This window comes from Oncorhynchus clarkii, chromosome 7 (assembly GCF_045791955.1).
Source record: "Oncorhynchus clarkii lewisi isolate Uvic-CL-2024 chromosome 7, UVic_Ocla_1.0, whole genome shotgun sequence".
In the NCBI taxonomy this organism is placed as follows: Eukaryota; Metazoa; Chordata; class Actinopteri; order Salmoniformes; family Salmonidae; genus Oncorhynchus; species Oncorhynchus clarkii.
Genome location: NC_092153.1, coordinates 46,599,899 through 46,738,175, shown reverse-complemented (window position 1 = coordinate 46,738,175; position 138,277 = coordinate 46,599,899). Strand labels below are relative to the sequence as shown.

Genomic DNA, 138,277 nt, shown 5'->3' with positions numbered 1-138,277 from the left:
CCTTAATAGAAAATAACTCAAGTAAAAGTCACCAGGTAAATACCACTTGAGTAAAAGTATTTGCTTTTAAAAATACTTCAGTATCAAAAGTAAGTGTAATTCCTAAAATATACTTAAATATCAAAAGTAAAATGATAAATAATGTCAAATTCCTTATATTAACCAAACCAGACCACACAATTTTCTTTTCTTTTTTACGGATAGCCAGATCACACTCCAACACTCAGCCATCATTTACAAATGAAACATTTGTGTTTAGTGAGTCAACCAGATCAGAGGCAGTAAGGATGACCAGGGATGTTCTCTTGATAAGTGTGTAAATTTGACCATTTTCCTGTCCGGCTAAGCATTCAAAATGTAATGAGTACTTTCGGGTGTCAGGGAAAATGTATGTAAAAATTTTTTTTTAAAGTAAATTATTTTCTTTAAGAATGTAGTGGAGTAAAAGTAAAAGTTGTAAAAAAAAATTGATAGTAAAGTACAGATACGCAAAAAAACGACTTAAGTAAGGGGGATACCTTGTCAGTTGAACAACTGAATGCATTCAACTGAAATGTGACTTGAGCATTTAACCTCTGAATCAGAGAGGTGCGGGGGCTGCCATAATCAACATCCACGTCTTCGGAGCCCAGGGAACACTGGGTTAATTGCCTTGCTCAAGGGCAGAACGACACATTTTTACCATGTCAGTTCGGGGATTTGATTTAGGTAACTGGCCCAACGCTCTAACCACTAGGCTACCAAGTAGTACTTTAAAGTCGAGTCGGAAGAGACGGAGATATCGGAGATGAAGGTCTGGGTAACTTGTAAGTCCTATTAGCCAACGTACAATCAATGGATAATAAAATAGACGAACTACGATCACGTATATCTTACCCATGGGATATTAAAAACTATAATATCTAATGTTTCATCGAGTCGTGGCTGAACGACGACATGAATAACATACAGCTGGCGGGTTTTACACTTTTTCGGCAGGATAAGAACAGAGGCCTCTGGTAATACAAGGGGTGGCGGTCTATGTATATTTGTAAACAACAGCTGGTGCACGAAATCTAAGGAAATCTCAAGGTTTTGCTTGCCTAAGGTAGAGTATCTCATGATAAGCTGTAGACCACACTGTTAACCAAGAGAGTTTTCATCTATAATCTTCGTAGCTGTCTATTTACCACCACAAACCGATGCTGGCACTAAGACCGCACTCAATAGTTCCTGTGCCCCAAAACACTAAGGTAATCTGCCTAAATGACTACTGACCTATAGCACTCACATCTGTTGCCATGAAGTGCTTTGAAAGGCTGGTCATGGCTCACATCAACACTATTATCCATGAAACCCTAGACCCACTCCAATTTGCATACCACACCAATAGATCCACAAATGATGCAATCTCTATTGCACTCAACACGGCCCTTTCCCACCTGGACAAAAGGAACACCTACGTATGTGAGAATGCTGTTCATTGACTACAGCTCAGCGTTCACCATAGTGTCTTCAAAGCTCATCACTAAGCTAAGGACCCTGAGATTAAACACCTCCCTCTGCAACTGGATCCTGGACTTCCTGACGGGCTGCCCCCAGGTAGTAAGGGTAGGTAACAACACATCTGCCACGCTGATCCTCAACACAGGGGCCCCTCAGAGGTGCGTGCTCTGTCCCCTCCTGTACTCCCTGTTCACTTATGACTGCATGGCCAGGCACGACTCCAGCACCATCATCTAGTTTGCAGATGACACAACAGTGGTAGACCTGATCACCTACAACGATGAGACAGCCTACAGGGAGGAGGTCAGAGACCTGGTTATGTGGTGCCAGGACAACAACCTCTCGCTCAACGTGATTAAGACAAAGGACATGATTGTGGACTACAGGAAAAGGAGGACCGAGCATGCCCCCATTCTCATTGACGGAGCTGTAGTGGAGCAGGTTGAGAGCTTCAAGTTCATTGGTGTCCACATCACCAACAAACTATCATGGTCCAAACACACTAAGACAGTCGTGAAGAGGGCACGTCAAAGCCTATTCCCCCTCAAGAGACTATAGTATAGACAAATATTTGGCAAGGGTCCTCAGATCCTCAAAAGGTTCTATAGCTGTATCATCGAGAGCACCCTGACTGGTTGCATCACTGCCTGGTTTGGCAACTGCTCGGCCTCCGACTTCAAGGCACTACAGAGGGTAGTGTGTACGGCCCAGTACATCACTGGGGCCAAGCTTCCTGTCATCCAGGACCTCTATACCAGGCGGTGTCTGAGGAAGGCCCTAAAATTTGTCAAAGACTCCAGCCACCCAAGTCATAGACTGTACTCTCTAAAGCACGGCAAGCTGTTCCGGAGTGCCAAGTCTAGGTCCAAAAGGCTTATTAACAGCTTCTTACAGGACGGACTACAGGACGGTAGTCATTTGGTCTGCTTGAAACGTGTAGGTAATACAGACTCGGTCAGGGAGAGGTTGAAAATGTCAGTGAAGACACTTACCAGTTTGTCCACACATGCTCTGAGTACACATCCTGGTAATCCGTCTGGCATCGCGGCCTTGTGAATGTTGACCTGTTTAAAGGTCTTACTCACATCGGCTACAGAGAGTGTGATCACACGGTGGTCCGGAACAGCTGGTAATCTCATGCATGTTTCAGTGGTTGCTGTTCAGTGTTGCTTGCTACAGACCCGGGTTCGATACCAGGCTGTGTCATAACCGGTCATGACCGATGTCCCATTGGCTCATCGCGCTCTAGCGACTCCTTGTGGCAGGCTGGGTGCCTGCAGGCTGACTTCAGTCGTCAGTTGAATGGTATTTCCTCTGACACATTGGTGCAGCTGGCTTCCAGGTTAAGCAGACGGGTGTCAAGAAGCGCGGTTTGGCGGGTCATGTTTCGGAGGACGCATGACTCGACCAAAACCAAAGCATCGACTGCTGTCATACCTTACAGTGTAAGGGTAACTGGTCATATAAAAGTGGGTCACCTTTTAGCCAGGTACATTTCTATGGTAATAAATCCTTCAGAACTAACCTGCTCTGGAGCAGGCTAACTCGAGGCTAACTCCATTTATCCTGAATGAAGTGCCACGAGTACCAATGAAATCAGATACCCTCCCTCTCACAAAGATTGTGGCATCATCCCCTTGATTTGAGGAAGACGACTGATTAAGTATTAATACATAAATAAAAATGGTGTACATTTAAAAAAATGTTAAAATACCTAGCACATGACACATTTAGTTATGACAGATTTACCTTTTAGGTCTGTGTGTAGCTAGGTACAACTAACTTTAGTTGAAGACGACCAGAATAGAGATGGATTATCTCTCAAGCTTTATTGACCCATGTTTAAATCGGCCAGAGGATTTTCATTTGCCTGGCTACCCAGACTCCTTGCCAAACGCAACGCACCAACCATTGACTTTAGTTTCTTCTCTGCAATTTAAAGTATGTATACAAGTAAAGTATGAGCAGCATAATACTTTAGTGTGAGTCGTTATGCTATGTTTTCATAGAGGTGAATAACAAAAAATACTACTGAAGAAAGTCAATCCATGAGTTAGCTGACTTTCTAGTTTAGACACATGGGCCAGCCAATTTCCCGGATGCAAATTAAGCCTACATTTGACTCTTGGAACAAAACACTTTCAGTGAAGCTTTCATTGAGAATAGTGTTGGAGTGGACTTTGAACAACGAAGAGATATCAATCAGAGTAGAAGCCAAGCAGATCTCTTGTGCCATAAAGTTCCAGAACAATGAATACAGGGAGTGACAGGGAAAACATTATTCCCCCTCTCTTGAGAGGCGGACCATGCATTAACCCCACTATGAACAGATGCCCACTTCCAACAAAAGCCCAAGAGACTGCAGGATGATCCCATTTCTGACAAAGATTGAGGGGACAGAGCCAGTGCATTGCTAGAACCAGGCAGGCAGTGGCATAAATATACAGACCTCTTGGCAGATGCCTTCAGTACACAACATGATCAAATTCTAATTTTAATAACTTGCATAATGCCTATAGCTAGCTGTCTGAACAAATGTTGTTGTTGATGAAAATAATGGTCAGAGCTATCCGAGATCCTAGGGAGGTCCCTAATCGAACCTCTACCCTAACCATTTTACATTTCAACTTCAATGAGGGTAGGGACGTCCCAATGATACCTAATTGCACGGACCTGAAAATACATTAACCCTAACTGCACCGACCTGAAAATAAACCAGAATACAAAGAGGGCCGGGTTTAGGGCGTGTCTTCACGAACATCTGATGTCAAAGATCGCTGACACAGTTGTTTTGGAGGAAGTGACAAGAGACTGAAAACGAAAGAAATAGGCCCTCTTCAAGTAAACAAGCAGGGATTCCTTTCGCTTAATAATTGCTCTTACTTTGGAAACACAAGTGGTCACCAAGTAGTATTGAAAGTATATTGCGTTGTAATTAAAGAGACGTGCGTCCTGACTGCAACTAACCACCACTGGTGGCACCAGCCAGTTTCCGTCCGATCTCGGCAACTAGCTAGCTATCCAGCTAGCCTAGGTTGGGGGGCAGACAGACGCAATTGAATTCATCTGTTTTTCATCCAGCACGACGAAAGGCCCATTTTGACATTCTTTAATATACCATCCATTGCTTCTGGTTGATCAAGGTAAGAATTGTAGCCGATATTCTTTTTGTGCAGTAATATTTGTTTTATGTTTACCAATTAGCCTGCTAGTAAGACGAGACCAAGTACTGAGCTAGCTAACGGGTCGATTGTCCCCGCGTTGGGCACTAAAGTTAGCCACTCACTGTGCACTGTTTAAAGTCAGCTAGGTAAAGAATGGTTCTCTACTCTGTGTGTCACTCAATCTATAGTTCTGTCCCAATTCACTGTGCAGTTAGCCAGTAAGCTAACGTTAGGTTGCATGTCAAATGGCGTTGCTAGCTAGTTGGCTAATGTCTGCGTTAACAGTATGCGTCCAGAGCCATGTAACTGTTTAGTATTACGTTTCTAAATTCATGGCTCTGTACACGTATAGATAGCTAAGCTATGTTCTAGCTAGCAATAACTAATATTAGCCAGCTAACTTACTAGCTAGGCCCTCCAGGGGTGAAGTTAGCTGACTAAACTTACTCAACTCCGGTTGGTTGACAACGTCATGCGCGCGCATCAATGTGGCCGGAAATTGTGTTATGATGCTGAAGTGTTATGATTCAGATAGCTGTCAACAATGACAACAAGCTGTCCCATTGTATCTTGTGATTGATACCATGTTTTGTTTTTAGGTGTTTGACTTTCGCTAGCTAGCTAACAACTGTAAATTTGAGACAGGCGCTCATTGTGCAAATGTATTTGTTTTCAATAAACATTTTGAGAGTAAACTAGTTTACATGTTGTCAACAATCTAAGCCAACCCTGTCTGTTTTGTCCAATAGTTGGGAACGTGTCAGTTTTGTTTCTTAAACCACCAACCCGTCTAGAGATCCTATTAAATTAGAGTATTCTAATTATATGATCCGACTAATGAATAGTCTAAACGGGATCCTTGGGACGTCACCCCAATGAAGATTACATTTTAAAATGGTTAAGGGTTAGGTAAGGGTATGGCTGTCCCAAGGATCCGGGTAGCACTAAGCAATAAATCATTCTTAGTGTTGTTTTCTAGATAACCATGTGACCCAACTCGCACGAATGTCATGGGTTGCAGCCAGCCAGACCACAGTCAGAGAACTGCCCTATAAATGTTAGAATTTGTATTATTTTTTTTAAATGTAATGCTTCATTTAATGGTTCAGACTGAGGTTATTCCTATTTTGCCACCATGTATCCATCTTCCACCCTCATAATCGAGTGGTCTAATGGATCATTTGTGTAGGTCTAAATCCCAGGTCTGGGTTCCTAGATGCAAGGCCCTGTGGTGCAATTTACTGACAAATTGAAAAATTAGTTCAGTTTGACTTTGCTGTACTATATTACACCAAATAACCTTATTATACCCATTTTAGTCTGTGTTAATACTGTGCTCAGGAAAATATTCACATTAGAATGTAATTGTCTGACATGTTGCAGTATTTGTTTGTGTGCTCTGAGCAAATGTAAGATTCAGTACTCAAAGCTTAGCCCAATGCAAACTGCATGGTCCAGTGTTGGCTCCCTTTGCTTTCAATAGCCCCTGATTGAAATGAAAGAGCGGAGGTAGTGGACGTTGACTGTCTTTTAAAGGTGCAACCTTTTGTTTCTATTGAGGATAGTATGAGACACTGAGTAACCAACTGCTTGTGCAAGAACTGCAGCAATGAAAATGTCTGGCTTGTTTTGAAATTTAGGCTGCCTATGTCATCATGTTTCTGACCCCGCCTGATAGCTTGTTTCCTTATTCCATGATCTTTATCGACCAGTCAGTCGTAGGGAATCAATACTATCCTGGTGTTTTCCATGCTTGTCTGCAGATTTTTTTGGAACCAACACCATTTTACTGTGAAACCAATAATGGAACTTATACTGTATGTCGTTGCTTTTAAGGATCGGAATATAGTGATGAGGAGGAGTTCCGTGGACCCTTTGTGTCCAGAAATAATTTAGACATTCATTGTCAATTAACTTGTGACTCTGCTTGATTACTCATAAATAAAGTTATATTTAGGAAGGTTAAGGGTACAAGACTGTGTGCTCAGCTGGCTTTGTTGGCAAAATCACTACATTTTCGACGCCAGTGGATCTCAAAACTGAACTTGGATCCACGTTAAGTAGCAATGATATCCTATTCAATAAAACAATCATTTGTTTCTTTCCAGCAATTTTCTTAATTACATGATTGTACAACTAGCAAAGGAGTTTTGAAGTTGAGGGTGCAGTATTTATAAAGTTTAGCAATCTTAATGATTGATTAGTAATGCCTGACGAGTTCCTATAAATTGGTGTCTGTTACGTGAACTGATTTAAGATGGTTTTTGCATTCTGAGAATAAAGTCACATTTTATGAGCTCCTGTATGCTGCTTCTGTCTAGTCTGAACTTTCCTTACACTTGATGTTCCACCCTCTGAACGGCACATTATATTACCGTCAATGCAGAATTCTTAAGAGGGCCCTCATTGTCACATTGTGTTGCTTGAAATAAATTTAAATTGAAATGAAGGTTGCTTCGTTTCAATGCTAGTGTAACCATTAAGGGTGAGGCTCCTTGACAGAGAGAAGCAGTGCTAATGGTGGCTCTGCACGGCAGCCTTACTGAGCCTAAATGTTGTGAATTTGTTATTTGGGGTAGATCTGGTGATGCTGTTAAGAGAATGTTGGTCAGTGAGAGCAAGAGATGCTTTATCAACAAGAATAGTGTATTCCACTCTCGCTGTCTGTGGCTCAAGTCTCATAACTGGCCTTCACATGTTGAAACGTTTTCTGGTTTACGTTAAGCCTACATTCCTCTCCCAAACCTGAGTCCTATACAAGTGAAAATAGAGGAACATGTTGGAGGGGAAGGCAGAGTTTTAAAAACGAGTCTGTTTGTTGTTTCTTACTTAGTGAGGGACAAACTGTACTTGGTTACATTCCCAGAACTGTTCCTACTCCGAGCATTTCAACACACACTGTGCCAGATGCCAATCGCAACTTTTTAACGGGCCGTGGTTTCACATTTGATTGACAGACAGGTGGTATAATGTTTGACCTTTGGTCTGCTGTTATGCGTGTTGATGTGTATAGCCTACATGTGTTCCTGAATGTCTCTGTGTGCGGTCATGCCAGTGTCTTGTGTGTCGTAATCCCCACGACTGGACAACTAGCTTTGGACCACATGACTACGGTGAAGGTGAGCTGGCAGCTGGTCAAAGTATTCCATGGCACGAAGACGTGTTATAGTATTTGCAGTAGTTGCCTATTATAATATTGCCTGCATCATAGAGCATAAACAGCATTGCTGGGGGGCGCAAAGGCCTGTGTGCCTGTGTTTATAGGCTGCTTCTATACTGTGTTTATCATGCTAACAATGAGGATGACCGTATGATGGTCATGTTAGCCATGCTACATGGTCAGACCACCATTCTAATTGAGTGCGCCTTATATTTCCCCAGCTGTGGCACAATGACGTCTAGGAAGAAAGTACTACTTAAAGTCATCATCCTGGGAGACTCTGGGTGAGTGTCCTGTACCTTGCACAGCCACTTACACTTCTTCTCTGTTATCATAGAAGGTTACAAAATATATGTGTTTACCAGTCATTCTGTCATATCTGTTGCTGACCTGAATCTATCTCGTCAGAGTTGGGAAGACCTCCCTGATGAACCAGTATGTGAATAAGAAGTTCAGTAACCAGTACAAAGCCACAATTGGAGCTGATTTCCTGACGAAAGAAGTGATGGTGGACGACAGGCTTGTCACCATGCAGGTACTGGGGAAGGGGTACTATCAAGTTGCATTACAAGTGCTGTGCTGAAGTACAGGTCAATGGGTATGCCTATATTGTATTGTTCTTCATAAACATGTATGCCCCTCCCCTGTGCTCTGTCACAGATCTGGGACACAGCGGGGCAGGAGAGGTTCCAGTCTCTGGGCGTGGCGTTTTACCGCGGGGCAGACTGTTGCGTGCTGGTGTTTGACGTGACCGCCCCCAACACCTTCAAGACCCTAGACAGCTGGAGGGACGAGTTCCTCATACAGGCCAGCCCCCGAGACCCCGAGAACTTCCCCTTCGTGGTGCTAGGCAACAAGATTGACCTGGAGAACAGACAGGTGGATCCAGATGTAGCGTTTGAGACCAGAGCATCTGACAGTAAGTAGCTTGTGTGTCCCTTCAGAGAATGACGGCTGTTTTTTGTCTGTATCTGACAGGTGACGACTAAACGAGCACAGGCCTGGTGTCAGAGCAAGAACAACATCCCCTACTTCGAGACCAGCGCAAAGGAGGCCATCAACGTTGAACAGGCTTTCCAGACTATTGCACGCAATGCTCTTAAACAGGTAGGGGGTCAGAAGGGAGCTTATGAGAGCTTAGCTGAATGCCGTGTGTGTATTGCCACTATTTTTATACTTTGTTTTTATTGAGGAACACAGTACCAATAAAGTAAAATAGAAGAACAACAAAAAATAACTGGCAGTTACAGTGAACATCATACCTTCATCATATTAGTTACATTGATGTCTTTGAATTAGACCTACAAAACCCATTTTTCCCAGTATGTCTGACCTCTCCTCTTGTGTTCTTAAAGCAAAGGTCATACACTCCATGTGGTGTATTTCTTTTTTCTTCTTTTACAATGTCTATCCATTGTGTCACTGTGGGAGGGTCTTTTTGTAGCCATTTCCTAGTGACAGTAGGACCTTCAAGAGGTACTTTTCTCTATTGTGTAAGTTATCAGGTGTTTCACCCAAGTACAAAGAAATGAATGTTTGTTCTATGTCAAATCCTGTTATTTTTCCAATGTTAGATCTTATTTCTCCACAGTAAGTTTCGATTGCGGGGCAGGTCCAAAAGATATGAGTGATCCACCCTCAATAGACCGCATTCTCTCCAACAAGGATGTCGGGGGCCAGTCTATTTTGACTTCAGTTTAGGTGTTATGAAGAAACGTATAACATTCTTCCAACAGAATTCTCTCCATGACCTTGAGTTGGTGGAGCTTTGTTGAGTCTCTAATATGTTCAACCATGTTTCATCAGTTATTTCAATGTAAAGTTCCTCCCATTTCTTTTTAATATAGTTTGTAGAATGTTTCTTTGAGGATTGAATACCCAAGTAGATTTGAAATAGTTTTTTTGTTACTCCCCAAGTTGTTGTATTGACGTCTTGATTTCCATGCACGTTGGAAGCCACACAAAAAGCTTAACGTCATCTTGTCTTTTTCTCCCTTTAGGAGACAGAGGTGGAGTTGTACAATGAGTTCCCTGAACCGATAAAGTTGGACAGGAACGAACGTTCCAAGCCATCAGCGGAGGCCTGCAGCTGCTGAGGTCCTAGCAGACTTACTGTCGGCCCTGCTACCCTGTCTTGCCTTGTCTAACCCCTATGCCTCACTGTGTGCTCCCCTTTGCCCAATATTATCACTGGCCTTTGTAGATGCGAGTTCCGCTCGAAAAGTATACTTTACACATCACACACTTACTCTCAAGATAAGTCTCCAAGCCCAAAGAACACCCAGATGGATAGTAGAGCATTTATTAACCTGATATCTGCTTAGTATTTCCCCCTTAACTGTCTCATGACGCAAATACCTTTTTTTATAGACACCATTGTTTCCATGGCACCACCCAACCTCACACACATGCATACATACAGAAATAAAATCCTATGACATTTTAAAGGGGGGGTTAGTTCCAGTGGTAAAGGAGGTTGTGAAGGATCAGAATGATGAATTTATATATATAAATATATGTGTGTGTGTGTGTGTCATGCCAATGTACTGCCCAAAGATACATGTGTTAATTGTCTTGGAAGTGAACTAGCAAGTCCAACATACGAGTGTGTTGTTCAAGGCATTTTTTTTGCACTTTGTCATGTAGACTTATTAAAATCCTGTTTGACACCTCATTTTGGAGCCACAATAAAAAACACAAATTTTAAGTCGAGGCTGAAGAGGCAGTGTGGATTTTAACTCTACAGTCCCCTAACTGCCCGACACATGCTTTGTTTCTCAATTGGAAAAGTCGAGCAGCAAATTGTCAACATTCTGCGACCTGACACAAGGGGTAGAGAATCAAAGGGAGGACGTCCTATCGGATACAGCTGAGGGAGGGGACAGATATTTTTCAAGCATATACAGTGCCTTGCGAAAGTATTCGGCCCCCTTGAACTTTGCAACCTTTTGCCACATTTCAGGCTTCAAACATAAAGATATAAAACTGTATTTTTTTGTGAAGAATCAACAACAAGTGGGACACAATCATGAAGTGGAACAACATTTATTGGATATTTCAAACTTTTTTAACAAATCAAAAACTGAAAAATTGGGCGTGCAAAATTATTCAGCCCCCTTAAGTTAATACTTTGTAGTGCCACCTTTTGCTGCGATTACAGCTGTAAGTCGCTTGGGATATGTCTCTATCAGTTTTGCACATCGAGAGACTGAAATTTTTTCCCATTCCTCCTTGCAAAACAGCTCGAGCTCAGTGAGGTTGGATGGAGAGCATTTGTGAACAGCAGTTTTCAGTTCTTTCCACAGATTCTCAATTGGATTCAGGTCTGGACTTTGACTTGGCCATTCTAACACCTGGATATGTTTATTATTGAACCATTCCATTGTAGATTTTGCTTTATGTTTTGGATCATTGTCTTGTTGGAAGACAAATCTCCGTCCCAGTCTCAGGTCTTTTGCAGACTCCATCAGGTTTTCTTCCAGAATGGTCCTGTATTTGGCTCCATCCATCTTCCCATCAATTTTAACCATCTTCCCTGTCCCTGCTGAAGGAAAGCAGGCCCAAACCATGATGCTGCCACCACCATGTTTGACAGTGGGGATGGTGTGTTCAGGGTGTTGCTTTTACGCCAAACATAACGTTTTGCATTGTTGCCAAAAAGTTCAATTTTGGGTTCATCTGACCAGAGCACCTTCTTCCACATGTTTGGTGTGTCTCCCAGGTGGCTTGTGGCAAACGTTAAATGACACTTTTTTTGGATATCTTTAAGAAATGGCTTTCTTCTTGCCACTCTTCCATAAAGGCCAGATTTGTGCAATATATGACTGATTGTTGTCCTATGGACAGAGTCTCCCACCTCAGCTGTAGATCTCTGCAGTTCATCCAGAGTGATCATGGGCCTCTTGGCTGCATCTCTGATCAGTCTTCTCCTTGGATGAGCTGAAAGTTTAGAGGGACGGCCAGGTCTTGGTAGATTTGCAGTGGTCTGATACTCCTTCCATTTCAATATTATCGCTTGCACAGTGCTCCTTGGGATGTTTAAAGCTTGGGAAATCTTTTTGTATCCAAATCCGGCTTTAAACTTATTCACAACAGTATCTCGGACCTGCCTGGTGTGTTCCTTGTTCTTCATGATGCTCTCTGCGCTTTTGACGGACCTCTGAGACTATCACAGTGCAGGTGCATTTATACGGAGACTTGATTACACACAGGTGGATTGTATTTATCATCATTAGTCATTTAGGTCAACATTGGATCATTCAGAGATCCTCACTGAACTTCTGGAGAGAGTTTGCTGCACTGAAAGTAAAGGGGCTGAATAATTTTGCACACCCAATTTTTCAGTTTTTGATTTGTTAAAAAAGTTTGAAATATCCAATAAATGTCGTTCCACTTCATGATTGTGTCCCACTTGTTGTTGATTCTTCACAAAAAAATACAGTTTTATATCTTTATGTTTGAAGTCTGAAATGTGGCAAAAGGTCGCAAAGTTCAAGGGGGCCGAATACTTTCGCAAGGCACTGTAAATATGAGTCATTATTAGTTATTGCCTCATTTTTACACTGGCAACTGTTGCAAGACTTTATGTGCAAATCTTTAAGTCTGTCAATTGTTTTGCGTAGGCAAAAACCATGCATGTTGTCAGTTTCCATGTCTGCTGATAGCTCAGGTGCTTGATATTTCTTTTAACTGATCAGATCTGTCTGTATATTGTTATTACTATGTTTAGAATTTGAATTGCATCAGAGGACCGAGAACACAACTTTTTATTTAAATTATACAAAAAATACGGGGGAAATCGGTTAGCATTAATCATATTAATGAAATGGCTTCATCTACATTGTTTGAAAATGGTTTTGGATTTCAAGGAACTGATAAGTCATTGAATAAAGAATGTGTGTGTTTCTGCAAGGAGAACATGTAAAGCATAGGTGACTATCAAGGCTCATACTGAACAAAAATATAAACGCAACATGTAAAGTGTTGGTCCAATGTTTAATGAGCTGAAATAAAAGATCCCAGAAATTTTCCATATGTAGAAAAAGCTTATTTCTCTCAATTGTTGTACACAAATTTGTTTTCATCCCTGTTAGTGAGCATTTCTCCTTTGCCAAGATTGTTTTATTTCATTTAACCAGGCAAATCGGTTCACAAATTATTTAAAATGGCCAAATCTGGACCAATTGTGCGCCGCCCTACAGGACTCCCCATCACGGCCGGATGTGAAACAGCCTGGCTAATCCATCCACCTGACAGGTGTGGCATATCAAGAAGCTGATTAAACAGCATGATCATTACCCAGGTGCACATTGTGCTGGGGACAATAAAAGGCCACAAAAATATGCAGATTTTTCACACAATGTCAGATGTCTCAAGTTGAGTGCGTGCAATTGGCATGCTGACTGCAGGAATGTCCAACAGAGCTGTTGCCAGAGATTGACATTTTAGTTTCTCTACCATAAGCCACCTTAAATGTCATTTTAGAGAACATGGCAGTACATCCAACTGGCCTCACAACCACAGACCAAGTGAAACCATGCCAGCCCAGGACCGCCACTTCCAGCTTCTTCACCTGCCCGATCGTTTGAGGGGGGGGGGGGGGTGCTGAAGAGTATTTCTGTCTGTATTAAGTCCCTTTTGTGGGGAAATGCTCCTTCTGATTGGGTGGACCTACGCCTTTCCAGGCCCATCCAGGGCTGTGCCCCTACCCAGTCATGTGAAATCCATAGATTAGCGCCTAATTAATTAATTTAAATGGACTGATTTCCTTCTATGATCTGTAACTCAGTATAATCTTTGAAATGGTTGCATGTTAGGTTTATATTTTTGTTCAGTATATAAATCAATAGTATACTCTTGGGGATTCATTGACAGTTTTAGTTTTGCATGGGGGCACTCTGTATTTCTATTCTTCGGTTTACTGCTCGTACATAAAATGTCAAAATTGGTCACTTTCGAAGGCAGACACATGACAGAACCATCAAAATCTGAATTGTTTTTAATAACTATCTTTAACCATTACCAGACAGACATAACAATAATCAGAAACCATTTCCTCTCTTCCACATCAATCAACACACCGCAATATCAAGACAATGAGGTCTACATTTTTCAATCTGTTCCCTTCTCTCTTCAGTCAGTCAATGTTTCTGTCCCACTCAGTTGGTCCTGGGCTTCTTATTGGCTCCCTGCAGCCACTGTTGGAGAGGCCCTGCAGTCTTCATCTGCTTCTCAGGCCTGGTCTCTCTTGTGTGCCCCTCCTGTTTGACTTCCCCAGTGTCTGGCTCTTTCCTCTTTGGGTGCGTGCTGCTCTTCAGCCAGCCCATCATCATCTTACTGCTGGCTGAAGGCTTGGGCTCCTGGGGAAGGTGATGAGGGGGTAAGTGGAGGCAGGGAGGAACAAGTAGTATTGTATGGAGCTAATTATACATTTTCTCTTTAGGTTTTAAATCTAGATTTTTAGTAAATATGTGAAGTGTTCAGTCTGGGACCACCTTTCTAATGATCATGAGATATTCAATGGTTGGAACACATCATCAGACATCTCAAATATGGGTATGTAGTGAGGCCAAGCTGTTGTACCTTAGCTTGAAGATCCACTGGCTGCAGGCACTCAGGGGAGTTGTTTCGAGAGTTGTTGACAAATGAGGAGACAGGGTGAAAGGTCAGTGTATTTTTGGACTGAAGCAATTTAAGGGCATCTAATGACTTGACCTCACCAAAATCCAGCCATCTTCTGACCTCCTCTTCTCCATCGAGAATCGCTGGCATCCTGTATGTCAATCACAATCATTGGTAATTCTACATCATACACAAACTCTCATATACACAGAACATACTCTCTCTTTGAGTAAATTGAGTAATGCTTGAGACTGAGGCCCTTACCGGTCATGGATGCCTTGAAGATTAGGGGATGCATCCATAGTGATCACAGTGTAGGTGTAGAGGGGATCTCCACCACTAGGGGGAGTCCAGCAGTCAAACAGTCCTGCAATGGTCAGCAACCGCCATCCTCTCCACTCATGGTCTCCTTTGTCCTCCTACACAAGACAGACACACAGATAAGCAAGGTATATATGCTCAAAAAGCAATGCTCACATTAAAAACAGAGAAAGATCACAAATGGGTCTGAATGGAGTCAAAAAGGGTGTTTTTGAGGGGGGGAGAAAGGGCAGCGGATGGGGGATATCATCAGTGTAATCAGACTCAAGCATCTTACTCTGAATGTTGTCAGTTTTCTGTGTTTGCTCAGTGATGCATGGTCCATGTGTGTCAGCAGCTCACCTCTTTCTGGTCTACAGAGCCTTCCTCAGAACTGCATGTCTGTAGATCCTCCTTACAGGGTGTTCCCTCATCCTGGTCCTCTGTTTTCACATGAACGGGTCCTTGAGTCTGGGGGAAATAGATGAAGAAGGGCTGCTTGTCTTTCTCCTGCCTCCTCCATTCATAAAAGCCATCAGCCAGGATGACACAGCGCTGTCCTTTCAACAGCGGATCCTGAAATGAAATAGTACACAAACATTCACTAATACACATGGAAACCGTTTGAGGATGCACGTTGTCCCTGTTGACAATGAGTTATGTGCATTTCATGTGGAGATTAATCAAACTCACTCCACACCTTGTAGGACTTCTTCTCTAGCAGGCTCTCACTGCGACAGTTGTTGGTGCTATACTGCATCTTGTTTGGGTCATTCTCCTTGAACCAGGCAGGCACCAGGCCCCAACGCATCACTGCCAGCACACATTCATCCACTGGGGCATTCTGAGAGAAAAGGGTTGGATGGAGACCATCTGGTTAATACACAAATCTTTTCCTCCAGGAAAGGCGCAAATGACACCCCCCAAAATAAACATCCAGCCCTCCTGGCCAGGATCAGTTGATCTGCTTCAGTTGCACAACTATACTTACCTTAACAAAATGTCTTTGGGACAACAAGACTGGGCTCAAAGACTGGGGGCTCTTGTTGTAGGAAGGTTGGTACTTAACAGAATCTCCGTCTTTCCACCTTGGCTGTCGACGCTGCCCTCCTCGGTCTCTGTACTGGGAGGCGCGGCTGACTTCATCTGCCGCCAGGGTGCATGCAGTCCTCCCGCACATCCTCAGCCCAGTCTGATGGAATAACAACAACATGAAGTCATGAAATGCATGCATTGGGTTTGCCAGTAGATACCGACCCTACCATTGCGCTTGTTTACACTGAGCTGAACTGGGGTCGGAACGCAATCATGGTAACATTATCTTGCCAGTGTGAGATATGGGTCGGAAAATGTACCTCAATGCAGGGATGAGATATGCCACTGTACTCCAAATTTGACCAATTTCCACAATTTTATTTAACTAGGCAAGTCACAACGATACATCAAGAAGATTTAAAAGCTGCTTGTTTTCCAGGAAAACATGCTAGCTAGCAGTAGCCACCGCGGCCATTATGGAATGGCAGTGTCAGCCAATCAGTTTTTTTGTTGTTCAACGCAACATTCCATAATGGCTGCTGTGGCTATTGCTAGCTAGTATGAGGACGGAATGGGCAGTTTCCCAGGAAAACTAGCAGTATATCAATCTCGATAGAGCAGTGTGGATAGAGGTACAATTTGCAGTACAGTGACATCCCAGGTACATTTTCCGACCAATATCTTGTGCTCTACCTGTTTTAATGTAACCATGATTGCTTTCTGAACCTAGCCAGCAGATCCGACCTGCTTGCTTACAGATACATGAAGCCTGTCCGACCCTAGTGCATAGGTTAAGACACCGCAGAGCTGGCTTGGAAAAAGTACCTTAATCCAGGGATGATAAATGCATTATACTCCAAATTGTACTATTAACCCAGCTGTTACACAGGGAAGATTGAACGACTGCTAAAAAAAACAGCAGTCGTTCAATCTTCTGTGGTACGTTCAATTGTGGTACGTTTTCCAAGCCATATCTTGCTCCGGCTCCACAGTGTCTTAAACTTCATAGGGATAGGCGTCCCGTCAACTGGACAGTTGTAAATCATTTAGCGCCGTGTGTCACGATCGCAGATTTTAGAGAAACAACAAATGTCGGTACATACAAGTCTTATATCAGCTGAAAGCCTAAATTCTTGTTAGCCTAAACTGCACTGTCCAATTTACAGTAGCTATTACTGCGGAAAAAAATGCCATGCTATTGTTTGAGGAGAGCTCCTAACAACAAAACACTTTTCACAGCGGGAGGTTTGATAAATTCACCTCTGAAGGTGGAATGTGTACTTACATTCTGAAATCTTGCTCTGATGTATCATCCAAAGGGTCCCAGAGATAACATGAAGTGTTGTTTTGTTAGATAAAAATCATTTTTCATATCCTAAAAAAGGTCCATATAGCACGATCTGATTTTGTATTTCCACTCGTTCAATTTGCAAAGAAAGGAATCTGTGAAAACGTAACCCTAAACGTTGTTTCAACCAGTCAAATAACATTCGTATTTATTCCTCAGAGATCCTAAAACGTAACCAGACTTCACTATATCATTAGGAGTGTAGTATATCCTATAGGACACCAAATTTGGTCAGAGAGCGACGCCTTCATGGCACGCCGATGACGTGGGCGGTCTTCACTTGATTGACTGTCACTTTATCAAATAAGCACCAATCGTGGTCAAACAAAGCTAATGATCTGGGCTTTACGGGAGTAAGCAGAAACCCAGTATATGTCGCAAAATGTTACTGCTAACCTTGTGCGACAGCAAGCCTTTTTCATTTGGACAAAAATATGGAGGAGTTACGAAGTTATGAAAACTGGGTGTTTTGCAAATGTTGAACTTATAATATGGCTACTAACACTGTAAAAGCTAAATCAAAGTCCAAGTATACAGATTTAATGATATTCTGCAGAAAAATGTAATGTGAATGTAAATGTCTCCTTCACGATTTGCACAAATGTACCTGGGTGACTTCACACGTCATGTAGTTTGCTCATACTTCAAGATATCCGTCTGAAACTTTGCACATACACTGCTGCTTTCTTCTGGACACCATCGGAATTACAACCAGAGTGATGGCTAGATTTGGGATCTTGCTGTTGCATTTCAAAGATGGTGATGTATTTTCATCTACCAGATCTATTGTGTTATATTCTCCTACATTCCTTTCACATTTCCACAAACTTCAAAGTGTTTTCTTTCAAATAGTACCAAGAATATGCATATCCTTGCTTCAGGCAGTTAGATTTGGGTGTCATTTTAGGCGAATTTAGGGAAAAAAAGGGGGGTTATTCCTATTTAGCTTCATGTCCACCAGATACATCAAACTCTTCACGCTCCGGTGGAAGTTATTCATTGTTAATGGAACAGTCCGCAATGCTACATTTGGAATGCCGCACTAGGCTGCAGTGCGTTCTGTGTACCGCATGCATTCAATATTTTCAACTCGTGACGTTGCATTACCGTGCAGTGGTACAAATGGAAGTTCATTATGCGTGTCCCATGGCGGGGGTTGCACCATACTGAGGCCAAATTATGATGACAATTGTGTAGTTAGAGAGGAGAAGATACTGGATGAATGACTGGAAATTCATCTCTGGTAAGAATGACACAGACAATTCATCATTACTATACTTGGGTAGCCAACAGAACGCAGTACAGAATTAATACACACAGCACTTTTCAGTGTGTAATTTAGCATGCCATCACGCAGAGCAAGCTAGTGATTTGAAATCAGTACTCTATATGGGAACAACCAGTTCAATTTGTTGATGTTGCTAGAGATGAGTGGAAAGAATAGAAACAAACTAGATTCATTGTTGTAATATGCCGTTGTGCGCACCAGTCTCTTGGTAGCTCTGCCATCCTATGAAACCATTAGGTCAACAGGATAATAACTTTCATCTGTTCTAATTATTAGCTTTGGTCAAACAGAGCGAAAAAGGTCTTCTCTATGCTGCAAACTGTTCTGCAACCTTGCAAGGGGTATGATGTACAGAAAATGTGGGCTAGACATTTGGCAAAAACAACATATTGCAAAATGCCTGTATCTGGTGGACATATGGCATTAATCTACACAGGAAGGCTGTCAGACCCTAGTACAGCTGTAAGCAAGTGGGTTGGATATGCTGGCTAGTTCCGACCCCAATGACAGTGCAGCTCGGTGTAAACAAATGTAACAGTAGATTCGGTATCTTCTGGAAAGCATTGGGTATGCGAACTGACAAACTAAACATTTTCCAAGGTGACTCAAGAAGCATTAGCTAATAGCTAGCTATATCGATCTACCAGTAACGTGAACTATCTCTGTTAGCTTAGCTTGCTAGCTACCAAGTCAACCATGCAACTTTATTTTCAGCTAACTGCCTAGGACGCCACGGTTCAACTTCAGATAGCTGACAAATCTTTCGATGCATGGTAAAAATGGGAGAACCAAATATAAGTATTTACATAGTGATTTACCGTTGTTTGTGAAATTTCTGTTGTTTCGGACTGGACTTCGTCTCGACTTGCCAGTCATAAGTCAGAGGGCGCGTTCAGATGTTTATTCTTCTTCTGATATCGTGGCGGTTACGCAAACAAACGTTGTGCATGTCGCTACCTACTGTGATGGAATATACGATCAATCATGATCTGGGTACATCTTTTCCTTCTTTTACATTGTACAGCTAGCTACATGTTCAATTATTTGGCATTTAATACACGGCAATGGGGATGGGACAAATTATCTGACATTTAAACTAAGGAATCTTTACTTTTCCAGGCAAAACCTTCTAACCTCAGCAGCACTGATAAGCTTTCACTTATTTGACCCTCTTTCCTAATGATCAACCTTTTGGCCTCAATGACTTCCTCCCTTCACATTTCTTAAATATCATCTATGGACATATATTGGGACCCCAGTGATGACTCCCCTCAACCTAGAATAAGCACCTGGGACATGGCTTTTAATATTATTCCAATTAATAATTAAGCACTTTCAGAATCTTCTCTTGCTGACCCTGGCTACCACAAAATATGAACAATCTACCATTTCCAATGAACCGAGCTAATTTGACTTCACCCACCTCTTTCTCTACAGCATTGGTTAGTCAGATGGGGTGTAAATGAGGACCTGTGGTCTCAAACACCATTACAACTTTCCATTCCAACACATTACTCTTGCTTCCTACCTTGAACCTCTATATACTTTCTATACACTCTACTGCTTTCTGTATCATGATCTCTCTTCTGTCTTTCCACTACTGACCAGTCCGCTCCTTGACCCTCATCTTCCCACTCCATACCATCAGAACCAACACTCATATTGTTCGCATTCCAGCACAGCTGTTGCTTCTCCAACCTTCTCTCCATTTCATCCCGACCAGTTGAGTTGGTTAAATGTTTTGCAACGTTATGTAGTGTGAAAGTAAATTGCACATCACATTGATATTCCCTCACAACCCTTTTCCTGATATTTATTTTTTCACACATTACGTTTTAGTTTTTCCATACTAGAGATACACTATAAACGTTAAATAAAATGTAAACAAAATCAACAATAGAACTTGGAAAATGCCAGTGGAAAACAATACTAGTTAGTCTCAGAAAACAAATGCCAGTAATGCACACAGAGAACCACATGAAATCATCATAAGCTCCTCTGGTGAGGATGGTCAAACAGTGAATACAGTGCACTGAAAGTTTAGTTAACATACTCATACAAGAATACACAAATTATCAAAAAATGCATGCCTCCATTTTCAACAACTACGACAATCATGCTACATCATTGCAGGTATTCACTGTACTTCCATTGGATAGTTATATAGAGTAAGAAAACGTGATAAAATGCTTATGGCCACTAGAGCATGGAAGCATATGACCAGACACACACACACATATACAACAGTATATACTCATTGGCAGACTGAAACTACCCCTTCCCACACCCACCCTAAATGATTGCCCCTCTACCCATCCAGCAGCTTGAGGATGCTGTCCCTTTCCTTCAGTGCTTTCCATGCCTGATCCTTCTCCTTCTTTGTCGGTGTGCGTTTCTTCTGCCTGGCAGCCATAATGCGACGGAAGCCCTCCATGACCTCATTATCAGACACCCGGACCCTTTGCCGCAACTCCTGCTTCCGCATCTCCTCCTTTGCCAGGCTGTAAAGGAGGACGGTGAAGGGACGGTTAAAGTCAACTGAGGCGTGTTGTGAATAATAGCCAAATCCAGTACTAGTTTTTGATGAGTGTTCAGGTACTGCACATGTGATGAGGTGAAGCAACTGGGCCTTCTATAAGTGCAACTCATTATCATCAACGTAAGAACATCCCTCCTTTTAGGTCTTAAACCAGGGGTGTCAAAAGTGCCTGCTGGTTTTGGGGATTTTCCTTTCAATTAAGACCTAGACAACCAGGTGAGGGGAGTTCTTTACTAATCAGTGACCTTAATTCATCAGTCAAGTCCAAGGGAGGAGTGAAAACCCGCAGACACTCGGCCCTCCGTGGAATGAGTTTGACACGTTTCTTAAAGTCATCAGACAGTTCTTTAGGACCTTAAATCAACCTTATTGCACATGTTGGGGCGGCAGGGTAGCATGGTTAGAGCGTTGGACTACATTTCTGACAAGGTACAAATCTGTCGTTCTGCCCCTGAACAGGCAGTTAACCCACTGTTCCCAGGCCGTCATTGAAAATAAGAATTTGTTCTTAACTGACTTGCCTGGCTAAATAAAGGTAAAATAAAAAAAATTTAAAAAAAAATGTACATTTTACATTTCTCCCCTGCACTTTTCTCTCGTTCTCTCACCGGAGTAACTCCTGCTTACGGGATCTGTTGTGGGCACTCAGGGCTTTGAGTTCAGCCTGTCTCTTGTGGAGCTCAGCGAGCACCTCATCCTCGGAGTCTCCGCCTGCTCCGGGTCGCTCCTCAGAATCCAGCAGCCCCTGAGACATCAGCTCCTCCTTAATCCGTGCCTCGAGAGAGCGCGTGTGAGGAACACTAGGAAATAGGGAGAGTGGGAAAGTCAGCGGAAAGAAAGATCTAGTTGACTGATTGGTAAGTGACAGTGGCAGAAGAAGCAATCAGTGATTGGAATATATTGGTGTAATCTACAAAGCCTTTGTTGCTATTTAGCATTTTCCTACAGGGTATCTGTAGAGTGTATCCTACAAGGTTATAACGGGGTGATGTTAGTTTATGGAGGATATGCCTTTACCTAAAAGCTTTGCCCTGGCTGCGAGGTGAGGTCCCAGCCCCCTCGTTCCCTCCATCCTTCCCGGATATGTCAGGGATTGGAGAATCCTCCATGGGTGATATGATATTCTCCTGCAAGAAAGAAACAATACTTAAAGAATTTCAGCTCTACAGTTTAATTCTAAAGTATTCAAATCAACTAGTTATTTGCAGGGATGTATGCGTAAACAACAAAGCCTGAAATATGCGACCTCGACAAGAGCCTGAAGGAGCCGCTGTGTAAGAGGACCAAAAGGACAACCATCATCTGGTGGGTCGTGCTGGGACTCTGACTTTTTTAACAGGGCATCCACATCTAAGAGAATAAAATCCCTTGTGTCAGACATAATTAAACATGATTTTTTTCATTGATGATGCTAGAGGAAGACAAAACACTACTCATCGTGAAGGCTCATCCACTCAATACATGCTGTATGTCGTTATCCCCATCTCCTAGCGTGCCCTCACCTTTGGCATCTAGTTCAGACAGTGGTCCCATGAGGCTTTTCTTCTTGTCGTTGGCTCGAGCCCCTTCCCGCTGTTCCTCCAGCAGATCCTCCTGAGCCCATCGCTGAGAGTAGTGTTTCCCCAATGCCGGAATCTACACAATATAATCAATACAATATTATTTATCTATGTTCTCTCCTTGAGGCAATGTGTAACAGAGGATGAGTCACAGAATACCTTCTATCAGATAGGCTAGTAGTGCTTGGGACCTGAGAGGCCAGCTACTATAAGTTTTGTCGTGTTATGCTCATTGCATTAAGGGGTAGGATTCAATATTGTACCTTGTAGTATTCAGCCTCATCATCCGGGGGCTTCAGGAGTTCTTCCAGAACCCGGATTTCTTCATTTGTGATGTCAGCACAGTATGGCTCTACTGATGCCCAAAATCTGGAAAACACAAGACACAAATACACTGGAAAATCTTGCACGTGGGACAATGAAAAACAGCCAAACACCGTCAGTAACATTAGAGCAGTGTTTCCCAACCCTGGTCCTCGAGTACCACCAACAGTACACATTTTTATTGTGACCCTGGACAAGCACACCTAATTCAACTTGTCAACTAATCATCAAGCCCTGAATGAGCCGGTTTCCCAAAAACATCTTAAGGCAATGGGTTCAAGAAGATGGCAGACAATGGAAAAAGGAAGAAACAAACATTATGAATAAATATGGGGTGGGAGATTGTACAAACCTTCTGAAGGATTGTTGAAGGAGAAGATGGTGGACAAGGGAAACAGAAGAAACGTGAAATATGTCCTGCGTGAATATGGAATGGAGGATCGGACAGAACTTCTAGAAGAGCTACAGAAGGAATTGAACACGACAAGAGTGAGGGTGAATCAATTGCGGTGGCAGGTGTAGTGATGACAGCTGAGAATGAGTTGAGTAGAGGGAAGCGGGGTGGTAGAGAAGGTTGGCAACAAGTGTAAAAAGAGGGATATATGCTCTAGTAGCTTTGAACCTGAAGTACCCGTGGTGGAGACTGCTGAGTTCGGGCCTCGTTCCAAAGATGTAAAGGATGATTCTGGTCCAGTGGGAGTGAGATTGGTGGAGAGTGGATACTTGCAGTTTGGCTGAAGAGTGAAAGACCGTGATAAAGGAAACGAACAAAAATGGACTAAAGTTGTTCATGAGTATAGGTTTTTGGTTGGAGTAGGGTTCACTAACAATGATGCTTTTTGCGGGATCCGTTTGAAGTATCAATGATGGTAAGGGATGCATTGGGAAAGGTGCAGTCGGTCAGAGGGACCAGAAGTGGTTTTGTTTTGATTTCTTGTGTGTCGAAAGAGGAGAAGGAAAGGGCATTAAGGATCGACAAACTATCGACTTATGAAGTGGAGAGTTTTGATTTTTGTAGCAGAGTACCTTTAAAAGTTGTCATCTCTGGCGTCGTATTGGATGTGGAGGCCTTGTGGTTTACGAGGAGCATACCAGGAGTAGTTGGAACACGCCGGCTGAACCATGCAGTGGATGGGGATTAAAGAAGAAAGCCTTTCAGTATTATTAGTGTTTGAGGAAGAGTATCTCCCTTCAAATGTGAAGATGGTATATGTTAGATATGCGGTGAGAGCTTGTGTCCAAGCTAGTGTTTTGCCGGAATTGCAAAAGGTATGGACATGTATCAAGTGTGTGTCGAAGGAAAGTTGTTGAAGAATCTGAGAGTGTACGATGTTATTGTGATGGCAACCATCTTCCAAATTCCCCGGAGTGCCTGGTTAGGGTAAAGGAGTATGAAGTGGCAAGGGTCAGGGCTATTCAGCAGGTCTCCTACACGGAGGCACGTGAAATAGTTGAAGGAGCGAAGTGAGCTGAAGATATACCGGTGGATGCTCCGCAGACTGTGGAGATTCAGTGCTGTTCAACAGTTGAGGGAAACTGATATGCTGATTGTGAAAAAGGTTGAGCAGCTTTTAGCAGGTATGGTGTTTATCGGGCATTTGATTAATTGCACTGCATAAATGAAAAAGTCCAAAACTGCGGCTGAAAGGTTTTGGGGTACCAGGATTTCACTGCCGAAACATTGCAAAGAATACTGTCCAACTATGCTCTTCCTTCCCAGGCCCCAGAGCCTGTAGGGTTGGGCTTTGGCAGTTGAATCTGAATAAAGGTGTACATTGTGTTTTGTTTATTTTGTTCAGTTTTATTTGGTTAATTATTTGGGCTGATATACAGCCAAAACAGTAGGTGGCGGCAATACACCAATAGGTGTAGTTTGCCATAACACTTTAAAGAAGAAGAAGCAGCCCTCAATGAGCTGTTTGTCCAGGGCTACAACAAAAATGTCTACTGTTGAGGATATGAGGACCAGGGTTGTGAAACACTGCCTTAGAACACTGTTTGTGTGAGATGTGATTGTCACCGACCTGTTGGGGGCATCATTCTTAGGATTACGGGGAATATCCTGTGGATCCTCACTTAACTCGTACTCCTGGACTTTGGGCTGCAGATTTTTGGATTTAGGTCGTCCAGGACCAGGCCCAGGCCCGTGACTGCCCTTTCCATCGAGTTTCTGCTTCTTCGGTTTGTGACGTGATGAGGCTGAGAGGTCTGCGTCCTTTCCCAGCTTCAGAAAGCGCTTGTCCCCTTTCTTATCCTGCCAGTCTGTGAGGATCTGAGAAAAATAGGTACCAGTCACCAACAAAACTTAATTATCAAATAAGGATGACACAAGTATCACTTGTAGTGCCAGAAACACTATGGCAGCAAAATATCTTGCCTGTCCAACATTACAGACGGAGGTGTAGCAGCAGCAGGTAGAGTAAGGAGGCAACTCAGGTTGTCCAATGACATAAAAGCTGCTCAACTGTTTAATGACAACATTTGAGATGTGCTCACTGACTCCTGCCTTACCTGCCTCTGTTCTTCCAGAGCTCTGAGACGGCGGCTAGCAGAGGACAGGAGAGTCTCCAGCTCCAGCTGCAGTGTGTCCAGCTCCTCAATACCGATGCCATCGTCCTCTGAGCGCCCGAGCACGGCAGTGTAGCGGGGGCATACCTTGACATGCTCTACTGGCTTAAAGTCATAGTACTTTAGAGGCGGGCAGTCCTTCAACTCACTCATCTTGATGGTTAGAGTGGGCTATGTCAATGTGGAGGAGAGATCAAGTGCACCATTGGTCATACAAAAATGAACAGATATCATGAAACAAAGTCAATTCTCACACACACACACACACACACACACACACACACACACACACACACACACACACACGATTCAACTATTAAAGTCAGGGCTGGTTGAATCAGGTGGGTGGCACTGCGCTGGAACTAAAGTCTGCACATCCTGTAGGTCCCCTCAGAACCAGGAGTAGAAGAAAACTAATCTGTCAATAAAGCAACCTTTGACCACTGCTCTGGAAAGGCTACTCATATTAGTTTCAAGAACGGGGAACAACGTGGGTGATTTCCATTGAAGATAACGTGAACGTTGGCTAGCTTGCTGGCTTTAACATAGTATGCGCTGAATGACCGGTGCGTCAGAAACTAAACTGACCATTCACAATATCAATCAGAACCCCCAATGCAGCTGGACAAGACTTTGGTTTGATTACAAATGCACCATGTAAATTGGCTTAATTTTGAATATTAACACAACACTATTTAACTTACCTCTGACCCGTAGACTGGCATCCATCATTGACTGAACCATCTACGGAAGAAGGGGGGTAAGAATTTTCAGGAACAGAGATTTGTGTTAAATTTTGAAAACTTGTAAATCGTTTTTCTGAGTGTTACATTATCTTCAATTGTTACTAATATTTTTGTTTCACTAATAACCAAGTAAAGAATAAAGAATGTCAGAGACACTGAATTGTAGAATGGTATCTCCGGTAAAAACATATATTTAAAAATATATCATATTTGGGGATGTGTACTTACGGTAATGGGAATCAAGCGAATATTAAGGATCTAAATATTTATATTTGTCACTCATGTTTATGAAGTTCTATGTGTAATAATACAATAGTTCTTAATACAATTATTATAAAAAAAATATCACTTGGCCTAAATTCTTATTTTATTTAACTCCCCCACAGTGAGGCCAACAAATGGATGCGTCCAAAGACGTTCAGAGCCCAGAAAGATGGTCGCAGCGACCACAAGGTGTCCACTAGTTACTGCAGCTACAAAGTCAAAATTGGCGATAGTAAAATTCATGAAAACATACATTTGCTGTTTGGTCATAATTTAAGGTTCGGATTAGTCATAAAGTTAGCAGGGTGGTTAGATTTAAAATCAGATTTTAAGAAGAGACATTTTAGAAAAAGGCGGGGTTTATGACTTTGTGGCGGTGGTAACTAGTGACGACCAGACCGAAATCCAATGAAAACGCTCTGTCAAAGATGATCTATTTTATTGACAAAATGGTCGATTGACCGCTCAAACAATGGAAATAGAGGCCAAAGGCGGCCGGTAGCCAGTTCATCCGCCCCACACCATTCGTCCTCAGCATTCAGATTATTTAAATTCAATCATGAAGTGTTTAGAGAGTGATTAGAAGGACAATAGAGCGCGCTGAGTACCATGCCATTAGTGAGGGCCGTAGACCACAATCCACGCCACTAATTTGCACAGTTTTGGATGGGATTACCATGAACTGTCAAAGGGAATTTGAATGCAGTCATGACTTGTGACTGCTGGTGTGGCGGTAATACGGTCACTGCAAGAGCCCTATGATCATTGGATGTTATTAGGTAACATGTTTATTGTTAGCATGAGTGCTTCTTGTGATACTATGTAATACATGGTTATTAGATACAGTCCTTTGCTCCAGTTCTATCCATTAGCATTTCTTAATGCATAGTTTATCCCATTCTATTGCACTCTGCACATACCTATGCAGTATATTTATCTCCTGTGTAGTATATTCATTATCTATCTGTCTCTGTACCTTTACAGAACTATTGTCATGTACATCCCCATGCACATCTTCATCAGTGTGTGTAAATAAAGTTCCCTGTGTGTGTCAACTCTTGGACTGCTTTATTCCCCTCTAACCGGGAGCGGTGTCAGTGAGTCACAAACCAGTAGAATACATAGACCCTGTTTTCTCTCTTTTCATTGTCTCGCCGGATTTGTGACTTTGCTGACCACTACAGTATGGCGCCCACCTGCGGTCCAATGGAGTATGGCTCTGGGGTATCCAGTGGACTACTGCCATGTGGATTATACCTCCTCTCTGGAGCCATTGGGAGCCCTACGCCTGCTGACCGTGCAGCATGAACCCTATGGCCCCTCTTCTCCACCTGTGGGATATTACTCAGCACCAGGTGGGGCTGCAGTAACACCCCAATGTGTGGGCTACCAGGCAGTCACATCGCTGCATCCGTCAAATGGTTTTCCGTTTTTTTTCCAGTGGAGAACAGGAAACACGTATGATTCGTTTGGAGCAGAATATACCGTGTCTTCTTCGCATCTTGAAACAGCAAACCAGATCCTGGGATTCCTCCGGTCAGGGGCGCCCTCTCCGACCGCCTGCAGTGGAGGACATGAGACAGTCGTATGGAGTTCAGCAGAAGGACGCCGCTTCAGCAGCCTCAGCAACATTACCGACTACGACTGACTGTAGGGTGTGAGTATTCTGCCTCTTCGGCCACAGCATGGCTGCAACTGAGACCGGGCATGGACACGTCCTGTCCTTAGCTGCGACTGGTCATCTGGTGCTGCCTGCTATGGAGACTAAGCCCATATAGCGTGGTTCTTTCTGCGTTGTGTACTTTTAATTAGGACGCTGCCACAACTGAAGGTCTGCTAGTGGAATTATTTTTATTTGCCCTGCCCACGAAGAGACAACACACATTATGTTAACCCTTGGCGCAGTCCTAGCTCTCAGGCACCTTGCTAGCCGAAGGTCAGGCAAAAGCGGCAAAAGGAAATAACAGGTGCTGCATGCACACATTCAATGCACAACAGCACACCATACAATACAAGTAAAATGATACAGAACATAATTCGGACAAAATAAAAGACATACCTGCACACGAAGAGACAACACACATTATGTTAACCCTTGGCGCAGTCCTAGCTCTCAGGCACCTGCGCAAGCACATAGACACTCACTCAAACACTGTCCCAAGTACTCACAAGTTACAGTAGATACCCTAGTTAGCGAGCTTTGTGAAACTTGTTAACATAAATCTTTATATTATCCACATTGTAACAAACGTTTGGTAGCATAACAGTACATTGTGTAACATTATGACGGTTTTATATTAAACAATTTGAGCCAAGGACAACATACCTTGCTAGCCGAAGGTCAGGCAAAAGAGAACAATAAGGGGGTATGGAAATACAGATAACACGTGGTGTGTCAAACCAAAATATACACAACTTTTACAATCACATGTATGTACAATATTGATATGAATAAGTGTTTGTACACCAAAGAAAAACATTAGCTAAGTAGCTGTAATTCAATTTTAAAAAATACACTGAATTATTATTATTATTATCAAATTATTAACATCCCCTCTTGACCTGGCCTAATTGAATTGGTCCTTGTGTGCAACTTGGTGCATAATCTAGGGGAACAACATCACACTGCTACACCCACACCAGATGTAATTTTCGACCCCCCCCTCACCGGTTTAGACTTGACATGGGCCCATCACGGGACACAGCAACAGCCCTGGGTCCTGTTCGGGGTATCCAGGATGACCCTGACCAGCGTGCACAGGACACAACCCCCGACGTGACTGTGGGGGATACGCCAGACTTCATCTGGGGTGACCACCCAGACCTTGCCCCCCAGTGACCTGTCCCAGGGGCACTACCTATTTCTGCACCTGGGGTCAGAGCTGGTCCACCATCTGCCCTGGACTCAACAACACTGCCTCCTGATCTGGCTTGGCTCTGGATCTACCGCCGGGGCCTGCTCCGGGGTTTGCCCTGGGCCCTCCTCTGGTTCCTGCACTGGGGGACTTGCCTGCCTCAGTTGGGGAACCGTTTGCTGTCGTGCCTTCTCTCCTCTGCTTGGGCACAGCCCTACTCTGTGGGGTATCCATTGCTGCGCCTGCTCTCCACTGCTGGAGTATTGAGGAGTTTACATCAGTCATCAGCTAAATGAATAAGTACATCGACATCATCCCCACAGTGACGGGGTCAATACATATCCCAACCAGAAGCCATGGGTTACAGGCAACTTCCACACTGAGATAAAGACTAGAGCTGCAGCTTTCTAGGAGCAGGACACTAATCGTGATGCTTACAGTAAATCCCACTACGACCTCCAATGAGCCATCAAACAGGAAAAATGTCAATACAGGGCTAAGATCGAATCCTACTACGCCGGCTCTGACACTCATCGGATGTGGCAGGGCTTACAAAATATCAGAGATTACAAAGGAGAACCCAGCCGTGAACTTCACAGTGACGCGAGCCTACCGGATGAGCTAAATACCTTCTATGCTCGCTTCAAAGCAAGCAACACTGAACCATGCAAGAGAGCACCAGCTGTTATGGATGACTGTAGGATCTCGCTCTCCGTAGCCGATGGGAGTAAGACCTTAAAACAGGTTAACATTCACAAGGTCGCAGGCCAGATGGATTGCCAGAAAGCATACTCCAAGCATGCCCTGACCAGCTGGCAAGTGTCTTCACTCCTTTGGTTACGTTCAGTACGCCTTATTTAACGTCGCCGTGACTCAGTCTGTAATACCTACTTTTTTCAAGCAAACCGCCATAGTCCCTGTGCCCAAGAACTCCAGGGTAACCTGTCTAAATGGCTATTGCCCCGTTGCACACACATCTGTAGCTTTAACTTATATGCAGTGAGTTAAGAAGCAGGTGCAGAAGGTGAGTTTAATAATAATAAACATGAATAAAATACAAAACTGGAGCAGTGTACTGAACGTAACCAAAACCAATACTGCCTGAAGACTAAGTCTTACTGAGGGCTATATGAAGGGAGAGTAATCAGGGTGGTGATCAAGTCCAGGTGTGTGCAATGATGGTTGCCAGGTGTGAGCAATGTGGGTTGCCAGGATCGGTGGTTAGTAGACCGTCAACGTCGAGCATCGGAGAGAGGGAGCAGGCATGACAGTAGTCATGAAATGCTTTGAAAGGCTGTCCATGGCTCACATCAACACCATCATCCCAGACACCCATGGCCCACTCCAGTTCAAATACCTCCCTAACAGATCCACAGATGACACTATCTCTATTGCACTCCACACTGCCCTTTCCCACCTGGACAAAAGGAACACCTACATGACAATGCTATTCATTGACTACAGCTCAGCGTTCAACACTATTGTGCCCTCCAAGCTCATCACTAAGCTAAGGACCCTGGGATTCAACACCTCCCCTGCATCTGGTCCTGGACTTCCTGATGGGCCGCCCCCAGGTGGTGAGTGTAGGCAACACTACATCTGTCAGCGCACAACTCCAACACCATCATTAAGTTTGCAGACGACACGACGTTGGTAGGCCTGATCACCGACAAAGATGAGACAGCCTACAGGGAGGACAACAACCCTTCCCTCAACGTCAGCAAGACAAAGGAGTTGATTGTGGACTACAGGAAACGGAGGGCAGAGCACACCTCCATCCACATGGACTGGGCTGTTGTGGAGCAGGTCAGGACTTTCTAGCTTATAGGCTATGGATCATTTGACTGAGACCACTCTAAATAGCCGGTTTTAGAATTAGTTGCTTATTAGGCTATAAAATGATGTGTGCCTGATGCCACCCCTCATCTTTGATCCATCCCTTACTGTTATCTATTGAGTTACTATTTTCTTACTTTTTAACTCTGAATTGTTGGGAAAGGGCTTGTAAGTAAGCATTTCACGGTAAAGTCTACACTTGTTGAATTCTGCGTATGTGATATACATTTTGATTTATTTTAGGTATCTGTACTTTACTTTAATATTTACATTTTTTACGACTTTTAATTTTACTTCACTGCATTCCTAAAGAAATAATGTACTTTTTACTCCATGCATTTTCCCTGGCACCCAAAAGTACTTGTTACATTTTCAATGCTTAGCAGGACAGGAACATTTTAAATAAAAAGGTGGAAGTTATACAAATATATAAAATTGTGCCATCTGATCATCTTATTATAAACAATTTGAAATTATATATACTTTTACTTTTGATATTCTACTTTTAGACTTTTATTCAAGTAGTATTTTTCTGGGGGACATTTCTATGAAGGTATCTTTACTTTTACTCAAGTAAACAATTGAGTACTTTTTCCACCACTGCGTATCTCTTGCCTGCTCCGTTGTCTTAATAATTACACAGAAATGCTGTCTGATCCTAGTGCAGCTGTAAGCATGCGGGTCTGATCTGCTGGCTAGGAAGGTGGGAAGAGGCCAGATAAAGTGGGAACATTCTAGCTAGCCAATGATCTTTTGTAGAAAACATATTAAAAAAACTCGTAACAACCTAAGCATTATGGAACTTTTATTTGATCAAATAAGCCTCACATATTAAAAAAATAACTCCTCACTTGGTCTGCTTAATCTGCGCAGACAGATTTTGGGCGGAGTCGACCCTCTCGCTTTGCCTCTTCTTCTCTGGCTCTGTTCGTTGTGAAATAAGAAGTGTAAAATTTGCGGAAGAGATGTTGAATGCAGGCGTGGCACTATAACTTCCGCCTTCAAACCCAGAACAACAGAGAAATGGTGAGTGACTTTAATCATAAATACCGATGCAAATCTCTGTTTTAAAATTCCTAGGTTAAAACAGTATCTTTATTCTGGTGGCTTGATAGTTGCACAGATTAATGTGGGCGGGACGGTGCGCTCCAAAAAAAATCTGGATCAAAGCTGTTCTCAAACCAGTTGGATTTGTATACTTGTCTGATCCGATCCCTTTGATTATATTACATCTAGAACGCGCTGACAGCACCACAACATTCATTGATTGTTCAATACTATGCAAAAGAACAAGGAGGCTAAATGTGCTTGTAGTAACATGGTACTTCCTCTCTAGAGGTCTGGACAGCAGTCTGTCTGAGACGTAAAGGTAAAGCCTCAGTTGTGTGTGCTGAGAATGGGGGGGTTTCTGGAAGATTGTCGTAATCATTGATCTGTAATAGTAGTGTTTCAAAATTAATCTCGTCACCCCCTCCCTCAGACAGCGACACTACGCCCATACCTGAATGCTGTGCGTGCCACACTGCAGGCCGCCCTCTGCCTGGAGAACTTCTCCTCTCAGGTGGTGGAGCGCCACAACAAGCCAGAGGTGGAGGTCAGGTGAGTGAGCTCTCTCGTGCTCTCTTCTCATAATGATATCACTAGTGTTATTTGTGACACACTGTCTTTTGTCATTACAGGAGTAGTAAAGAGCTCTTACTACAGCCTGTGGTAATCAGCCGCAATGACAAGGAGAAGGTCCTAATCGAGGGCTCCATCAACTCTGTGCGAGTCAGCATTGCTGTGAAGCAGGTCAGGGGTTATGACCCTCCTTCTCGCTTTCAATGTCACCCTTCCATTATCTTGATGTTGTGTGTTAAGTAGAGTCTTTCTCATACACTGAGTGTAAAAAAACGCACACAAAAACCACAACTTTAAGAACACCTGCTCTTTCCATGACAGACTGACCAGGTGAATCCAGATGAAAGCTGTGATCACTTATTGATGTTACTTGTTCAATCCACTTCAATCAGTGTAGATGAAGGGGAGGAGACAGGTTATATATATATATTTTTTTAGCTTTAAGACAATTGAGACATGGATTGTGTATATGTGCCATTCAGAGGATGAATGGGCAAGACAAAATATTGAAATACCTTTGAACAGGGTATGGTGGTAGGTGCCAGGCGCACCAGTTTGTGTCAAGAACTGCAACACTGCTGTGTTTTTCACACTCAACAGTTTCCTGTGTAAATCAAGACTTGACACATTGGAGTCAACATGGGCCAGCATCCCTGTGGAATGCTTTCGACACCTTGTAGAGTCCATGCCCCAACAAATTGAGGCTGTTCTGGGGGGGAACTCAATATTAGGAATGTTTTGTACACTAAGTGTAGATTTTAAACGTCTTTGTCTGCCAATTAATAAAAAAGTGTGTTCAAGGGAAATGCTTACTGGTGCTCTGATTGGCTCCATCAGGCTGATGAGATTGAGAAGATCCTGTGCCACAAGTTCATGCGCTTCATGATGATGAGAGCAGAGAACTTCTTCATTCTCAGGAGGAAATCCGTTGAGGTGAGAGAGGCGTCAAGACAAACGGACACGATCCAGTTGGTGTTAGTATTGCTTCAGATGTTGTAAGACCTCTCTTCCTCCATCCTGTCATCTAGGGCTATGACATTAGTTTCCTCATCACCAACTTCCACACGGAGCAGATGTACAAGCACAAGCTAGTGGACTTCGTCATCACCTTCATGGAGGAGATTGACAAGGAGATCAGTGAGATGAAGCTGTCTGTCAATGCCCGTGCCCGTATCGTTGCGGAGGAGTTCCTCAAGAATGTAAGACCGCTATGTTTTTAGAAGAAAAAAAAAATCTAGATTCTAATGCATTTATAGAAATGTGGTCAAATCACTGGGAATAATGAAACAATTATGTTTGTCAATGGCTTCTGTTGCAGTTCTGAGGCGGTGTCATCGCATCTCTCTCACTTATCACATGACTTGGCCATGACCATGGATCTGTGAGAGAAAGGGCAGGCTCAAGGGCCCGATAGCAGGAAGAGGGTGGTGACGCGTACTGTGAGTGAACAACCAATCCATGGTGAAGACTATAGAAAAGTGACCAATCCAGTGTGGGTGTGGGGCACCCAACTGCGTCTCCCACGTATGTACTGTACTCATAAATATTGATGACTGTATATAATTAAATGTTTCATTTTCTGCCTCTTAGAGCAAATCTCAAAACCAAGGCGGGTCCTTAAAAGTATTAACCAGGTTGATATTCATGACGGGGACAATGAGAATGTGTTGCAACTGAAACAGCCTGTATTGTTTTTATACATTCTTTATGTACACTTGTCTTTTTTTTGTTCTTTTTTTTGTTACAAAATATTAACCTGTTAAGTACGCTCATCATGGAGAGAGGAAAAACAAGATGTATGGTTACATTTTAGTACAAGACGCATCTCAGATTTATTAAGCTGTCATACGATACGAAATGATAATGATGAATGATATAATCAAATAAAACTCATGACAGCTTGTTTGTACTTTTGAGTAATGGTGCTTGTGTGTTTCTCATACATTCTCTCCTTTTTGTCCACATCCTCAGTCATGAGGTTGAGTGTGCATACCATTTTGATTTGCACGTTGTCTAGTTCTATTTCTGTGGCACTAGCTGTGTTGGTTGAGACTAGTCTCTGCTAAGATCAGCTGTTTCTGTTCGTAAAGGACTCTGTATTATTTCAGTTGTGAGAAAGGGGAAGTGAATGTGTTTGCTGGCCCTAGTATGAGTGAGTCAGATCTTGCATGCTTCCTGGCCGTGTGGGCCTCTAGCTCAGACTGTGGTTGGAGTATTTATGTTGAAGGTGATTTTCCCTTCTTTCGTAAGCCTACTGCCAACGCGTATTGCATTATAGCCAATTATTTTAAGTTTATTTTCATAACACTTTGTTCCAGCATATTCATTCAACACTAGTGCTCTTTGGTAAGTTGTATGCAATTATGTACTTGGCTGATTGAGAAAAATCCACATTTCCAGAAAAAGATGAGGTCAATTGTAATTACCTCTTATGAATCTGAGGCATCTGTATAAAAATACCACATCTTTATTGAAGCTGTAAGAGGAGGATTCTTGACATTTTGAAAACAATGAGCAAACATTTGGATCCAATAGCAGCCTACATAAGCACCAACAATTGGATTTGCCCACATATGCACCTTCTGATTGTGTAGCCAAACAATACAAATATACTGAACAAAATATAAATGCAACATGTAAAGTATTGGCTTCATGAGCTGAAATAAGATCCCAGAAATGTTCCATACTCAAAAAAAGCTTAACTTGTGTGCTCAAATTGGTTTATATCACTGTTTAGTGAGCGTTTCTCCTTTGCCAAGATAATCCACCCACCTGACAGGTGTGTCTTATCAACAAGCTGATTAAACAGCATGATAATTACACAGGTGGACATTGTGCTAGGGACAAAAGGCCACTCTAAAATGTGCAGTTTTGTCACGTAACACAATGCCACAGATGTCTCAAGTTTTTCAGGGAACGTGCAATTAGCATGCTGACGGCATCAATGTCAATTTCTCTACCAAAGCTGTCTCCAATGTTTTCGAGAATTTGACAGTACGTCCAAGCAGCCTCACAGCCGCAAACCATGTGTAACCATGCCTAGGGTTGCACATTTTTGGAAATATTCAGAGGTGGAAACTTTCAGTGGGAATTAATGGGAATATATGCAAATTAATAATACCATTTAAATGTAATGTTTTTTTGCATTGGATATATTTACTATATCAGATGGAAACAGAACAAACCTTTTACCTTAAGTAGACGTAATTGCAAATGATTAAATCCTTCCAATGGAAATAAATTCGTAACTAAAAATTGTTTAACTTTAAATGAGTTGACTCTTCATGGGATGATTTCACTGAACAACAAAAGGGAATATTGAAGGATCCCCAATGATCCATCGCATCTCCCAAAAACATTTAACATCTGTAAAATGATAGTCTAGAAACTAAAGCTTTGGTTGTCTTCCTCTCAGGCTTCCATGTCTTCTCCCTGGACATCAATGTCCACCTCTTGAACATCAGACTCTGAGGCCTCATCTTCACTATCACTTTCCAACCTTGTTGAGATTGGCGCGTTGTCAGGCTCAAAAAGCCTCAATTTTGCCCGGATGGCCACCAATTTTTCAACCCTTGTATTGATCAGCCTGTTGCGTGCTTTGGTGTGTGTGTTCCCAAACAAGGACCAGTTGCACTCTGAGGCGGCGGATGTTGGTGGGATTTGGAGGATGATGGAGGCAACAGGAGAAAGAGCCTCAGATCCACAAAGTCCCTTCCACCAGGTGGCTGATGCAACATGTTGGCACGACTACCATATTGCATCTCCATCCTAAAGCCCTTGCTTGGAAGTGAACTTCGCCAGACCGGCAAGAACCTTGCCCTCATCCAGGCCAAGGTGGCGAGACACGGCAGTGATGACACCATAGACTTGGGGTCCAACATGTACGCTGCGGCGTGTGTGGACTTCAGGCAGAAGTCTTCATGCTTTTTGATATATTTCAGAACTGCAGTTTCCTCTGCTTGGAGCAACAGTGAAGTGGGCAGGGCAGTACAGATTTCTTATCTTACATCTGCAAGCAGAGTCTGAACATCAGACAGGATGGTATTGTCTCCCTCAATCTGTGTAATGGCTACTGCTATAGGTTTCAGGCTGCTTACCACTCTCTCCCAAAATACATCATCCAGGAGGATCCTCTTGATGGGGCTGTCCATATCGGCAGACTGTGACATGGCCATTTCTCCACACTCCAGACTCCTTCCCCTCCAGGAGACTGTCAAACATGATGACAACACCACCCCAACGGGTGTTGCTGGGCAGCTTCAATGTGGTGCTCTTATTCTTCTCACTTTACATGGTGAGGTAGATTGTAGCTATAACTTGATGACTCTAAACATACCTAACTATTTCCTTGGCTCTCTTGTAGAGTGTATCCATTGTTTTTAGCGCCATGATGTCCTTGAGAAGCAGATTCAATGCATGAGCAACACAGCCAATGAGTGTGATGTGAGGGTAGGACTCCTCCACTTTAGACCAAGCAGCCTTCATGTTCGCAGCATTGCCTGTCACCAGTGCAAATACCTTCTGTGGTCCAAGGTAGAGGTCGACCGATTATGATTTTTCAACGCCGATACCGATTATTGGAGGACAAAAAAAAGCAGATACCGATTAATCGGCCGATTTTTAAAATGTATTCGTAATAATGACAATTACAGCAATACTGAATGAACACTTATTTTAACTTAATAAATCAATAAAATCAATTTAGCATGAAATAAATATTTAAACATGTTCAATTTGGTTTAAATAATGCAAAAACAAAGTGTTGGAGAAAAAAGTAAAAGTGCAATATGTGCCATGTAAGAAAGCAACATTTTAAGTTCCTTGCTCAAAACATGAGAACATATGAAAGCTGGTGGTTCCTTTTAACATGAGTCTTCAATATCCCCAGGTAAGAAGTTTTAGGTTGTAGTTATTATAGGAATTATAGGACTATTTCTCTCTATACAATTTGTATTTCATATACCTTTGACTATTGGATGTTCTTATAGGCACTTTAGTATTGCCAGTGTAACAGTATAGCTTCCGTCCCTCTCCTCGCTCCTACCTGGGCTTGAACCAGGAACACATTGACAACAGCCACCCTCGAAGCAGCGTTACCCATGCAGAGCAAGGGGAACAACTACTCCAAGTCTCAGAGCGAATGATGTTTGAAACGCACCCCGCTAACTAGCTCGCCATTTCACATCACATCGTTACACCAGCCTAATCTCAGGAGTTGATAGGCTTGAATTCATAAACAGCAGAGCTGCTGGCAAAACGCACAAAAGTACTGTTTGAATGAATGCTTATGAGCCTGCTGGTGCCCACCATCGCTCAGACTGCTCTATCAAATCATAGACTTAATTATAACATAATAACACACAGAAATATGAGCCTTAGGTCATTAATATGGTCGAATCCAGAAACTATCATCTCGAAAACAAAACATTTATTCTTTCAGTGAAATACGGAACCGTTCCGTATTTTATCTAACGAGTGGCATCCATCAGTCTAAATATTCCTGTTACATTGCACAACCTTCAATGTTATGTCATAATTACGTAAAATTCTGGCAAATTAGTTCGCAACGAGCCAGGCGGCCCAAACACCCTGCATACCACTGCTGTCTTGCTTCTGAAGCTAAGCAGGGTTGGTCCTGGTCAGTTCCTGGATGGGAGACCAGATGGTGTTGGAGGGCCAGTAGGATGCACTCTTTCCTCTGCTCTAATTTTTCTTATCCCAATGCCCCAGGGCAGTGATTGGGGACACTGGCCTGTGTAGAGTGCCGTCTTTCGGATGGGACGTTAAAAGGGTGTCCTGACTCTCTGAGGACATTAAAAGATCCCATGGCACTTATCGTAAGAGTAGGGGTGTTAACCCCGGTGTCCTGGCTAAATTCCCAATCTGGCCCTCAAACCATCACGGTCACCTAATAATCCCCAGTTTACAATTGGCTCATTCATCCCCCTCCTCTCCCCTGTAACTATTCCCCAGGTTGTTGCTGCAAATGAGAACGTGTTCTCAGTCAACTTACCTGGTAAAATAACAGATCAATAAAATAATGGATAAATCAAAAATATACACTGACTCTGCGTGCAATGAACGCAAGAGAAGTGACACAATTTCACCTGGTTAATATTGCCTGCTAACCTGGATTTCTTTTACCTAAATATGCAGGTTTAAAAATATTTACTTCTGTGTATTGATTTTAAAAAAGGCATTGATGTTTATGGTTAGGCACACGGAGCAACAACAGTCCTTTTTCGCAAATGCGCACCGCATCGATTATGTGCAACGCAGGACACGCTAGATAAACTAGTAATATCATCAACCATGTGTAGTTATAACTAGTGATTATGATTGATTAAGTTTAATGCCAGTGTGGGAGTAAATAGTACATATAGGGATGGATATAATACGATAGAGCAAAGATAGGTGGACATCAGACCACAGGAAAAGAAGGTGACACTTAAGTGCATCAGACAGCTGGATGTCTGTCCTATGTCTGTCCTTACTAGTCCTAATAAGGACAGACATACCAAAGAGCACACCAAGCTAAACATAAGTACGAAGGCCAAAGACATAGGCCCATAGGATAAGATGGGCATATATTATTTTTAGGACATGAAGGGGTCCTGCCACCATTATAACTTGACTGAAAGCAGATATGGGCGTTATTGGGCGTAAACAAGCAGAAAGCTTAGACTAAAAGATAATGGTGGCAGATGGATTGAGGGAAGTAACTTCATTTGCATGTGGGATGGACTCATATGCTCTATGTGTATAAGAACAGAGCCAGTGCTTAGGGTCTGTGGTTGTTCCGCGGACCAGCAAGGCTTCTGATATTTTGTATTAAAACCTTTATTGAATTCACAAGTTCTTATAAGTGTTATATTTGTAAGACGATTTTCCACCACACTAGCTAGCAATTTACCTTGGCTTCTTACTGCATTCGCGTAACAGACGGGCTCCTCATGAGGCAGGTGGTTAGAGCGTTGGACTAGTTAACCATAAGGTTGCAAGATTGAATCCCTGAGCTGACAAGGTAAAAATCTGTCGTTCTGCCCCTGAACAAGGCAGTTAACCCACCGTTCCTAGGCCGTCATTGAAAATAAGAATGTGTTCTTAACTGACTTGCCTAGTTAAATAAAGATTAAATAAAGGTGTAAAAATTTTTTGGGGCAAAATCCAAAATGACCGATTTCCGATTGTTATGAAAACTTGAAATCAGCCCTAATTAATCGGCCATTCCGATTAATTGGTCGACCCCTAGTCCAAGGTCATTGATGACTGCCTTCAGCTCATCTGTTATGTAGAGACCGGTGTGTCTGTTGTCCCTTGTGTCTGTGCTCTTGCAGAATACTGGTTGAGGGGTGGAGATGATGTAGTTAATTATTCCTTGCCCACGAACATTTGACAACCCATCAGAGATGATTGCATTACAGTCTGCTTTCTCTATGATTTGCTTGACCTTCACTTGAACTCTGTTGAACTCTGCATCCATCAAATGAGTAGATAAAGCATGTCTGGTTGGAGGGGTGTATGCTGGGCGAAGAACATTCAGAAATCTCTTCCAATACACATTGCCTGTGAGCAATCAGCTGCATACACAGCTCGAGCAAGACTTTTATCAGCATTTCTCTGACTACGTTCCTCCATTGAGTCAAAAAACTTCTGATTCCAGGAGGACCATGAGCTGTTGCTATCGATAAGGTGTCTGATTCATCATTTTCACCTCGAATAGAAGTAGAGGGACTTTTGTCAGAGGTTGCTTGTTGTGAGCGCTGAGGGAACTTTATGCACATGACCAGATGATTCTGCATCTTTGCCTCATTTTTCACATGTGATTTAGCACAGTGTTTGCAAATGTGCACAGCTTTTCCTTCTACATTAGCTTTAGTGAAATGTCTCCACACATCAGATAGTGCCCGTGGCATTCTCCTGTAAAGATTAGAAGAAAATAGGGTCACACCTACACACTTTGCTTAAGGCAACTATTTACTAGTTAACAAAAAATTATGTATGTCATATAAAATATATTCACCCCACCCAGTATTGTAATCAGAACTTACCAGAAAGCATGTAGTCCTTGGCTCAGACAGTGTAGTAGTAGTAGTGTGGGCTCAATGGCATCTCATTAGTGTGCAAGATCTTGAGAATCAGCTGTACATGTGATGGAATAATGCACTGTGCATGCAGAGGGTTACAATTCCATTGAATTGGAGGTAGTTTAACCAAAATATGACACAAGACCTAGAATTGCCTTATGTGCATCCCATAAAAAAGGTTCACTGTTAAAAGCTAACTTTTTTGATGAATTTAAGCAAAAGTCCCAAAATTCCTGGGCTTAACGTCCCATGGAAAAAAATCTGAAAAATTCGGGAAATTTACCAGAAAGTTTCCGACCCTTTGCAACCCTAACCACATCAGCCCAGGACCTCCACATCCGGCTTCTTCACCTGCGGGATGTCTGAGACCGGCCACCTGGACAGCTGATGAAACTGAGGAGTATTTATTCTGTAATAAAGCCCTTATGTGGGGAATTGGCTGGGCCTGGCTCCCCAGTGGGTTGGCCTGGCTCCCAAGTGGGTGGGCCTATGCCCTCCCAGGGCTGTGCCCCTGCCCAGTTCTGTGAAATCCATAGATTAGGGCCTAATGAATTTATTACAATTGACTGATTTCCTTATATGAACTGTACTCAGTAAAATCTTTGAAATTGTTGCATGTTGCATTTATATTTTTGTTCAGTATAATAATATGATACATACAGGTAACTGCCAAAATAAAGGAAACACCAACATAAAGTGTTTTAATAGGGCGTTGGGCCACCACGGCATATTGTTTACAATATGGCATATTGTTTACATCATTTTCATTCGTGCCCTGTAGATGGGGGCATAGCCATGGTATTCAAAATAATGGCCTGCCCAGTATTTTTAAACATGACCCCAGAGAGGAAGAGCCGAAGCAAGAGGTTTTACTCCACCCAAAATCTGTCCACGAAAAATACATATATATTTCTTTATGGAGCTCAATGAGTGTTGAATTTGATCCACAAAAAAATGTAATTGCTAATTTGTTATGTATGGCTTATTTGATCTAATAAATGTTTTGTAGATATTACCAGCGTTAACATGGACATTTCCCATTGAGGGCTTCCACCATATTAAGTAGTCAACTGGGTGGGGATTCCTATGAGTTGGGAGCAATGAGCCAATGAAGAAGAAAATGGAATACTTTAAATTGAAGGCGCTGCCCATGCTTTCACAGACGCTATAATGGCAAAGATAAAGATTAGTCCTCTATCTAGCTCTATGGGCTGGTGTTCACAAGCAATCTGCCCTCACACTGGCTAGAATGGTCTCCCAACTGATTTCGCCTCTCGCCAGACTTCCTTCCATCTTCGAGGACATGCATTAACATTGTTAAAGCAGTCAATCAACTGTCTTGTCAATATAATTAGTAGACCATCTTTGATAACCCTAAGCATGATGGGATATTAATTGCTTAATTAACTCAGGAACCACACCTGTGTGGAAGCACCTGCTTTCAAAATACTTTGTATCCCTCATTTATTTGACAGTTACCTGTAGATTACATAACACATTGACATGAAAAAACAACACAGTGACACTTTTGAGGTTCAAATTAGACAAGTGATTCACACATTCAATACTTTCTGAAGAGTAACAGCAGGTTTCCATTGACAGGCTTATTTGACAAAAGCAACGTCGCATAAAAAATATTTGTGACATAATGGAAACGGCAGATAATGGAGACATTTTTGAAAGATCAAAAAAGAAATAAATCTGTTAGACGGGTGTACTTTTCTTTTGTCAAACTTGTTAGATTGCGACAAATGGTGGAAAGTGTTTTTGGAATAAATTATGATTGCCAAATAATGTAAAAGTACGCAGGGCACTTGATGTCAACACAACTATGAAGTTACACTCCACATTTAATTCTAAATGCCTACTAAATCCATTTTTCAATTATAAAAATATTTATTTGCAGGATCCTCATCCTTACTTTCATGAAGGCTGAATTTCTATGCCTTGATTTTCTGTTTGGCTGGATGCAAGTTTCACCATCCAATTATTTCAGATCTACAGGAGTGCAAGTTTCTAACCCTAACCCCCCCTTTTGCAATTATACACTTTTTGCCATGGGGCACAGAAAAAAAATACTGTTTTATAGCTCATCTCATGCTTTTGTTCACATTATGCCATGAGGCTGAAAGAAAATTTGGCAGTTAAGCAAATTTCTTGCTATTCTACACATTTTGCTATCATGTTTTTTTTTTTTTACAGCACAGACCAAGGCGATATGTTGGCACATGATAATTGTTAGAATATGGCAAATATAGGTAAATTCTTGCATTCTATCAATGCTGACTTTTGCAGGCTACCTGAGACATGAAACCGATAGGTGGGAGAGCATACAGGCTGTCTCCAATTAATGCTTGTACAATTTGCCTAAATGGGTAATAGAAACACTTCAACCACTATTTCTATTCAATACTAGTTTTTTGTTTTGTTGGTGTGACATTACATCCTGCTATTTTTAAAATTGACACTAGAATAGTCAATGGACACACACTATGCAGCGGGCCATTGTCTAATCTATTTCCCAAATGTCAAAAAAAAAAAAAAAAGACTGGACAAGTTAATGGAAACAGATACTGCGGGGTTCATACTTTACAAAAAATACATTTCAGTCCATTTCTCTCCTAGACAAGTCTGTCAGCTGTACGTAAAGCCTTAACACACAAACCAAACTAGTACCAAGGACTTATGCCTCTTCCTACCATGAGATTGGAGCAGTAATAGGTCAGAGTAATTATGTGAATGGATACCCCCAAACCCTACAATGCAAGCAGAATGGTTAATTGTATTCACATTTCTATTCGGACCTCTAACAATTGGACTGAATGTGCTGTAGACTGAGAATTATACTTATGAAAGACAGGAGTACAGGCCAATGAGAACGCCAAAAGGCTCTGGATCCTCCAGGTCACATTGCTCTGAACACAGACACCAAAAGCAGATGAGGTTGTGCTCAGAGAGGCAGAAGAAGTGGAAAACATCACCCCACAAAAAAAACATATCAGCTGAGTGGGTTGTTGAACAGATCACGTCCAGACTGTCCCACAAGTAATGACACATGTAGTGAAATCTGGGAGACAGAAGAGGCCCAACTTCAACCCGATTGGCTTTGATTTCAGAGGTGAGCTGGGACTGTCTGCAAGGCATCTTCTGTGGTGCGATGAATGTTGACGTTCTGAAAGAGGAACATACAAGGCTGACTAACCAAATCTGTCAATGGTATTTCAAAACAAGGGAGATGTGCTGGGGTTACCAATTAACCTACAGAAGGGGGGCTGCCAATTGCCCATCCCTAATCTAGGAAAAGTAAATTAGTGGAGGTGGGGAGGGCATGTTCTGCAGTATGCTTTGTGGATGAAGAGTTACTGCTATGGCAATGGTTAACGTCCCAGGCAGACGGACAAGCAGTGTTCTACCAACAGGCGTTTGTACAGAGTGAGGAATAGGCGTTCATTCAGAGGAAATTATTTCCAATCCAGCCTTTGCATACAAATAAGGTTGAAGAACAAATGCTATTTATTTGCGTAGCACAGTGGTTTATCAATACATTTGTAGAACAAAAACACGATTTGATGCATCGATACATAAAATACAGCAGGACTGGTCAAGTAGATTTTATTAGCAGTCGGTAAACAGTGATGTGGAAATTACTCCCTGTCATATTCCATATGGAGCAGACCTTCACATTTTTATTAAAAAATATATATGTTTCTCTGGGCCTTCTTCATACATGATTATAAACAAACATTTAATCTTACGTGATCAAATAAAAAATATATACTAAACTGAATTTTAAAAAATTATTAAATTAGTACTAAAAGAGTTTAAGACTCAGAGTCCAGGTGCAAAGCACTACCTCAAATCAAGTAGACATTTGTGCAACGCAATGAACATTGACAGACACACATTCAACTTTTAAACTAATTAAGACATCGATTCACAGCAACAGCCACACATGACTGACAAATATTCCAAATACTGAGCTTCCTGAACAGGCATTTTATTAGGATCCTTTCCATGAGACTAAATTAAAAAGATTATCCTAAAATTAAAATAAACATTTTAAATGAAAATGTGCTCTGGTTTGGAAATACAACATTGATTTGCAAAACCATGTCAATTGAGAGAAAAATATAATTTCAATAAACAGATTAAAAAAAAGGACACCAGACCCTTACTTATAGTAAGGATATTCAAATGAACTGGATTCCAGTTAATTATCATTACTTTAATTGGATACTTTGACTCAATCTGAGTAGAACAATCAGAGTGCTTTGGGGGAAAAGGAGTAATTGAGATCTAACTGCCTGATTGAAGGAGCAAATAAGGAGGCAGGGCCAGCGGGAGGAGTGGAAAGAAGGGAGTGTGAGGGATAGAGCGAGTGAGGGACACTATCTCACTGGTGAGCTGGTACTGTTAGCAAAGCCTCCTCTGCCATCCGTGACACCTCTACGTTCTGTTCAGCAATGAAACAAAAAGGTTGCGGTCAAACATCAGGGGAACAAAATGGATAGAATGGGAGGATGGGAGGGAAAGACAGGATGTAATAAAGATGCACAGTACATTATTTAATTACCCAAGTTGATTCTCATAGTTACACTCCCCAAATTCTTCTCTACGTATACAATAAAGAAATGGCATGAGCATGATTCCTAATGACAGATTTCACCTGATGACATATCATGAATCATAGCGTTCTATCCCACAATCCTCTTACAGGTATATTCAGGTAGAGGGTGTGAAAAGGCGATGGACAAAGGTCACTACATGAGTCACTATCACCATCTTTACACACACATCTACAATAAAGAATTCACTCTAACCCCTACTATTAAACGCTCTTCTGATTGTGAAGCCATGGCAACCGGGACTGTTGAAAAGCACTACAGTTGCATTCAAATGCTCCTCAACAACAGGTTACTGAGTTGAGAGTTATCCGTCAAGCATAGCACATATTCCAACTTATCCATCAAATTAATTAATGTATGTATGTATGTATGCATGTATGTAGATATACCAACCTCTGGGCGTTCTCTGTGAGTGTTCACTGCATCCACATTTAGGTAGATGGACTCTACCTTACAGCCTGAAGACAGAGCCCAGAGAGGTGCATTTTTGCATTATAAACCACTAAATCCAATACTAAAATATTTATGCTATTTTGCAATTGATATTAACACAGATGCAGACAGGACTGGGTAGCAGTGGAAGGCCAGTCTTACCATAAGCAACTGGTGTGAGCTTCAGCACGGTGTGCAGTGGGCACTTCAGGTAGGGCAGCTCCTCTGAGAAACAACACACACGACTAAGAAATCTACTATAAAAGAGATCTACAAAGTGCGAAAAGAAACACCTTCCGTCCATCACTGTTATCCAGGAAAGACAACCAGACTGACCTGCTGTCTTATCAAGGAAGTAGGCCAGCAGGCAGCGCATGACAGCCTGATGACAGATGACCAGGACATGCTCCTGCCTCTCCAACTCCATGATGACTGGCTCTAACCTCTGCACCAGGTCCTCATAGGACTGAGGGGACAGGGTAACTGTCAGATACACCGATAGACAAAACAAGATACTAACTCACCCAAAAGGGCAGGGTCACAATAGGGTCTCACACACAAAAACTTCAAGGTAAAAATAAATTAAAAACAGAGCACAGACAAACTGCAACAGGAGACATTATCTTCAGTAATGGGTCTACAGTGGGAAAAACAAGGTAGAACACTTAATTCTAATGTAGGCCCACATAACGATAAGCCATTAGTACTGTAGTAAAGGGTCTTAGACAACAATGCTCTCCCCCACTACTGAGTGGGAGAGACAGCCTCGCTGATCACCACCTCCATCTCTCTAAGTGGCAGCAATGGGATGGACTAAGTCAGAACACACCACTGATTGTTCATGCCAACTGAAAAACAGCCTGTACCCAGAGCCTGAAGCACAGACAGACAGGGGAGGAAGGGGGCTTTATTTACTATGGCTCATTAGCAAGGTGTACATGGCCATTAGCCACCTGGATGTGGTTTAATGTCACAGTGCCAAATTAAACTACATTTGGACCGCATGAGCAAAACATTCACTTAGTTTCTCATCTATTTAGATGCAAATTCTCATTGTGAAGAACTACAGTGGAGCAGAAGCAAGTTCTCACACACATAAAAGTATCCAGGTTGGTAGAGCCCTTTCATAATAAATACAGTTGAAGTCGGAAGTTTACAAACACTTAGGTTGGAGTCAAAGCTTGTTTTTCAACCACTCCACAAGATTCTTGTTAACAAACTATGGTTTTGGCAAGTCGGTTAGAACATCTTTGTACATGACAAGTCATTTTCCCAACAATTGTTTACAGACAGATTATTTCACTTATAATTCATAGTATCACAATTCCAGTGGGTTAGAAGTTTACATACACTAAGTTGACTGTGCCTTTAAACAGCTTGGAAAATTCCAGAAAATGATGTCATGGCTTTAGAAGCTTCTGATAGGCTAACTGACATCATTTGAGTCATTTGGTGGTGTACTGTGGATGTATTTCAAGGCCTACCTTCAAACTCAGTGCCTCTTTGCTTGACATCATGGAAAAATCTAAAGAAATCAAAGACTTTATTTTTTTAATTTTTTTTATTGTAGACCTGAACCAAGTCTGGTTCATCCTTTGTAAGCAATTTCCAAACGCCTGAAGGTACCATGTTCATCTATACAAACAATAGTACGCAAGTATAAATACCATGGGACCACGCAGCCGTCATACTGCTCAGGAAGGAGACGCAGTCTCCTAGAGATGACATCAGTCAGGAAGTTAAAGCTTGGTCACAAATGGGTCTTCCAAATGGACAATAACCCCAAGCATACTTCCAAAGTTGTGGCAAAATGGCTTAAGGACAACAAAGTCAAGGTATTAGAGTGGCCATCTCAAAGCCCTGACCTCAATCATATAGAACATTTGTGGGCAGAACTGAAAAAGCGTGTGCGAGCAAGGAGGCCTACAAACCTGACTCAGTTACACTAGCTCTGTCAGGAGGAATGGGCCAAAATTCACCCAACTTATTGTGGGAAGCTTGTGGAAGGCTACCCAAAACGTTTGACCCAAGTTAAACAATTTAAAAGGCAATGCTACCAAATTGAGTGTATGTGAACTTCTGACCCACTGGGAATGTGATGAAAGAAATAAAAGCTGAAATAAATAATTCTCTACAATTATTCTGACATTTCACATTCTTAAAATAAAGTGGATCCTAACTGACCTAAGACTGGGAATTCTTACTAGGATTAAATGTGAGGAATTGAGGAAAACCGAGTTTAAATGTAGTTGGCTAAGGTGTATGTAAACTTCCGATGTGATTAAATGAGGCATTAGAGAATGCTCTCCTCACACTCACCTCTCCCTTGGGGTAACGGTAGCGGTATTTGTCCTGGTCCCTCATTGCAAACTCCAGAGGGTAGTGCTGCTGGATCTCCTCATACATCATCTCCTCACAAACACCCTGAGGATAGCACAGAACACACCACTTCAGATATACAACCTGTATGGGGTGTGTTTGAGGATCACAGACATACACACAAGTGGCATTGCTGAGTCGAGTAGGCGAGTCAAGTTCTCACCGCGTCTATCTCGTTGAGAGCCTTCCACTGCTCGTAGGGTACAGACACAGCCTCAGCTGTCTGGATGGTCCTCTTCATCTGGCTGGTCCACACCTTCAGATCACTGATCTCCTGAGACTGGATGAACTGGTGCAGATACTTGGCAAACTGCCCAGGGAACAAACAACACAAAAGAGAGAAAAGAAAACATCCTCAAAATATGGAAACCTAGGGGCCTCCCGCGCAGTGGTTAATGGCGCCGTACTGCAGCGCCAGCTGTGCCACCAGAGACTCTGGGTTTGCGCCCAGGCTGTCGTAACCGGCCGCGACGCACAATTGGCCTAGCGTGGTCCGGGTTAGGGAGGGTTTGGCCGGTAGGGAAATCCTTGTCTCATCGCGCACCATCGATTCCTGTGGCGGGCCGGGCGCAGTGCAAGCTAGCCAAGGTTGCCAGGTGCACGGTGTTTCCTCCGACACATTGGTGCGGCTGGCTTCCGGGTTGGATGCGCGCTGTGTTAAGAAGCAGTGCGGCTTGGTTGGGTTGTGTATCGGCGGATGCATGACTTTCAACCTTCGTCTCTCCCGAGCTCGTACGGGAGTTGTAGCGATGAGACAAGATAGTAGCTACTAAGAATTGGATACCACAAAAATTGGGGAGAAAAAGGGGTAAACATGTTTTTAAAATAAATTTTAAAAACTATTCCAAAATATGGAAACCTATTCAATATTGAAGAAAGAAAAAGTAGAACTCGTAAGGTAGAGGATAGTTAGCCGTACCTCCTTGCCCCTGGGTGAGAGCCCAGAGTCTCCTCCAATGCAGCCCTTGACGTTGAGGTCACTCTCTCCATGGCGACACAGGTAGATGGAGCGTGGCGTGATGTGGATGTTCATGAGGTAGTAGACAATCCTGCTCTGGATGTGGTCCTGGACCTGGTTCACCAGGTACCTCCGGCCCACATCCATGATCTTAATGTAGGACAGATGCCTGGGAGATACATGTCAGAGAGCTTTAGGAATCCTTTACTTTATAAAAGAGAGAAACCTCGTAGATACAACATGCATTGAAACCAGCTTTAAAAGTATTCCGGGTTTAAAAGGACAAGCAACACTGTTGTAAATGGGACATTAATTACTATTTGATTTACTGTGGATATGGACTGATATGTAATAAACATGATTGTATGTGGGAAGGGAAACAGGAGTTAACCATGTATGTTTAAGTAACATATTTACTTAAAGCTGCAATATGTAACTTCTTGGGCGACATGACCAAATTCACATAGAAATATGAGTTATAGATCTGTCATTCAGATTAAGAGAAAGTCTAAGAAGCAGTAGATCGATTCCATGTGTGCCATTTCTATGCTTCCAGTTCTTAAGTTTCTTTTTTGAGTCCAACTTTCTGTTTTGGACACCAGCTTCAAACAGCTGAAAATAAAATATATTTGGTTATAGCAAATATAGTTCACAGCAGTTTAGATGCTACAATGACTCTACACTTTGCTTGCTTATTTGTCACAAACTGAAATTAGGCAACCTGTTATAATTGTACCAACCAGGAAATGACAGAGCGATCTTTAAGTATACTGAATAAAAATATATAATGCAACATGTAAAGTGTTGGTCACATTTTTCATGAGCTGAAATAAATATCCCAGTAATGTTTCATATGCACAAAAATTCTCAAATTTTGTGCACAAATTTGTTTTAAATCCATTAGCATTTCTTCCTTAGAAAGATAATCCATCCATCTGACCGGTGTGGCTTATCAAGAAGCTCATTAAAGAGCATGAGGTTGGCCTTGTGTGCCAGGGACAGGGACAAGGGGGGTGGGGGGTCTTCTGAAAAGTATTTGTCTGCAATAAAGCCCTTTTGTGGGGGAAAAACAAATGATGATTAGTTGGGCCTGACTCCCCTGCCCTGTCATGAGGAATTCATAGATTAGGGCCCAATTTCTTTATTTCAATTGACTGATTTCCTTCTATGAACTGTAACTCAGTCACATATTTATATTTTTGTTCAATATAGTTTGTTCAATGTTGTAATGAAGTACTGATGTTCTTACTTTTGACCCGTTTAACTGCCAGCATAAAATGTCTGCCAGTCTTGAAGACTGAATTTGAGGACACAGTCATAATGTATCTATGACACTGTGATTCTGTCACAGCTTATGTTCTGACTTCCTACAAGCCTCTTGGGTTGGTGTTTACACACACCATTCAGTGCTGTGTGACTAATATACATTAGACATTTGCTTTGCTTCTGCTCTGGTGGTGTTCTCGCAGAATTCTTGTAATAAACCAGATAAATTTTGATGGGATTTAACAACTGCACTCCTTTTGTTCACTTGTAAAAACAACCACTTGCTAAATAAATAGGAGAGAACTCTTTGTTCCTCAGTGAGATAAGTTGCTCACCTGTCCAGAACCTCGTCCAGGGTCTCATAGGAGTTCTCATAACACTTGATCCTCTTCTTGAAGTCCTCCATAGCCTCCTCTGTGTTGCAGTTGGTGTAGTCAGGGCTGCCCAGCTTCACTTGCTGAGCAGAGAAAGAGAGGCGAGATATAAGACTCATTGGCTCTCTCCAAAGAGTTACCTACAGGAACTGTGGAAGAGCACTCACCACAATGTTCTCTGCAATGACTTCAGGGTCTTCACAAACAGACTCTACAAAGAACACCTAGGAGAAAAGGGAAGATCGTAAACCCCCAGGATAGACAAGACATCAAGTTCTCAGTTGTCATCTATATTTTTTGCGTCTGTCTATTTGCTGCCACAAACCAATGCTGGCAGTAAGACCACACCCAACAAGCTGTACAAGGCCAAATAAAGAAAGTGCACATCTAGAGGCAGTGCACCTAGTGGCCAGTGATTTGATGCAGGGAAACTCTAAATCACCTTTACTCCATGCATTCAAAGCTCTCCCTCCATTTGGCAAATCTGACCATAATTATATCCTGCTGATTCCGGCTTACAAGCAAAAACTAAAGCAGGAAGGACCAGTGACTCGCTCAATACGGAAGTGGTCAGATGACGGACGCTACACTACAGGACTATTTTGATAGCACAGACTGGAATATGTTCCGGGATTCATCCAATGGCATTGAGGAGTACACCACTTCAGTCATCAGCTTCATCAATAAGTGTGGGGACGACGTCGTCGATGCAGTGACTGTACGTACATATTCCAACCAGAAGCAACGGATTACAGGCAACATCTGCATTGATCTAAAGGCTAGAGCTGCTACATTCAAGGAGCGAAAGACTAACCCAGAAGCTTATAAGAAATCATCCTATGCCCTAAGACGAACCATCAAACAGGCAAAGCGTCAATACAAGAATAAGATTGAATCCTACTACACCGGCTCTGACGCTCGTCAGATGTGGCAGGGCTTAAACTATTATGGACTACAAAGTGAAACCCAGACACAAGCTGCCCAGTGACGCAAGCCTACCAGATGAGCTAAATGCATTTTATGCTCGCTTCAAGGCAAGCAATACTGAAGCATTTACGAGAGCATCAGCTGTTCTGGATAACTGTGTGATAACCCTCTCGGTAGCCGATGTGAACAAAACATTTAAAACAGGTCAACATTCAAGTTGCTGGGCCAGACGGATTACCAGGACGTGTACGCAAAGCATGCGCGGTGTCAATACAGAACTATGAACAAATCCTACTACGCTGGCTTGGAGGCTCGTAAAAACCCAGCCGCAAGCTGCCAAGTGTGCAAGCCTACCAGACGAGCTACATTCCTTCTATTCTCACATCGAGGCAAGCAACACTGAACCATGCATGAGAGCACCAGCTGTTTCAGACAGTGATCTTGCTCTCCATAGCTTATGAGAGTTAACGCTTTAAACAGGTTAACATACACAAGGCTCTGGGGCCAGACATATTACCAGGACGCTTACTCAGCGCATGCACTGACTAGCTGGCAAGTGTTTTCACTGACATTTTCAACCTCTCCCTGACCCAGTCTGTAATACCTACATGTTTCAAGCAGACCACCATAGTCCCTGTGCCCAACAACACTAAGGTAACCTGTCTAAGTGACTATCGCCCCGTAGCACTCACATCTGTAGCAATGAAATGCTTTGAAAGGCTGGTCATGGCTCACAGCAACATCCCAGACACCCTGGACCCACTCCAATTTGCATACCGCCCCAATAGATCCACAGATGACACACTCTATTGCACTCCACACTGCCCTCTCCCACCTGGACAAGAAGAACACCTACATGTGAAATCCTTAATGCTGTTCATTGACTACAGCTCAGCATTCAACACCATAGTGCCCTTCAAGCTCATCACTAAGCTTAGGATCCTGGGACTGAACACCTCCCTCTGCAACTGGATCATGGATTTCCTGACGGGCCACCCCCAGGTGGTGAGGGTAGGCAACACCACATCCACCACGCTGACCCTCAACACGGAGGCCATTCAGGTGTGCGTGCTCCTGTATTCCCCATTCACCCACGACTGCATGTGTATATAGCCGCGCAAGACTCCAACACTAAGTTGGTTGACAACACAACGATGGTTTGCCTGATCACAGACGATGAAACAGCCTATAGGGAGAAGGTCAGTGACCTGGCAGTGTTGTTCCAGGACAACAACCGCTCCCTCAATGTCAGCAAGACAAAGGAGCTGATCAGGGACTACAGGCAACTGAGGGCCGAGTACGCCCCAAATCGGCGGGGCTGTAGTGGGGTGGGTCGAGTGTCAAGATCCTTGGTGTCCACATCACTATGGAATTGTCATGGTCCACTCAGTCATGAAGAAGGCACAACAATGCCTCTTCCCTCTCAGCAGGTTGAAAAGATTTGGCATGGGCCCTCAGATCCTCAAAAATATGCTACAGCTGCACCATTGAGAGCATCTTGACTGTCTGCATCACTGCTTGGTATGGCAACTGATCGTCACCCAACCACAAAGCGATACAGAGGGTAGTGCATATGGCCTAGTACATTACTGGGGCTGAGCTCCCTGCCATCCAGGCCTTCTATACCAGGTGGTGTCAGAAGGCGGCCCTAAAAATTGCCTAAACTCCAGCCCTCCAAGTCAGACTGCTCTCTCTGCTACTGCACGGCAAACAGTACATCTGGAACCAACAGGACCCTGAACAGCTTTTACCTCGACGCCATAACACTGCTAAATAGTGAGGTAAGTAGTTAACCAATAGCAAACTCTTGACACCATCACATAAGCTGCTGCTACCATTTATCTACCCTCTTGCCTAGTCACTTTATCCCTACCTATATGTACATATCTACCTCGTGCCCCTTCACATCGACTCAGTACTGGTACCATGTGTATATAGCCAAGTTATCTTTACTCATTGTGTAGTTATTCCTCTTTTCTGTCTGCATTGTCGGGAAGGGCCTGTAAGTAAGCATTTCCATGTTAATCTACACCGGTTTACAAAGCATGTGACAAATAAAATGTTATTTGACGTTGACGGGTGGGGTGTTCAACAAAACCTATGCATACGCAACCACAAGTCTAAAAACAAAAACAGGGTTGGTTCACACTATTGACAACAGTGACTGACCGGTTCGATCTTATGTAGAAACATTTAATAAATATATAAAAGTAGAGACTCAGAGATATACAAATATATCATACACTATAGTTGAGGAACAAAGGGAAAGTAATTATGCTTTGAAAGTTGATAAACTTAACCCCATTTTTGAGAAAAGTGCCCTTGAACTTTTTGGTACACCTACTGGGGAGCTCTTCTTTGTCTACACCCATTCAGCATTGTTCACACCCTCTTAACCCCCCACACATCTCTTTAAGGATTCACATGAGAGGCCATGTGCCAAACAGAGCACGGTAGTGTACTAAACAACCAAAGATTAAGACTTAAGGCTGGTTAATGCTACGTCTATCGACATGTCTGTAGACAGTTGTCGCAGGGACATCATGAACATTGTCGTTATGAAAAAGTATGAACACAAAAAACGACAGGCTGCATGACATTAGCAGCCTGGTGGTCCAAGCTAGCATAACTGGTATATTTTAAAACACATGTCAATCTAGCAAACCAGGCAACTAAAAGCAACTTCCTAACCAATGTTTTTGTTAGTTTCTAGCTTGTTAGCTAGCCAGTTCAAGTTCTTAACTTTAGCTAATTTGTATCACAACAAAATCCTTATTTACAAGTTAATGGTGAGCTAATTGCAGAAAATAGCTTACAGTTGTGAGTGACAAAATTAAAGCAGGGCATTCTACCATAGTGTCCAAGCTCTAAAATGCTGTCTCATTGGCCTAACGTTATATCCTAATTTGACTTTGGTGCAGGTCATGTGGTTCTTCACATTACAGTCTAGTAAACACACTATATTAAAATCAAATCTAAGTTTCTGACACATGCACAGGACACAATGTCTAAACGGCACAGTGAAATGGTTAATTGCATAGTGGAGTCATGTTTAGACACGTAGCTAGCTAAATAATGAACCAGAATCACAACTCATAATGTTATTACCCTGCATGAATCTACAGGTAGCTAAAGCTAACCAACTAGCTAGGTTCAATGTTAGCCATCTAACTAACATTAGGCTATAACTAGCAATGGAAACAGCTCTGAGATATGATTATGTAGGATTATTCATACACGTAACATTAGCTAGCGAGCCAGCCAGCTAACGTTAGCTAGCTAACTAACAGTACGCTTTAAATTGGTAATGAAAACGACTTTCATAAAATTAGAAACCTATAATATCTGAAAATGTAGCTGGCCAGACTCGCTTACCCGCTTCTCCCCCTCTATACCATGGTTACCCTTATTTTGAAGATGTATAAAACACCTGTCTCCGGAGATTACAACAGCCTTCTCTTTGACTCCCTCCGCATTAATTGCAATCAAACGCCTGAATTTCCTCCATCTCCTTAGCAATCATACTATGCTTCCACCGGCATTCCACCGATTTCAAAACTTGGTCCTCCAGAAATTGGAGCGCATTAGTAACACTTACGCAGTTCTTCGTGATATTTATATAAAATGTATATAAAGTTTTATCTGCGTTACCAAGGATTACCTACACATACTAAGCAGCTCATGTTATTGACAGAAGCGTACTACATGGCAGACCAATCCGAACTCATCGCTCTGCATGTCCAGCCCATCCATTATCTCACCCAATGAAGGCTAGCAGGAAGGTTCCTGTCTTTTGTGGCTAAACCAACTAAGCTCGTAAATGTAACAATTTTATTTGAATTTACAGATAGCATACAAGCTTAAGACACATGAAAGTTCACGTTCTGCAAAAAAGCACATTTGATAAAAATGAATGTTTATGTTCAAATGCCTCTCCTGTGAAGTCGTGATGCGCGACATACGCCTAGTTTCCTGAAACGAGCTAGAGTGCCTTCAGAAAGTATTCACACACCTTGACTTTCTCCAGATTGTTGTGTTACAAAGTGGATCTAAAAAATAAAAAAAAAGTGCAATACACAATCGCTCTGCTATTTCCTGGTTGCTAAAATTCTAAGTTTGCTTGTTTTTTCACAAACTGAAATTAGGCACTCAGAGTGTAGAGATTCGTTGTACCATCTAAACCACTGAAATACATTTTCAATAACCAAAAATATTGTATTTTTAACATTAAAAAATGTTAATGAAATCTTGATTAGGTAAGTATTCAACCCACTGAGTCAATACATGTTAGAATCATCTTTGGCAGCAATTACAGCTGTGAGTCTTTTGGGGTAAGTCTAAGAGCTTTCCACACCTGGATTGTACAACATTTTCCCATTATTCTTAAAAAAAAAATTCTACAAGCTTTAAGGCTTGCCATATATTTTCAAGCAGATGTAAGTCAAAACTTTAACTCAGACACTCAGGAACAGTCACTGTCTTCTTGGTAAGCACATCCACTGTAGATTTGGCCTTGTGCTTTAGGTTATTGTCCTGCTGAAAAGGGGGATTCATCTCCCAGTGTCTGGTGGAAAGAAGACAACCAGGTTTTTCAGCATTTTTCCTGTGCTTAGCTCTGTTCCGTTTCTTTTTTTATCTTGAAAAACTCCCCAGTCCTTAATTACAAGCATACCCATAACATGATGCAGCCACCACTATGCTTGAAAATATGGAGAGTGGTACTCAGTAATGTGTTGTATTTGCCTCAAACATTTGTATTCAGGTCAAAATATTCAGTTTTTGCCACATTTTTTTGCAGTATTAGTTTTGTGACTTGTTGGTGGAAAGCTTCAAGTTCCTTAGAGTACACATCACAAACTGAACTGGACCACCCACAGACAGTGTGGTGAAGGCGCAACAGAGCCTCTTCAACCTCAGGAGGCTGAATAAATTTGGCTTTTACAGATGCACAAATTGAGAGCATCCTGTCGGGCTGTATCACCGCCTGGTACAGCAACTGCACCGCCCGCAACCGCAAGGCTCTCCAGAGGGTGGTGCGATCTGCCCAACGCATTACTGGGGGCAAACTACCCACTCTCCAGGACACCTACAGTACCCGATGTCACAGAAAGGCCAAAAAGATCATCAAGGACCTCAACCACCTGAGCCACTGCCTGTTCACCCCGCTATCATCCAGAAGGCGAGGTCAGTACAGATGCATCAAATCTGGGATCAAGAGATTGAAAAACAGCTTCTATCTAAAGGCCATCAGACTGTTAAACAGCCATCACTAGCACATTTGAGGCTTCTGCCTATAGACAGACTAGAAATCACTGGCTACATTAAGAAATGGAACACTAGTCACTTTACTAATGTTTACATATCTTGCATTACTCATCTAATACACTGTACTCTATACTATTCTACTGTATCTTAGTCCATGCTGCTCTGACATCGCTCATCCATATATGTATATATTCTTAATTCCATTCCTTAGGTTTGTGTGTATGTGTGTGAAATTGTTAGATATTAGTGCACTGTCGGCGCTAGAAGCCCAGCATTTCACTACACCTGCAATAGCATCTGCTAAACACGTATGTGACCAATACAATTTGATTTGCAAACAGGATGCATGTTTTGGAATATTTTTTATTCTGTACAGGCTTCCTTCTTTTCACTGTTTTATTTATGTTAGTATTGTGGACTAACTACAATGTTGTTGATCCAGCCTGAATTTTCACCCATCACAGCCATTAAACTCCAACTATATTAAAGTCACCATTGGCCTCATGTTGAAATCCAATTAAAAAAAAAAGATTCAGGCACAACATTTGAAAAAAGTCAAGGTGTGAATACTTTCCAAAACCCTACATTTCATCTGCAAATGTCTTTTAGAAATATGTATACATTTGCAGAATAAGCATTTGTTCCCTTTCAAATGCATTGTTACAGTTGTTGATTATCCTAGCCATGTTAGCATAGGCGTGACAAGAGTCAAAACAAGAGATGGCATCAAGAACAAAATACAACTAGCTGAAACAAGCCATCTATGATTCACCACACAGCAGCTTCTAGTCATTGTTGCTAACCATCTGACCGATCAGGATGAAAACAACTTTTTACCTTACGCCCACATTTTTGTTGTGACATTGTCAACCCACAAGCATGATCACCACCAACGACACCAACATTACCTTGAAGCCATTCTGCTCAGCAAACGCAGTTATGGTCTCTCTCCTCTCTCTAGTGGTGTTAGTCGCATCAAACACCTGGAGAAATAACAGAACACACACACACCATCACTCGCAGTTCAGACTGAGAACCTGCACTGTAATCCATATTCAAATATGCAGTGCGATATCAAAGTACTTCATGACGGGATATCCCATCCCAATGTTAATGTGCACATAATCTGGCTACATTGGAGTTTCAAATGTGATATTTTTCTTCAAAGAGGGATTGTACACACAGCAACTTGGCCTCCATCAGCGAGGTACTGTCTGACATCATTCAGTGCTGCTGACGCACACTGCCTGCCAAGAAGAGTGGGGAAACTGAGTCAGAGGCAGCAGTGACAAGAGCCACTAATGGGTTAGCAAAGACAACTCACAGACGCTGGTTAAAAACAGGTACATAACAATATAATATGATATTGTTAGGCAATTTGGGGCATTCAAGGACAAGAGGATCTGATCAGTGTTTCCACAGCGGAGGAGCAAAGCACTGGAAATGTTTCTTACTGTCTGATTTTCAGACCCTCCTCATTGTCTGGACGGAAGAACTCAAAGGACTTGTAGATCTTCAGACACTCACGCCGGTACTGCCCAACATTGAATTCTAAATGAGGGAAAGAAAGAGATAGTTGCATGCTTTACTTTTCTATATACTATTGACTGTTCAGCGGCATTCTTACATGTCAGTGTGTGTGTGAGTGGATTGGATTACGGAAATGTAATTTCAGGTATAAGGGCTGAAAGTTGGTACCTTTGGTTGGCACGCCGATCCAGTTGAGATAGCGGGTGAGCTTCTTGGAGATGTAGGTCTTTCCTCTGGCCGGGAGGCCCACCGTCACTATCAGGGTGGGACAGTTGGTCATACATACTGCACATGGAAGAGAGGAGACAGGGGAGAATAAAATGATTCTACAGGTTATTATAATTATTCTACTTGGACAGAGACTGCCACTGAAGCATAAGCATGAACAAACAGTGCAGGCTGTGGCAGGGAAGGGAAGGGCTTGGATTACTTTTTTCCTAAATGCTTTTAGGACCATTTGGGCAATTACCTGGGCAATTCCACTGTGACACTAGGCAGGTGTCCAATGAACAAGCTTTATTCTACAAAAGCAATGTCGCAAAATAAAATCTTAATGACACGTTTAACTGAAATGACAGATATTGGAGACATTTTCTAAAGATCCACATTTTTATTCAACTGACAGGTGGATTTATCTTTATTGCGACAAATGTTGCTGAAATTGTTTTTCGAATAAATTATGAGGTACACGGGAACGTGATGTCATCATATAGCCGAACTATAAAGCTCTATACCACATTTTTTTTCAACTATAATTTTTTTTATTTGCAAGACAAGGATTGTCTTGACTTTCAAGAATGCCTGAATTGTTTCGCCTTGCTTTTCTGTTTGGCTGGATGCAAAAGTTTCACCACCTCCCATTATTTCATATCTACAGAAAGTCTCACCATGGCACAGATTGTTGTGATATGTTGGCATATGACAATTATTAGGATATGGCAAATAGTAAATTGCATTCTATCAATGCAGGCTTTTGTAGGCTACCTGAGACATGAAACAGATAGCTAGGAGGGCATACAGACTCTCGCCAATTTATTATGAGCAATTTTCCTAAATGGAAACACTTCAACCACTTCATTTTTATTCAACACTAGGTTTTAGTGAAAGTTGTATTTTACTTGCTGTTTTTATTGACAGTGTAATGGAAATGCAGCATAGCTGGCAATTGTCACATTTATGTTCTATGTGACCTTTCTATATAGACTAAAATCACTTGACAAGTTAATGGAAACATAGCTAGTGTCCTGCAAGTGAACTAGTCTGATTAAATCAGGCCGTAAAACAATTAATTGGTAGGCTATATACAGCCTGAAACATTTGGCAAAATTGTGTAAATTTTCCTTACAAGCCATGTTGAATAAATAAAATTTGAACATACTCTACCGGTTGTCTGTGCAGCTTGTCCTTCAGCTGCTCACAATGAGACAATATCCACAGGAAAGTATTGCTTACCAACTTCTTAGAGAGCTGCTAGGTACAGTATATGGTTCAGTACCAAGGTAAAGTTTTATATTCGTTTCTCTCGTCAATAGCTATAGAACCAATCATGCCATGACAATAAAACATCTATATTCTGAATCAGGGGAGGATGGAGAACAATCCACACCTCTTTAGGATTTCACATCTTCAAACAAAACAAGTGGATGGTTCTCTGTCCTCCCGATTCAGAATATATCATTTTCATGGCATGCTTGGTTCAATAGCATAGCTATTCACGAGATAAAACTACAATTCAAATTTTTAAAAACTGACTTCCCTAGTGCCTAACAAAACCAGTGGATATTTTGTCTCAAATTTCGAGCAGCTTAATTAAGGACAAACCGGTAGAGCAAATTCAAATGTATTTTTATTCAACATTCTGGGTTGTAAGGAACATTTACACACAAATGCTTCAGACTGTATTTAATTGTGTATTACAGCCTGATCAAGCAGACAAGTGACCTAGTTTGCCACTAAATGCCTCGTTCAAAACAACTGGGAACTTGGAAATGTCCGACTTTGGTGCGGTTAAAACGACTGCGAACTTGGGGAAAAAACGAGCTCCGACTGCGAAAAATCCAACTCGGAAACTTGGGCATCTTTCTAGAACAGTTGGCTTTCCAACCAGATGATCACTTATGTCATGATGTGACCTTGTTCCGCCACCCCCCAGAGTTTCCAGTTGTCTTGAAATAACCAGAATGTTCAACCCCTCGGGTTGATGTTGTGGGATCTGTTTCTTTTACAAGTCGGGAGAAGACAGACACAGTATTCCAGATAAATTGAGAAGCAAATAATGATGCTCTGTCCTGGAGAGGGGAGCCAGTACGTTATTTTATAACTCTATGGTTCAAGGGGCTGTTAGAACAGAGTCAGTAGTGTCATGGACCTTAACATAATTCAACTAACCTGTTACGTTAATTCTCATAACTTCCTGCGTAAATTATCCTACCCTGCTACGAAAAGTAAAATGACCTTAATTTGACAAAAACAGAATACCTTCTAGCCATGACCAGTCAGTAATCAGACGCAGGCATCAACGATCATCAATAATCGATTGCCAAGACTTAAGGTCACGCCATAAATACATTTTCTCCACGTCTTTCAGAAAGCACGGAAGTTGATTACGACACAATGACATAAGAGGATTTAGCTAGCGATTAATAAAATGCTATTTCACAATATACACTGCTCGAATATTAGAATGCGCGAGTCAACCGGCTTGCTGTCTAAACACGTCGGCAATCGTTATACGCACCCATTCTTTGACAAATGCGTTTATCAGGAAGGCCATTTTTACAAGGCAATGGCATCCAGATTTTCTTGAGCGGGTTTTGAGTTAGTTCCCGCGGCGTTGCAGCGTTTGATGGTCTTGCTTCCATTCCGACTGCCACGGAGGACATGGTGGCCTCTGCTACTGTGGCGCGGAGCCTTTCTTCTGTTGGAGCGTTACAGGAGATCTGTCTCGCATCAGTGCTGTTTGATGAGGTCTGCTGGTGGTTGGCATAATGGACTGAGGAACCATTATGGTATGTGCCTACCATAATCTCTCAAAAATACGCGCATATATTTGCTCTGAAATAATGAAGTAACGCTGTTGCAGTAAGCATCAGAGTTGCCATTTACAAAATGCAACTACATTTTCCAACTTCCAAGATTATACTGGGATTAATGGCGCACTACTCGACGTCATTATTCCCCTATGCATCGATGGTATTATTGTATCAAGCTACAAGCACGGACAATGAATAATTAATTGAGCCTGTAAAAACAACCTATCCGTGTAGGCCTGTTATTTTATTTGTTTATTTTTTTAAATAAACTGATATGTAGTTATTACGGTAAACAGACTACAACGTAACGCAACCTTAAATACCCCAACCCTCTCCTCCGGGACCACCAGACGTTTCACATTTACATGCACACCAATATCCCTTTATTATTCGGACTACTCAAGTATTCAGTTGAGTTGACGCATAAAACATCATATACCGTTTAGAATAACCCATCATTGTCATCAACCCCTTGACTAATTGAGTCAGGTGTGCCAGTTTAGCACGAAAACAAAAATGTGCAACGTCGTGGTCCCCGCGGAGAACTGGGGTAAAAACAGCTTCAGGTTGGATATTCGCCTGTAGTTTTCCTTACATCCACCAACAGCAGTTAGGGACCGTCAACATATTTACAAATCTAATTTTTCAAATGTCAATAGCTCTTCAATCATTACTCCTAAAACGTTCAACACTGGTTGTAGCTAACCCAATGGCATAGACACACATTGCACACTTTTTTTTGTCGATTTACATCTCGCACTATTTTAAATTATTTACATTTAAATAGCTCTTTGGTCATATGACCTACTGTCTTCAAACAAGGTTCAGAATGTCCACTGACTACCCTTATGTAGTCAGTGGACTATGGTTATTCCATTGTACTGGATCTAATACATATTAGCATTTTACATTCATAAGTGTAATAATTTATGACATACTGTGAAAAACTCTTGGCTGCTGGCTCTGTCACTTTCAGACATGCACAGAGCAGACTGAAAGGGGAAGGGTAGCTCTTGACTTGAACCACAGGGGTTCTCTGTAAAGAGAGAGTAATCCAAAAGACAGACACACCCCTTGACTTTCAATTGGCACCCTTAACCTGTATGCATTCTCTCCTGATTGGTCTCCGTGGTGCTTAGTTAATTGGAACTCCGTTGCCGGCCCCATCATAAAGTTCTTACACAGTCTGACTAAAGTGCCAGAAGTATGAGGAAAGACATCCTCCTTTGTATTTATGGGAACAAATATTTTATATAACAAAACGCTCTACATTTATTCACTCTGTGATAGGGTTGGATCCTATATGCTATTTTTCTCCTGTAAATGGTTCAGTGCCTATAATTTAGGCTGTGTGTAGAATAGGGCATAAAAGGAAATTACCTATACTAGATTAGTGATAAGGAAATCAGCATTCAGTTTTGGCCTACGTTTTCATTTGTCTATAACTAAATCAGATTTCCATTAGGTTTATATAAAAAAAAATTAAAAAGAGAATACTTCAAAATGAGATGATCCTGCTATGGAAGACAACTAGGTGGACAAAGTGGAAAGGAGGGGTAATAACTCACACCATGCAGCAGGACACCTTCAGCTGCGGGGTCTTTGTAATGCAGGTTTGATAGTTAGATTTTCAATAATGAATGGTTAGCTGTTGTGACAATTTGGTCAAAAACATTAATTTTTTTGGTGTAGATGGCCAAGGAAGTTGTACAGAACTTCCCCAATATCCCCTCCCCAATTTTTTTTTACATTTAACCTTTATTTAACCAGGTAGGCTAGTTGAGAACAAGTTCTCATTTGCAACCTGGCCAAAATAAATCAAAGCAGTTCGACACATACAGAGTTACACATGGAAAAAAAAAAAAAAGTCAATAATACTGTAGAAAAAGTCTATATACAGTATGTGCAAATGAGGTAAGATAAGGGAGGTAAAGCAATAAATAGGCCATGGTGGCGAAGTAATTACAAGATAGCAATTAAACACTGGAACGGTAGATGTGCAGAAGATGAATGTGCAAGTAGAGATATTGGGGTAGAAAGGAGCAAGATAAATAAATAAATAAATAAATATAGTATGGGCTATTTACAGATGGGCTATGTACAGGTGCAGTGATCGGTGAGATGCTCTGACAGCTGGTGCTTAAAGCTAGTGAGGGAGATATGAGTCTCCAGCTTCAGTGATTTTTGCAGTTCGTTCCAGTCATTGGCAGCAGAGAACTGGAAGGGAAGGCAGCCAAAGGAAGAATTGGCTTTGGGGGTGACCAGTGAGATATATCTGGCGGGGCTTTACCTAGCAGAGGCTTGTAGATGACCTGGAGCCAGTGGGTTTGGCGACGAGTATGAAGCAAGGGCCAGCCAACGAGAGCGTACAGGTCGCAGTGATGGGTAGTATATGGGGCTTTGGTGACAAAACAGATGGCACTGTGATAACAAATTGGATGCAGTCTGAGTAGTGTTGGAGGCAATTTTGTAAATGATATCGCCAAAGTTGAGGATTGGTAGGATGGTCCGTTTTACGAGGGTATGTTTGGCAGCATGAGTGAAGGATGCTTTGTTGCGAAATAGGAAGCCGATTCTAGATTTAATTTTGGATTGTAGATGTTTAATGTGAGTCTGGAAGGAGAGTTTACAGTCTAACCAGACACCTAGGTATTTGTAGTTGTCCACATATTCTAAGTCAGAACCTTCCAGAGTAGTGATGCTGGACTTCCGGGCAGCAAATCGGTTGAATGAATGGTTAGCTGTTGTGCATTTAGTTTTACTTGCATTTAAGAGCAGTTGGGAGGCCACAGAAGGAGAGTTGTATGGCATCGAAGCTCGTCTGGAGGTTAGTTTACCTCTGGCCCTTCTTTGGACACTGGGTTTACAGAATGCTGTCGTCTGCATAGAGGTGGATCAGAGAATCACCAGCAGCAAGAGCGACATCATTGATGTATACAGAGAAGAGTCGGCCCAAGAATTGAACCCTGTGGCACCCCCAGAGACTGACAGTGGTCCGGACAACAGACCCTCTGATTTGACTCACTGAACTCAGTCAGAGAAGTAGTTGGTGAACCAGGCGTAGCAAACATTTGAGAAATGTTGATATAGATTTTGAAATTGATAGAACCCTCACAAAAACACATGGAACAACTGCGAAAAGAAATGTTGAGGATATACAAAAAAAAGTCTGGTATGTGATGACATTTAATTCAAAGTAAATGTAAATGCTTTATTTCTATGTAGTTGTGTAGGACAGCCATATGTTCAGTTCATGCCTATGATTTCAGAGTTCAACAAGGCCAACAACTGCTTCATGTGTGCCACTGATAAAGAACCTGGATGTGGCCCAAAGACTGCATGGGTTAGTAACTTTATTTAACCTGTTTATAATATTTTGACAAGTGACAATTTATGATTTAACAAAGGATGGCCAATTTGTCATACTGCATTGATATTATTTATAACGCGTTACGTTTTGTTTTAGATTGAATGTTATGCATGACAACGGTGGTTCCATGTGCTGTGTCTAGGAATGAAGACGAGTTCAGAGTGAAGAACACAAACTGGAAGTGATGTCTTTGTTGTTAAAAATGTATGCTATACCCCATCCACACTGAAGAGGCTCGGAAATGTACATCAACCAGGGATAAAGAGAAAGTGAACACTGAAATGTTTTGTACTTATTTGAAGTAAAGTGTCTGACATATTTTAGACTTTTAATCTTTTCCAACTTCTGTTTAATTTGTCAATATCCCATTTTTCTTCATTGATTTCTGGCCACCATTACTGCGGTTGCATGTTCAGTATTTGTATTGACCAGCAAACCCACCTTACTCTCCATCCCGGCTTTGGAGAAATGAATAAAACATGACTCTCGTACTTTGCCCTTTATGGTTGATATTAACGATGAGAGACAGATAATATCTCCCTTCTCCTATTGTGTACCACTGTTAAATAGTGTAAAAAAAAAAAAATAGGGAAAATATATGAACTTAGAACTACCAATTATTATAGATAAATATTAAAGAAAAGGGTTAACACTGGACTGAACCCCCTAAATTGTCAAGGTAATATTAATGTACAACAATATAGAAGATACATGACTAGAAGTTATGCAATATGGGTGTATATCCACTGCATGCTTCTTAGGTGTGTAATTGACATGACTAAGGAGCTATTGAAATGTAAAACTATGAAAAATTAAACGTTACACTGCGTGATTTTACAGTACGCAAACAAGAGTGTGCAATATATAAGGCTAGTCTGTGAACATTCTGAAGTTTGTTTGAGTCCAGCAGGTCACATGACCAATGAGCTATTAAAGTTTTAAATTCTGAAAAATAAATGTAAAAACACGAGATGAAAATTAACAAACTAAAGGGTGTGAAATATAGAAGGGCAGTCAGTGGACATTCTGAACCTTGTTTGAGTCAAGTAGGTCACATGACCAAAGAGCTATTGAAATTCAAATGTAAAAAAGGTTTGTACTTTGTTTACGCTCCATAACTAATTCAACTAGGAATACAAAATGCAGCTCACATTTCCACATGTTTATTAGCTTTGGAAAGTGAATTAATGTCCAAATCGTGGCTTATTTGGAGTCTGTGGCGCAAGCGGTTTGAAAGCGTGAATATCTGTAGAATATCCAACTTGAAACGGTCTACCTCGGTTTGCAGTGAGGGGTTTAAGCAGGTGTGTAGTGCTACGGCAAAAACGTGCACCCCTTTGGTCCCCAAGACCTGGATTAACAAGCACAGAATCCATGGATTATATCTTTGGGTGGTCTATTTCTATGAGATAGACTCTAGGCTACTACAGACACAGTAAAGAAAGGTTGAGATGCCACCAAGATATACAAGGGCTCTAAAATACATAGATATTAGGGTGGAAAACAAATAAACACTTAAAAAAAAAATCCAACACTGTTCTAATCACAATGGAAAAAAATATTAATACGCTGATATGTAAATTGTAATGCTTGCATGACCTCAGGATACCAACAGATTCAGTAATTGTGAAGAACTTTGATCTCAGTTCCAAACAAAAAGGATGCACCCAAAGATTAGTATACCCTTTAATCTGTGGCACCCCTCTGCAATACAGGTAGTGTTTTTCATATTCATAAGATGGCAGCATTGGGCTAGCTAGGCTTAAGCCTTTGAAGCATTAATAATACATTAAACTGGATGGTGGATCAGAAAACTTGGTGATAATAATACACAATGACCAATGAGTGCACAATGTTCAGAAGTGGACACATAGTGGCTACACCTCAGTGATTATAACTGGCACCCAAGGGTCATAACAGTGATGAATATGATTGAGGTAGGCAGTGCCACAACAACCAACCGCAGGATCAAGCAACTTCTCTAAAAGTTCATACTTCTTCAATTTCAAAAATGTCATGTTCCTTTTCCATTTAAACCTGCTCATGTTGCATTTTCTGACCACATTATTCTCTGGTATTGCAATGACCTTGTCTTGTGCTATGGTAACCATGTTTACAAATGCCATTGCAACCCCTTGGAAGAACACCAGTGTTGGTTTAAAAAAAAATTAAAGCACAACTGACCACTGAGTTAATAGTTTTGGAGCGATGGCTACTGTAAACATATTAGTTACTGTGATACAAGCCACATTGAATTTGGCTATAAATAACAATTTACATGAGCTAATTACAGTGGGGAGAACAAGTATTTGATAACCTGCTAAATCGGCAGTGTTTCCTACTTACAAAGCATGTAGAGGTCTGTAGTTTTTATCATAGGTACACTTTAACGGTGAGAGACGGAATCTAAAACAAAAATCCAGAAAATCACATTATGATTTTTAAGTAATTCATTTGCATTTTATTGCATGACGTAAGTATTTGATCACCTACCAACCAGTAAGAATTCCAGCTCTCACAGACCTGTTAGTTTTTCTTTTAAGAAGCCCTCCTGTTCTCCACTCATTACCTGTATTAACTGCACCTGTTTGAACTCGTTACCTGTATAAAAGACACCTGTCCACACACTCAATCAAACAGACTCCAACCTCTCCACAATGGCCAAGACCAGAGAGCTGTGTAAGGACATCAGGGATAAAATTGTAGACCTGCACAAGGTTGGGATGGGCTACAGGACAATAGGCAAGCAGCTTGGTGAGAAGGCAACAACTGTTGGTGCAATTATTAGAAAATGGAAGAAGTTCAAGATGACTGTCAATCACCCTCGGTCTGGGGCTCCATGCAAGATCTCACCTCGTGGGGCATCAATGATCATGAGGAAAGTGAGGGATCAGCCCAGAACTACACGACAGGACCTGGTCAATGACCTGAAGAGAGCTGGAACCACAGTCTCAAAGAAAACCATTAGTAACACACTACGCCGTCATGGATTAAAATCCTGCAGCGCACGCAAGGTCCCCCTGCACATGTCCAGGTCCGCCTGAAGTTTGCCAATGACCATCTGGATGATCCAGAGGAGGAATGGGAGAAGGTCATGTGGACAAAGAGCTTTCTGGTCTAAACTCCACCTGCCGTGTTTGGGGGAAGAAGGATGAGTACAACCCCAAGATCACCATCCCAACCGTGAAGCATGGAGGTGGAAACATCATTTTTTGGGGATGCTTTTCTTCAAAGGGGACAGGACGACTGCACCTTATTGAGGGGAGGATGGATGGGGCCATGCATCGCGAGATCTTGGCCAACAACCTCCTTCCCTCAGTAAGAGCATTGAAGATGGGTCGTGGCTGGGTCTTCCAGCATGACAACGACCCGAAACACACAGCCAGGGCAACTAAGGAGTGACTCCGTAAGAAGCATCTCAAGGTCCTGGAGTGGCCTAGCCAGTCTCCAGACCGGAACCGAATAGAACATCTTTGGAGGGAGCTGAAAGTCCGTATTGCCCAGTGACAGCCCCAAAAGCTGAAGGATCTGGAGAAGGTATGTATGGAGGAGTGGGCCAAAATCCCTGCTGCAGTGTGTGCAAACCTGGTCAAGAACTACAGGAAACGTATGATCTCTAATTGCAAACAAAGGTTTCTGTACCAAATATTAAGTTCTGCTTTTCTGATGTATCTAATACTTATGTCATGCAAATTAATTACTTATCATACAATGTGACTTTCTGGATTTTTGTTTTAGATTCAGTCTTTCACAGTTGACCTGTGTGTACCTATGATAAAAATTACAGACCTCTACATGCTTTGCAAGTAGGAAAACCTGCAAAATCGTCTGTGTATCAAATACTTGTTCTCCCCACTGTATATAGACAATGTTTTAACCATTTCTAAGTCTAAGAAGATAAATCTATTTTTAACAAAGCAAGTTGTGGCTCCTTTTAGGTGAACACATTCACTCAAATGCCCTGACTGGCTGTGATAGGTACGTTTATAATACATGCCTTCTGTTTATGCAATAGACCATGGTTAGTGGGAAGGAAGAGGAAGCATTTCAGATTTCAAAAGAATGACCGTCCTAATAAAAAAAAGACTACGGCATCCCTGTAAACAACTAACTTGCCATGTCAAAGCATGAGACAGGTTGCTACTCAGACTGTCCACTATGACAAATGAACGCACAGTAAATACTGTGGAGGTTTTTCCATGACCTTCTTATGGATACTGCATGTGCCTTACACACACTAAATGCAGCTCTGCTACCCTTGTTGAGCAAATGACATTCAAACCTGCCCTGAAATACTTTTGCCATTTTAGAATGATTGTGTGTGCATGCTGTAGTTGTATTTACATTATCTAACCAGTCCAACCTGATAAATCTTATGTCATCATCAATCTGGTTTAGAACAGGTTTTGACTTCCAACAGTAAGCTTTAGCCACTACGTAAATTCCTTGATGTCTCAATCTGCCCGGTAGGCTTCCTGGCAAGCCCACCTGTCATTCATAATCAGAGTCAAACCATTGGCTTAGCAGTGCCCTATGAGAAACGGAAGCAGTGAAAACACAATTTGTACCAAGTTGACAGTCTTGCATTTGGTGCAGTTGTAACTCCACAGTGAGGCGGTTTTCCAGGACATCTGTGAGGATATAATGCAAGGACCTTCTACACTACATTGTATCATGAACAGAAAGTGGGTCTAACACAACCCTTCCCACATCTCAGCTGTGATACACACTGAGTATACCAAACATTAGGAACACTTTCCTAATATTGAATAACAACCCCCATGAAAAACCCAGTAGCGTTGCAGTTCTTGACCCAAACCAGTGCGCCTGGCACCTACCCGGTTCAAAGGCACTTACATATTTTGTCTAGCCCATTCACCCTCTGAATAGCACACATACACAATCCATGTCTTAATGTTTAACAATCCTTCTTTAACCTGTGTCCTCTCCTTCATCTACACGGATTGAAGTGGAATTAACAAGTGGCATATATCAGGGATCATAGCTTTCACCTGGTCAGTCAATGTCATGGAAAGAGCAGGTGTCCTTAATGTTTTGTAAACTCAGTGTAGAAGCCACATGACGTAATAACATGGGGAAACTCACTAGCCTACAAATGCCAATGGGTATCAGTATCCTAGCATGTCTATCGTTGCCATATAATATATTGATCATAGCCGTTCCTCAAAATTCAGTTTACATTGCTTTTCATGAAACAGATTCCAAAGTGTGTGGTTAAAATGTATAAACTATTTTGCATAAATTCAGCACGGTCATTTCAAATCGGCCACAATAACCTCATGCATGATATTACATTATACCCTTCCTCAGGAAACCACCAGTAGCCTAATCCTGTTAGGCTATAGAAATGAATTGTCAAGCTTCGACCATATATTGCAAGCTACATTTATACTGCATCCTATGACCCTACCGCGTTTTGTGTTAAATAAATGAACGTGTAGGCTACGCATCTGTTGTAGGTCAGCTTCGAATTAAATAGCTGCTTATGGGCAATACATAACATATGTCAGTGTGGTAATTTCTCGTGGATGTCAGTCTTCAAAACAGATTGTATTATCGTCACTCTAAGGTATTTCTTCAGCGTCAAAACAACACACCGCCTGTGACATTGACACTTGTTAACGTCTTCCGCAGAGCCGATACTTCGTTATTCACAGCCCAGTTTTGGTCGAATGGATGCATTCATATTTTGAACCTTAATATCTAAAGTCCAAATTCCTTACCCGTCTGATCCAGATTCTGCGTGCTTTTGGAACGACTGCAGCCTCTCATCCTCCGTGTTTAGTTCTGATGTAGCCTACGTTGAAGCTCAGAGATTGGTTGTGGTGTGTGCGCGTCTGATGAGTGCGGGGCAATCACACTGAATGAAACATGGTGCAGCCAGTTGAGGTCTAGAGCTGTGTGATGAAATTGCTGAGATGCATGTTGACTATTTATGCACACACCCACTTCTGCTGAATTACTTCAGGGTGATTGCAAGGCTGACCATTCAGTTTCTCAAGAAAGATAACTAACATGTTGATACTTATTTTTCACTATTGTGTTTCAGTTTATGCCACGATTTCAAATGAGATCACAGACAGTCAGGTATGAGTCTAAGACAGGTCACTGATGCTGTGTAGCCTACTCAACATACTTTTGGTCATGTAGTGTATGTGGACACCTGCTTGTGGAACATCTCATTCCAAAATCATGGGCATTAATATGGAGTTGGTTCCCCCTTTGCTGCTATAACAGCTTCCACTCTTCTGGGAAGGCTTTTCACTAGATGTTGGAACAGTGCTGCAGGGACTTGCTTCCATTCAGCCACAAGAGCATTAGTGAGGTCAGGCACTGATGTTGGGCGATTAGGCCTGGCTCACAATTGGCTCTCCAATTCATCCCAAATGTGTTCGATGGGGTTGAGGTCAGGGCTCTGTGCAGGCAGTCAAGCTCTTCCACACTTATCTCGACAAACCATTTCGGTATAGAACTCGCTTTGTGAACGGGGCCATTGTTCCATGCTGAAACAGGAAAGGGCCTTCCCCAAACTGTTGCCACAAAGTTGGAAGCTCAAAATCGTCTAGAATGCCATTGAATGCTGTAGCGTTAAGATTTCCCTTCACTGGAACTAAGGGGCCTAGACCGAACCAGGAAAAATAGCCCCAGACCATTATTCTTTCTCCACCAAACTTTACAGTTGGCTCTATACATTTGGGCAGGTAGTGTTCTCCTGGCATCCGCCAAAACGGTGCCAAGTAGAAATTCACAGAGCTCTTCAGTAAGGCCATTCTACTGCCAATGTTTTATATGGAGATTGCATGGCTGTGTGCTCAAGTTTATACACCTGTCGGTAACGGGTGTGGCTTAAATAGCCGAATCCACAAATTTTAAACGGTGTCCACATACTTCTGTATATATTGTGTACATATTGCAGACTATATATAGACAGATATAGGCTAAGCACTTCAAGGGAGTCCAAGAATACATTTATTGAAGTTTCCCCTGGGAGATTTAGTTTACCATAGTAGGAATCTGAATTCAAATATTCTCAGTGCAATAAAACTGAATGTTGAACTGCTGTAAACCTAATCTGAACTGCTTTGTGATTTACATGGCCCATTGATTTAGTAGCAACCCTAACTGAGCTATATGGGTTAAGTGGACACACGCACACGCACACACACACACCTAACAATGTGACCCAGTTGCCCAGCAGAGATAACAGTGCAGCATGTGACCCGTCTATGTGGACTGAAAGCTATTTCAGTTGCTCTAATGATACCCTTATCAGCCCTGCCTTGATAATGGCACTAATTGTCAAGCACAAGATGTTGTGTCTTGTCTCTACTCAACAATAATATTGGAGTAAATGCATTGTGACAAATGAAGAGAAAGGGATGAGGCAAAGATAAAGACAGTTAAATGAAACCAGTGTTGGGGAGGAAAATGTGATGAGAAAGATGTGATGAGAAAGAGAGAGAGAGAGACAGAATTGCTGGTTATGTATGTGCAACCTGGACTCAGGGGTAGACGTAAGATAGTAAATGTAAATGTGTGACACTCCAAATAGTATCATATGTTACCTTTAGTATGGTATTTATTAATTTGTGGATGTCCATCATCGATTTTGTATGATATGTTATGAATTCCAATTCGTATGATATGTTACAAATTGCAATTCGTAAAATGTTCCGAATTCCAATTCGTACAATATGATACAAATTTGCAAACCGTATGATATTTTGGGAATTCCAATTTGTTGTGGCTAACGTTAGCTAGGTGGCTAACGCCAACATTAGCTAGATGGTTAATATTAGTTAGGCTTGGGGTTAAGGTTAGGGATAAGATTAGGGTTAAGGTTAGGGTTAGCCAACATGCTTAGTAGTTGCAAAGTAGCTAAAGCGTAGTAAGTAGTTGCAAAGTTGATAAAATGCTAAAGCTAGATGTTCACAATACAATGTTTCAAGTTTCTTGCAGACATGCCATGCGTGTGATTTATAGGATATTTATTTTGATTAAGACATTTTCTACCTGCAGGCTGCAATGTTTTTCTTTGTTGGCTTTATGTATGCTATGTTTATCCTACATAGTTGGCAATAACAATAGAAGTTACTTTTGGAATTTTGATTAACCACATGATAATGATATTGAGATACAAAGATTTTATTATAAATTAAATTAAACTGTTGCAAATTTGAAAATCATAACTGGCATGCAGATTGGTAGAAATGGTAAGATAAATCGACACTCCAAATTGAAAAGGTTGCCGATCAGTGGTGTAGACTATTACCGGCAACTTGAGGAGCTAAGGTCATCAGCAAGGGGGAGGATAGGGAACAGGTTTTTTTCTTCAGGTTAGGCTATGAGGCTATGTTGATCTCTGGCTCTCTCTTGAGTCATTTGTGTGTCATAATAATGCTATTAATCACAGTGTGCTTAAAGCCTAAAACAAGCTAATTAGCCTATATACAGTATAGGCCAGTTGATTTTATTAAAATACATAGGGTGTGTCTATGTACTGTAGTGAAAAATACACCTTTTAACATTTCGACCAATAGATTGGTTGAAAGAACAGGCGACTCTCGGTCGACCAAGATTATGTTTAGTCGGGGACAGCTCTAGTCTCACGTAACCACACCAAACGTAACATACCATACTAATTTCAGTGCCCCAGATTTACGTTTATTATTTTATGCCTAGTCTATGGCTGGTATGTGAGCACAAGATAGAGGGGTGGATAAATTAGGGGGTCATCATAATGCCAGAGAGGTAAAGAAAGCTAGAGTAAAAGGCCGATAGGGAGAAAGTTAGAAGAGGAAAGAACAACAGACAGAGAGAGAGAGAAATAAAGATCACTGTGCATGAGAATGGCTTGACTCCTGTTCCTCACCACATTCTTTCCTAAAGACCATAGTGATAAGCATCCCCTTTCCCCCTCATCGGTCCCCCTCTTACTCCGTTCCAGATACTGTATCCCCTCTAACCCCTCCCAAACTCTAGCCTCTGGCAGCATGTTGTGTCCAGGGCTGGCTAAACACGCTGTGTCCAATCCAATCACTGCTGGAGGAACCATAAATACCATCCATACCAGCCTCCTGCTCTCATGTATCTGCTGCCATGACTGTATTGAGTATGCTAGAGAGTGTTTGTGGGGGAGTTGTGGAGGAGCTGCTTTGAAGTGAAATAACAACTAACAAATGCTTTATAAAAGAGTTTGGTTTAGGGTTAGTTAGGCTAAGGTATTCTGGTCACACACGTTGTTAAGGAGTTGATAGTCATCATGCCAGTCACCATCTTTTACCCACAACAGTTTTGAAAGAGAAAGTCCCAGGTTTCATCATCCATTGTGACAGAGTACATTTGCAGTAGTGATTTTGAAATACCTCCATGTCACACCTGAGGAGGAAATGACTCTCAGAGAGGAAAAATACATCTTCTCTTTTTTTTTTTATTCTTTAAAAAAAATGTATTTTTGTTTCATCCAACAAAATGTAAAGGGTAAAACACAGGCTTTGAAGTAGGGCTAAATCAAGTGGCATACTATCTGTGAACTGTCACTCAGAACCTTCCTTTTATGCCCTAATTCCTCTGGTGTAGAAAGCCATATCTGAGAATCTGTCTGTGAAAATATCCATTAGAACAAAACAACAGTTGTGAGGTCATGATCTGTTTGAGCCACGTATAAGCATGGCCGATATCCCATATTGACAACAGTAAAGCCCAAAACTATTTTAACAACTAACTTTCCCATCCCATTCCCCAAACACCAGAGGGCAACAACCGTGTGAGTTGGAAGTAGGGGAAAGGTGCTTTATTGTGGTATATTCTAAACATACAAGGATGACCTTCCAGAGAAGAACTCTGAGAGTCAAATGGCTATGTTCCAAATAACAGCTCCATTTCTCCTATTTATAACTACCTCACAAAGCTTCATTAAGAATCCTTGTTCACAAGGAACAGTCAGTTATGTCCTTGGTATGATCATTACTCTGGTTTTACAGTTTGGAGGTCAATAAAAGACAATGTCTTATTTCTTGGTTGACAGGTACACCAAGTAGACTATATTCTCTCCATAACCTAAAAATACACCTTTGAACAAATCTGTAGACAGTCCCAAGCACCTTTCAGTGATCTTATATGGATGCCTAGTTAAATAAAGGTTACATTAAAATGAAAATAAATAAACATATCAAAAAATATAGAGTAGAGAGGCGCCGAAGGCTCTAGGCTCTACTGAAGTAGTCCTAAACCCACTAAACCCAAACAAAAACAAAGAAGTCATTTCTCAAGGCTGACACAAGTCAGCTTTCCACATCACAACATTGAGCCACCATCCGGTTACATAAGGCTGCCCTGATCTCACAAACAGGACAGTGACTGTTGTTTCTACAGTATCTATCAGGGTAATATTACCCAGAGATTACCCTGGTCTGCATGAAGGACCTTGAAAAAAACAGACTTTGTAGTAAAGTTTGCAGGCAAGCCTGTAAAAGTACCCGTTTTAAACTATAATTCCTAGCCAGCATTTAATGACATCCGGGTTAGTTGGGAAGAAGACTTATTTGAGGAAACTTGCCAGACAATTGGAGTTGCCTGTGTTGAGTTTGATGCCTTTGAGCCAATTCTGTGTTAGTGAGACTGCCCTGACTCTGAGTTTGTGTACATTAGAATTCATCTCTTTTAGTCCTAAGTAATTAACAGGACAAAGTCTTTCAAAGGTTGTTTTAATCCCTGAATAAAGGACTAAGACGTTGTAATAAAACAGCACGGATAACTTATGGGGCATTTCCACCTGAGACTTACCCCACACCAGTGTGTGGAGCAAGCAGAATCAAACTTGGAGCAAGCAGAATCAAAGTCTCCGTTATCAAGACAGTTGCTTAGGAAGCAGGTGTTAACCATAGAAGGAGTTAACCCATTTATGTAAATGCAGGCTGAAAAGTACCAGTGGCCTGAACTTGGCCCCAAGTCAGAGCAGGTTCGCTGAAGCCATGATCCAGTGAGACACTGGAAGTAAAAAACAAAAGTTCGAGCATGAGTTAAGTTTCTTCCTGAGATAAGTCTCAGGTAGAAATTCACCACCAGAATGTGCTGGTTTCAGACAGTCCATGGTTGGTCTGTCTAGTTTCCTCATCATCATTTCCATCATGCACCAAAATGTTGAGAAGGTGTATGATCTGTGATATGTGCAGGCACGCAGTAGGCCCGAGACTCCTGCGCAGTTCCCTAAGGACTGCCACACAGAAAGAATATCAGCCCACAGCGAGAAGCACGAGATTGAACTTCACTCAACTTTCTAGAGCATTAGTCACCAACCGGTCGATCGCAATCACATTCCAAGTCGGTCGCCAAACACTTCTGTAAAAAAAACAATGATAAAGCCTTGTGTTCCTATTTGTTTTATTCATCCCGGGATGTTGGCGCCAAGTGCACCTGATTCAGCTACCCTGTGTGGCGGGTAGGCGAACTGTTGCCATTTTGAACTATTTAATTTGTCTGAAGGTACAAACTCTGCCTTCCCGCTGGCCGAGAGAGCAAATCAAGTGCACTATAGGCCTACCGCTGGCCAATCAGATGGCTCAGATTACCATGTCTGCAGTAACGTAGCAGACATAAAAGAAAGCTACAACAAAGTTGATACTGTGAGATTTCAAAACGTTTAAAACCATGAGAGAGAGACGAATAGAGCAAAGATATGCTGTTTTTATGAGTGAGTTCATGTTGAAGTTCTTACTCTTTGTATTCAACACTTTAATAAGCCATAAAATGTGTGTTCTTCCTATTTCCACTGAGCGCTACAACAAGCACTGCAGCAGTAATGATTGAGTGGGAAAGTGTATCGATAGGCTTGATGTTACGTTCCCCAGTTTCTGTATTTTGGGTTTGTTTGTGTTGTTTTGGGTTTGTTTGTTCATATGTCTGTGTGCATTTCAGGAAAGGGCTTCCTGAGTAGTGGGTGGGTGGGTAGGAGAGGGGACTTTTGCTTTGTTATTATTAGACGCTTGAGGCTTTTTTTAATATAGAGGAATATTTCACTTTCTCTGTTCATAGGAGGAACAACATGAATTTGTACATGAGGCAGAAATAATGTGGTGCGATTCGAGTTTTCGCCATCAGCTGGAAGACTGTTTCCCTTTTTGGTCCGTGTCAGTGGAGGAAAGGGAGAGCGGAGGGATGCTGCTCTCTCCCTCCGCTGAGACTGACCATAGATTCAGGTACCATCGACCCAATAAAATAAAAGCAAATTATTTAAATGTATGCTCACTCAGCTGTGCCGCATAAGTAATACAACAACGGATCTATTACCGGTGTGATCATATACAGTATCCTACCTCGAATTCCCAAACAACAATGCATTGGCAGGGCAATTGAAGAAAAGCCTATATGCAATGAAAATATATTGGGCCTATAGCTTACTGAACAAACCTCATTGCTACAGTACTGTTTTTAATTGGTTAATGTTGCATAGGCTTATGTTTTTTTAAGTAATGCAAAAAAGTCTAAGCGGTAGATCTCTGCTTGCATTTTGACTCAGTGATTTTAACTCAAAGGTTGGTGACCACTGTTCTAGAGTTTTCCCTGTTAACACAATGTCTTGCCTTTACTGTGACAAATTTGATCGAATCAACGCAATATTAGCCACTTTCAATGCAACATATCAAAATAAAATTAACTATGCAAGAGATTTTTTTTGTTGGCAGAATGCATCGGAGTAGGATTCTATTGCATTGACATGTACTACCCAGCCCTTGCTCTACACAGACCAGTTAGGCTTAACCAATCAGAGCTGCAGTAGGCCTATATGCAAATAGAACATTGCCATATATGGATCTGTGCCATTTACTTTGAACGGGACTGTGTTTACAGCATGAGTGGTTCTGAGCTCGGTTATTAGCCCAGTTATAGATACTTTGTAGTAAGCAATAGGGGAGTATTTACTTCCTACAAGAGCACAAATCGTGTACATTTCGAGACATCTTTGAAAAGAGAGTCAGGTAAAGAGCTTTTGTTGTCTTAAAGGGGCAGTGTTGTATTTTGAGACGGGCTTGAATAAGCTAAGTAGCAAATAGGCAGAGGTTAGTATAATTTGTCTGATTCTCTGTAATAATGGTATTGGAATAATAATGCATTTTATTTTGTAAAGCAGTTTCTTGCATCAAACAACGCAACATTTTCAGTCACCTCCTTGTCTGAAGAACAAGTGGATAAACAGGTTAATGTCAGGCCCTGTATGTTTTTTTTCAAAGTCTCATGGAATGTTGGCGTACATTGAACACCACACATTGGCTGCTACTGCAGGCTGAATGATTGAACAGCTATTTCCATGTTAAAATGTTATGGGATGCATTTTCTCCATTGTTTTTGATGGCAGGCCACTCTGGTAGGCCTACATTATGATCAAATAGCCACAGTAGATGACTTGGCCACTGTTAACTGTAAATTAAAGCGGGTACAGCCCAAGTGTTCACAGTAAACGCACACTGGAAGTTGCACAGAATTTTCACAACGTTCAAGTTTGTGTTCAGCAGACCTGAAATTTGCTCAGTGCTGAGCATTTTTAGAGGGAACATTGGTTACAACACACATAAACACACAGGCACACACACAACAAACATACAGGAACTTATGAAGAGCAGATCCTGAATGACCTTTCAAAATAACACACACACTAACACACAATCAAATTAAAAAACTTATGGAAGGCCTACAGTATGAAGGCCTGCTGATCTTGGCTGATAAGTGTTTCATACATTGTCATTACTTCACGTGTCCTTCAATTCGACTGATTGCTGAGAATCTCCAAATAACATTTCCCTGCTGTTTCCTAACAGTACCCCCTCCCTCCTTTATGCCTCCCCTCTTCTCCCTCTGCTGATTTATGTATGAACACACTCCCCCTGATAAATCTCTTCTGCATGTTTCTGCCCAGACCTCCCACAGGATTTTCCCCTCCCAGCTGTTCCAGGTGTGTCCTCTGGGCTTCCCTTTCTGTTCTGGCTGTGGCTTCCCTCCCACCTCCAGTCTTTCACTGGCTGTTGCAGACGCTGCCTCCCAATTTGCCCCCGGCAGCGGCCTTCTTGCGTCTCTTGTTGAGCAGTGGGTTGCTGGAGGTGTCCAGGTCTTTGATCTTCACCTGGTCGTAGTCCACACGCATGGTGGCCAGAGCACTGGTCATCTCCTCCTACAGCACACAGAGAGGAAAGGGTTAGAGAGAAAAGGAGGGTGGGAAATAGAGAAGAGAGAGAGAAGAAGAATCAAAGTGAGGGCGGGTTTATTTAATGATAGATAGATAGATAGATAGATAGACAGAAGATAAAGCTCTGCTCTGAATATAGCCTACAGCATAATAAATATGAGAGGAGGCAATAAGCCCTCTGTTTCTAAAAATGGCTTCAGATCAGACTCTGATGTTTGCCTCCCCCTTGTGGAAGGTCAACCACTCCAGAGTCATCTGGTCTGGGAGCAATTCCATTTCCATATTTTCACACCACAAAAGCACTGAAACTCCACTCACATTTTGAGATATCTACGTGGGAAAACGTGTCATTTTCATTGTTTCAACTGTATTTAAAATATTGTCTGGATGTAAAGTCTATACATTCTATGATGCTGTTGATCCTGGGAAGTTCCTGGATGACCAGAGGTGTCAGTGTTAGTCTGATTCTGACCTTCACGTCGTCCCACATCTCTCTGTCCTCAGTCAGGACCCGTGTGGTGTGGAGCGGTGTGGAGGGAACAACCATGGACTGCTGCAATGACAAAACACAGACACAAATATATAGTATGCATGCACTGTAAATGTACACACACACACACACACACACACACTCACATTGATCCAGGGGTGGTTCATAAACTGTGTGATGGTCATTCTGTCGTTGGGGTCTGTCTTTAGCAGCTGATGGATCAACTGTTTGGCTGAGAGAAATCAATAAGAGGATAGAGGTCAAAACACACACAGACACACCAGGCCCCAGCCAAGGCGTTGTTTTGGAATAAGGCACCAGTTGGTCCACATGAGCAGGAAGTCCTACCAGTGTGAATTCAGAGATTTAGCCATACTATCCCTGGCATTTAAGAGCTGCTAATCTGAGTTTATGTGCCTTGTCTATGTTTGGGTGTGCTTGTGGATGAGTGTTGTGCTATAAAACGGACTATTTAGAAGTTTGCTTATGTTTGTCTGAATGAAAGGGATTTCTGGGAGTGATGACATTGGAGGGAATGCAGAGCTATACTAACAAATAAACAAAAGCCAGGGCTAATAGTCTAGTGCAGGGATCATCAACTAGATTCCCCCGCAGACCAATTTTGTTCTTGAGTGGATGGTCGGGGGGCCGGAACATAATTACAAATCATTTGCAGATTGCAAATTGACCGCAAGAAGCCCAAACAGATAACATATTTGACTAAAGCATAATAATGTCAAACCTTGCTTACATTTGAATACAACCACATCTCTCTATTATGCCCAGGAATACTTGGGAAAAGATTTCCAAAATTAAAATAACTTGGAGCTGATTTTCTGGTATTTTTACCGTATTTTATGTCCAACAAAGAAAATGCATCATTAGAAAACTTGGGGGGGCCAAATAAAAACACCCGCAGGCCACCAATTGGGGAACCATTGTCTAGTGGAAGGATGACCCAACCCAGTCTCACCTTCCTCTGACACCTCAGCCCACTCAGGTTTGGGGAACTCGTACTGGCCCATCCTGATCCTCCGTTTCATCCCTGGAGAGATGGCCTGGCCCGTGTTAGAGTAGAACGGTGGGAAACCACACAGCCTAAACAGAAGACAAATGCGTAGATGTTGATAGTTATTAGGTTGCACTGACCATCAAACGATTATATAGTATGCATGCACTGTATATGCACACACACACACACACACACACACACTACTCACAGGATATACATGATGACGCCCAGAGACCACATGTCACATGACTTGTCATATTTCTCCGGGCCCAAAACCTCAGGAGCTTATAAACAGAAAAACAGACAGATGGAAAATACAATTACTTGTCCAATATTATAAGCATAATATAGTGACGGACAGTGCATTCGGAAAGTATTCAGACCCCTTGACTTTTTCACATTTTGTTACGTTACTGTCACACCCTGATCTGTTTCACCTGTCTTTGTGATTGTCTCCACCTCCCTCCAGGTGTCGCCCATCTTCCTCATTATCCCCTGTGTATTTATACCTGTGTTCTCTGTTTGTTGTTGCCAGTTTGTTTTCTTTCGTCAAGCCTACCAGTGTATTTCCCTCTGTTCCTGTCTCTTGATTGTTCCTGTTTTCTAGTTTTCCCGGTTTTGACCTTTTCTACCTGCCCTGACCCTGACTGCCATCCTGTACCTTTGACCCATCTATCTGGATTACTGATCCCTGCCTGTGTCGAAGCACCTTTGGCAGCGATTACAGCCTGAAGTCTTCTTGGTTATGATGCTACAAACTTGGCACACCTGTATTTGGGGAGTTTCTCCCATTCTTCTCTACAGATCCTCTCAAGCTCTGTCAGGTTGGATGGGGAGTGTTGCTGCACAGCTATTTTCAGGTCTCTACAGAGATGTTCAATCGGGTTCGAGTCCGGGCTCTGGCTGGGCCCCTCAAGGACATTCAGAGACTTGTTCCGAAGTCACTCGTTGTCTTGGCTGTGTGCTTAGGGTCGTTGTCCTGTTGGAAGGTGAAGCGCTCTGGAGCAGATTTCAATCAAGGATCTCTTTGTAGTTTGCTCCGTTCATCTTTGCCTCGATCCTGACTAGTCTCCCAGTCCCTGCCACTGAAAAACATCCCCACAGCATGAGGCTGCCAACACCATGCTTAGGGATGGTGTCAGGTTTCCTCCAGACGTGACTCTTGGCATTCAGGCCAAAGTGTTCAATCTTGGTTTCATCAGACCAGAGAATCTTGTTTCTCATGGTCTGAGAGTCCTTTACTGAGGAGTGGTTTCCGTCTGGCCACTCTACCATAAAGGCCTGATTTGTGGAGTGCTGCAGAGGTGGTTGTCCATCTGGAAGGTTCCACAGAGGAACTCTGGAGCTCTGTCAGAGTGACCATCGTGTTCTTGTTTACTTCGATGACCAAGGCCCGTCTCCCCCGATTGCTCAGTTTGGCCGGGCGACCAGATCTAGGAAGAGTCTTGGTGGTTCCAAATTTCTTCCATTTAAGAATGATGGAGGCCACTGTGGTCTTGGGGACCTTCAATGCTGGGAAATGTTTTGGTACCCTTGCCCAGATCAGTGCTTCGACACAATCCTGTCTCGGAGCTCTACGGACAATTCCTTTGACCACATGGCTTGGTTTTTGCTCTGACATGCACTGTCAATCATGGGACCTTATATAGTGTGTGCCTTTCAAAATCATGTCCAATCAATAGAATTTACCACAGGTGGACTCCAAGTTGTAGAAACATCTCATGGATGATTAATAGAAACAGGATGCACCTGAGCTCAATTTCGAGTCTTATAGCAAACAGTCTGAATACTTATGTAGATAAGGTATTTCTAAAAACATTTTTTCGCTTTGTCATTATGGGGTATTGTGTGTAGATTGCTGAGTAACATTTTTTATTTAATCAAGTTTAGAACAAGGCTGTAATATAACAAAATGTTGAAAAAGTCAAGAGGTCTTAATACTTTCCGAAGGCTCTGTAAATCTGATTGTTACACATATTCCTACAGTAGTTTAGTATTGTCACCCAGCTCGCACATGACGTTCTGAGAACCATATGTTTCTTAGAGCTTGGTGAGAGTGTGGTTGTTCTATGTTCACTTTGCATACAACCTTCCCACAACATTCTGGGAATGGTGCAGGACAGTTGCTTGGCTTTGGAACATTCTACACACATTTAAGGAACTTGACAACATTACATTATTTTCTTGGTATTTAATTAATTTAACAGAACGTTTCCTAAAAGTTCAATCATGGTCAAATTTAATTTAAATGTTGGTAATGTTCTAGGAATGTTCTCCAATTGGTTTGACATTGGGAATGTTCTCAAATATTACAAAGAACATTAAAGGAAAAATCTTTTGTTATTTGTTTCATTCGTGCATTGTTGATATTGTCCCAAATGTATTGTATGTCAGCAAATGAAGTTTTCAAGATATGTAACTTTCAAAATACAGTGATCTGGCCTGTATGATGTGTTTTGCATCATACAGATGTTCTCAGAACTTCCTTGCAACCTAAAAATGAACGTTCTCAGAACAGGTGAAATATTCACTTCCGTTCTCCTAAACGTTTAAAAAAACATATGGCTTCATTCCCAGAACCAATGGAAAACCAAAGATGTACGTTCCCACAACTTCCAAGGAATCAAATATGTTAGCTGGGAACTTACCCACATAGTAAGGGGTGTAGCAGGGGGTCTGCAGGAGGTTGTGTAGAGTGGTCTCCTTAGCGAAGCCAAAGTCTGTCAGTTTGAGAGTACCGTTGCTCTTCTGATGAGTGTACAGCAGGTTCTCAGGCTGAGGGAGGGAAGTGAAACGTATCTGTCATTAACTGTACGCATATTATTACTAAATGTATGGCAACTCTGTCATTATCTGCTGCTGTTATCTTTATCTGTGTGTCAGTGTCACATTGCTCACCTTGATGTCTCTGTGTGCGATGTTCATGTTGTGGAGAAACTCGATGGCCGTGCCAATATCCCGCATGATCTCTGAGCCCTCTAGATGAGAGCAGAGTTACAGTCTCAGGACAACACTGTCAGTAACATTACACATATACAGTATAGTATGTCCATTCCCAGAAACAGACTCAATCCTTTTTCCTTGGCCCCCTCCACTCTGTGCCCCTTCACCTCTCTCAGTGAAAGCTTGGTCTCCTCTGGCCTGGATCCGGCTGAACAGTTCTCCCCCTTGCATACTGGAACAAGAGAAACACATACATTGAGTTAATATTGAGATGCTGTCATGGAGTTATCATTCGAAACATAACACTGCCTATAACTCTCCCACATTAGACATTTTTCAAAAAGATGAACTCTGCTACTTGAATAAAAAGCCCTAAAACAATAGTGAAAACAGGAACCATTTAGATGAGGTTGATGTTTCGTGGGATAACATTAGACTGGGAACAGAACAGTCTGCTATGCACAAGCACTTCATCTGCCCCTCTGTCTTTCCATTTTGTCATTATACACATAAACATCCATACAGACTGGGACTCCTCTATCCTCCTCAATGATCTTTGTCTTTTGAAAAACACAGTGAATCACCTTCTGTTATGTGGAAAGAATTGTTTATATGCTCTTTTGAGTGTGCGTGTGTGTATGCATGTGAGAGATAGAGAGAGTGAGCGAGAGAGTAAGGAGGAAGTGAGTAAGAGAGATTGAGATCCAAGTCAAACTCAGTTATAGAATATTCTCCTTCATTAAACTAGCTGAGCTTAGCGGAGCGTAGCTGCCCTCCTCTCAACCTCTCTGAGACAGGAAAGAGCTGACCACAAAGACAGATTACTTTACAGGGAGCAACACACGTCACATACACCCCCAGCTCTGAATCATCACACTCACTGTCTATGACTTGCCAGTACACTATACTCCCATTTCTTTAGAAATGTAGCTCATTGGAAATCAATGTCAGTATCTAAAAATTCCACATACACACTTGAGTTAATGCATTCTCACTGCTCCAACCATGTGTTCTTTATTTCCTTAAAACATGACTACGAGAGAATACTACAGTATATCAAGAGCGTCTGTGTCATCTCTGAGTACTGAGGAGAACCTGTGGTGATCTGTGAGGCACAGGTGGAGCCCCAGCTGTGGCCCAGGCCTGCCCACATACTTGGCCTGCATAGACATACCAAGGCCAAGTGACTGACCTTTCCATCAAGCCTAATGGTATCAGAGAGAAGCTATGAGGGATTGGCACTATGTCAATAGTTTATGGCTAGCTGCTGAAGACAGATAAATGGGACTTGTATTCCCACATAGCAGAGGATTCTGGGTAATGTAGTCAAAGAGCTGACAGGACAAGATCCTACCATTCCATGATGATGAGCAGGCACTTCTTCCCATGATGCATGTTCTCGTACAGACTGAGAATACCAACGATGTAAGGCCCCCCCGACACCCGCCAGTGAAGCTCAACCTCCTGCCTCGCCTTGGGACTGTCATAGAGGATCTGTGTTGGAGTGAAGTGTGGGGAAGGAGTGGAGTACGGGAAGGGCAGAGAGTGAGATTGAATTACTTCATTTAAGCGAAACAATTGGCATTCCAACCAGGCACTCGTTCTGTCCTGAAGGGAATTGATCAATCATGACAAAAGAGGCTGGTTGGCCACGCAGCCGAACCTGATCAATTTAAATGTCAAAGTATTAATCATGATGACACTTAACAACTCCCCTGATCTGCCTGACCTGTCCGTAACAGGACTTCAATGTTATCTTTTCCCTCTTTCAGTTCTCTACCACAGTGGGCCTGTTAAGTCATTTCACACACACACACACACACACAACACACACACAGTAGATAGCTGGCAGGCCTTGACATAGCACCCGTCTTCCATTCCATCAGAGGGTATTTTTGGGTGCTGACAGTTACAGAGTGGGCTCCTGCTGGATACCATGCCGGCCCAGTCACAGAGCTGCAGCTGAGAACAGAACACAACACAGACAGTCTGGCCACCACTCATCCTTTTGCCACAACCTTACACACGCTTTACCTCACTTTTTACAGCTTCAATTACATGACAACATTACAACAAAATGTAATCATGACAACATGATTACATGACCCTTTTTTAAGACTTACAATGTTACCATAGGAACTAGGTTTCATATCAACTTCACACAAAATGAGGGATTCTTCATCTTTGAGTGTTTATATTGTGAATGAGTGTGTATTTATGTGTGTGTTTATCGTACACATGTGCTTGGTTGTGTGTTCTTTGGCATGAATTAGTGTGTGAGTGTATTTTTTATATCTATGCCTATAGTGATAGTCTTTCTCTAAAGAGGAAGGATGGATGTGTGGTGAAAGTGGAAGCGAAGCGAAGGACTTCCGTTAGCCTCTTTAACTGATGTGTGTTTAAACTTAATCTCACAACCCACAGTTCCCAGGGTCACTATAAAAGAGTGGTCTTCATTTCTGTCCAGTATCTGTGAGAAAGAGTCTTGGCTACTTTATTGTGTTTTATGGGTTCTCATATGAAGATACAGATAGCTTAGGGCCCCGTGCGCTTCATTTCCTGGACAGTGGATAAGAGCGTCTGCTAAATGATTCAAATGTAAATGTAATGTAGGCACAACTGGAAACGTTGGAAAACTTTAGTACAAGCCCTAAATTCCTCCAGGAACAAAGGGGATTTAAGGTGCTACAAATGGGATTTTTTGAGAATATATATGTATATTTTTTTACATTTCTGTCATTTCAGAAAATGTCCATAATATATCTGCAGTAATAGTGGAATGATGTGTTGATTTGCCGTGATATTCACCTCTTGATTTCTACCGCTGGGTCGGCTTCTGTTGTCAAAATGGGATAGCTGTTTTGACTTTGCGGCTGTGATATCTGGTGGAAACCAGGGCAAGCGGCCCATGTAGAAATCTCTCTGTCATTTCCTGCTTGATAGAATTCTATACTGTTCATTCAATTTCTGCACTGAATAGTGTAGGAAATCATTGTTACATCTAAATAGCTTTTCACAGCAATTTTTATTTTTTACAGCTATTTGAAGCTTGTCAGTGGTGGAAAAAGTACCCAATCATCCTTGAGTAAAAATAATGATACTGTACCTTTATAGAAAATTACTCAAGTAAAAGTGAAAGTTACCCAGTAAAATACTACTTGAGAAAAAGTCTGAATATACAAAATATTGAATATAAGTATCAAAAGTAAATGTAAAAGTATAAATCATTTCAAATTCCTTAAATTAAGCAAACCAGACGGCACCTTTTCTTGTTTTTTAATTGTATGGATAGCCAGGGGCACACTCAAACACTTAGACATCATTTACAAACCAAGCATTTGTGTTTAGTGAGTCTGCCAGATCAGAGGAAGTAGGGATGACCAGTAATGTTCTCTTGAGAAGTGTGTGAATTGGACCATTTTCCTGTCCTGCTAAGCATTCAAAATGTAACGAGTACTTTTGGGTGTCAGGGAAAATGTATGGAGTAAAAAGTACATTATTTTCTTTAGGAATGTAGTGAAGTAAAAGAAGAAGTTGACAAAAAATATAAGTAGTGAAGTAAAGTATTGATACCCCCCAAAAAACAACTTATTACTTTAAAGTATTTTTACTTAAGTACTTTACACCACTGCCGAAAGTAAAAGGCTCAAGCACGAGTCTCCGCCATGTTACAGGGAAATGGGATGTGGTGGAGGCGGAAGACTTGCTTTGAATGCAGCCTAGTACTGTTGCAATCCATCTAGCTTCCACATAGGGGAGAAATTCTGAGAAATTCAATGTGGGCAAACACATAAACGCAAAAACACACAGGTTAGTAGGTTAACTCTGCTACAGACAACATGTTTTTTTACATTAAGCAGAAACTCTGAACCTTTGAATGCAGCCAATCCATATAGCAACCACATCGGTGAGAAAATCAACAGTCCCCCCCATCTTCCTCAAAACCAATCCTTCTCAGCCCCTTCTAACATAGCATTGTGTCCTGGTAGCCACAGAGGAAATGTCGTATTTTCCTTCATATAGCTCCATAGACCTTCTCACGCACACTGGCACATGCAGCATCAATAGCTTTACACGCTGCTGCAAATGAGGACGTTTAGAGACTGTTCAAGGTTGAGGGCAGTCTGGATATTGATGTGTGTGTCTCAGTAACAGAGCTTGTTTACCCTACCTTTCCCTTTATAATTGTTTCCAGCCAACAAAGCGGAGGTCATAAAATTGAGTAAATAGAGCTGAGAGATAGGCGTGAGAGTGCAGGATATATAATGAGTAGTTATGGAAGAACAGATGAAACTGGAGAGAACGTTAAGAGATACTACTGATATTAGATTAGGAACCTTATCTGATGCTCAATAGATAATAAGATTCCACTTGAAACTAAATGTAGCTAAATCTATAGTATTTACATATAGGCTACACAGGCAGACATTGTACTAATACCGATTTGTGGTATGTAGCCAGGTATAATCCTGAAATATATATTAACCTGAACAGAACATGTTTTTACTATAAAGCTTATCATCACACCATTCTTCTCTGACTGATTAACTGGTTCAATACTCATAACCAACTTTTCTAAGGGTGGGCTCAGAGTTCAGGTTAACTCTGCTACACTTTTAGCCAGACACACATTGACAGATTTTTCACCTAGTTGGCACGGGGATTTGAACCAGCAACTCTTCGGTTACTGGCCCAATGATATTAACCACTAGGCTACCTGCTGACTGCCACTACAGTCTCTCAAATCACTTTCATGTGAAACGAAACCATAGTATTTTAAGTGGGCCTCAACGGAAGCACAGATGGACCACAATCCTGCCAACCATGCCAAAAAGTTGTATAAGCCATGCCAGTGGTTTATAATATAATAACAACAACCACAAACATAAACAGAAGCTGAGGAAGCTAAAACTACATAGATGCAAATCCATGAAACGAGATTAATCAAAAAACTCTTTGAAAGAAGAAGAGCTTGGCTATGAAGAGAGTGAATTAGAGTTCCAGAATGAAACATTCCCCAGCCAAATAAAGGTTCTAATGGAACATACAGTGAATGGAATCTCAGGATTTCCTTCATGGAAGAACACTGGGTCTTTTTAGGCTATACTCAGACTCTTAGAGCTTGCAGCTTGACAAGTCTAAGACGAGAGAACCCTGATCGCTGTAATTGAATCAGATTAAAAGGATGGCTTCTCTTCAGGTCTAGTAGAGTGGATTAAAACTATACCCATCCATTACCCTTAGCGCTTAGGAGTGGACTTAATTATAAAGTGATGGAGCTGGACAGCTGTTCATCCCTATGACTCGTTCTGTCTATGGCTGTTTGTCTTGTGGTTAAAAACAAAGGACAAATCGAGTCGTAAATGTGTCCATTTTTTACTTTATGCACAAGGCTCACCCAGGCTTATACAATCAGAGGCTGGCTTCTGTACGATCACAAAAACACAAAAGCAAACTCTGAAACACCACCACACCCCTGACAGAATATTTTCCAATCCACATTTCACACTTTGTATTGTATTTGGCATACAGTGGGTGGTGTCCATTCCCTGCAGTCAATATTGAAATGCTTTCCATTGGTCACATTCTCCAAGCTCATAAATTGGATCTGAGTGAGAGCCCTTGTTGGACAGCTTTGCCCTGTGGCTCCATGGGTAGTTCCTGGTCACTGTGACCAGAGAGGACTAGGCGAAGCGAGAGGGTCGACTCCGCTCAAAATATGTCCTCACAGATTAAGCAGACTTGGTCTACTTAACAATTATAGGGTTAAGCAGACCAAGTGAGGAGTTTTTGTATGGGGGCAATGAGAGAGTGTTAATTTGGTAAAGATAAAAGTGAATTGCTATTTTGATAGGTGAGGCTTATTTGAGCAAACAGAAGTTTCATAATGCTTACATTTTCTACAAGTATATTGATATGTTTTCTACAAAAGATCAATGGCTAGCTAGGACATTCCCACCTGATCTCGCCTCCTCCAGCCTGTCTTTCGCCTTTGCGGACATGTATTTCCATTAGTAGAGCAGTCAGTCGACCATCTTGTCAATATAATAGATAATCTTTGCTGTGACCTGCTCTGGGTCCTCTCTGACAGTGGGAGTTATGATCAGGCACCTGGTGAGACACCCAGTTGTGATTGCAATTAAAATGCATAACACAGCTTCTTACCTATAATAGGCAACTATACCAGACAATGTCAGTCAGCAGGCCAACTTTCAGTCCTCCAATTTAAAATGCTCATTACTTATCCACAGCATCCGTCAGTACTTGTACCCTAATTATCCACAGCATCCATTTGCCAAATGGTGTTTTCCTGACTGATTGCACTCTGCTGTATGTTGCCCCAAACACTGAAAATAACCTCTAATAATAATAATTATTGTAAAAACATTTATTTGGAGGGTAGATCAGATTTAATATTGCAGATAGATTGTGGCTTCCATCAATGTAATTGTCTGCATCATTTCCAATCCCCCATATATTTTTTTGTAAATATATATATATAATTTATATATTTTTTAAATATATTTTCCTTTATTATTTTCCCCTAACTCTACCACTCTTCCCCTAATTGGAGTAAACTAATGGACAACAACACTTAGGCTTCTACTTCCAGCTTATACATACTATATACATTTTATGGACACGGTATATTTTACAATAGTTATCTTTTGTTTGTTTTTAGTCTCATCCTTCAGCTACCCTCAACCCCTCCCATCTACCTCTGGTGACCATCCAGTTTTGATTTCTATTTGCCATATATTTTTCAACTGTGCTGTGATGTTTCACAAAGGTTCTGAACCTTTCTATTCTAATAGTTTCTACAGATTGTAAATTAAAGATAACATTTTTTGCTAAGAGTATTATTATATTATTGATCGATTGACTATGATTTTCAAAATCACCCAGCAGTGCTATCTGCAGAGTTAGCTCCAGGTAAATGGTGCAATTCCTCAGCCATTCCTGAACCTGTTACCAAAAACAAGCTACATATGAACAATACCAAAACAAATGATCTAATGATTCTGTCTCTTCGCAGCAATATCTGCAGAGCTGGGATGGTTGTATCCCCCATATATATATATATGGGGTAATGGATGGGTATAGTTTTAATCCACTCTACTAGACCTGAAGAGAAGCCATACTTTTAATCTGATTCAATTACAGCGATCAGGGTTCTCTCGTCTTAGACTTGCCTGGCTGCAAGCTCTAAGAGTCTGAGTATAGCCTAAAAATGATTGCATATATGATTACATATATGACATTCTATTGGTTGCAATAATTTTTTATAGTCATTTAAATTGAAAAACTGTAAATTTAAATAACCTCTAATAATTGAATGTGAATGACAACATAGATTTGAATTCAGGACAATTCCAGACACATATTACTCTTTTTTCTGCCATCCCCTGTAAAATGACCTGCTCCCTTCCCTTCTCCTATCTCTCTCTTCTCCAATTCTGTACTGTATCCAATCTTTTTATCCTGACCCACAGCCCCCTCTTGTCCTTTGTGTGTGACTATATGCTCCTGGTTAGGAGATTCTGATCCGGCTGGATTACTGTAGGACAGCCATATGTAAAAAGGAGGATCCGGAAGCAGAACAGGGTCAATACGGACCACAGGTCCAGACTATTAAAAACAAGAATGAATTCAGTCGGAATTCAACTCCTGGTATCATATGAACACCCATAAAACATAGAAAATGTGTAGAATTGCCAGAAAAGAGCTTTAAAACTGCTACATTTTCCCTTCCTTCCATGGCAAAAGTGTAGGAAATTAGCTTAGAAACTGTATTTTCTTTCTCTGCCAACATGAGGAATGTGAACAGTTTGGGATTGAAAGGGTTGCGCAGGTGGGGGTTTGACACTACGCCGATACAGTGCCTTGCGAAAGTATTCGGCCCCCTTGAACTTTGCGACCTTTTGCCACATTTCAGGCTTCAAACATAAAGATATAAAACTGTATTTTTTTGTGAAGAATCAACAACAAGTGGGACACAATCATGAAGTGGAACGACATTTATTGGATATTTCAAACTTTTTTAACAAATCAAAAACTGAAAAATTGGGAGTGCAAAATTATTCAGCCCCTTTACTTTCAGTGCAGCAAACTCTCTCCAGAAGTTCAGTGAGGATCTCTGAATGATCCAATGTTGACCTAAATAACTAATGATGATAAATACAATCCACCTGTGTGTAATCAAGTCTCCGTATAAATGCACCTGCACTGTGATAGTCTCAGAGGTCCGTTAAAAGCGCAGAGAGCATCATGAAGAACAAGGAACACACCAGGCAGGTCCGAGATACTGTTGTGAAGAAGTTTAAAGCCGGATTTGGATACAAAAAGATTTCCCAAGCTTTAAACATCCCAAGGAGCACTGTGCAAGCGATAATATTGAAATGGAAGGAGTATCAGACCACTGCAAATCTACCAAGACCTGGCCGTCCCTCTAAACTTTCAGCTCATACAAGGAGAAGACTGATCAGAGATGCAGCCAAGAGGCCCATGATCACTCTGGATGAACTGCAGAGATCTACAGCTGAGGTGGGAGACTCTGTCCATAGGACAACAATCAGTCGTATATCGCACAAATCTGGCCTTTATGGAAGAGTGGCAAGAAGAAAGCCATTTCTTAAAGATATCCATAAAAAGTGTTGTTTAAAGTTTGCCACAAGCCACCTGGGAGACACACCAAACATGTGGAAGAAGGTGCTCTGGTCAGATGAAACCAAAATTGAACTTTTTGGCAACAATGCAAAACGTTATGTTTGGCGTAAAAGCAACACAGCTGAACACACCATCCCCACTGTCAAACATGGTGGTGGCAGCATCATGGTTTGGGCCTGCTTTTCTTCAGCAGGGAAGATGGTTAAAATTGATGGGAAGATGGATGAAGCCAAATACAGGACCATTCTGGAAGAAAACCTGATGAAGTCTGCAAAAGACCTGAGACTGGGACGGAGATTTGTCTTCCAACAAGACAATGATCCAAAACATAAAGCAAAATCTACAATGGAATGGTTCAAAAATAAACATATCCAGGTGTTAGAATGGCCAAGTCAAAGTCCAGACCTGAATCCAATCGAGAATCTGTGGAAAGAACTGAAAACTGCTGTTCACAAATGCTCTCCATCCAACCTCACTGAGCTCGAGCTGTTTTGCAAGGAGGAATGGGAAAAAATTTCAGTCTCTCGATGTGCAAAACTGATAGAGACATACCCCAAGCGACTTACAGCTGTAATCGCAGCAAAAGGTGGCGCTACAAAGTATTAACTTAAGGGGGCTGAATAATTTTGCACGCCCAATTTTTCAGTTTTTGATTTGTTAAAAAAGTTTGAAATATCCAATAAATGTCGTTCCACTTCATGATTGTGTCCCACTTGTTGTTGATTCTTCACAAAAAAATACAGTTTTATATCTTTATGTTTGAAGCCTGCAATGTGGCAAAAGGTCGCAAAGTTTAAGGGGGCCAAATACTTTCGCAAGGCACTGTAAATAACATTATCCATCTGGACCTTTGCCACCGAGGAAATGTCTCTGACCAGACCTTTTCAAATAGTATTTGAGTACCCCTGCTGTAGGCCGTAAACCCCTGCCTCTGTAGCCCTGTACTGATAGGTGACAGCTTTCCATTGGCCAGAACAACGTGAGTTGTGTGTCGTGTGTGTGTGGTGTGTGATGAGAAAACCTACTGAGCTAAAGCATAAGTTAACAGTGTCTTGCATCATGTCAATGTGCTAAATACTATATGGTCAGATCACACACAAGGTTGTTGCCGCTTAACCAGAATAGTAACATGCAAAGCACACTCGTGCAGGGGTTGGAACCAGTTCAGAGAGCAGAACTAAAAACTATTACATTTTTCAAGGAACAGAACCAGAACCAGAACTGAGAACAAAAGTGATCTATACTGTTCCGGACCAGAACCATTATTTTAAAAGCATGGGAACTGGTTAATAACGTTATTTAACGTTCTGGGCATTTTTTTTCAGAGTTCCACAAAAAACTAAACAAAGCACCTACAGTATGCAAAGCCCTCACACAAAAACGTATTCCAGTGTCTGCCTGCCAGCTGATAATCTTTCCCAGTGTGTGTGTAGAGTGCCTGCCTCTCCCCCTCCCGCCGAAGCATGCATAGTCTGTTGTAGCTACAGACGTTACAAGCGTGATTCAGAAATTAGGGAGAGAGATTTTTCATTAGAGAACAATGGATTCACTTTTTCAAAGCTAATTAAGGATACTATGGTTATTACGGTATTAACTACCCTGCTGTGTTACTAAAAGGTAAGACATGTTTTTATTTTAATTCTGATGCCACTCTGCACACACAAGCTTGTTAGCTAGCTAGCTGGTCTAGCTCTTGAAAACTCGAGGCGGCATTATGTGTAATGTAATGGAACGGAGATTCATGATCAAGGGCTATCTCTGGTCCAATGTTAGTTAAACCAACTCTCTGAAGTTCAAAGACATTCAAAGTTCTTTCATAGAAGCTGCTCCTCCGTAGGTATAATTCTGTGGGCCTAATTCAGATAATGCATGTCATAACAACAAGATGCCCACTGCCCAATGCATGTGCATAGCTTGCCCGCACCATAGCAAGCTGCTCTATCCATTGGTGAAGTAATTTAATGTCAAGCTAAATGTAAAAAATAAGATATATTTCAAAGGTTTAAAAAGGAACAGAAAGGAGTGATATAAACCATGACTTTTTTTTGTTCGAACCGGTTCAGAACTTTATTTTGCTGGTTGGAACAGTGGAACGACACTAAAAAAATAATGGTTCTGTTCAGAATTAAACGATTGGAAAATAATTTTGGTTCCAACCACTGCACACGTGTAAATCAAAACCAGAGTAACACATTTGTTCTGAGCCTCAGCCTATCCCATGATCCCCCACTGCCTGTCTTCCAGGAACCCAACCCCAGGAGCAGAGTCAGCACCTTAAAGGAAAACTCCACCAAAAAACTGTCTTTTGGTATTTGTTTCATACGTCCATTGTTGATACAGTCCTAAAATGTTTTCCATGTCAGCAATCAAGTTTTCAAGATATACAGTACCAGTCAAAAGTTTGGACAGCTACTCAATCAAAGGTTTTTCTTTAATTTTACTATTTTCTACATTGTAGAATAATAGTGAAGACATCATAACTATGAAATAACACATATCATGTATCATGATCATGTAGTAACCAACAAAGTGTTAAACAATTCAATATATATTTTATATTTGAGATTCTTCAAAAGTAGCCACCCTTTGCTTTGATGACAGCTTTGCACACTCTTGGCATTCTCTCAACCAGCTTCATGATGTAGTCACCTGGAATGCATTTCAATTAACAGGTGTGCCTTGTTAAAAGTTCATTTGTGGAATTTCTTTCCTTCTTTGAGCCAATCAGTTGTGACAAGGCAGAGGTGTTATACAGAAGACATCCCTATTTGGTTAAAGACCAAGTCCATAGTATGGCAAGAACAGCTCAAATAAGCAAAGAGAAACCACAGTCCATCATTACTTTAAGACATGAAGGTCAGTCAATACGGACAATTTCTTCAAGTGCAGTCGCAAAACCCATCAAGCGCTATGATGAAACTGGCTCTCATGAGGACCGCCACAGGAAAGGAAGACCCACAGCTTTCTCTGCTGCAGAGGATAAGTTCATTAGAGTTACCAGCCTCCGAAATTGCAGCCCAAATAAATGCTTCACAGAGTTCAAGTAACAGACACATCTCAACCACAAGTGTTCAGAGGAGATTGCGTGAATCAGGCCTTCATGTCTGAATTGCTGCAAAGAGACGTCCTTGGGCAAAGAAACACGAGCAATGGACATTAGACCGGTGGAAATCTGTCCTTTGGTCTAATGAGTCCAAATGTGAGATTTTGGTTCCAACCGCTGTGTCTTTGTGAGACACAGAGTAGGTGAACGGATGATCTCCACATGTGTGGTTCCCACTGTGAAGCATGGAGGAGGAGGTGTGATGGTGTGGGGGTGCTTTGCTGGTGACACTTAGTGGGTTTGCACTTAGTGGGACTATCATTTGTTTTTCAACAGGACATTGACCCAACACACCTCCAGGCTGTGTAAGGGCTATTTGACCAAGAAGGAGAGTCATGGATTGCTGCATCAGATGACCTGGCCTCCACAATCACCCGACCTCAACCTAATTGAGATGAGTTGGGTTTGGGATGAGTTGGACCGCGGAGCAAAGGAAAAGCCTCCAACTAGTGCTCAGCATATGTGGGAACTCCTTCAGGACTGTTGGAAAAGCATTCCCCATGAAGGTGGTTGAGAGAATGCCAAGAGTGTGCAAAGCTGTCATCAAGGCAAAGGGTGGCTACTTTGAATAATCTAAATTATTAAATATATTTGGATTTGATGAACACTGTTTTGGTTGCTACATGATTCCATGTATTATTTCATAGTACTGATTTCTTCACTATTATTCTACAATGTAGAAAATAGTAAAAAAATAACGAAAAACCCTTGATTAATAGGTGTGTCCAAACTTTTGACTGGTACTGTGTAACTAAACAAAATGTATTATGTTGGCTGTATTTCTATATTTTGGAAGTTATATATCTTGAAAACTTGATTGCTAACATGAAAAACATTTTGAGACAATCTCGACAATGGACTAATGAAACAAATACCAAAATAACGTTTTTCGGTGGAATTATCCATTAACTGATAGGCTAGTTGAAGCCTATCACCCGACCTGGCTTTCGGGGCTTTAGCTTTAGCCCCGAATGATTTTGGGTCATCCCCGAATATGTAGAGCTGCTGGGATGGTGTAAAACAAAATTATCAACTGAATATGCCGCTTAGTTCATAGAGCTGTGGTTACTTGAAACTCCTGAAGTCATCCACACTTTATAATCAGCGGTCTAGTGATGCTGTTGGGCAGCGGAGCGATGCTTCGCCACTTCTCAGTATGGTGCTGTGTCTCACACAATCAATTAATGATTAATTCGTTCTCTTGATAAAGGAGTGAATATAATAGCATATATGATGTTAGGCTACTGTTAGACCAAAAACACCACGTCATTTCTTATGACAATTTAGGATGATTGTGCTGAAATGTAAAAAAAATGTTTTTTAAAACTCAACAGCGTGCGCCATAAGCTAAATATGCTAAATATGCTTTGAAACAAAATACAAAATGTTTAACTCCATCTGCTCTAACATTTGATTAAACATTAGTTAGGCTACTTAAATAATTTAACAAGATCAAAATGCATATTCCCAAAGGGATTGGGATCAAATTATTGTCATGCAGGTTGTTGGCATGCAAATGACTAGATGCTGATCCAGTAAAACGTTAATAATTTGCATTCACGATTGACAATGATGATGGCCTAATTTATAATAAGGTAGGCCTCATTTTTTGTTTTAGGATGAAAAAAAATAGAACATTTTCTTTGAGCCACTAGGCCTATGTGTAGGCATATGCAATCGTGCAATTTGGATGAGGCATTGTATGTAGGCCTATATTCTAAAATTATATTATACAATCGGCCGACATGTAGGTAGTCTACCAACTTTAAATCAGAAAATAGTATGTAATAATCATTTAAAAATGTTTGCTCCGGTAGGCAAAATATATCACGACACCACTTGTTTGCCTATAATAAATGTAACACCAGCGCGCTGCTTTAAGCCAAGCATGGTACATTGTCTTTTTGGTTTCACCGAATCTCAGTTTGGATATTAGATTACAATTAGGTTTGGAAATGTTAACTAAATTGGGTAACCATGAGAAAATACGTGATTAGATCGAAACACTTGTTCATTGACTTAATGGAATTATTCTACAGGCTACTGGCTGATATATTACTGTAACAGTAGGCCTAACTATGCAATAACCTCATATGGGGTTACTGACTACAATCCGTTGAATTAATAATAAGAAGTGTTGATTAAATGGCCTTGGGGAGAGCACAGTACATGGAAGGGGTGCTGGAAGTGCTGCAAATAAATTGAAATACATTTGCCAAATTATATAATTAGCCTACTGTTGTCTGTATATAAATTAATTAAATCATTGAAAATACTACACCAGAGAGCATAATTTAGCCACATAGGATCAGTAGCTTCTTAAAAAATATCGTTGTCGATTGTTTTTTGTCACATCAGGAGCGCATAGGCCTAGGCTACAGTCGGAACTCAGCTGATTGTTGAGTTGTGGCTGTCGATGTGGCTGTCAATGAACAGTAGGCAGTAGCCAAAAGGCCTTTCGCAATATAAATACAAAGATGAGTGAGTGCCACTGTAAAGTTGGTGGGCTATAATTCCAACTCATAGCGTATCCACTATGAGTTGAGCCCTGAATGTTATGAACCTCTGGTGATGCCCCTGCCAGCCATCACGTACACACATAGAATATGCATTACACACACATGGATACCGGTACACACTAGTTGCCCATGTTAATTACCGTGTTATTACACCACCATGGCTTTTCCTTGCTTTTCCTCAATAGAATACTTATTTACAATGTCATGCTAGTACTTGGCAAATGGTGAATGGGTTTGTATACTGTTAGAAAACATGGTTCCAATGGTTTTCAGCTGTCCCCATAGGTGAACCTGTTTTAGTTCCAGGTATAACCCTTTTGGGTGCCATGTATAACCCAAAAAGGCTTCTACCATGAAACACAAGTGTTATTTAAAGGGTTCTCCTATGGGGACAGTCGAACAACCCTTTTATAGACATCATCTTTTTTTCTAAGTGCATAGGCAGAGATAAATCTGATAAGAAACTCCGATCAAAGTTCCTAAATTAGTTTTTCTAGTTGATTTAATCTTCACTAGGGAATATGCAAGATCCCAATACGACCAAATGGAATCAGGACTCACACTCCGAGTGAGCAATAGCCTATTTCCATTGGTAGGTGATATTACCTTCAGTGCGCACTTCTCCCCCGTCTTCTTATTTGTGCATTCCAGAACCTTCCCATTGATCCCAAACCCAAGGACCTGACTAGATATCTTATAATCGTCTGTCACCGCGTTACGCTTTATCTCCAATTTGGGGAACTCCGGCAAGGGGAAGTGCGTGGAATCCGTGTCCTGTGCCGTACGCACTGCGCTGTCAATGGGGGCTGGCTGGGTTGAAGGTTCTGATGGGAAGTCTGGTTCTGGCTCAGCCTTCGGCAGTTCCGAAGATTTCTCCTTACCAATACCATTTTGTAGCATGGTCCCACAGATGCTGTGTCTCTGTGAGTGGTCCTCCAGGATGAAAAAAACGACCTCAATAGGCTAATATGATTCGCAAGTGAAATGACGCGCTTGTCCGTAATTTACGCCAAGCAGAAATGACTCCCAGACCCTGAAAAGGGCGCGCATTCGGTAGTCACTTTCTCTTGGCCAGTTCCTGTGTGCCTTGGGATGTTTTTAACAATAGTCCCACTATTAAAAAAGTTTGAAACTAAAAGTTTTCTATAACTTAAATTATTCTATTCAAGTTCAATTCAATAATCCTGTATATCCACAGTGTAATATTTGTTTCACTAAAACATGTCCACATCTGAGTAGGCTATAGTAGAATGACTTCGGTTAAACTGGCCTCGTCACTTTCCAACGTCCTTTCGTTACATTCACACCGGCTTCTGACTGAGGAGCTTACGGAAACATTACCCTCTACTCAAGTCATATTTCTCTAGCGGCTGTCTTTTAAAGGAGCAGTACAGTTGACAAATAACTGGTAGTCAGGGTAGGGTTGAGTTGAATGGAATCAAATCAAAATGTTTCCCCTGAAGACTAACAACAAGTAGGATGGTTTCTATGCAATACATACTATCCACAGATGTCAGATTACTGTATATGTTAAATTACGTGTTTAAAATGACTGCCAGTGTTAGCTAAGCAGGCGATGCCTGCTTCAGTTTTCAAGGATATCCATCCCTCTATTTACACTAAATGACCAAAAGTACATGACCAAAAGTTTATACACCCATTCAAATTAGTGGATTCAGCTATTTCAGCCACACCCATTGCTGGAAGGTGTATAATATCAAGCACACAGCCATGCAATCTCCATGTACAAACACTGGCAGTAGAATGGCCTTACTGAAGAGCTCAGTGACTTTCAACGTGACACCGTCAGGCCTCGCCAGTTCGCCAAATTTCTGCCCTGCTGGAGCTGCCCCGGTCAATTGCAAGTGCTGTTATTGTGAAGTGGAAGTGTCTAGGAGCAACAACGGCTCAGTAGCAAAGTGGTAGGCCACACAAGCTAATCTGGAGGTGAAAGAAACGCATACCTGTTTAGGTGATGTGCCGGCTAGCGGAGTAGAAGACTTGAAAAGGAAAAGGAGAGCTCTATAGGAGCTCAGATGCAATAATTGAATAACCTAATATCCAACATTTCGATAGACAAGCTGTCTTCATCAGCTCACAAGCTCACCGAATGGGACCGCCAAGTGCTGAAGCACAAAGCACGTAACAATCGTCTGTCCTTGGTTGCAACACTCACTACCGAGTTCCAAACTGACTCTGATAGCAACGACAGCACAATAACTGTTCATATGGAGCTTCAGGAAATGGGTTTCCCTGGCCAACCAATTGTCAAGTGTCAAGTGTGCCAAGTGTGGGCTGGAGTGACGTATCATGCTTCACCATCTGGCAGTCCAATGGATGAATCTGGGTTTGGCGGATGCCAGGAGAACGCTACCTGCCTGAATGCATAGTGCAAACTGTAAAGTTTGGTGGAGGAGGAATAATGGTCTGGGGCTGTTTTTCATGGTTCGGGCTAGGACCCTTAGTTCTAGTGAAAGGAAATCTTAAAGATACAGCATACAATTACATAGACCACAGGACCCTATGTCAAGGTATGTGTGAAGGGCTGTTGGAAGTCAGGCACAGGAGAGCAGATATTTGGTAGCAAAACGGAGCCTTTAATTTGGCCAACCAAAAGCACATGGCCCAAACGAACACCAAATATAAATACGGGTTGAACATAACCCAGCGCAACCAGCCTAACGTGCGCATATATAAAAACAGATAAACAATACCACACAAAGTCATGGGGGAAACAGAGGGTTAAATACACAACACATAATGAGGGAAATGAGAGCCAGGTATGTGGTAAAACGAGACAAAATAAATGGAAAATGAAAAATGGATCGGCGATGGCTAGAAGACCGGCGACGTCGACCGCCAAACACCGCCCGAACAAGGAGAGGCATCGACTTCGGCGATGATACCCTAAGACCTGCAATTTGACATGTTTCGGGCTTCGACCCCTTGTATCATATAAACACACACAAGACATGGAAGAATGCATAGAATTGAAGGAAATTAGCTTTAAAACAGCAAAAAATATCCGCCAACAAGAGGGGTGTGAACAGTTTGGGGTTGCATGGGTTGTGAGCTGCGTGGTTTGTTATTACGTCGATAAATGACATTATCCATCCGGACCTTTGCCACCTCAGACATTTGTGTGACCGGACCTTCTCAAATAGTACTTGAGTACCCCTGTTCTAGATGATTCTGTGCTTCCAACTTTGTGGCAACAGTTTGGGGAAGGCCCTTTCCTGTTTCAGCATGACAATGCCCCTGTGCACAAAGTGAGATCCATGCAGAAATAGTTTGTTGAGATCGGTGTGGAAGAACTTGACTGGCCTGCATAGAGCCCTGACCTCAAACCCATCGAACACCCTTGGGATGAATTGGAATGCCGACTGCGAGCCAGGCCTAATCGCCCAATATCAATGCCCGACCTTACTAATGCTCTTGTGGCTGAATGGAAGATAGTCCCCCGCAGTGAAAGCCTTGCCAGAAGAGTGGAGGCTGTTATAGAAGCAAAGGGGGGACCAACTCTATATTAATGCCCATGATTTTGTAAAGAGATATTCGACAAGCACGTGTCCACATATTCTGGTCATGTAGTGTATGCGTTCCTGTGAGTACCTTGGCCTGCCACATGTCAAGTACTTTTTGACGAACAAGCTGTTGGCCACAAGCGGCAGTTCTGATGACCTCGCCACTAAGCACTTTCGAGCCTTCACTATATCACTGAGGCTCTGGGACACGACCGCTAACAACCGGGTTATACCTGAGAGAGAGAAGGGTGGATGGATGAGAATTAGAGAGAGATACTAAGGAGAATGGTGAATATGGGCCAGTAACCGAAAGGTCACTCGTTTTAATAACCGAGCCAAAAAGCAAAAATGTGCCCTTGAGTAAGGCACTTAACCCCAATTTGTTCCAGGGGTGCCGTACTACTATGTCTGACCCCGTAAAACAACACATTTCACTACAGCTATCATGAGAAAAAATATAATATAACTATAGAAGAGCTCTCTGATATGGAGGATTAGGATGGTAACTGGAACTGGCTTGAGGTTAATGGTGGGAGAAGAAGATGTGGCACTGACAAGACGTTAGGGACTTCAGCAGTGATTAATGACAGGGCTAGGTTACCTGATGACCTCCTGGATTAGGACTGTGTTCATGGACTCCTCATACAGGACTGGGTACTTAGTCATCACATCCTGAAAACTGATAGGGGACAAACAAGATGCATTACTAGCCCAGCCTTAATTAATTCAAACTTACAACACACAATAACTCAAAATCCCCATCCCCCCGTGGCGGGCTGGTGGGGCCGTGACCTTGTTTTGGGATATGTACCGAACTGATTAGTTAATAAGGTATGTTAGCATGTCAACAGAATGGCATCCTGAGCATTTCCTATGAGCTTTTGTTAACAAGAAGAATGTAACAAATGTTCTCTGTTAAGCTTCAACTCAAATCTGTTGGTCTTTGCAAAGTATAACATCTAAAACAGACTACAGTAAGAGCTATATAAGCATCAAATATAAGTAAGACAAGTTCAAAACCGGTTTCTTGCTGGAGTAGAGTTTCAGTGAGAGAGGACACACACACACACACACACACACACACACACACACACACACACACACACACACACACACACACACACACACACACACACACACACACACACACACACACACACACACACACACACACACACACACACACACACACACACACACACACACACACACACACACAGCATAAAATAAGGAGTCTCTGAACCATAGAACAATGCATACTCTTGCTAGAGGTATTTGTTTCAGCTGATAGTTCAAATGTATGTCATAAGAATGACATTTCAATGACAATAGGAACCAATTTGGAATATCTGCAGTGTATGTCAGACAGAGGACAAGGATGTGTAAAGCGTTACAGGGAGAGAAGAGAGATAAGTTACAGAACTGTAGACAGGAGAGAAGTGTATAAATAGTGGACAGTGGAGAATAGCTAGCACAAAAGGACCAGAGATAAAAGGGTAGGACATGAGAGTAGACAAAAGAGAAAGAAGGAGAGGTGAGATGAAAAGAGAAATACCAAAGGAAAAGTGGGAAGAAAAGAGAGCGAGAGCGAGAGAGAGACTTCAACACCTTGTCCTGGTACTCCTCCAGGAACATCTTGAGCTGGCTGATACAGATGCACAGGTCACCGTCAATGAACTCATCTGGGATGTTCAACAAGAGTACGCCGAACTTCCTGAGCTCAATGGCATTACCGTGGAACAGGCAGAAACACGAACAGGGACTTAAGCTCTGCAGCCTGGATAGGAGAGAAGAGGAGGAGCAGGGGACAGTGTTAGGTGAGGTGTCTGGATATGATGTTTTCCACTTGAATTACACAATACAATGCACAGTATAGTATGGAAGTGGGAGGAGCCAGACCGTGGTGCAGGTAGTGATGAAGTCATCATTCAGGCTCAGGGAGGTCTTCAACAGGTTAGCCTTGATGCCTCTGGGAGGCTCTATGGTCATCTTATAGTCATTCTGGAGGATAGACACTGGGAATGTGCTGCTGGGGAGGCTGGTGAGCCCCCCAGAAAATCCTGGTGTACCCGAAGAGGAGTTGGCAGGTTTAAGAGTGACAAAGGTTTTTACATCTTGCTTTACTGAGTGTAGAAAACATTATGAGCACCTGTTCTTTCCATGAAATACACTACCGGTCAAAAGTTTTACAACAGCTACTCATTCAAGGGTTTTTCTTTATTTTTTACTATTTTCTACATTGTAGAATAATAGTGAAGACATAATAACTATGAAATAACACATATGGAATCATGTAGTAACCAAAAAAGTGTTAAACAAATCAAAATATATTTTACAATTACAATTCTTCAAATAGCCACCCTTTGCCTTCATGACAGCTTTGCACACTCTTGGCATTCTCTCAACCAACTTCACCTGAAATGCTTTTCCAACAGTCCTGAAGGAGTTCCCACATATGCTGAGCACTTGTTGGAGGCTTTTCCTTTGCTCCACGGTCCGACTCATCCAAAACCATCTCAATTTGGTTGAGGTCAGGGGATTGTGGGGGTCAGGTGATTGTGGAGGCCAGGTCATCTCATGCAGCACTCCCTCACTCCCCTTCTTGGTAAAATAGCCCTTACACAGCCCGGAGAAGTGTTGGGTCATTGTCCTGTTGAAAAACAAATGATAGTCCCACTAAGCCCAAACCAGATGGGCTGGCGTATTGCTGCAGAATGCTGTGGTACACATGCTGGTTAAGTGTGTCTTGAATTCTAAATAAATCACAGACAGTGTCATCAGCAAAGCACCCCACACCATGACACCTCCTCCTCCGTGCATCTGTTCACCCACACCGCGTCTCACAAAGAATTTGGACTCCAGACCAAAGGACAAATTTACACCAGTCTAATGTCCATTGCTCGTGTTTTTTGGCACAAGCAAGTCTCTTCTTCTTTTTGGTGTCCTTTAGTAGTGGTTTCTTTGCAGCAATTCAACCATGAAGGCCTGATTCACAAAGTCTCCTCTGAACAGTTGATGTTGAGATGTGTTTTTTACTTGAACTCTGTGAAGCATTTATTTGGGCTGCAATTTCTGAGGCTGGTAACTCTAATGAACTTCTCCACTGCTGCAGATGTAACTCTGGGTCTTCCTTTCCTGTAGCGGTCCTCATGATAGCCAGTTTCATCACAGCACTTGATGGTTTTGGCGACTGCACTTGAAGAAACTTTCAAAGTTTCCGTATTGACTGACCTTCATGTCTTCATGGTGTGATGTGGGGTGGGCATTCTATGTTTTGTATTTCTTTGGTTTTGTCCGAGTGTGGTTGCCAAGCTGTCTATCGTTGTCTCTGATTGGGAATCATACTTAGGTAGCCTATTTTCCCACCTATGTTGTGGGATCTTGTTTTTTGTTAGCTCTGTGAATCCGGCAGAATGTGACGTTCGTTATTCCTTTTGTTGTTTTTGTTTGGTGTTCTGAGTATTAAATATCATGAACACTTACCACGCTGCACCTTGGCCTACTTCTTCAGACGAACGTTACAGAACTTTTAAGAAGACACACCTGTTAATTGAAATGCATCCAGGTGACTACTTCAAGGTCAAAATAAAATAAATACAAACACTTGAATGAGTAGGTGTGTCCAAACTTTTGACTGGTGCTGAATATATTCAGCTTTGCGTGTGTGTGTGTGTTCTTCTAGGTGAGCCCACCTTATCTGGGTCAATGTTGTCAATCAGTTTCTCCACGAAGGGCAACCAGCTGGGTGCCAGGTGGCAATTCTGGAAGAAGAACCACTTGCCTCTCTCCATGGCACTGTGTATCATGGCCTCAGCCCTGGGACCCTGACGCACAACCACAACACACAGGACCAGTTACACAGCGGTCTCAAGATGATACCAACATGGACAGGTAAATACAATAGAGATCTCCAGGCTTAGGTTCAAACCTCATGACCTTGAGCCTGGGCCTAGCTCTTTCTCAGTTATTTCCCAGACTGGCTTGCACTCTTAGTGATGGTGAATGTAGCATTTCTTTGGTAGGGGATACAGGGAACAGAGTAGTCCTCTGGCTAGAAATAGACTGGTAATTCACACTGAGGTGGGGAGACTAAGCTATTCTTATCATGACAAATGAGAGTTCTCATTGGGAGGAGTGATTTATAGTGGGCTGTCCCTTGGGTGTGAATAGTGAGTTTTCCCAGGCATTCCCCAGGCCCGGCTGACCTGCCCCTGGCCCAGGGAGATGGCACTCATCTTGTAGAACTTCATGACGTCAGCAAATTTAAGAGGTCAGAGGCTAGGTCAGTACCAGGGGAGAGGCAGACATATCTGAAGCCTGAGGGAGAGATGGAAGGAAGGAAAGAGGGAGGGTAGGGAAGGAGGAAGGAGAGAGGTACAGTACAGAAGGGTGTTTGAGAAACATCAAATAAACAATGAGGTGAGCTACATTGGAGAAAGAAAATCTGATGAGCTCTGAAGTGATTGTAAATATTTAAACCAAATGGCTTTAGAATAAACCTGGTAGAAAAGTGTTTACACTGAGATGGATACAGGCCAAACCAAATATTAACCTTAGATGGCATTGACAGTGGCAATGAGGAAAATGCAACTTCGATATCGTCACTGTCCGGAAAGGCAAACGTGAAACAGTGCTGGTACAGCACCTGTGGCTTTATAAAGCGCTGACCCAGCTGAGCAGACACAAAGACCTGCAGGTTGTGAGTCATGTGACCAGCCCTCAGGCAGCGCGGGATCAACAGCTTCTGGAAAGAGTTCAGTTGGGTATTCATTCCCCTGGGACCTGCTCTCAACACACACACACGCACACGCACACGCACACGCACACACAGTCAGCTATGTGCATCATCTATTGACACACAGCAAACTGGAATGTGTTGTCTAGGGTTGTCACGATACCAGTGTCACGATACTCAGAAGTATAGTGGCAAGGAAACAAATCATGAAGCAGACTAAATTTCCAGAGGAAACAGTCATTATCTTGTCACTAAGATTTATATTTGTTTCTTTTCCATAAAGCAAGTTCTAAGAGGACCATAAAGTTTAGTCTGCTTGGTGTTTTCATTTTTGCCATGGAAAATCGGGTATCGCAATACTGGTATCGTGACAACCCTAATTGTGTCTATGAGAAATGTATGATTGCTCACTGCAGGGTTGGCCAGTTGCTGCTAGGGCTCTTCCCCTGCCAGCACATTTCGCCACTCAGACTGTCAGGGTGGGACACAGACAGAGTATGAGCATAGATACACTGTAAACACAACAATACAGACCAAACACCATCAGTTCCTCCTCTGACCATGTCGCTCTTGTTTTTGTTCATCAAGTGCACAGCAGGAAGACAAACATGAGCTTGCGCTTCTCAAACAGAGAGCGGCACGCTTTGCTGTACAGGCTTAAGTTGAAGAAGTCACTGCTGATGAACCTCTACTCCACCGTGTCTGGGAGGGACACACAGGGCCAACACAATGCAATTGGGAGCAGGTTATTAAGAGTGTATCAGGGCACATTCACATTTTGTTACATTACAGATTTATTCTAAAATGGATTTTAAAAGTCCTCATCAATCTACACACAATACCCTATAATGACAAAGCAAGAACAGGTTTTTACAAATGTTTGCTCATTTATTAATATGTGAAAAACTGAAATGTCACATTTACATAAGTATTCAGACCCTTTACTCAGTACTTTGTTGAAGCACCTGTCGTGACGTTGTATTAGTTAATGTGACGACTGTTGCTCATCGAATGATTAAAGGTTTCTAATTGCGTGATTAACTGAATCAAGCAATTATTAACTCATTAACCTGGGGCACCATGGGAAAAAGTTGTTTTATTGAGTTTCTATTTCCTAAATTAACTCAAAGAATATCAGAATATCAATTTTACAACAGCCGCTAATCAATCAGTTACCTCTACAGTCTCGTTCTGAACGTCGCATAATCTGGGAATCTGCACGGACCCGGGTCTCACCAATGAGTTCGTACCACACCAATCTTAGTTGAGTATTTATTTACTAGAAAGCTAAAATGATGATAAAAGATATACATACACAAAAACACATTCTAGGCTATTGATTAGAACTTAGTATAACGGGCCAACACACTATGGCGCGTGTTACCCAAAATGTGGATTTAAAGGAGAGAGAAAAAGAGAAAGTACACGAGATAAATATATATTTGGGTGAATTTGTCAGCTATGCTTATTCTAACCCTAGCCTTGCCCCAAACTGCAGAATATAATGATGTAATTACGTGGGGAAGGTCTCTGTGGATTCTCCGCGTGGACCGTTCAGGCTGCTCAATGACACACTTCTCCGGCGCAACTCTTTGGTTGTCCTCATGATGTCAGTGTCCTTTTGGCTTAGGGTTCTGTTCTCTCGCCCTTGCTCTGGAAGGGCTCCTCTGAAGACAGACAGCTCTGTAGCTCAGAGCTCACAGCGTAGGAATGAAACAGTGTAGATACCATGATTCGATGGGGAGTGGAGGCTAGGTGGTTCGACTTGAATTCACCCGCTTAGACCCAGCTACTCATCTGTAGCTTGGGTAGAAAAAGATTTCTTTGTCTTCAAACTTGTGTTGCGTTTGGGTTCGTTGACTTTTTAGACCTCGGCTGCAGCTTGGGTCACTTTTTTTTTCACCTTTATTTAACCAGGTAAGCTAGTTGAGAACAAGTTCTCATTTGCAACTGCGACCTGGACAAGATAAAGCATAGCAGTTCGACACATACAACAACACAGAGTTACACATGGAATGAACAAAACATACAGTCAAAAAAGAAAACAAAGTCTATATACAGTGAGTGCAAATAAGGTCAAATAAGGGAGTTAAGGCAATAAATAGGCCATGGTGGCGAAGTAATTACAATATGGCAATTAAACACTGGAATGGTAGATGTGCAAAAGATGGATGTGCAAGTAGAGATATTGTGGTGCAAAAGGAGCAAAATAAATAAATACAGTATGGGAATGAGGTAGATAGATGGGCTGTATACAGATGGGCTATGTACACGTGCAGTGATCTGTGAGCTGCTCTGACAGCTGGTTCTAAAAGCTAGTGAGGGAGATGGGAATCTCCAGCTTCAGTGATTTTTGCAGTTCGTTCCAGTCAGTGGCAGCAGAGAACTGGAAGGAAAGGCGACCAAAGGAGGAATTGGCTTTGGGGGTGACCAGTGAGATATACTTAGTCTTATCTGTAAATTCTTCACTCACAGGTTTTATACCCTCGGATCAGAAGTGGGCGTAACCGCCTTTAGGGAAATTCTCTGGGTGTACCAAGTTAAGAGCAAGGTCTAGATTTTACTCAAATCCAATTTTAGACAACTAACTTCACATTTCATCTTTACCAAAAGATTCTCTTTGATTTGGACATTTTCCATACAACGTACAATGTATAAACATCAGACATATACTAGGTAAACTGTTGACGTTACAATGTTTTCGTAATAACGTCATCTATTAACCTTTAATAACAAAACAAAGATGACATACATTTTCATATTCCATCTATCGTCATGACCACCATTGTGGCTGACGGAAACCATTGTTCCAAAGTCCCTTTATTTCATGTTTAATGTTCTGAGGCTGGTTCTCCATAGTAACAGGACAAAAGGAATTTGTCTGTGGCCTAAGATTTACCATGGGCGTGAGGGGTCATTAAACCCCCACATCTTCAGACCCCAGATCTCTCCTCCTCTGTTGGGGTTGAGAGATAATCTGTAGGGTTGTGGTCTCCTGTAACCTGACCTGATCAGGACAGTCAAGACACACTTTGGGCAGCGATTACGGCATTGAGTCTTCTTGGGTATGACGCTTCAAGCTTGGCACACCTGTATTTGGGGAGTTTCTCCCATTCCTCTCTGCAGATCCTCTCAAGCTCTGTCAGGGTGGATGGGGAGCGTTGCTGCACAGCTATTTTCAGGTCTCTCCGGAGATGTTAGTTCGGGTTCAAGTCTGAGTTCTGGCTGGGCCAATCAAGGACATTCTAAGACTTGTCCTAAAGCCACTCCTGCGTTGTCTTGGCTGTGTGCTTAGGGTTTCTGTCCTGTTGGATGGTGAACCTTTGCCCCAGTCTGAGGTCCTGAGCGCTCTGGTGCAGGTTTTCATCAAGGATCTCTCTATACTTTGCTCCGTTCATCTTTCCATCGATCCTGACTAGTCTCCCAGTCCCTGCCTCTGAAAAACATCCCCACAGCATGATGCTGCCACCACAATGCTTCACCGTAGGGATGGTGCCAGGTTTCCTCCAGACATGATGCTTGGCATTCAGGCCAAAGAGTTCAATCTTGCTTTCATCAGACCACAGAATCTTGTTTCTCATGGTCTGAGAGACTTTAGGTGCCTTTTTATTTTGCTCCTTTGCACCCCATTATTTGTATTTCTATTTTGCACATTCTTCCACTGCAAATCTACCATTCCAGTGTTTTACTTGCTTATATTGTATTTACTTTGCCACCAAGGCCTTTTTTTTGCCTTTACCTCCCTTATCTCATCATTTGCTCACATCGTATATAGACTTGTTTCTACTGTATTATTGACTGTATGTTTGTTTTACTCCATGTGTAACTAACTCTGTGTCGTTGTATGTGTCGAACTGCTTTGCTTTATCTTTTTTTTTTTTTGTAAATTGTAAATGAGAACTTGTTCTCAACTTGCCTAACTGGTTAAAAATAAAGGTGAAATAAAATAAAAATAAATACAATTTTGGCATACTCCAAGCGGGCTGTCATGTGCCTTTTACTGAGGAGTGGATTCCGTCTGGCCACTCCACCATAAAGGCCTGATTGGTGGAATGCTGCAGAGATGGTTGTCCTTCTGTAAGGTTCTCCCATTGCCACAGAGGAACTCTAGAGCTCTGTCAGAGTGACCATCGGGTTCTTGGTCACCTCCCTGTTCACCTCGCTGACCTTCTGTGATCTTGCGGCTACCGTTTCTTAGTAGAGTATTATGTTTATCCTTAACCACTGATTCCTTGTCTGGTCTCTTCTCTACATCTGGGTCCAACCTCATCACGTCACAAGCAGGGCCTCTGTGTTCTCTCTGCAGAGCTGGGCAAGAGTGAGACTTTGTGTGTGTTGTATGCTGGACAACAACACACTGCATGCTTCTACACCTGCATTGCTTGCTGTTTGGGGTTTTAGGCTGGGTTTCTGTACAGCACTTTGAGATATCAGCTGATGTACGAAGGGCTATATAAATACATTTGATTTGATTTGCATTGACACACTAGAAGTGGTAGTAAATTATGAAATGCCTTTAGTTCTCTGTCCTCTGTTAAGGACTGGCTTTCACTTGGCATCCCTTACTCTGCCATTCCTGTCAGCCTTCTGGACCAGATAAAGCCCTTTCTCCTGGTTGTAGTCAAGAACATCAACAAACTGCCAACTGTATTCCAGGTTGGGGCTATTTGTGTCCTCTACAGAACCAGAGATGATGAGAGAACTGTCTCAAACAATTTTCTATTTTCTGAAGAATGATCTGGCACATTGTTCATTACAACAAACACAACCTTTAGGTTACCATAATTTATATTTGGGACATCCCTCTGTAAACAACCGGTTTAAATTAAGAGCTGTTCTCAAAGCACCGACTTGGTGGTATCTTGTCAGTGGAGGCCAGCAGAGCTTTGGCAGGTGTGGGTTTGCGATCAGTTAATTCTTTCACATAGCTTAGAGCAAGCCAGTCTTGAGGAGTGTGACAGTCAAACTCCTCACTCTCAAACAGCTGGGAGTAAAAACCAAGAAATAAGAGTGAGTCAAAAAAGGACCACATTGTAAGTGTTTTATTAGAGGAAGATGAACAGTTGAAGTCGGAAGTTTACATACACCTTAGCCAAATACATTTTAACTCAGTTTTTCACAATTCTTGACATTTAGTCCTAGTAAAAATTCCCTGTCTTAGGTCAGTTAGGATCACCACTTTATTTTAAGAATGTGAAATATCAGAATAATAGTAAAGAGAATGATTAATTTCAGCTTTTATTTCTTTCATCACATTCCCAGTGGGTCAGAAGTTTACATACACTCAATTAGTATTTGGTAGCATTGCCTTTAAATTGTTTATCTTGGGTCAAACATTTCAAGTTGCCTTCCACAAGCTTCGCACAATAAGTTGAGTGTATTTTGGCCCATTCCTCCTGACAGAGCTGGTGTAACTGAGTCAGGTTTGTAAGGCCTCCTTGCTCGCACACGCTTTTTCAGTTCTGCCCACAAATATTCTATAGGATTAAGGTAAGGGCTTTGTGATGGCCACTCCAGTACCATGACCTTGTTGTCCTTAAGCCATTTTGCCACAACTTTGTCCATTTGGAAGACCCGCTTGCGACCAAGCTTTAACTTCCTGACTGATGTATTGAGATGTTGCTTCAATATATCCACATCATTTTCCTGCCTCATGATGCCATCTATTTTGTGAAGTGCACCAGTCCCTCCTGCAGCAAAGTACCCCCACAACATGATGCTGCACACCCGCGCTTCACAGTTGGGATGGTGTTCTTCAGCTTGCAAGCATCTTCCTTTTTCCTCCAAACATAACGATGGTCATTACAGCCAAACAGTTATTTTTTTGTTTCATCAGACCTAAGGACATTTCTCCAAAAAGTACGATCTTTGTCCCCATGTGCATTTGCAAACCATAGTCTGGCTTTTTTTATGCCGGTTTTGGAGCAGTGGCTTCTTCCTTGCTGAGCGGCCTTTCAGGTTATGTCAATATAGGACGCGTTTTACTGTGGATATAGATACTTTGTACCTGTTTCCTCCAGCATCATCACAAGGTCCTTTGCTGTTGTTCTGGGATTGATTTGCACTTTTCGCACCAAAGTACGTTCATCTCTAGGAGACAGAACTCGTCTCTTCCTGAGCAGTATGACGGCTGCGTGGTCCCATGGTGTTTATACTTGCGTACTATTGTTTGTACAGATGAACGTGGTGCCTTCAGGCGTTTGGAAATTGCTCCCAAGGATGAACCAGACTTGTGGAGGTCTTCAATTTTTTTCTGAGGTCTTGGTTGATTTCTTTTGATTTTCCCATGATGTCAAGCAAAGAGGCACTGAGTTTGAAGGTAAGCTGTGGAATATATCCACAGGTACACCTCCAATTGACTCAAATTATGTCAATTAGCCTATCAGAAGCTTCTAAAGCCATGACATGATTTTCTGGAATTTTCCAAGCTGTTTAAAGGCACAGTCAACTTAGTGTAAGTAAACTTCTGACCCACTGGAATTGTGATACAGTGAATTATAAGTGAAATAATCTGTCTGTGAACAATTGTTGGAAAAATTACGTGTGTCATGCACAAAGTAGATGTCCTAACCGACTTGCCAAAACCATAGTTTGTTAACAACAAATTTGTGGAGTGGTTGAAAAACGAGTTTTAATGACTCCAACCCAAGTGTATGTAAACTTCCAACTTCAACTGTACGTTTTAACTATGATTATGTTTGAGGATCTCACCTCCAGAAGCATGTAGTTCGTCTCAGGTGGGAGCGGATTCTCTGGTTTTGAGGCATCAGGAGATTGGAGTCTACGCTTTGCTCTGTCAGAAGCTGTGTAATGTTCAGATGCAGGCACTCCTGTCTGTGCCTGAGAGGAAAAACAACACATTTCAGATTGTTACTACACGCATACTGTGTGTATGTGTGTGTGTGTATTTAGCTGTGAGCCTCACAGATTTACACACCTGGACAGACAACTCAGGTTTCTGCTGGTGCTGGATCCATGTTTGTGTAAAGGACATTGCGCTGCTTTGCTTACCGAGTACCACTTCCTCCCGATTCGGCCCGTACCTAGCGTGAACTTGGGACTTCTGCCTTGCTAGCACACGTGACCAGCCTCCTGAAGTTTCAAACATCCATGTGCTACACTTGTCCCTCTTAACCAGGTTGTGCAGGTCAGACGGACTCCAGAAGGTGGTAACTGAGCAATAGAATACAGAATAAAGAAATTGTTATTGACCGAATATACCATACATATTTACACACACACAAATGTAAAGTAGCTGATGTATTTCAGTGTTATGTTCATTATCCAACAAAGGCCCTGGGTAACAGTCTACACAGCAGGTTAGGATAAGGTTAGGATAAGGTTAGGAAACAAGTTAGGGTTAAAATGTTAAACATTTGAACTTTTGACGTTAATATGACAAAAGCTTGATCCTTTCTAGCATGACCGGAAAAACAAGCATATGTATGGCGTGCTCCAAGTTCATAAATCTCTATATTTTTGTGTTTTCAGAAATGGTGCATGCAGATGTTTAGTGTTACACTTAGGACACGGCTATAAATGAGGCCCAGGGTACTTTCTGACATGGGGGGAGTTTGCTCCTCTGCTCTTGCAGTGGGGGTAACTTGTGTTCTGCAGGTTTGCTTGGGGTATGTGGCAAAAATAGCCTACAGCAAACCCATGGGGATGGTTTTGGTGCACTTGCATTTCTTCCATCTTCAGACACATTTGTAGATATCTGCCTTACAAAATAAGCATCTAAAGTTAGTAGGTAGCTAGCTAAGCATTCCAGCACACACTGGAGGGGGTGGGAAAAGAAGTGCTATCTGGTTAGTAGAGACCCTACTGAGTATTCCCACCCCACTTTAGCTGAGACAGGTACAAAGGTTTTTACAAGCCAATATGTATCTAATGTACAGCAGTTTAGGCTCCTCAGAGGAAGGGGAGGACCATCGTCAGTGAATTTCATACAAATACAAATTGTGAAAGAATAAAAAAAGTAATAATATTTAGATAGAACTATACTAAATATATTCACGTCACCAAATGATTGATTAAAACACAGATTTGCAATGAAGGTCTACAGTAGCCTCAACAGCACTCTGTAGGGTAGCACCATGTTGTAGCCGGTGGACAGCTAGTTTCCGTCCTCCTTTGGGTACATTGACTTCAATACAAAACCTACGAGGCTCATGGTTCTCACCCCGTTCCATAGACTCACTCAGAAATTAAGACAACGTCCAGAGAACGTCTTCAAACCTATCACAGCTCTTGCAGCATGAACTGGCATGTTGTCCATCCAATCAAAGGATCAGACAATGAATCTAGTACTGAAGGCACAAGGTACAGCTAGCTAGCACTGCAGTGCATACAATGTGGTGAGTAGTTGACTCATTAGAGAGAGAAAAATAGTTGAACAGTTTTGAAAAAATGTAATTAGGAGAAGCAAGAAAGAGAAAGACAGCTAGCTATATTTCATTGTATTTTACTTTTCACTTTCACTTAGATAGCGAATGCAGCTAGCTAGTTTAGCCTACTCAAACAGAGAAGGGTGCTATGTTAGCTAGCTGGATATGGCTATCCAACACTGGAACTCTTCCAAGTCAAGGTAAGCTTTAGGTTTTAATTAATATATTGCAACCAGGGTTCACCGGGGGTAACTGCTAAACTGCTTGCTGACTGTACACTGTACTTCGTGATTGTAGCGTTTTACTAACACATTAGTTCTAGTAGCTATGTTGACTAGTTCTAGTAGCTATGTTGATGTTAGCTAATATGGTGACAACGATGTAGGCGGTGTGTAGTGGTTAGCGGTTATGATATGAAGGTTTGGCTTGGAACGTTTGTTTTCACCTGGTCACAGACAACTGATGTGTCGTGCACTGAAGTCCACAAACGAAGGTAAAAGGTAAAAGGAGGAGAGCGCATAGATGCATAAAGGAATTTTACAACGAGTAAAAATTATCATGCTGTTTCTATGTGGCTGCTATGAAAGTGAACTGTGTTTGCGTGTGATCAGGGTGGTATTCATTCTGCCGATTCTGTTGAAAAACATTTCTTAAACAGAAGCAAACAGAACGAACAAAACAATGAATTAGTCCAATTAGTCCAATGCTGTATTAATCCAATAGAAACGCTCATTTGCAACTGTTAGACTAATGATTACACCCTAGATCAGCTAGATGCAGGCAAGAGTACGTGTGCAAGGCGGTATTGAATGTGTCCCTGTCTGTAATCAATTATTTTCTCGTTGTAAACTTTCATTCATAGGCTAGGATATATATCAAACAAAAATATGAACGCAACATGTAAAGTATTGGTCCCATGTTTCATTCCATATGCACAAAAAGCTTATTTCTCTCAAATTTTGTGCGCAACTTTGTTTACATCCCTGTTAGTGAGCATTCCTCCTTTGTCAAGATAATCCATCCACCATCCAATCAGACAACTGATTCAACAGCATGATCATTACACAGGTGCACCTTGTACTGGGGACAATAAAAGGCCACTCTAAAATGTGCAGTTTTGTCACACAACACAATGCCACAAAAGTTGAGGGAGCGTGCAATTGGCATGCTGACTGCAGGAACATCCACCAGAGCTGTTTCCAGATAATTTAATGTTAATTTCTCTACCATAAGCCACCTCCAATGTCATTTTAGAGAATTTGGCAGTAAGTCCAACTGGCCTCACAACCGCAGACCAGGTGTAACCACGCCAGCCCAGGACCTCCACATCCGGCTTCTTCACCTGCAGGATCTTCTGAGACCAGCCACCTGGACAGCTGAGGAAACTGAGAAGTACTTCTGCCTGTAATAAAGCCCTTTAGTGGGGAAAAACATATTCAGATTGCCTCGGCCTTGCTCCCCAGTGGGTGGGCTTGACTCCCAAGTGGGTGGGCCTAAGCCCTCCCAGGCCCACCCATGGCGGCGCCACTGCCCAGTCATGTAAAATCCATAGATTAGGGAATAATACATTTATTTAAATTGACTGATTTCCATATATGAACTGTAACTCAGTAAAATTTGTGAAATTGTTCCATGTTGCATTTATATTTTTGCTCTGTATAGGAGGATCCTCATGATGGGTATATGGAAAATTTGAGTAACATGTAGTAGCCTAAACCTATCAATGTAACATTGAGCTGGGTGAATGGAATATGGATAAAAGTAATCCAATATGCTGCAATAGAAATAAGGCCATGCATATAAAAACATTTGTCCTCCCTCATCTAATAAATGTCACCGAATGCCACTGATGAACAATCTATTACAGTGAATTGCATTGGGGGCTATGGAGGGGACGGAGTGAAAAGCCAGCAGCTGGCCATGTGACACAGTTCTCCTCCAAAACTAACCATATTTGGTTAGTAGAGACCCTACTGAGTATTTCCACCCCACTTTAGCTGAGACAGGTAAAAGTGTTTTCTCTACAGCCCAATATTCTCAACATACCAATATTCTCAATATACCAGTATCAACATTACATTTTTCATTATTGGTCTTAAAAAGTATTAATCTGTTTTCATAAATTACTCAATGTATTTTCTTGTTGGCACAATAAAAGTGGCCATTGATTTAAAGTCAATATCATTTGAATGAGTTATCCAGATTTTAATGTTTTTAAAGTGGCCTTTTATTTTGAAGGTTTCCTCATTACCATACCACTGTGACGTCATCGTTTTTGCTGCTAGCAAAATACAAGTTGAATGCCTGCCATTGACCACAAGCTACTAAATTGACATCGTTAACCAATGTTGCTGGCTGGCGAAACAATTTAGGCTACATGATAAATAAGTACTGATAGAGTTTGACACTTGCTAAATGGCTGTAACTTACATTTTCAATAACATTTACATCTAAGGGATACCATGAGTTTTAAGATATAAAACTGGCAACTTGCTGTTGACTCCTTTTCTTTTTCACGTGTTCTACCCAGCTCGCCAGCACCTCGCCTAAACAGGTGTGCGTTTCTTTCGCCTCCAGGTTAACTTCAAATTCACTTTCAACTTCCATCCCTATGTACTGAAATCTCTGTTTCTGCGCTTCTGGAGGACGCGGCAACAGTTGTGTTCTCCTATCAAACAGCTGGGGGTGCCAGAGCTCGTGTGATGATGATTTACTGCAGGAGTGAGTAGCCTACAGCATAGATAAGTGCACATTTACATTGGAAGAAATGAACACATGTGTATTGCCCGAATGCATTCAACTGAAATGTGTCTTCCGCATTTAACCCAACCCCAGAGATGCGGGGGCTGCAGTAATCGAGATCCATGTCATCAGTCGAAAGAACACAGTAGCATTTCTTTGTTATATTTAAGGAGATGAGAGAGAACTAAATGCTCATTTAGGACAAGATTATTTACTACTCTTCGAGAGTATTGTAGGCCTAATACAGGGCTCTTGACAGAACATTCTGTCAGCCTTGACTGTTTAGTGCTACCAAATATACAGTACCAGTCAAAAGTTTGGACACACCTACTCATTCCAGGGTTTTTCTTTATTTTTATTATTTTCTACATTGTAGAATAATAGTGAAGACATCAAAACTATGAAATAACACATATGGAATCATGTAGTAACTGAAAAAGTGTTAAACAAATCAAAATATATTTTATATTTGAGATTCTTCAAAGTAGCCACCCTTTGCCTTGATGACAGCTTTGCACACGCTTGGCATTCTCTCAACCAGCTTCATGAGGTGGTCACCTGGAATGCATTTCAATTAACAGGTGTGCCTTGTTAAAAGTCAATCAGTTGTGTTGTGACAAGGTAGGGCTGGTATACAGAAGATAGCCCTATTTGGTAAAATACCAAGTTCATATTATGGCAAAAAGGAATGAGAGTACATCATTACTTTAAGACATGAAGGTCAGTCATTCCAGAAAAGTTCAAGAACACAACAGGAAAGGTACAGGATCACCAAGTCTAGGACCAAAAGGCTCCTTAACAGCTTCTACCACCAAGCCATGTGACTGCTGAACAATTAACCAAATGGCCACCCGAACTACTTACATTGACACCCCACCCCTTCCATTTATTTTACACTGCTGCTACGCGCCATCTATCTATGCATAGTCACTTTACCCATACCTACATGTACAAATTACCTCGACTAACCTGTACACCCGCACTTTACCTCAGTACTGGTACCCCCTGTATATAGCCTAGTTATTGTTATTTTATTGTGTTACTTTTCATTATTTTTTACTTTAGGTTATTTAGTAAATATTTTCTTAACTCTTTCTTGAACTGAATTGTTGGTTAAGGGCTTGTAAGTAAGCGTTTCACGGTAAGGTTTTATTCGGCGCATGTGACAAATACAATGTGATTTGATATAGTGACAATCATCATACTGTAACTTCTGACAGCATTGACTCTTCTACAACGTGTCTATTGAATGATCTCCGTGAATGATCTCAATGAGGGAATAACCCACATCTGATGACTTTATCAGAGCCCTCAGCTGTTTGATGCTGACAACCTTTCATTAGCAGATGCTGATCATGCTCAGGAGATCAATGAGAAGGATTATCCAGAGGGATCCAAAGAAAACCATATTAGCCCCAGAGTCTCTGTTGGGGTGGTGGTCCTCAAACATGGCTGCCTGCCAGGGTTGGCGGGCGGCCCTGTGGTCAAAGCTGAAGCTAGAATCCACCACTGTGTTGGCTTTGTCTGACAGATGTGTAGTTAGGAGCACTCGGTGTGTGGAGCTGATTAAAGTCTAACAAGCTTGTCATGGCTTTGATCCACCCAGCGGCCCTTCTCCCAGTCCCTCTCTCCCTGCAGTCCAGCGCCGCAGCGGCCATCCCCATATTAACCAGCTGGCTTACCATCAACCACGATGCCCCCTTCTCTTGCATCTTTCGCCCAGGCTCTCTCCTTGGCTTCCACCCGCTCTGCTTTATTCTGCCTCTCTCCTGCTTTTACAGCGCTGGGCTGTAGTTGGGGTCATTCCTGCATGAATGTGACTCCCATTTTACAGTAATGAGAGCAGCATGTGCCGCTGCTAACTTTAGCTCCTCCTGATGACCAGATGTTGGCTGGTGTGATCAAACACTACCGACTCCCCCCTCAGCAGTGTCACATTGTTGGGGGAACCATAAGAACTAGAGTGGCCTCAGTTGCACACATACCCACACCTTCTTTTCCTTATAAAACCTACATGCCAACTACAACTGTGGACACACCCTTGTGTGTGTGGATGCACATTATGCTAGCATGCATAGTTTCCCAGTACTAAGTGTCGTTCCTCTTGTAATCTTATAACAAAGTATGCATTTTGTTTTAATGCATGTTGTTTTAAATTCAGACCTAAATGATGCTGTTTGTATTGTATTTTCAGTCAAGGGAACATTGTGGACAGTTTGTAGGCACCATTTGCATATAAAAGCCTTCCATACTTACAGACTGATTGCGGAGGGGTTCTTTAGTACTAATCATAGAGATCCCTTATATTAGGGGGGGGGGGGGGGTTGGGTGGGGATGATGGGAATACGTGTGAGCATACCACACCTGGAAACACTAGAAAATGGTCACACCTTGGATTTTACAACATCTTAACTATTGCAACACATCATTCTCAAAGTATTTCTTGTCTTTATGAGGCGTGCACACACTACAACAACAAAAACACCAAATGCACCAGCTGAATGTCATATATGTTACTTAATAGATTCAATTGATACACCGTTAGGGAAGCAAATGTCACTAACACTGCAGTGTTTTATGGCTGTGGGTTTTAAGAAAGGTTGTCCTACGGAGTGTTGGTACTGACGACGGGCAAGTTGGTGAGGGGGTGTGAAATGTGACCTCCGTGGCTCTTGGGGGCATGAAGTGGATGCCTTCGGTTGGGGCAGGTCACAGGTGGACGATTGGCATGCTCGTAACCAGAGCATTTAATGGGTGGCAACGGGGGCTTCTCCCAAACCTTGCATCTCCCAAACCTTGCACCTAGTTCGAAAAGAGCTGTGTCTGGTTTCTCCTCTTCATTTGCCCCATTTTTCACTGTGACTTTTAGGGGGAACCAAAGTCACGTTAAAGCACAAAGATCATAAGCATTCAGCAGAGATGGCTGTCACTGGTTTGCGCTCCCACTCTCCAATGCCGCCCCTAGGGCCCATCACGTCATCCTATGCTTTTTTCGCTATACTCATCTTGAGTGGGATGAACCACTGACGTGATCTACCTGTCTGGTTTTGCACCCGTTAGGCTCGTTCGGTGACGGAGATCTTTGTGGGCTACACTCTGCTTTGTCTCAGGTAGTAAGTTAGTGGTATATTGATTTCCCTTTGTTGGTGTGGGGGTTACACTTTGGCGAAGTTGGTCGTGTTATATCCTGCCCGGTTGGCCCCGTCCAACTTGGGAGTAACTTTGGATGGGGCCGCAGTAGTTGGATGGGCTATTTACAGATGGGCTATGTACAGATGTAATGATCTGTGAGCTGCTCTGACAGCTGATGCTTAAATTTAGGGAGGTATGAGTCTCCAGCTTCAGTGATTTTTGCAATTCATTCCAGTCATTGGCAGCAGAGAACTGGAAAGGTGGCCAAATGAGGAATAGGCTTTGGGGGTGACCAATTAAATATACCTGCTGGAGCGCGTGCTACGGGTGGTTGCTGCTATGGTGACCAGTGAGCTGAGATAAGGCGGAGCTTTACCTAGCAAAGACTTATAGATGACCTGGAGCCAGTGTGTTTGGCGACGAATATGAAGCGAGGGCCAGCCAACGAGAGCATACAGGTCGCAGTGGTGGGTAGTATATGGGCTTTGGTGACAAAACGGGTGGCACTGTGATAGCAAACTGGATGCAGTCTGAGTAGAGTGTTGGAGGCTATTTTATAAATGAAATCACCGAAGTCAAGGATCGGTAGGATGGTCAGTTTTAAGAGGGTATGTTTGGCAGCATGAGTGAAGGATGCATTGTTGCGAAATAGGGAGCTGATTCTAGATTTAATTTTGGATTGGAGATGCTTAATGTGAGTCTGGAAGGATAGTTTACAGTCTAACCAGACACCTAGGTATTTGTAATTGTCCACATATTCTAAGTCAGAACCATCCAAAGTAGTGATGCTGGACCGGCGGGCAGGTGTGGGCAGCGATCGGTTGAAGAGCATGCATTTAGTTTTACTTGGATTTAAGAGCAGTTGGAGGCCACGGAAGGAGTGTTGTACGGCAGTGAAGCTCGTTTGGAGGTTAGTTAACACAGTGTCCAAAGAAGGGCCAAAGGTATACAGAATGGTGTCGTCTGCGTAGAGGTGGATCAGAGAATCACCATCAGCAAGAGCAACATCATTGATGTATACAGAGAAAAGAGTCGGCCCGAGAATTGAACCCTGTGGCACCCCCATAGAGACTGCCAGAGGTCCGGACAACAGGCCCTCCGATTTGACACACTGAGAAGTAGTTGGTGAACCCGACGAGGCAGTCGTTTGAAAAACCAAGGCTGTTGAGTCTGCCCATAAGAATGTGGTGATTGACAGAGTCGAAAGCCTTAGCCAGTTCAATGAATACGGCTGCACAGCATTGTCTTTTATCGATGGCGGTTATGATATCGTTTAGGACCTTGAGCGTGGCTGAGGTGCACCTATGACCAGCTCGGAAACCAGATTGCATAGCGGAGAAGGTACGGTGAGATTCTAAATGGTCGATTAGAAAGGCCTGCTCGCTGAAGTGTTTTAGAGAGCGTTTGACAGTGATGAGGAGTGGTCGTTTGACCGCAGACCCATTACGGACGCAGGCAATGAAGCAGTGATTGCTGAAATCCTGGTTGAAGACAGCAGAGGTGTATTTAGAGGGCAAGTTGGTCAGGATGATATCTATGAGGGTGCCCGCGTTTACAGATTTGCGTTTGTACCTGGTACGTTCATTGATAATTTGTGTGAGATGGAGGGCATCTAGCTTAGATTGTAGGATGGCCGGGGTGTTAAGCATGTCCCAGTTTAGGTCACCTAACAGTACGAGCTCTGAAGATAGATGGGGGGCAATCAATTCACATATGGTGTCCAGGGCACAGCTTGGAGCAGAAGGTGGTCTATAGCAAGCGGCAACGGTGAGAGACTTGTTTCTGGAAAGGTGGAATTTTAGAAGTAGAAGCTCGAATTGTTTGGGCACAGACCTGGATAGTATGACAGAACTCTGCAGGCTGTCTCTGCAGTAGATTGCAACTCCGCCCCCTTTGGCAGTTCTATTTTGTCGTAAAGTGTTATAGTTAGGGATGGAAATTTCAGGATTTTTGGTGGCCTTCCTAAGCCAAGATTCAGACAGGGCTAGGACATCCGGGTTGGCAGAGTATGCTAAAGAAAGCAGTTAACATGCATGAAACCAAGGCTTTTACGGTTACAGAAATCAACAAATGAGAGCGCCTGGTGAATGGGAGTGGAGCTAGGCGCTGCAGGGCCTGGATTAACCTCTACATCACCAGAGGAACAGAGGAGGATTAGGAATAGGGTACGGCTAAAGGCTATAAGGACTGGTCATCTCGTGCATTCGGAACAGAGTAAAAGGAACAGGTGAAACCAAGGCTTTTATGGTTAGAAGAATAGATTCAAGGCATAATGTACATACAAGGGTATGGTAGAATGTGAATACAGTGGAGGTAAACCTAGGCATTGCGTGCCGATGAGAGAGGTTTTGTCTCTAGAGACATCATTTAGACTAGGTGATGTGTGGGAGGTGAAACAAAAGGGCTAGCTAAGGCATATTGAGCAGGGCTGGAGTCTCTACAGTGAAATAGGACAATACTCACTAACGAAAACAGCAATGGACAAGACATACTGACATTAGGAAGAGGCATGTGTAGCCGAGTGATCATAGGGACCAGTGGGAGGCTAGGTGAGCTGGAGACACGGCGATTCAGACAGCTAGCGGGCCGGGGAAGCAGGCTAGCAGAAGGGCCTTAGGGGGGACATTGCGATGGAAGAAAGTCTGTTGTTGCTCCCTGGGGCGGTTACGTCGGCAGACCAGTCGTGTTGGATTGGCAGGGCTCCATGTAGGCAGTAAAAATGGTTCAGGCCAATTGGCAAAATAGGTATTGTAGCCCAAGAATTTGGCTGATGGTCCTCTTCAGCTAGCAGTCCGATATGCTCTAGACAGCTAGTGGCACGCGGCAAGCAGGCTAGCGGATGGGCCTTCAGGGGGCGTCGCGACGGAGGAGCCTGTTGACATCCCTCGGGCGGATTACGTCGGTTGACCAGTCGTGGTGGAATCGGCGGGGATCCATGTCGGCAGTAAAAGGGGTCCAGGCCAATTGGCAAAATATGTATTGTAGCCCAAGGAGGGGCTGATTGATGGACCTCTTAAGCTAGCCGTAGGCTGGGCCTAGCACAAGGCTAGTTCCAGGCTCACTGGTGCTTGCTTCGGGACAGAGACGTTAGCCAGGGGGGGTAGCCACTCGGATAGTGGACTATAATGTACCAGACCATGCATAATCATTAATATCCTGGATATCCTATAGTCATTGGAACAAAAACTCATTGCTCTGAGAGGCCAGGATAAGAGAGTGTATCTAAATCGATGTGTGTGTGTACAAATGTATGCATAAGTCAATGTGTGCACTGTAGGCATAGTGTTTGTTGGCATGTGTGGGCAGAAGAAGTAAATCATGCTCAATCAGGCTCAGAATATGTTTGTGTTTGGAAACATGGTTATGTGTGTGTGAGAGAGTCAGTGCATGTACTATGCAGTAGGCATGTACACTGAACAACAATATAAACTCAACATGCAACAATTTCAAAGAGTTACAGTTCATATAAGGAAATCAGTCAATTGAAATACATTCATTAGGCCCTAATCTATGGATTTCACATGACTGGGAATACAGATATGCATCTGTTGGTCACAGATAACATAAAAAAAGTTGGGTGTGGATCAGAAAACCAGTCAGTATCTGGTGTGACCACCATTTGCCTCATGCAGCGCAACACATTTCCTTCGCATAGAGTTGATCAGGTTGTTGATTGTGGCCTGTGGAATGTCCCACTCTTCAATGGCTGTGCGAAGTTACTGGATATTGGCGGGAACCCTACACCCTATACCCTACACGTAAATCCAGCGCATCCCAAACATGCTCAATGGGTGACGTCTGGTGAGTATGCAGGCCATGGAATAACTGGGTCATTTTCAGCTTCTGGGAATTGTGTACAGATCCATGCAACATGGGTCTGTGCATTATCATGCTGAAACATGAGGTGATGGCGGCGGATGAATGGCACAACAATGGACCTCAGGATCTCATCACAGTATCTATGTGCTTTCAAGTTGCCATCGATAAAATGCAATTGTGTTCAATATTCCGTAGCTCATGCCTTCCCATTTCATAACCTCACCACCATCATGGGGCACTCAGCAAACCGCTTGCTCACACGACGCCATACATGCTGTCCGCCATCTGCCCGGTACAGTTGAAATCGGGTTTCATCCATGAAGACCACACTTCTCCAGTGTGACAGTAGCCATCGAAGATGAGGATTTGCCCACTGAAGTCGGTTACGACGCCGAACTGCAGTCCTGTCAAGACCCTAGTGAGGACAACAAGCACACAGATGAGCTTCCCTGAGATGGTTTCTGACAGTTTGTGCATATATTCTTCGGTTGTGCAAACCCACAGCTTAACAGCTGTCCGGGTGACTGGCCTCATAAGATCCTGCAGGTGAAGAAGCCGGATGTGGAGGTCCTGTACTGCCAAATTCTCTAAAATTATGTTGGAAGTGGCTTATGGTAGAGAAATGAACAATCAATTCTCTGGCAAAAGCTCTGGTGGACATTCCTGCAGTCAGAATGCCAATTGCACGCTCCCTCAAAACATGAGACATCTGTGGCATTGTGTTGTGTGACAAAACTGCACATTGTAGAGTGGACTTTTATTGCCCCCAGCACAAGGTGCACCTGTGTAATAATCATGCTGTTTAATCAGCTTTTTGATATGCTACACCTGCCAGGTGGATGGATTATCTTGGCAAAGGAAGTAATACTCACTAACAGGGACGTAAACAAATTTGTGCACAAAATTTGAGAGAAATACGTTTCTTGTGCTTATGGAACATTTATGGGATCTTGTATTTCAGCTCATGAAACATGGGACCAACACTTTACATGTTGCGTTTATATTTTTGTTCAGTATATGTTTGTTAACGTGGCTGGGAAGATCAGCAGTGCTTCAGCTGCATTTGTAAAATAAGTCTGCCAATCGACACAAACCTCTTCAATCAAAACCTCTCTTAAAAATTCCAGTCATTCTTCTTATGAATTCACAAACACAGAGAGAGAGAGAGAGAGAGAGAGAGAGAGAGAGAGAGAGAGCAGTATTACTTTGGTAGTATGCCTAAGTGTTCCACAGTGGCCCTAGTCTGTCATCCTGCCTCATCTGGCCTCAATCAGTCACTGGCCTGACAGCTTAATCTGTGTCATTCATTCTCTCAGATCAAAGAACCTCACTGCAATTTCCATCCATTACACCCACACGTAAAGACAAACATACATGTAGAGTACACACACAGATAGATGCAAACAGACACACACATAAATGTGGACATAGGTAAGCGAGCAAACACTGAATTCAGATATGTGAGGCAGGCATCCCCAGGGAAGAGCATTTAATTGAAATGGCATCTTCACTGAACAGAGGAACAGAGGAAGCACTTGCAAGTGGAGACAATGGACCACTATAAAACAAACCCGACCCACTGGGCACACATTGGTCGAGTCAATGTTGTTTCCACGTCATTTCAATTAAATGACATTAAACCAATGTGGAATAGACGTTGAACTGACATCTGTGCCCAATGGGTAAGAATGACAATTCCTTATTTTATTGGACCTGAACTAGAACTTTGGAAATTAAACCAAACTTAACAAATCCACTTCAAACGAGGCCCGACTGACACTATGTTAGGGTCAGATATGCAGAGAAAACCCTATCTCTAGTTGTTGGTGAAGCCCACCTCAGTGAACTACCTCCCTGCCTGCCCTGACGTCCACTGGTTCAGGGTGTAGGGTTTCACTATAGTGCAGTGTTTAAAGTATCATAAGCTAGATGATAATGAATGCACATGAACATTGGTGACCGACCTAGGCTTTTAGTGACACCACAGATAAAACTGTATTGACACCCCAAGAAAATATTACTCTAAGACCAAAGACAATACAGTATGAAGATATGCCAAAACTGCTTCTCCATTAGAAATCCATGATCACACTTGTAGTTGTAGGCGATGCCATGGAAACGTTAGCTAGCATAGCTCATGCGCAGAAACAGTAATGTACAGGCCATCAAAAGAAACCCAGCTAACAACAAATGCTGCCACTTTATATAATGTTTACATACCCTACACTACTCATCTCATATGTATATACTGAACTCTATACCATCTACTGCATCTTGCCATCTTGATGTAATGTATCACTAGCCACTTTAAACAATGCCACTTCATATCATGTTTACATACCCTACACTGCTCATCTCATATGTATATACTAGACTCTATACCATCTACTGCATCTTGCCATCTTGATGTAATGTATCACTAGCCACTTTAAACAATGCCACTTTATATAATGTTTACATACCCTACACTACTCATCTCATATGTATATACTGTACTCTATACCATCTACTGCATCTTGCCATCTTGATGTAATGTATCACTAGCCACTTTAAACAATGCCACTTCATATCATGTTTACATACCCTACACTGCTCATCTCATATGTATATACTATACTCTATACCATCTACTGCATCTTGCCTATGTTGTTCGGCCATCGCTCATCCATTTATATTTTTACGTACATATTCTTATTAATTCCTTTACACTTGTGTGTATGAGGTAGTTGTTGTGAAATTGTTCAAATATTTGTTGGTTATTACTGCATGGTCGGACCTAGAAGCACAAGCATTTCGCTACACTCGCATAAACATCTGCTAACCATGTGTATGTGACCAATAAGATTTGATTTGATTTGAAATGTTCCCACAACTTTCGAGACAGTTCCCTTAAGAGTCTCTTGAGGCCATTAACTACCGTTTTCATAGGAATGTTCCCATGTTGTGCAAGGAATGTTTCCAGGAGACAATTCCTTAATGTCAAATAGAACTTACCAAGAACGTGGTTACCATGTTCTCAGAACAGGATATTCATGTTTAAGACATGTTTCATGGGAACGTGGTTCCCATGTTCTCAGAACAGGATATTCATGTTTAAGACATGTTTCATGGGAACGTGGTTCCCATGTTCTCAGAACAGGATATTAATGTTTAAGACATGTTTCATGGGAACGTGGCAAAAACCTTGAGTCCAGTTTTCAGTGAGTTAGGAGAATATTCCATCAACGTCCCACCAAACATACACAGAACATGGTTGGAAATATTATTTATGAATCTTTGTTTATTACCATAATGTACATAGATTATTCTTTCCTGTATTTCTAGAATGATTACATTGTGCATGTTAACTTACAGAGTAATTATTATGTCCTCTTCTGGGATTTGAACTCTGCGAAAGTACTTACCCACCATGGCGTTTTACCTATTTTGTTGTATTACAACCTGTAATTTAAATGGAATTTTATTTGGATTTCATGTAATGAACAAAATAGTCGAAATTGGTGAAGTGAAATGAAAAAAACTGAAAAGTGGTGGGTTCTTATATGTATTCACCCCCTTTGCTATGAAGCCCCTAAATAAGGTCTGGTACAACCAATTACCTTCAGAAGTCACATAATTAATTAAATAAAGTCCACCTGTGTGTATTCTAAGTGTCATATGATCTCAGTATATATACACCTGTTCTGAAAGGCCCCAGAGTCTGCAACACCACTAAGCAAGGGGCACCACCAAGCAAGCGGCATTATGAACACCAAGGAGCTCTCCAAACAGGTCAGGGACAAAGTTGTGGAGAAGTACAGATCAGGGTTGGATTACAAAAGAATATCAGAAACTTTGAACATCCCACGGAGCACCATTAAATCCATTATTAAAAAATTGAAAGAATATGTCACCACAACAAACCTGCCAAGAGAGGGCCACCCACCAAAAGTCATGGACCAGGCAAGGAGGGCATTAATCAGAGAGGCAACAAAGAGACCAAAGATAACCCTGAAGGAGCTGCAAAGCTCCACAGCGGAGATTGGAGTATCTGTCCATAGGACCACTTTAAGCCATACACTCCACAGAGCTGGGCTTTACGGAAGAGTGGCCAGAAAAAAAGCAATTTCTTAAAGAAACAAATAAGCAAACACGTTTGGTGTTCGCCAAAAGGCATGTGGAAGACTCCCCAAACATATGTAAGAAGGTACTTTGGTCAGATGAGACTAAAATTGAGCTTTATGGCGATCAAGGAAAACACTATGTCTGGCACAAACCCAACACCTCTCATCATCCCGAGAGCACCATCCATTTTTCATCGGCAGGGACTGGGAAACTGGTCAGAATTGAAGGAATGATGGGTGGTGCTAAATATAGGGAAATTCTTGAGGGAAACCTGTTTCAGTCTTCCAGAGATTTGAGACTGGGATGGAGGTTCACCTTCCAGCAGGACCCTAAGCATACTGCTAAAGAAACACTTGAGTGGTTTAAGGGGAAACATTTAAAAGTCTTGGAATGGCCTAGCCAAAGCCCAATCCAATTGAGAATCTGTGGTATGACTTAAATATTGCTGTACACCAGTGGAACCCATCCAACTTGAAGGTACTGGAGCAGTTTTGCCTTGAAGAATGGGCAAAAACCCCAGTGGCTAGCTGTGCCATGCTTATAGAGACATACCCCAAGAGACTTGCAGCTGTAATTGCTGCAAAAGGCGGCTCTACAAAGTATTGACTTTGGCGGGTTTTCTGTTTTTGTTTGTCTTATTTCTTCTTCAAAGTGGTAGGTATGTTGTCTAAATCAAATGAAACAAACCCCCCAAAAATCAATTTTAATTCCAGGTTGTACGACAACAAAATAGGAAAAATGCCAAATGCGGTGAATTCTTTCGCAAGCCACTGTATTAACCTGCTGTAATGATACTCCTGAATCACTGTGATCAATTAATTATTTTCTTATTTAACAGAGCTGAGATGTACTTAAGTTCATTCACCCTATTGCTTACACCTATCAAGTTGTTTCAGATTTACACAAGTGCCTAGGGAGGAGGGGTTATGGTTGCTTTTGGACAGAGCCTAACTATACTTGCCAAATAAGCACATGCCCCCAGAGACACCCCTTATTTGGAACATGGTTAGAGACTTTGTCATTGGTGCTGGTGACCTGGGTTTGTGAGCTGCCAGGGGAGTCACCCTACTGTCACATTCTTAGCAGTTAATGTCATTATTGCTGTTTATAATTGCATTTATCAGACATTTCAAAGGTTTATATGGAAATGTCATTAGAACATTTGTAAATATTATTTATGCATCTTCAGTTACTTAAGACATTCACTGGAATCTTGGTTTTGCCTTTAGAACTCGAGAAAATTAACAACTAAAGATGAATTTTTTACTTTTCCCATTGACTTGCTCAACCCCCAAATCCGGTCTGGTGTGTTGAGTCTGCTTCGCAACACGTTACTGGTTTGAAAACTCTGTGTTATGACCCTCTGCAGCACATATCTACTATGTTTCGATGTACTATGTTACCCATACCCACACAGAACTAACTAAAACATTTCAACAGGATGATTGAACTCTGACCTCAGTGCTCACCCGAGCACAGCCCACAAAACCATGGTCTTCACATGTCTCCGTTAGGCCAGGAGACATTATTATGTGGCCACCCACCCACCCAGTCAGCTCAAGCCCATAGGCCTTACCACATTTTACTCTATGGATAGTCAACAGTAAAAATAATAATAAATAAGATGTTTTTGTAGCATACACCAGATAGGTGCGTTGAGATGTGTTGTACAGTAGAGATGAAAAAAATGGGCACAGAGTGAACAGACAGAGCCATTTCCCCTCTTATCTTTATACTGGATATAGTATAGGGAAATGCAGTAACAAAGACCGACTGTTGAGTAATAGATGAATGAATGTACAAACAGGGGGGACAGACAAAAAAAAAGGAAGGCTTTGATAGTGCCACTGACAGGACAGGTAAAGAAAACAGCAGAGAAATGGATCCTTAGGAAGAGACATATGAGGAGACAGAAAGCGAGATGGAGACTGACACCCACTCCCCCAACACATGAATGTATGACCTGCCTGCACAAACATTGAGGACTATAGGGACAGGGAGATCTCTGATTCTCTGACCCTGCGTTGGTGACCCCAGTCTCCATTAAGCCCTGTAAATTAGAGAGCCAGCAGCAATTAGAGGTAGGGGCATTGGCCAGGTAGCTGACCTCTGGGACCCTGCCTGGCTGGTATTTGACTCCTCATGTCTGGGGGATGTGATGAACTGAGAGACAACATGTATTCCAGGAACAAAAGGGACAAAAGAGCATGTACTTCACGTAGCAATTCCTCGTTGACTGCTGTCGGAATGCTGTGTTTGCCGGTGAATTTTCTTTTTTGCTTTCTCTATCTTTTCACATTATAAACAACAGTTTTATTGCCTGTGGGCTGGCACCACACTAGTCACTCCTTTTTCATAGTAAATTACTGACGAGTCAATTAACATTTCAATGTGTTCTGCATTTCAAGCTTAATTAAATGAGCAGCCAAATATAGATGGCTATACGTGCAGCTTTAAACATAGTTTATAGCTCTCCCTCCCATCCAGCTAATCTCTTTCAGCTGTCACCTCTGTGAGCTGAAATGAACCTAAATACAACACCATTCTGAGATCCAAACCATCATTGGATTTACAACAAACCTAGCAGAATTCTGAAGTAATTAATAAACCATCCACATTTGCCATGCAAAACACATCCCCAAATATGACTGGTGTCATAATGTTTGTTAACATTGCAGTAACAACATTGCAACACCATCAATTCCATTTGCAATGCCTACACTCTCCATTCTCATTCAATTACTTGATCTGAATCTTGGTTCTGTTAAAGAATTGCCACCAAACTTACTCAGTAGGTAAGAAAATATAAACATGGAAATGATGAGAGGATATGTGAATATAACACAAATCATCAAATTTGCACACAAAAAACAATTAAAGATACACACACACAATCTTACACTGTGAGAGAATCTGAATCTCTTTTTATTTTTATTTTTTACAACATAAGCCATTCTAATAGTCTGTCAAAAAGATGACGGTCATCCAGATTCTACATCTGTATGTCACTAACCTTACCAGCTAACAGCTAATTCCTCATAAACAGGATTAACACAATCTCTCATAAAGACATTTTTGACACACACTGCAGCTTTGGAGAGGGAACAAAGGAGAAACAATGAGATGTTGAGGATGGAGAGAAATCCGATTATTTGCTGCCTGGCGGGCTGCCAGACTCTATGGTGGGTATTAGAGTGGAGGAGGATGAGAATGAAGTGAGATATTACAAGTTGGGTAGATGAAGAGAACACAAACTGAAAACAAATATTTGAAATGGTGAGATGTAGTTAGAAGGTAACCACTGAGAAAGGTATCGGTTGGGTAGGCCTACTTGGAATAAATAAGTTGGGGGAAATTAGCTGCGTTTGAAAACTCAAACTCATAATGAACCCACTGCACATCCACTTTGTCCACAGCTGCCACATAAAGACTTGCGTGACATTTTATTACTTGATTGCTCTCCAATTATGTCTGAATGACATAACTCAATGATATGTCAGATATTGAAAATCATAGAGGCCTTCATGCACAACCATTCTGTTTAATATAAATGTCCTTATTATACCATGTTGGTTCCAATTTGTGTTCACTGCTGGAAATGCCATCAGTCTGGTCTGTACATAGTTTGTATGGTATTAAAGGCATTTAGAGGAATCAATTCCAATTTTGTGGGTCTATTCAAAAATTATATGCCCCTAACATCTACAATGAGCCATACACCTGGAGACATTATGTTTATTTGATTTACAGTACTGAGCGTGTGTGCCACAGTGCCAGGAGATAGGCATGTATCAATAAGTTCAGCAGTGGACTGTTCATTTCCTCACATGCATGTGATTTAAAGGGAATTATGTATTCTTTACAAAAATATAAAATGCAACAATTTTAATGATTTTACTGAGTTAGAGTTCATATAAGAAAATCAGCCAATTGAAATAAATTCTTTAGGCCCTATGTATGGATTTCACATGACTGAGCAGGGGCACAATCATGGGTGGGCCTGAGAGGGCAAAGGCCCATCCACTTGGGAGCCAGGCCCAGCCTTTCAGAATTTGTTTTTTTTTTCAACAAAAATGCTTTATTACATACAAACACTCCTCAGTTTCATCAGCTGTTTGGGTGGCTGGTCTCCGACAATCCCGCAGGTGAAGAACCCGGATGTGGAAGTCCTGGGCTGGCATAGTTACATGTGGTCTGCGGTCGTGAGGCCGGTTGGACGTACTGCCAAATTCTCTCAAACGACATTGAGGCGACTTATGTTATGGTAGAGAAATTAACATTGCATTCTCTGGCAAAAGCTCTGGTGGACATTCCTGCCGCCAGCATGCCAATTGCACGCTCCCTCAAAACTTAAGACATCTGTGTGCATTGTGTTCTGCACATTTAATAGTGGCCTTTAATTGTCCCACAGCACAAGGTGCAGCTGTGTAATGATCATACTGTTTAATCAGCTTCTTGATATGCCACACCTGTCAGGTGGATGGATTATCTTGGTAAAGAAGAAATGCTCACTAACAGGGATGTAAACTAATTTGTTTACAACATTTGAGAGAAATAAGTTTTTTGTGCGTATGGAACATTTCTGGGATCTTTTATTTCAGCTCATGAAACATGGGACCAACCGGAACCCAAACCGGCTGCTATCATGCATAAATGTATTTTGTTACCCGACACCACGCAGGTTAAAATATCAAAACAAACTCTGAACCAATTTGGGGACAGGTATTACATATGTATGGCAATTTAGCTAGTTAGCTTGCACTTGATAGCTCATTTGTCCTATTTAGCTAGCTTGCTGATGCTAGCTAATTTGTCCTGGGATATAAACATTGAGTTGTTATTTTACCTGAAATGCACAAGGTCCTCTATTCCGACAATTAATCCACACATAAAACGGTCAACCGAATTGTTTCTAGTCATCTCTCCTCCCAGGCTTTTTCATCTTTGAACTTATATGGTGTTTGGCATCTAAACTTTCATAGTATTACCACGACAACCAGCAAAACAGTTTGTCTTTCAATCACCTACGTGGGTATAACCAATGAGGAGATGGCACGTGGATACCTGCTTCTATAAACCAATGAGGAGATGGGAGAGGCAGGACTTGCAGCTCGATCTGCGCCAGAAATAGGAATGCTTCTATTTTAGCCCTTGGCAACACAGACGCTTGTTGGCGCGCGCGAGCAGTGTGGGTGCAATAATTGAATAACATATATTCCTAAATGTATTTTGCGATGCGAGCGGTGTAGTCAGGGTATTAGGCTAATACAAAGTCAGAGAAGCATGTGGTAGAGTGGATATTGGATATATTCAACCATGCATAAAGTCCAGATAAGTTATTGTGGTAGGCTATCAAGCCCATCCCTCAAACTTGTCTGGTTCAAAGTTTTACGTTTTATTAGCCGTATGTACAGGACACATACTGTACACACCGTCAAATGAAATGCTTAAGAAATAATTAAATATTGAATATGAACATAAAGTTAATGGCTCAGTGGAATAGAATAAACATTTAAGCATAAGTATAATACAGAAAGGGACAACTTATAGTCCAATATTTACACGTTTTGGGGAAGAGGTGTTTAAATTGTGCAGTATTTAGCAATAATAATAAGAGTCTGGTAGCAGCAGTTGTGATGTGTGTAGCATGAATGTGTGTGTGTGTGTGTGTGTGTGTGTGTGTGTGTGTGTGTGTGAGTGCATGTGTGCTTAGGAGAAGAGACTCAGAGCAGGTGGTCAGTCCAGTTCAAGTATGCAGCAGTCTAATGGCTTGTACATAGAAAATGTCCCTGAGCCTGTTGGTATCAGACCTCATGCTCCGATACTGTCTGCCCGACGGTAAGGGAGTGAACGGCTCGTGGCTGGGGTGTGTGGGGTCCTTGATGCTGCAGGCCTTCCTCAGGCACTGTTTTGAGTAGATTTTCTGGATGGGTGGGAGCATTGTCCCAGTGATGTACTGGGCTGGAGGGTGGAGCAATCCTCATACCAGGCTGTGTTCGTCTGGTCAGGACATTCTCGATGGTGCAGTGGAGAGGACCCGGGGTGGCATGTCGAATTTCTTCAGCCACCGTAGGAAGTAGAGATGTTGCTGTGCTCTTTTGACAAGAGTGGTAGTATTGTTGGTCTGTCAAGTCCTCGGTGATGTGGACTCTGACGAACTTAAACCTGCTGACTCTCTCTACTGCAGTTCCTTTGATTTGGATCAGGGGCATGTTCCCTCCTCTGCTTCCTGAAGTCAACAATCAACTCTTTTGTTTTTCAAAGTTGAGGGAGTGGTTGTTGTCCAGGCACCACAATACCAGTTCACTTACCTCCTCCCTATAGGCTGACTCATCGTTCTTGGTTACCAGGCCTATAACTGTGTTGTCGTCAACAAACTTGATGATGGAGTTGATGTCTTGCAAAGCCACAGTCGTGGGTGAACAGGGAGTACAGCAGAGGGCTGAGGACACACCCCTGGGGGGCCCCTGTGTTAAGTGTCAGTGTGGAGGAGTTGTTGTTGCCAATCCTCACAGCCTGTGGTCTGTCCCTCAGGAAATCGATCCAGTTGCTGTGAATGCTGAGCTTCAGTCAATGAACAGCATTCTCATATAGGTGTTCCTCTTGTCCAGATGTGTTATGGCCATGTGAATAGCGATGGAAATGGTATCTTCCGTGGATATGTTGGAGCGGTAGAAAAATTGGAGAAGGTCCTGTGTGACTGGCATACTGGCCTTGATGTGTGCCATGACCAGCCTCTCGAAGCACTTCATGATGTCTGTGGGGAGTGCGATGGGGCAATAGTCATTTGGGCATGTCACCTGGTTTTTCTTGGGCACTGGGACGATGGTGGTCTCCTTGAAGCAAGTGGGGACAAACACCCTTGGACAGGGACAGGTTGAAGATATCCAAGAAGACGCCCACTGGCTGGTCAGCATATGCTATAAGGACACGGACATGGATGCCATCTGGGATGGCGGCTTTGTGAGTATTCACTATTTTTCCTCATATCAGCCTCGGAGAGCGAAAGCACCTGGTCGTCCGGAGCAGCGAGAAACTTCTGGGATGGCTCTGTATTGTCTGCCTCGAAGCAAGCATAGAATATGTTAAGCTCATCTGGGAGGGAGGTTTCAGTGGCCATCACAGGATGTGTCTTTGTTGTCTGTGATAGTCTGAAGTCCTTCCCACATGTGTCGCAAGTCTGAGTTGTCAAACCCTAATGTTTTGCGGATATGTACCTGCTTGCCTTGTACGCGTCGCATGCCACTGAGTAATCTGGGTTTGTTCTGCTCACATGGAATGGTGCAGCATATCATAGTGTGACAATGAGCTATCAAGCCATAAGAATTGGGTTATTTTCGCCAGTGGTTCAGGTTTCTTCAAACTGGGCATCAAAGAGAACTGTAATAAGGAATTACTGTGGCTGAAAAAAACAGGAGGAAAAAGTAGATAAACTAATTTCCTTCCCTGCCATTAAGGAGGCCCTGGTTTGTGTGCTGTAAGGCTGCTAGCTGGTATGCGCTCTGCGGCTGGTTCACATTAACCATGTTCATGAGCCCTTGCAAATAAGCCTACCTCACACACTCTACTCACGCTCATTTACGGAATCCTCGTGGATGAGTCTGGAATTCAGTCTGTGTGCCGCCAGACTGAAAAAAAAGCCTATCCCATGCAGGGCAATTTTGGTCGATTTTAAATTGTTATTGCACAGCCTGGTCTCACAGACTAGATGTAACATTGTAAACATACATTTGAGACACTAATTAGTATTACATGGTACGTTTGGTATAGTTACATGAGACAGAAGGTTACTTAAGGCAAAAGCAAATGTAGGGTGGATGGTCAAGGTGGATGGGTGGGCATATAACACAAACGTCTAGGAATCCAAAGGTTGCTTGTTCAAATCTCATCACAGACAACTTTAGCATTTTTGCAACTACTTACAACTTTTTAGCTAGTTTGTAATGACTTAGCCTGTTAGCTAACCTTTCCCTAATTAACCCTAATCTTAACACTAACTAAACCCTAACCTTAACCCTAACCTAGATAATGTTAGCCACCTAGCTAACATTAGCCACAACAAATGGGAATTCGTAACATATCATAAGCTTTGCAAATTCATAACATATTGTACGAATTGCAATTCATAACATATCATGCGAAAGGATGATGGACATCCACAAATTAATACAATATGAAACGTAACATAGCATAATAAATGGAGGGAAACAGATTTACATTTATTGTGTTACATCAAACCCTGAATCCAGGTTGTCATGTTCTGTTGGATGAAGAGAACAGTGTCACTTCATGTTTGTAAAAGGGGTTGGGTAAATTACGATTATTCTGCCAGCAGCACAAATGTTGATGTCACATTCGTATGGTAATGAGGAAACCTTCAAAATAAATGCCCGCATTTCAAAACATTGCAATCTGGACAACTCATTCAAAATCATTTTAACCAATGACCACTTTTATCGTGCCAACAATAAAAAGCGTTTACGTTTACGTTTTTTTATGAAAACAAATTAAAAACATGGTTAATTAAAGATTAAATTAAATTAAGACCAATAATAGAATACCATGTTTACACTGGTATGCCGAGAATATTGGGCTGTAGAGAGAAACTTTTCTACCCGTCTCAGCTAAGGTGGGGTGGGAAATACTCAGTAGGGTCTATACTAACCAAACATGTTTTGTTTTGGAGGGGGACTATGTAGTGCATATTCAGCAGCACTTTGTTCTTCACTCCCCCCATAGCCCCAATGCAATAAACTGTAATAGATTGTACATGGGATATATATTGACTTGTAGAGAGAACTTTTCTGTCTCAATTAAAGTGGGGTGGAAAATACACATTAGAATCTTTACTAACCACATATGGTTCGTTTTGGAGGAGGACTGTGTTGCAAGGCCTGCTGATGACTTTTTACTCTGTCTCTTCCATATCTCCCAACACAATGCACTGTAATAGACTGAACATGGGATACATATTATCTTGTAGAGAGAACTTTGCTACCTGTCTGAAATATGACTTGGTACAAGTATTCATTTTTGTACCCCCGGTAAAACATTGCTTCCTTGCACTGACTGCAATTTAGAGAGTATAAACATTGAATGTGGAGGAGATCATTGGCAAAGAAAATGTGCAGGTAGCATTTCATTGACAAAGATTCTATAATTTCACACATATTGCTGTTTTGAACCAATGGTTTGTGTAGTCTGTCCTTTCACTGCCTTTCTTTGCATATGGAAAAGTGATGGTTCCTAGAAAGAATGGCACAATATGGATTTGATTCCTTTACTTTTGCTGCAAATAAGCCCTTCCAGCTATATGGATTCCTGACACCTCTTTGTGAATGTACCTTTTCCCGTTCACAAAGGGTCAGTGTAAACACTGACTTGGAGTTTCTCGCCTAAATTCATCAATAGCTGCGTAAGCTGACAAAAACACACTGGAGTGTGTCCTTGCTTATTTGGATCATTGGCTGTTTATCTACTTCATCCTCAGAATCATTAGACTCAAGTGTTTCCTTGCCTATCAGTGGTTCTACATCTGTGTTTTGGAGTCATCTTCACAATAATTTAGTGTGCGCATGTTCCTTATCGGTTAAACTACTATCTGACAAGTGCTGCTGGATGTGTACTACACAGTCTCACTCAAAAACGAACCATATTTGGTTAGTAGAGAACCTACTGAGTATGATCCACCCCACTTTAGATGAGACAGGTAAAAACATTCTCTCTGCAAGCCAATATGTATCCCATGTACAGTGTATTGCACTGCAGTAAATGGAGTGCGTGAAGTAAGGGGTCACCAGCACTTTGTATTAAAAGCATTACTCAGCAAAAGAGACCAATTTAAGTTTTGCAGACTCTATTGAGTAATTCCAATAACACATTTTTGTATTTGACCTACACAATAGCTTTCAACATATCAGTATTTGTGCAAACTTTCAATATA

At 42.0% G+C, this 138,277-nt stretch overlaps 6 protein-coding genes and 1 long non-coding RNA gene across 13 annotated transcripts; 3 read left to right on the top strand and 4 right to left on the bottom strand.

Annotated features, from left to right (window-relative positions):
* The first annotated feature begins 4,238 nt into the window (after positions 1-4,238).
* On the top strand, positions 4,239-10,516 carry LOC139413396 (ras-related protein rab7-like). Its single transcript, XM_071160727.1, has 6 exons — positions 4,239-4,628; positions 8,031-8,093; positions 8,218-8,344; positions 8,470-8,688; positions 8,788-8,916; positions 9,810-10,516. Exons 2-6 carry the CDS (start codon positions 8,041-8,043, stop codon positions 9,903-9,905), a joined length of 624 nt encoding a protein of 207 aa, XP_071016828.1. The 5' UTR covers positions 4,239-4,628; positions 8,031-8,040; the 3' UTR covers positions 9,906-10,516.
* Positions 10,517-13,789: 3,273 nt separating this feature from the next.
* On the bottom strand, positions 13,790-19,346 carry LOC139413395 (5-hydroxymethylcytosine binding, ES cell specific). Of its 2 annotated transcripts, none has more exons than XM_071160726.1 (7): positions 19,220-19,346; positions 15,722-15,922; positions 15,431-15,574; positions 15,094-15,306; positions 14,695-14,849; positions 14,392-14,581; positions 13,790-14,168 (listed from the first exon to the last, which is right to left on the bottom strand). In XM_071160726.1, the coding sequence occupies exons 2-7, from the start codon at positions 15,908-15,910 to the stop codon at positions 13,968-13,970; spliced, it is 1,092 nt and encodes a 363-aa protein (XP_071016827.1). In that variant the 5' UTR covers positions 15,911-15,922; positions 19,220-19,346; the 3' UTR covers positions 13,790-13,967. The 2 variants fall into 2 exon arrangements, with proteins under 2 accessions (XP_071016827.1, XP_071016826.1); XM_071160725.1 differs by lacking the exon at positions 19,220-19,346 and adding an exon at positions 18,221-18,348.
* Positions 19,347-20,188: 842 nt separating this feature from the next.
* LOC139413394 (transcriptional adapter 3) lies at positions 20,189-26,299 on the bottom strand. Of its 2 annotated transcripts, none has more exons than XM_071160722.1 (9): positions 26,096-26,299; positions 25,335-25,562; positions 24,848-25,095; positions 22,763-22,868; positions 22,443-22,575; positions 22,187-22,290; positions 21,958-22,067; positions 21,549-21,740; positions 20,189-20,902 (listed from the first exon to the last, which is right to left on the bottom strand). In XM_071160722.1, the coding sequence occupies exons 1-9, from the start codon at positions 26,114-26,116 to the stop codon at positions 20,710-20,712; spliced, it is 1,335 nt and encodes a 444-aa protein (XP_071016823.1). In that variant the 5' UTR covers positions 26,117-26,299; the 3' UTR covers positions 20,189-20,709. The 2 variants fall into 2 exon arrangements, with proteins under 2 accessions (XP_071016823.1, XP_071016825.1); XM_071160724.1 differs by having other exon boundaries at positions 25,335-25,569; positions 26,097-26,129.
* Positions 26,300-31,993: 5,694 nt separating this feature from the next.
* On the top strand, positions 31,994-35,967 carry LOC139413393 (actin-related protein 2/3 complex subunit 4-like). Its single transcript, XM_071160721.1, has 6 exons — positions 31,994-32,118; positions 32,573-32,691; positions 32,772-32,883; positions 33,550-33,645; positions 33,741-33,911; positions 34,031-35,967. The coding sequence occupies exons 1-6, from the start codon at positions 32,065-32,067 to the stop codon at positions 34,034-34,036; spliced, it is 558 nt and encodes a 185-aa protein (XP_071016822.1). The 5' UTR covers positions 31,994-32,064; the 3' UTR covers positions 34,037-35,967.
* Positions 35,968-42,325: 6,358 nt separating this feature from the next.
* Positions 42,326-71,154, bottom strand: LOC139413391 (6-phosphofructo-2-kinase/fructose-2,6-bisphosphatase 4-like). Of its 4 annotated transcripts, none has more exons than XM_071160719.1 (14): positions 70,702-71,154; positions 58,724-58,840; positions 58,480-58,576; positions 58,209-58,272; positions 57,934-58,008; positions 51,001-51,057; positions 50,795-50,916; positions 49,155-49,362; positions 48,399-48,545; positions 48,176-48,280; positions 46,193-46,322; positions 46,019-46,081; positions 45,818-45,882; positions 42,326-43,971 (listed from the first exon to the last, which is right to left on the bottom strand). In XM_071160719.1, exons 1-14 carry the CDS (start codon positions 70,748-70,750, stop codon positions 43,912-43,914), a joined length of 1,359 nt encoding a protein of 452 aa, XP_071016820.1. In that variant the 5' UTR covers positions 70,751-71,154; the 3' UTR covers positions 42,326-43,911. The 4 variants fall into 4 exon arrangements, with proteins under 4 accessions (XP_071016820.1, XP_071016818.1, XP_071016821.1 ...); XM_071160717.1 differs by lacking the exon at positions 70,702-71,154 and adding an exon at positions 61,293-61,661; XM_071160720.1 differs by having other exon boundaries at positions 43,361-45,252; positions 70,702-70,884.
* LOC139413392 (uncharacterized) lies at positions 61,360-65,204 on the top strand. Its single transcript, XR_011634794.1, has 3 exons — positions 61,360-61,563; positions 64,857-64,930; positions 65,054-65,204. It is a non-coding gene; the product is annotated as an uncharacterized lncRNA (long non-coding RNA).
* Positions 71,155-78,073: 6,919 nt separating the features above from the next.
* Positions 78,074-99,246, bottom strand: LOC139413390 (MAP kinase-activated protein kinase 2-like). 2 transcript variants are annotated; one of them, XM_071160715.1, is made up of 10 exons: positions 98,498-99,246; positions 84,957-85,096; positions 83,770-83,834; positions 83,558-83,637; positions 83,308-83,434; positions 80,868-80,943; positions 80,621-80,745; positions 79,794-79,879; positions 79,630-79,710; positions 78,074-79,142 (listed from the first exon to the last, which is right to left on the bottom strand). In XM_071160715.1, the coding sequence occupies exons 1-10, from the start codon at positions 98,789-98,791 to the stop codon at positions 78,987-78,989; spliced, it is 1,230 nt and encodes a 409-aa protein (XP_071016816.1). In that variant the 5' UTR covers positions 98,792-99,246; the 3' UTR covers positions 78,074-78,986. The 2 variants fall into 2 exon arrangements, with proteins under 2 accessions (XP_071016816.1, XP_071016817.1); XM_071160716.1 differs by having other exon boundaries at positions 79,560-79,710; positions 98,498-99,210.
* Positions 99,247-138,277: the final 39,031 nt, after the last annotated feature.

What these genes read in the sequence shown, in the direction of transcription:
- LOC139413390 (XM_071160715.1), bottom strand. Translation starts at nt 98,791, where the DNA reads ATGCTACAAAATGGTATTGGTAAGGAGAAATCTTCGGAACTGCCGAAG. An exon ending in CTACACCCCTTACTATGTGG is followed by an intron (nt 80,944 to 83,307) that starts GTAAGTTCCCAG and finishes TCTGTTTATAAG; the next exon opens with CTCCTGAGGTTTTGGGCCCG. An exon ending in AGATGTGGGACGACGTGAAG is followed by an intron (nt 79,143 to 79,629) that starts GTCAGAATCAGA and finishes TGTGTGCTGTAG; the next exon opens with GAGGAGATGACCAGTGCTCT.
- LOC139413396 (XM_071160727.1), top strand. Translation starts at nt 8,041, where the DNA reads ATGACGTCTAGGAAGAAAGTACTACTTAAAGTCATCATCCTGGGAGAC. An exon ending in ATCATCCTGGGAGACTCTGG is followed by an intron (nt 8,094 to 8,217) that starts GTGAGTGTCCTG and finishes CTATCTCGTCAG; the next exon opens with AGTTGGGAAGACCTCCCTGA. An exon ending in TTGACCTGGAGAACAGACAG is followed by an intron (nt 8,689 to 8,787) that starts GTGGATCCAGAT and finishes TGTATCTGACAG; the next exon opens with GTGACGACTAAACGAGCACA.
- LOC139413394 (XM_071160722.1), bottom strand. Translation starts at nt 26,116, where the DNA reads ATGCCAGTCTACGGGTCAGAG. An exon ending in ATGAGGCTGAATACTACAAG is followed by an intron (nt 22,576 to 22,762) that starts GTACAATATTGA and finishes TATATTGTGTAG; the next exon opens with ATTCCGGCATTGGGGAAACA. An exon ending in GTCTGAACTAGATGCCAAAG is followed by an intron (nt 22,291 to 22,442) that starts GTGAGGGCACGC and finishes TTATTCTCTTAG; the next exon opens with ATGTGGATGCCCTGTTAAAA.
- LOC139413391 (XM_071160717.1), bottom strand. Translation starts at nt 61,578, where the DNA reads ATGGTAGGCACATACCATAATGGTTCCTCAGTCCATTATGCCAACCAC. An exon ending in GATCGGCGTGCCAACCAAAG is followed by an intron (nt 58,577 to 58,723) that starts GTACCAACTTTC and finishes TCCCTCATTTAG; the next exon opens with AATTCAATGTTGGGCAGTAC. An exon ending in CTCTCAACGAGATAGACGCG is followed by an intron (nt 48,281 to 48,398) that starts GTGAGAACTTGA and finishes TGCTATCCTCAG; the next exon opens with GGTGTTTGTGAGGAGATGAT.
- LOC139413393 (XM_071160721.1), top strand. Translation starts at nt 32,065, where the DNA reads ATGCAGGCGTGGCACTATAACTTCCGCCTTCAAACCCAGAACAACAGA. An exon ending in CCCAGAACAACAGAGAAATG is followed by an intron (nt 32,119 to 32,572) that starts GTGAGTGACTTT and finishes CCCCTCCCTCAG; the next exon opens with ACAGCGACACTACGCCCATA. An exon ending in TCAGCATTGCTGTGAAGCAG is followed by an intron (nt 32,884 to 33,549) that starts GTCAGGGGTTAT and finishes TGGCTCCATCAG; the next exon opens with GCTGATGAGATTGAGAAGAT.
- LOC139413395 (XM_071160725.1), bottom strand. Translation starts at nt 18,247, where the DNA reads ATGAACTTCCATTTGTACCACTGCACG. An exon ending in TCCATTTGTACCACTGCACG is followed by an intron (nt 15,923 to 18,220) that starts GTAATGCAACGT and finishes TTATTCCATCAG; the next exon opens with ACTGGGCTGAGGATGTGCGG. An exon ending in GCTCTGTAGACCAGAAAGAG is followed by an intron (nt 14,850 to 15,093) that starts GTGAGCTGCTGA and finishes TGTCTTGTGTAG; the next exon opens with GAGGACAAAGGAGACCATGA.